This window comes from Myxocyprinus asiaticus, chromosome 40 (assembly GCF_019703515.2).
Source record: "Myxocyprinus asiaticus isolate MX2 ecotype Aquarium Trade chromosome 40, UBuf_Myxa_2, whole genome shotgun sequence".
In the NCBI taxonomy this organism is placed as follows: Eukaryota; Metazoa; Chordata; class Actinopteri; order Cypriniformes; family Catostomidae; genus Myxocyprinus; species Myxocyprinus asiaticus.
The window spans coordinates 32,913,893-33,035,788 of record NC_059383.1 but is presented as its reverse complement, the minus strand read 5'-3'; the positions used below and the strand labels follow the sequence as shown (position 1 = coordinate 33,035,788).

The 121,896-nt window shown below is 37.8% G+C and overlaps 7 protein-coding genes and 1 pseudogene across 14 annotated transcripts in view; 5 read left to right on the top strand and 3 right to left on the bottom strand.

Moving 5' to 3' along the window:
• Positions 1 to 4,250: 4,250 nt before the first annotated feature.
• On the top strand, positions 4,251 to 26,023 carry LOC127430557 (RNA polymerase II elongation factor ELL2-like). 3 transcript variants are annotated; one of them, XM_051680386.1, is made up of 12 exons: positions 4,251 to 4,432; positions 9,375 to 9,422; positions 10,080 to 10,201; positions 10,290 to 10,444; positions 14,352 to 14,602; positions 17,397 to 17,521; positions 17,644 to 17,710; positions 20,938 to 21,601; positions 22,113 to 22,176; positions 22,486 to 22,657; positions 23,317 to 23,361; positions 23,484 to 26,023. In XM_051680386.1, the coding sequence occupies exons 1-12, from the start codon at positions 4,301 to 4,303 to the stop codon at positions 23,598 to 23,600; spliced, it is 1,962 nt and encodes a 653-aa protein (XP_051536346.1). In that variant the 5' UTR covers positions 4,251 to 4,300; the 3' UTR covers positions 23,601 to 26,023. The 3 variants fall into 3 exon arrangements, with proteins under 3 accessions (XP_051536346.1, XP_051536345.1, XP_051536347.1); XM_051680385.1 differs by having other exon boundaries at positions 20,929 to 21,601; XM_051680387.1 differs by having other exon boundaries at positions 4,285 to 4,427; positions 20,929 to 21,601.
• A 1,479-nt stretch (positions 26,024 to 27,502) lies between these two features.
• On the top strand, positions 27,503 to 38,557 carry LOC127430560 (glutaredoxin-1-like). Of its 5 annotated transcripts, none has more exons than XM_051680392.1 (3): positions 27,503 to 28,171; positions 28,541 to 28,633; positions 38,166 to 38,294. In XM_051680392.1, the coding sequence occupies exons 1-3, from the start codon at positions 27,965 to 27,967 to the stop codon at positions 38,196 to 38,198; spliced, it is 333 nt and encodes a 110-aa protein (XP_051536352.1). In that variant the 5' UTR covers positions 27,503 to 27,964; the 3' UTR covers positions 38,199 to 38,294. The 5 variants fall into 5 exon arrangements, with proteins under 5 accessions (XP_051536352.1, XP_051536355.1, XP_051536356.1 ...); XM_051680395.1 differs by having other exon boundaries at positions 27,508 to 28,171; positions 28,541 to 28,656; positions 38,166 to 38,557; XM_051680396.1 differs by lacking the exon at positions 38,166 to 38,294 and adding an exon at positions 29,759 to 29,843 and having other exon boundaries at positions 27,508 to 28,171; positions 28,541 to 28,656.
• Positions 30,481 to 60,894, bottom strand: LOC127430558 (rho-related BTB domain-containing protein 3-like). The gene is made up of 12 exons (XM_051680388.1): positions 60,491 to 60,894; positions 59,399 to 59,639; positions 57,998 to 58,190; positions 54,727 to 54,884; positions 49,916 to 50,024; positions 46,861 to 47,247; positions 43,039 to 43,148; positions 40,884 to 40,990; positions 40,496 to 40,665; positions 38,151 to 38,317; positions 32,367 to 32,463; positions 30,481 to 30,616 (listed from the first exon to the last, which is right to left on the bottom strand). Coding segments are annotated over exons 1-12 (1,860 nt in total). The 5' UTR covers positions 60,493 to 60,894; the 3' UTR covers positions 30,481 to 30,497.
• A 6,930-nt stretch (positions 60,895 to 67,824) lies between these two features.
• LOC127430561 (Rieske domain-containing protein-like) lies at positions 67,825 to 68,510 on the bottom strand (annotated as a pseudogene).
• Positions 68,511 to 70,076: 1,566 nt separating this feature from the next.
• nudt2 (nudix (nucleoside diphosphate linked moiety X)-type motif 2) lies at positions 70,077 to 75,741 on the top strand. The gene is made up of 3 exons (XM_051681069.1): positions 70,077 to 70,085; positions 75,023 to 75,125; positions 75,422 to 75,741. The coding sequence occupies exons 1-3, from the start codon at positions 70,077 to 70,079 to the stop codon at positions 75,739 to 75,741; spliced, it is 432 nt and encodes a 143-aa protein (XP_051537029.1).
• Positions 75,742 to 80,542: 4,801 nt separating this feature from the next.
• ube2r2 (ubiquitin-conjugating enzyme E2R 2) lies at positions 80,543 to 92,072 on the bottom strand. 2 transcript variants are annotated; one of them, XM_051680390.1, is made up of 6 exons: positions 91,223 to 92,072; positions 88,969 to 89,169; positions 83,916 to 84,002; positions 83,418 to 83,515; positions 83,203 to 83,337; positions 80,543 to 81,827 (listed from the first exon to the last, which is right to left on the bottom strand). In XM_051680390.1, the coding sequence occupies exons 2-6, from the start codon at positions 89,143 to 89,145 to the stop codon at positions 81,572 to 81,574; spliced, it is 753 nt and encodes a 250-aa protein (XP_051536350.1). In that variant the 5' UTR covers positions 89,146 to 89,169; positions 91,223 to 92,072; the 3' UTR covers positions 80,543 to 81,571. The 2 variants fall into 2 exon arrangements, with proteins under 2 accessions (XP_051536350.1, XP_051536349.1); XM_051680389.1 differs by having other exon boundaries at positions 91,213 to 92,009.
• Positions 92,073 to 95,875: 3,803 nt separating this feature from the next.
• ubap1 (ubiquitin associated protein 1) lies at positions 95,876 to 111,653 on the top strand. Its single transcript, XM_051681169.1, has 7 exons — positions 95,876 to 96,061; positions 97,121 to 97,169; positions 97,290 to 97,414; positions 102,427 to 103,230; positions 104,693 to 104,863; positions 104,980 to 105,081; positions 107,865 to 111,653. The coding sequence occupies exons 2-7, from the start codon at positions 97,130 to 97,132 to the stop codon at positions 108,003 to 108,005; spliced, it is 1,383 nt and encodes a 460-aa protein (XP_051537129.1). The 5' UTR covers positions 95,876 to 96,061; positions 97,121 to 97,129; the 3' UTR covers positions 108,006 to 111,653.
• Positions 111,654 to 121,092: 9,439 nt separating this feature from the next.
• dcaf12 (DDB1 and CUL4 associated factor 12) overlaps positions 121,093 to 121,896 on the top strand; it is a 27,240-nt gene continuing 26,436 nt past the window's right edge. Inside the window, exon 1 of the mRNA XM_051680300.1 lies at positions 121,093 to 121,538. Coding sequence (XP_051536260.1) covers positions 121,482 to 121,538 — 57 coding nt within the window. The 5' untranslated portion in view covers positions 121,093 to 121,481. The remainder of the gene's footprint in view (positions 121,539 to 121,896) is intronic.

Here is a 121,896-nt window from a genome sequence, read left to right as displayed (position 1 = left end):
CTGTGTGTCCTCATGCGGCACTTGGTGTGCATTGTGCATGCTTGCAAACGGCACCGTGAGTGTGTTGACAGAACACTGTATTAACTTAAACATGCTGTTGATTACCGTAGGGAAAAAAAAATTCAACTTAAAAATAATAATATATATATATATATATATATATATATATATATATATATATATATATATATATATATATATATATATATATATATAAATAAAACTTTTACAGTAATGCACTTACTGTGGAAGCTAGTGGGACAAGTGCATTGATTATTCAGTAAACATGTTTATTATTTCATAATTTTCATAATGAAGTTTTCTGAAAAGTCCTTTTGAGATGGGACTACTTTTCCAGGTGGATGAAATTCTGGTTATGTTTTGCCTATGGGGCAATTGCACTGGATGGTTGAAAAGCCTACATTTAAGCTTGTATTTTTGCTAGAGCACTTACATTGATTATTCAGTAAAAAAAAATTATGATTTCATCTGTAAAGTTGTCTAAATCATCCTTTTGATGTGAGACTACTTTTCCAAGTGGATGAAATTCTGGTTATGCATTGCCTATGGGGCAAGTGTACTAGTTGGATGAAAAGCCTAAACTTTAAGCTTGTATTTTTGCTAAAGCAATTACATTGATTATTCTGTAAAAATGTTTATGAATTGATGAATTCAACTGTAAAGTTGCACTTACCTTTCCTTTTGATGTTGGATTACTTTTCCAGCTGGAAGAAATTCTGGTAATGCGTTGCCTATGGGACACGTGTACTGGATGGTTGAAAAGCCTAAAGCCCAAAGTATCCTTCGGTCAGACGCTGAACATTCACGTTGAGGACGCTTGACTTAAATATCATCATCAGAATTACTTGCATGAATTAGTGTGTCCACAAGATAGCAACACTCACATTTAAGCCACTGCTGTCACAAAGAAACGTTAGATGAAGATGTAATCGCTGGTAAATAACAGGAGACAAAGGTAAAAACAACAATAGTCGTAGTGCACATGCGCCAACTGCCTGTGTATGCGCGCACCATCAAATGGAGTATATTTTCACAGGCTCGCGTTCAGCTGTACACAGACACTGAGTGTTCGCATCAAAATCGAAGTATACTTTGAGCTTAAATGTGAAGCTTATACTTTTGCTAAAGCACTTACGTTGATTTTTTGGTAAAAATGTTTATGATTTCATCTGTAAAGTTGTCTAAATCGTCCTTTTGATGTGGGATTATTTTTCCAGGTGGATGAAATTCTGGTTATGCGTTGCCTAAGTAATTCCTGGGGGAGGAGTTTGTACTATGTAAGCAGTGTTTTATAGATAGTTACGTCACATCCCTTTCTGATATCCTGATATTTGATTAAACTTATAATGTTAAGGTTATACTTTGTTAACCTTTATATATATGGTTATCGACAGCATGCCACATTTGCTATCAATAGAGCTCACACTGTAACACTGATGTTGTTTGTTTCTTCTTTCAATTTACCATGTCATTGGCATTATCTTGTGCTATATTTATCCATGTTTCCTACACTTTCCAGAAGTTCTACAATCACTTTTTCGAATGCTCAGCCAGGTGGGTCTCTCTCACTTCTTTTTGTTTTCTACTTGTGGATACAAACATGTGTTTAGGTCCAACATGGAGAACTAAGGTCAGAAGAACCACAGTCTAGTAATCTAACACCAGCCAGCTAAAGTAAGCAGAACAAGTTTGGGTGACAAATACAACCAAATTTAAGAGTGAGACTTCCCGAAGCAAAATAGTTTTCTAACTCTTAAAGGTAACTATTTCATTATTTATGAGATTTTAAGTGAACCTAAAATGGGATATTCAATGAGAAGAAATGTTGAATGGGACTTTTATTTTTTTTATCAGTAATTGATTGGATTGTGAAAGGTGGGCGTTTTATATATCAGAATGAAGCCAAGTGGTTGGAGGGGATGGACTGAAAAATAAAAGGGATTGGTGATGTCAGCTAATAACATGCCCTGATGAATCATGCACAATAAGACCAGGAATGTGTATGAGAAGTAAATATAGAATCAATTTTGATTTCATTTAGACTGTAATGTAGTTCTCACTTATGTTTAATTCATATGTTTAATGTTTAAGATATCTCTTTATAAGTTTCTCCTTATAGTTTGTGTCATCTTGGAAACAGTACATTTCGAGCGAGGATTTGAGAGATGTTTACAAAGCTCGTTGCTCTAATAAATCAGTGGTAAACCACGTTAATTGCTACAATTCTGTCTGTTCTTTACTGTGTCCCAGACAGCTATGGCTTTATGATAAATATGCCCAGTTATGCAGGATTTAGTCATGCCAACACCTTGAACTGAGTGTGCCATCTGTGCAATGGAAATCAGAGAAAATGCAATCAGAAGCAATTACTTTAACCTGCCTGAATGTTTCCACTTCTAAGCCATTGTGACACGTGCAGATGCGTCAGCATTACAAGAAACTAATTAACACCCACTTAATTAATATTCATCCTGTTCCACAAAAAAATCACTGTAAGGGTCTTCCTTCACCACACATTTCATGCAGACACATCTTATAATCCCATTACTCAGTCTCTGTTGCACTCTCAACCAACATGCATTGTAGGACTGACACATAAATCACTAAATCAACTACATAATGTTTTCAGCAATGGGTGTGGTAGGCTTTTGCAGGCCTAATCTCAAGGATTCAAGTGGCTTCCCTACACCCAGCCTAAAACTACAGCACCACGCCAAGACTTTCTGTATAATCACACTGCCCCAGAGGCTTACTCTGTATGACACCACAGGTGTGCATGCTGGTGTAAAATAGTCAGGTGCTGTCAAACTAGTTTTACAATGGGAGAGGCTTGCAGACAAACAGACAAACTTAGCTTGACACTGTAGTTGGGTCACGGGACAAATTCTGATCTAAGTGAGCCTACTTTTCAATTGGTTTCACACACACACACACACACACACCACACACACACACACACACACACGGCTTAATTTAGATAAGGGTTTGTTTGTTTGCTGTATTACATAATAAGAATTATGCAACAGTTCACATCTACCTGTGAAAAAATGGTCTATTAAACACTTTTGAAACTATTGTTCACAATTCAACTTGTTCCTGAAAATTATCATAATATAAAGCTTTGTGGTCACCATTATATAAAAAATTAAACATTCTAGCAATCACACTGTATGCATTACTGTATACATCCTGAAGCACAGTTGTTTATTATCTATTAATCATAAATATTATTTATCATTACACAATTAAAGATTCGTCTTTTTTATAAGCAGCCAAAAATTCGAAATCATGCACTTTCCTGTGATATTTCTAACTGGTACGTGACCATGACTCATGATGACCCTGATGCAATCGGCCAATTACTGCAATCCGTCACTACTTACTAACACAGGCATGTGCAGTAAAACACCTCAACAGGCCAAATAGGTATTAGACACATATTACAGTGTTTCCAGGAATACCATGGTGGTTGGTATGACAGCAGGCCAACCAAATTAGACTCCAATTTTAGGGACTGTGGAGAAACGAGAAAAAAAAAAAGAAGAAAAACACCTGAACAAAGCAACTATCTTTGTTTTTTTAACAAATCTAACCAGCCTATTAACATTAAATGAAATATATATATATATATATATATATATATATATATATATATATATATATATATATATAAAATATATATTTATATTGTAATAAATATATACAAATTGTATTTTATATTACATAACTTATATAAATAATAAATTTACTATATATATATATATATATATATATATATATATATATATATATATATATATATATATATATACACTGTAAATGTATTATTTATATCAGTTAAGTTATGTAATATAACATAGTATAAATATTACTTATATATATTTATTACAATATAAATATATATAATATTATATATATTTATATTGTATATATATATATATATATAGTAAATGTATTATTTATATCAGTTATGTAATATAACATAATATAAATATAATTTATATATATTTATTACAATATAGATAGATAGATAGATAGATAGATAGATAGATAGATTGTGCTTTGCCCCAAATGTAGAAATATAATAACAAGGAAAGTCTCCTGACTTCATAACACTATTACATGAAACATGCCAATTCAGTCTCCAAACTTTATATCAGTATAAATTAGACTAGAGAGACTGGAAAAAACAGGACTTTTGATAAGGTCCCTCCCTCCAGCGCATTAGAGTGAGAGTATTCACGTATGTCAGAGGGACTATGGTGGAGGGCTGGTGAAGATGATGGCAGCTCTCTGCGAGGATGGCACATATGGACTCAACTGTGGCCGCAGGAGCGAGAAATTCTCCGTTTTGCATGTCAAACTGACAGAATCAGCTTTTAAAGCGCTAGAAAACTACCAAAACTGTAAGGTGGGTGGGTGTTGAAAATCTTACATTTTTATAAAGAGAGACTAAGAGACAGAGATAGATAGAGCTCGATGGCCCTGAAAGGCAAGGGAGATGTCAAATTATGATGTTTTATTCCTTCTCAAAGCAATGCAACATATATTTAAAGTTGATAGATGTATTCTCTTTGTTGATGTCCTTGCAATCCAAGCAGAACTGGTTGTAGAATAGTTTATTAAAAAGGGACAAAACACTCTTGTGGCTGAACATCATGCCAACACACCATTAAAAGTGCTATAAACTCTCTGCATATTATTTCCTCTATAAAAGCTCATTTATCATATTTTAAGGTGTTTCTAAGATCTAAGTGAATCAAAAGGCGCGTATTAACAGAATAAAAGCGGAATTGTTGCTTTCTTATATTTAATTGTGTTTTATCTTCGAAAGATTAGCTCAAATGCTAACGCTCAGGGAAAACTTTCTTTACAAATGAATAATATCTATTCTGTTGTCTGTCATCTTGACTTTTTGGTCATTTTTGATAGGTTTTTGTTATAGTCGTTTTTGATTAATTTATTTGTGTAAAGCATTAAAAAGACATGGACACCGAAGAAAATTCAAGTTTGGTGAGATGGCTAATGAATTAGCATGGCTAATGTTACTACCTGGCAAGTATCCAAGAATGGTTTAGTTCATGAATGTGATCTTATTCGGCGTGTATTTATATTTTAGTTACACATTCATGATGGTAGGTCAAATAAACAATGTTTAGATTTACAATAAGACCAAATGGCATCTACATTTCTATGAATAACATCTACATTTGCCTGCTGACTTGGCTAGTTAGCTTCAACCCCCCACATACCTGAAGAGTTTAATGTGATGTATTAAGAGAAATGATGTTACTTTAAACCACAATCATCGTTTTTCATGTACCAACCATATATATTTCACCTAAAAGTCCTGGCAAGTGAATTTAGCTTGGTTCAGAAATGAGTATTTCTCCTTTTGCTGTGTAAATGGGAAGCCCATAAGTTTTCTTATGAAGTGTAATTTGGACAAACTTTAAGATGCAGTCAACTTGTCCTGACGAAAAGTGGTGTCTACAATTATTTCCATTTGGGCCATTCAAGTGGGTAGTGTAGTGTGTGGGCTAGTGGTGCAAAAGTGTCAGAAATTCATATATCACCAAGATTTAAAATATATATATATATATATAACAAATTGGACCCAGTCCTTCTGGTCATTTCTGTCAGTATAATAGGCAGAACATAAAAGAGTTTCTATTGGCTTACTAGGAGAAATCAGGCAGTTTCAATGAAGAGCTGCATTGTCTGGATTTTTTTTAAAGCTCTATGCTGCTAAAAGTGCTTACGAGGCAGTGTTTGACTTAAAGCTACAGCTGGCCTGTTGAAAAACCATGCAATGGGTTCATAGGTAGCGATGGTTCATTTGATCCTAAAAATCCTGATAGACAGTTAGGCCTCAGATTTGATTTGGGGTTTGGGTGATTGGCCATTCACCTCACAAATTGAATCCGGGTCACCATCAACAAACAGTTTTAAGTAAACCCATTTTGTATCTAATTTACTCTCAAAAGACTTAAGTTGGACCTTAAAGCCTGTTTGAAACTAAATTTAGCTGGGTAATCCATCAGGTCCCTGATTGTGTTTCTTTGTGTGTTGTACATTAAGTATAGAGTGATCATATCCTGGAGGGTATGCCCCCCACCCTTATATTAATCAGATAGTAGCGAGGGATTACTTTATCCATTGAGATTTTATACCTTTATCTGCTTTAGTAAAGTATTGCAAAATGAACAGAATTCTTACTGTTGTTGGCCTATCATCTTTTTTTGGGTAGTTGACGTGAAATTCTTTAGCGAAGGTGGCATTTCCCGCAATGTGACATGATACACTCCCGCTTAAACTATTGTAAATAGCAATTTGCTATGTTTTAATTCTGTTATGCATGCAGTTTTATGTTAATAAAGAGACTATGTGAAATATTTGAGGCTTTGTGTAATATTGTATGACTAAAATTGGTTTGTCACACCAAGAGGCCATTTAAAATGAACTAATGCAGGCAAACAATTCACAGTACTTAAAAAATAAAAATAAAAAAAAACACCATATACATAAACATTTTAATCTAAAATCTTAATGTTGATTTTAAAAAATAGTTCAAGGATGAGTTAAGGCTTGCGTATACTTTGCGGAAATCACACTGTAACCTCTCGCGCTCGGTTGAGCGCTTTAGCCTTCCAAGTAGGGATGGGATCTCACAATTCATTTCAATATACGATATGAGGTTCCGATTCGATATTATCTCAATTTGATATAAATCCTAAATGACAACGTATGGCCAAAAATAAAATGATTTATTTTTTGAAAAATGTTTGTGCAAAATGCACATTGTAATTTCTTGTCAAAATAAAGTTCTTTAATACACAGTGCAAATATTCAAAGTTTAAATAATCAGAGTTTCTCATATACCTTTCACTATAAGAGATCACAAACAAATGAGCCTTCAAAAATAGAGGGCTATATTCAGGCTGATCGGGTGCAGAACAAGTAATAGAATGGTGTATATTTAATTTGTTTAATAATTTGTTTGTCTTGATTATAATAATCACATTTTAACGTTTTAAAAATATTAAAATTCTACTTTTTATCAATTAATATTATTTCTTGAAATTGTGTATATATAATAATGATATGAACTGTCAATGTTTGAAATGATGTGTACAATTTACAAGAAATAGCATTAAGTTGACATTCATTTGTATAACAAGCGCGTAGTGGTACTGTCACTTTAAGATTCGCATCTCACAGACTCGCACAGCTGTTGCGGTTAATTTTTTAACTAGAGAGAAGTCTCGTTTTTTAGCGCATCCGTGCTATTTGTGTTTAAAATTTATATTTCTTTTTACTTTTTTAACTGACTGCAAAGAACAGAAAGGATGTTAAAAGACACATTATTCAATGAAAGTGGAGTGTAGAATATCATCTTTGGACACATATTACACGAAAGAAATGGTCCATTTTTAATCTCAAGCATTTTTTAAAAAACAAGGTGATTTTTCAGGTATTCCAGTACTTAAATTTCTAAGAGTGTAGGTAGTGTAGTAGGGGTAAAATCAAGCGATAAAGAGATTGATGTTTGACGGGTAATTTCATTTATGATCACATGGACAGAAAACAGTGTTTCAAATTTCAAAACATCGAGTTTTGCCTATGTGGTTCATAATTTTTTTTTTTTTTTGGTTTGCGATATATCAAAATTCGATATATCATCCCATCCCTACTTCCAAGTATACCTTTTTGACCATAAGCACGTACGGATGCGGTCAACTCATGCGCACAAGCTTCGTGTACAGTCAACTTCAGGTGCATGTGCAGACGATGGACAGTCGGTGGCTGAGTTTGGAATTGCATACTACAATAAATACTACTACTATTTCTGCCATGGACACTTATGGCAAAAGTAGTAAGAGTAGTATGGGTAGTATGCCATATCGAACTCAGCTAGGCTGCATGCATACTGTGCTGATGACAGAATTTGCATCATGCACTGTGCAGAAAACCCAGAGGTGCCCAAACTCTTTCCTATGAAGGGCCAAAAAATCAAACTTGATTGAGTGCCATGGGACAAAAGTAAACTGCATTATATCAAACTGTATTATATTAAAATATAAAAGTTGCCCTTGTTCCCCTCCTTTATGATTTCGTGATATATATTTCACTATTACTAATGCAATGAAGAGCTGCATCAATGGCATATTTTTTCAATTGTTGGCCAACATTGGCCTGCAGGCCCTGGTTTGGGTATCTCTGCTTTAGCCTTTGTTTCTCGCACTGAGCGTGTGACGCAAATTTTGTCATTGGCACAGTACGCACCGTGTGCATTCCAGTTTTTCTAGACACGCGGACAGTCCGCATCTTTGTATGTCGTTGACGCATGTGCCTGCCGTTGACCGTGCTAAAAGAATATCACAATGCAATTGTAGTAAGCATGCGTTGAACACATACGTATGGGCTACCAGTCAGAGAGTATACTTTGAAAGGCTAGAGCGCTCGACCATGCGTGAGACGTACCGGCAGGCGGAAAAACAAGGTATACCCTAGACTTTGTGTTAAATAATTTTTGACTACTCTTAAATTAGCAACAGGAAGCTAGTTAGCAAGCTTTATTCTCTCAGTAACCAGTATTTAACCTAGTATTGACAGTCTCAGTTCATGTTGTCCTGGTCTAGACCTGTACTGTCCTGCAGCTACAGTCCCAGCTGAGCATGTGGTTAATGATTATTCATCTGTTGGCAATGGGACAAGACAGCCAGAGTTTGAGGGGCGAAGACAGGGAATCTATGAACCTCAATAGATCATTACGGAATTCAGGCTCTCAAGGTTGATAATAGATCTTTTAATTGCAATAACAGATCTGTGGATTAGAGTTTGTTTTTAATGTTTGCTTGCTTGGTTCACCAAGGAAACGGCTTATCTAAATTGTCTGGACTGTGTTGTTCTGTCTCTGCCCCAGAGGTCTGTTTCTATCTCTTGTACCGGTAATTATTGGTGGGTTTGGCTTGACGATCAGAGAGCTAGATCCTTCATGCTTCTGTAATGTGATCTTGTCTGTGTGTAAGAGTTTTTGGGGGTGGGGGTGCTTGTGAAACTTATCTGGTTAAACAAGCCTTTGCAGATGGAAAAGGCTTTTGGCAGTATTTGAATATAACTGAAGGTATATGGTTGCAGGGAAGTGAAGGGTTTCGTGTGTACATTCATCTGTTATGTTCAAATTCTTTAGAAATGGACATGGATTAGTAATCAAAGTAAATGCTCAAAGATGCTCTTAAATGGCTCAGATTACATGTTGTGGAGTTTTATAGTTGCAATAATAGGCTCAGATGTTTGTTTTTGTAACTGTGTATTTGTTCATATTTTAATATTATGTTTTTCTTTTTCAGAATGCACCGTCCTCACAGGCTTCAATACATTTCCAAGGTCTTCAAGGGGTAAGTTGCCTTCAGACTGACTGTAATATGGACCTGTTGTTAAGATTTAGCACATGAGCTTGTTTTTAGCTTCACCTCAGTCTGTGTCATGTGGCATTAACTCATCAAGTACACTGTAATGGCGAACCTGTTGTCATAATGGAGAACCCTCAGCCCTCTCTGGTTTTATGGGGCAGCTTCTTGACAGGTCTCACTTTTCCTATGTGGAAGCGCATGGTTAACCTCTGACCCTGCGCACTGTGCCGTACTTTACTTCAGACACTGTATGACTATTAATACTGGGCCGGCGGTTAAAGTTCCGGCTCAGTCTGTTTTACACTCATGAATTCACTCTTAATTCACAAAGACAGGCTTAAATGTTTAAAAAAAAGGTCTAACTGACACAATACATAGAGAGCTGCCTTGCTATCTATTCAGCATCCTAACCATGATGGAACCTCATTAATGACTGATTTAAAAAGTTCTACATTGGCAGCAGCCTTCATTTAGCAAGCATGCATATGATGCATTAAAATGCATACTAGTTAGGCAGCGCTCTATGGTTTGGAACAGAGCTAATCTAAGTAAATTATTAAAGATTATCACTACTTGCACTTCTAAATCAAATAATCAGATTTTTTTTATAATTAAGCTAATTTATTTTGTCTGCTTTTTCAGCGCATTAAAATCCCTAAAACAGATGCTTCTGATGGGTCTCATAACTTCGACTTTTATCTGTCCAACTTTGGCAAAGACAATCCTCAAGGGAGCTTTGAGTGTATCCACCAATACACATCTAGGTAAGGGTTGGGCCAGCTTCATGAAGTGTGAAAAACTATGGCTAATTTTGCCGTTGTCCCTTTTCTTATACTACTCTTTGTCCGTTAGCTCTGGGGTCCCCAACTTGTCTTCCCTGGGAACAATTCAGGACAAACTCACAGTATGTGCCACTAACGATTCCTACCAGATGACCAAAGAGCGGATGACCCAGGCAGAAGAGGATACACGCAAGAACAGCACCAAATTCCTCAAACCAATCAGAGGTAGGTGGATGTTTTAGATACAGTTGATAAAATAACTTGCAATATGTAACAAACACACACATACTGGTCATTAATGCTAGGAAAGTACCCTAAAGCAGTGGTTCTCTACTTGTTATGCTTCTGGAACCAGATTTTACATTGGATATCAAGTGGCTCCCCAATACAGTATCAAAATTATTCTTGCCCTACCTGAACAGACCTGCAATCCACTTTTGGGTCGTGACCCATTCTGTTTACATCCAGTACCCCAAGGGATTGTTAGAGAGTTTTAAGGCCTCTGCCCAGTCTCTATTGCCTCTTAGCACTTCAATTGAAACATTTCTTGTTTGAATAATCTGCATACTGCACCCGTCTGTATTGGGGTTTTGTTTTCAGTTTCTATTTTCATTTGCATTTCAGATTTTTATATAGAAAAATGGTATACAAGCATATCCGTATACAAGAGGTTTTCAGATTACTATAGATTAATAAGTGATGTCGCTTTTGTCCATTTTAGACAGCCTTACCTGTAAAACTTGGCAACTTCAGACATCCCTGCACATATAACCATGCACCGTTAAACCAATTGAAAGCTTTACAGGGAGTGATGTATGGATTAGGGTTAGGAGAAAAAGTAAAAGTTCATCCTATTTATGACATGGCTTAGATGTGTCTCAAAGATTAGAGAAGTCCATTACTGACATGTCCCACATGGAGTTTTTCTGTAAAATGCCAAGCGGAAAAAGTGACTAGATTTCAGATCCTATAGGATGATTGTCCCCTGAAAAAAACCTGCTCAGGTTATTAAAAGAAAGCAGCAATAGTGCCTTTTAAATACTTCATTATATTTCCCTCCCGCAAGACAAAACCTGTCTCTTGGCACCTGTTCAGTTGTCACTCCCTTTTGGGAGTCCCTGTTCTCCTGACCACGGCTGGCTTCCACCGCCAAACTGGAAAAGTCAGTTTCGCCCCCTCCCTTGCTGCTAAACCACAGGGGGCATTTGCATTTTGCACAACCAAAGGAAAAGGACGCTAAATAGTTTAATGTAAGGCTTTACAGAAGCAGCTGGCAATCAGGAAGCCAAGTTTCATTCTTGTGTGTGGAAGTGTATAGAACCTGAGAGATGCAATAAGGAATATGTCTACAGTTCTGAAATAATTGAAGTTATGCTATATTATCCAGACTGGTCGGAATTATCACTGTTCTAAAACCTGCAACCTGAGCTGCATACAGAAACAACGTTTTTAGGCATCATAGGCGTGCTCTCAGTTTGAATGATGTTTAAGGCTGAACATAATTATGCTGCATCCTAAAGGCCAAAGTATACTTTGGTTTTCCATGTGCTGGTTCTGTGCGTGTGATGCAAATTTTGTCATTAGCACAGTACGTGCGACATTGCGCAAAGCCGAGACTTATAACGTGAGCTGTAATGGCATGCAAAAAAAGTATACCTTATCCTTTAGGCAACACCAAATGTTTCACTCAATACTGAAAAATATATTTGTGTGTGCTTTGTCACACCATTAGCTAAGCAACATGCTAATGGCAAAATCCATGAATGAATTGCATGTCGAGTCTTTTGTGTGCTTCGCGTGAGGCACGCTATTTGTGTGCCGCGCAGAGTTGCTACCTATGTACAGTTGTGCTCAAAAGTTTGCATTCCCTTGAAGAATTGCTATCATAGTAATATATGTACCATTTTTAAAGAAAACATGAGTGAGCAGGCAAAACACATTTCTTTTATTTCTCATGGGATTCATATTCAACTGTAGGTTATAACAAAATGGCACAATCATAAAACAAAACATGGCAACAAAGAAAAAAATGAAATGACCCCTGTTCAAAAGTCTGCATACCCTTTGTTCTTAATACTGTGTATTGCCCCCTTTAGCATCAATGACAGCATGCAGTCTTTTGTAATAGTTGTCTATGAGGCCCCAAATTCTTTGGTCATGCAAAGTCTTTGGTCGTCTTGCGTGAACCGTACGTTTGAGATCTCCCCAGAGTGGCTCAAAGATATTAAGGTCAGGAGACTGTGATGGCCACTCCAGAGCCTTCAACTTTTTCTGCTGTAACCACTGGAGGGTCAACTTGGCCTTGTGCTTAGGGTCATTGTTGTGCTGGAAAGTCCAAGAGCGTCCCATGCGCAGCTTTTGTGCAGAAGAATGCAAATTGTCTGCCAGTATTTTTCTGCCAGTTTTGGTCTCGTCACTCCAAATTACAGTGTGCCAGAAGCTGTGAGGCGTGTCAAGGTGTTGTCGGGCATATTGTAATCGGGCTTTTTTGTGGCACTGGCACAGTAAAGGCTTCTTTCTGGCAACTCGACCATGCAGCTCATTTTTGTTCAAGTATTGTCGTATTGTGCTCCTTGAAACAACCACACCATCTTTTTCCAGAGCAGCCTTTATTTCTCGAGGTTACCTGTGGGTTTTTCTTTGTATCCCGAACAATTCTTCTGGCAGTTGTGGCTGAAATCTTTCTTGGTCTACCTGACCTTGGCTTGATATCAAGAGATCCCTGAATTTTCCATTTCTTAATAAGTGATTGAACAGTACTGACTGGCATTTTCAAGGCTTTGGATATCTTTTTATATCATTTTCCATCATTATAAGTTCCATTACCTTGTTACGCAGGTCTTTTGTCAGTTCTTTTCTGCTCCCCATGGCTCAGTATCTAGCCTGCTCAGTGCATCCACATGAGGGTTAACAAACTCATTGACTATTTATACACAGACACTAATTGCAATTTAAAAAGCCACAGGTGTGGGAAATGAACCTTTAATTGCCATTTAAACCTGTGTGTGTCACCTTGTGTGTCTGTAACAAGGCCAAACATTCAAGGGTATGTAAACTTTTCATCAGGGCCATTTGGGTGATTTCTGTTATTATGATTTAAAAAAAGAGCCAAACAACTATGTGATAATAAATGGCTTCATATGATCACTATCCTCAAATAAAAGCCTTTTTTTGCATGATCAGTCATATTTTCAAAATGTAACAATTTCTGCCTGGGTATGCAAACTTTTGAGCGCAACTGTAGAAATCAGTCAATTTTGTGGTTTCATTATGGTTAGGATGCTGTTTTAGAAGGTAGTCTCCTATTTAGTCAGTAGATGGTGAGGCAGCACACTAGGTTTTAGAACAGTTTTATGATATTCCCTTCCTTAAATTCTGCTGGTCTGCCTTAAGTGGTTAACGGCCGAGTTATATGTGTGATGGCCAAAGCTTATCCACTGACGCAAGAGTTTCACTCAACTGGCAGGAGGTGTGATGGCAAAAGTTTGAGCCTGGATCATGTCCAGTCATCAGCACATGTTCAAGCAAAGAAAGGCAGAGTCAGTGAGAGTAAACAAGTTACCATCCTTGAACTTTTAAATAGCTTCTGAGAGTTTCATAACAGCTGAGGAAAGGTATGAGAAACCATCAAGGCTACTTAGAGCTTCTGTAGGCAGATGGAGCTTTCTTATCTGGGTCTCCTACATAACTGGTTGCATTCCAATTTGCATATTTCTACTATGCACTTCAAATGTGTACTTAACTAGTGATGGAAGTGTATGTTTTTTTATCAGCTGATATTGGCTTTTCAGTGGCAACATGATACGTAGAGAGCAGGGTGGCTGATGGCTGATATTATGCAGAAATACAAGTAATAACAGCAAGTAGGATGTACACTTTCAGGAAGTACCATCTGGGCACCTTGGGATACTGTTCTTAATATACTATGATTTGGGACACCAATCAGAATCTTGCATACTATTAAGTACAGTTGGTATGCAAATTGGGATGCAGCCACTTTAGCTTTGTTCACGTCAAAATAAAGTTCTTGGAGACTTGCCTGGACGTCCTTATCATAATATTTAAGTTGTTTCACTGTTGTTGCTGCTCCTCTGTTTGACTGTCTTTCTGTGAATGTTGTTTGCATACACAGTCCAGGGTCGCAAGCCGGCCCCCTCAGCCCCTGACCCGGTTCCCGAGAGGAAGCAGACCACCCCTATCAACCCAGCCAATACGATCCGCAAGTGCCTTACCAACAACCCCGTGTCCCAGCGGCCGTACAGAGACCGCTTGATTCACCTCCTGGCACTGCGCTCCTATAAGAAACTGGAGGTGCTGGCCAGACTGCAACGAGATGGCATTAGCCAGAAAGACCGCAACTCTCTGGGCTCTACACTACATCAGGTAAGAGTGAGACTGCATATGAACCAATGGGAATTGTGAAAGAGGAACTCTGAGAAAAAAGTGACAACTGATAAATAACATCTCTTCTATGTTAGTCTTTTATCCTAATTTATCCTAAAGATATTTTGGTCACTTTGCTTCTATTTTGATTGTGTTGTGCTGGGTAGCTCCGGCAATAGTGAAACCTGTTTAGTCCAAATCTGCAGATTTTTTTAAAAATGTTTTCAGAAAATATTTGACGAGAAGCTTACCACCAATATGTAGAACTTTTTGAACAATGGACTTTCAAATTCTGTAGAAGTCTGCAGAGCTTGCATGGGCCTACACATTTTCTGATTGCCTGACTTTGTAACTTTGCACTATTTTTAGTGAAGACGGAAGAATTGACAACAGATGTCCTTTCCATTCTGCCATTCTCTTCATGGCAGTTCCTTTAATAATTTCAATGCTGCAAAGATTGTTAATATAGGTTAAAAGTGCAAGATGAGAGACTTGTAAAGGCATTACAGAATCCAGAGCAAATAAGAACATAGCTTGCTTTGCAAATTCTCTGAATGCAACTTCAGGACTGTCATATTTGTTCAGAACAGTTCACAGAGACTTAAAGCATAGATAAGATCAAAGCATGACTGAAATGTACCCACAGGACGTAGACTTGTGGCACTTTTGCAGAAGCACAGTGTCATGTAATGCAAGTCACCTTTTAACTGCCTCAACACAAAGACCTGCATTCACCTCAGCTGAATGTAAAGCACGAGTCAAATTATGCAGCCATACATTAAACCTATTAGAGCAATTACGCACACGCACGCTTGCTTAAATAATTCGCATGCTGAAGAGACCTGTTTACTTAATTTCATGGGGTTGAACTAAGGTAACGCTGCAGTATGTGGAGTAGAAGTAACAATTTCAGTTCTCCCCACTAGTTTCAAAGGAGAAATGTTGTGATTCTCCTTTTAAAGAGTTTCTATGGTGTCTAGAAGGAATTAATTGGAGCTTCATAAAGGGAAGTGTGAATCAAGTCTCTGTCCTTCTTTGGAAATGCAGGAAGGACTGAGAATCTGAAACTGTCCTCTTGCTGGGTTGTAACTAAAGAAGCAACTCTATATCCCTTTACCTAACTGTCCATATGCAATACTATTTATAGTGCGTGTGTGTCTGCCTGTCTTAAATATACCTACTTAATACTAGTTTACAAAACGGCATACACTATCCCTTCCTTCAAATGTGTAATGGTAATAAGTTTAGTTAAGTAGTTATGTTTGCTATTAAGTGTCATTGTCACAAGGCCAATTGCTTGTACGTAGATTTAACCCTAATCTTCTGTTGGGGTCTTTTTGACCACTTTTTAACTTCTTTTAAAAAAAACATGGTTCCATTCATCTCAGTGGGATAAGGTTTGGTGACTTTTCCTACATTTACTATCTATACACATAATAAAACTGGGCTGGATTCTGTTGTAGTGGTATGAAAAAAAAAAAGTAACACTAACGGTGTTCGGGGTCAAATTTGACCCCCTATTGGAAATGAATGGGTGAGATGATAAAACTGACCTTTTTGTTTTTTATTTGTCAAATAAAATCAATAAATCAGCCACAATGCAGCATACACACAAAAATGAAGGGGTACTACTATAACACATCCACAATGCGGAACTCGCATGCTCACACGCGTGCGCACCGAAATGAAAGTATGAGACCAATACACATTCACAATGAAGAACACACTCACAGAAATTAAAGAGTGTGACATATCACACCCACAATGAAGAACACATGCACAAACACACACAAGTTTATTGCTGTTGAATTTATTGACATCTTTTATTTATTTCTTCTGAGTTATTGAATTGGGATGTTTGAAATAAATAATGGGTAAAATCTAATGTGGCAAAACACCTCAAACAAAAAAGAAAATGCTAAACTTTGACAAAAATAATGATTTAGATAAACCTAGCTAAATGTATTACTAGTTAAAAATATCTGAAAACAAAAATCAGTTTGCTACAATTTGCTACAGGCATATGAGTTGACCTCTGCTGGTTATGTTGTAATTTCATGTCTAAATTTTTTTTCTCTGTCTCCAACAGATGGCAGTAATCTGCCCCATTGCATGACAATATGTCCCTGAATAAAATTGTGACGTGTAGTTGAAGTGTAAAAGTGAATTTAACAAAATGGTCTTATTTTATATAAAAAATTAATGGTGTTGATTAGTAATTTAGATGTATATACCATTGAAGTTAGTGATATAACATTTGTTTAAAAAAAAGAAATCATGATTTTGGTACAAATTACACTTGGCATGTAAACCTTTAACGAGCAGAATACAAGGGTTTAAATCCTAAGCATTAAACTACAGCATGTAAAGGTTTGTGCAACGGACATGAGTGATTCTTCATATTTCACAGTTTGTTGCAGTGAGGTGTTATTACTTTTTCAAGCAATTAGACGTATGGCTTTTGCCTGGCAAATATTCAAATGGGCACAACTGCTAAGCAACTGCATAGCAACACTCTGACAACCACCCATAACACCTTAGCATCCTGGTGCCAAGTTTTGCACAGCCAAGCACCACTAACATTTTCTTCAGAAACCAAAGGTATGCTGCATTTAGGCTGAATTTGTCATTTGTATTTTATATAGTAAATATATATATATTTGGAACTCTTTTTTTTTTAAATTATTTTTATTATTATTATTAAAAGAGGTTGTTTTAAATGAAATAGCCCATGCTCAGGGTTTTAATGAGAGAAGGAAGTGTGATGAATGCAAAGTATTTTTCATTCCAATAGGTGGCCAATCTGAATCCTAAGGATAACTCGTATTCACTGAAGGACTTTATCTTCCGTGAGGTCCAGAGGGACTGGCCGGGCTACACGGAGGATGAACGCATTCAGGTTGACAGGATTCTGGCACGGTAAAACTCACCGGTCACATACAGTTGAATGAAGAATGACTCCTTTAATTTAACATTAATCATTTTTGAGAGCTCTGGAGTCTTTGGCAAAGATTTAAATATTTCGTTATTTCCTCTTACAGTAAATTGGGCTTGAACTCAGAGTCTGTCTCATCCAGCAGTCCAACCAAAGAGCCTACATCCCCACTGGTAAGATACACAGACACATTTTGTGTGTACATGTATATTAGGGCTGTTGATTTAACACATTAAATCAAAGCAATTAATTAATCATGTCCCCGGACTATAATAAGGAATACCACCTGTTTTCAGCAGCGGGCAGTAAGTGAAACTCCATCTGTATAGGCAACGTGCAGCTGTACAGAAAACAAACCAAACTCAGTTTAGGACACGTTCTTGCATTCAAACACAGCTGGACTGTGTGCAATTCCAAATGCAGGGAGAAGTGTTTTTCTTAGTTTTAAACTGTTTAACTTGACACAGCAACATACGCTGAGTATAGTCGCATTGCAGTTGAAATGAGATGGTCCAAAATCATCTGTCTAACGCATGTGTACATTAACACATCCTTAGACAATCCCTTTTAATAAGTCTGTCTGGGACAAATTGACAAATTCAATTGTAAAATGGATTGCTATGGACTGTAGGCCATTTATAAGCAATAATCAATATATTTCCTTCTAAAGCCACTTTTGTACTGTCTTATCAATGCTTAACTCATCTACCACAATGTAGTACATTTTAATTATCTTTATTATTTGTAAAATATATATTATTTACAATTAAAATAAAAGAACTATTTATAATTATTTAATCATTACATATTGAATGATTAAAATTAGAGGGCCTTTATCAGCAAATATTTATATATGTGATTAATTAGATTTATTGGCAGATAATGTAATTAATTAGATCAATTTTTAATCAATTGACAGTCCTAATATTTACACAGTTGAAGTCAGAAGTTTACATACACATAGGTTGAAGTCATTAAAACTAATTTTTTAACCACTCCACAGTCATATTAGCAAACTATAGTTTTGGCAAGTCGTTTAGGACATCTACTTTGTGCATGACATGAGTAATATTTCCAACAATCGTTTACAGACAGATTGTTTCACTTTTAATTGACTAAACAATTCCAGTGGGTCAGAAATTTACATACACTAAATTAACTGTGCCTTTAAGCAACTTGGAAAATTCTAGAAAATGATGTCAAGCTTTAGGCAATTAGCCAATTAGCTTCTGACAGGCTAATTGGAGTTGTACCTGTGGATGTATTTTAAGGCCTACCTTCAAACTCTGTGCCTCATTGCTTGACATCATGGGAAAATCAAAATAAATCAGCCAAGACCTCAGAAAAAAAATTGTGGACCTCCACAAGTCTGGTTCATCCTTGGGAGCAATTTCCAAATGCCTGAAGGTACCACATTCATCTGTAAAAACATTAATATGCAAGTATAAACACCATGGGACCATGCAGCCATAATACCACTCAGGAAGGAGACAAATCAATCCCAGAACAACAGCAAAGGACCTTGTGAAAATGCTGGAGGAAACAGTTAGACAAGTATCTATATCCACAGTAAAACAAGTCCTATATCAACATAACCTGAAAGGCTGCTCAGCAAGGAAGAAGCCAATGCTCCAGAACTGCCATAAAGCCAGACTACAGTTTGTAAGTGCACATGAGGACAAAGATCTTACTTTTTGGAGAAATGTCCTCTGGTCTGATGAAACAAAAATTGAACTTTTTGGCCATAATAACCTTCGATATGTTTGGAGGAAAAAAGGTGAGGCTTGCAAGCCGAAGAACACCATCCCAACTGTGAAGCATGGGGGTGGCAGCATCATGTTGTGGGGATGTTTTGCTGCAGGAGGGACTGGTGCAATTCACAAAATAGATGGCATCATGAGGAAGGAAAATGATGTGGATATATTGAAACAACATCAAGACATCAACCATGAAGCTAAAGCTCAGTTGCAAATGGATCTTCCAAATGGACATTGACCCCAAGCATACCCCCAAAGTTGTGGCAAAATGGCTTAAGGACAACAAAGTCAAGGTATTGGTGTGGCCATCACAAAGCCCTGACCTCAATCTGATAGAAAATGTGTGGGCAGAACTGAAAAGGTGTGTTAGCAAGGAGGCCTACAAACCTGACACAGTTACACCAGTTCTGTCTGGAGGAATGGGCCAGAATTCCAGCAACTTATTGTGAGAAGCTTGTGGAAGGCTACCCAAAACATTTGACCCAAGTTAAACAATTTAAAGGTAATGCTACCAAATACTAACAAAGTGTATGTAAACTTCTGACCCACTGAGAATATGATGAAAGAAATAAAAGCTGAAATACATAATTCTCTCTACTATTATTGTGACATTTCACATTGTTCAAATAAATTAACTGACCTAAGACAGGGAATGATGTCAGGAATTGTGAAAAACTGAGTTTAATTGTATTTGGCTAAGGTGTATGTAAACTTCTGACAACTGTATACATTTCAGTTCAAACTGATTTTTTACAACGCCCAGGAGTAAAAGTTGTATGACCAAAGTCACAGTTTATTACAATTATTTTTGCTGGAACATTTACACGTGGTTAAATAATGTGTTAAATAACCACGTGTAAATGCGTATAATTTTTATAATTTTTTCTTCCTCTCCTTTTTCTCCCAATTTGGAATGCCCAATTCCCAATGTGCTCTAAGTCCTCGTGGTGGCATCTCAATCTGGGTGGCGGAGGACGAATCTCAGTTGCCTCCGCATCTGAGACGTCAATCAACGCATCTTATCACGTGGCTCGTTGGGCACGTTACCACGGAGATATGGCCGTGTGGGTGGATGGTGTGGGCCTCCACATGCGCCATATCTCCGTGGTAACGTGCTCAACAAGCCACGTGATAAGATGTGTGGATTGACGGTAAAGTAACACGGTCAGAAGTGCATCAACGCACAACTCACCATGCACCCCACCGAGAGCGAACCACATTATAACGATCACGAGGAGGTTACCCCATGTGACTCTACCCTCCCTAGCAACCGGGCCAATTTGGTCACTCAGCATGCCCTGGGATTTGAACTCACGAACTCCAGGGGTGGTAGCCAGCGTCTTTACCACTGAGCTACCCAGGCCCCCCGTAAAAGCCTATTTTTTTATAATTCAGTTATATATATATATATATGGGACCAAGACCAAAAGATAAAATTATTCAGATCAAATGAATAGTACTCTGGCATCAGTGCTTAAAAAAAAAAAAAACATAATGCTTGATTTTAAAACAAAAGCTCAAAACAGTCAAACTAATATTATAAAATGCATAGTTCGGACTCTGCATTTAACTAAAGCAATCAGGAATCATGTCGTGTGTTTTTTTTTAATTTTTTTTTATACATTGCTTTTCAGAAGGTTCAGAAGGTTCAAGAACCCGAGACTGACTTCATCGATCCTCTGATGTCTAAGAAGCCACGAATCTCTCACCTCAGCAATCGAGGACCGCCTGCCTCATCAGGCCGACATCCTTCGGAGACCGAGGATAAAAAACCCACACCCCCGGTCATGGCTGCCTGCCCGGGCCCCTCTTTCCATCCACCCCCTGCCTCAGGCTCCAGCTCAAACTCCCCGAGCACACCAGAGGGCAGGGGCTCTCAGAATCTGCCCCTGGACCAGAGCTCTATATGTGGGACCTCCTCTGAGAACTATGCCCCCTGCAACCACACACCCAGCCCGCCCAGTCAGCCTGTTCCCACAACTTCCCCCTCATCCTTCTCTACCTGTACCGTCTCGACAACCACCATCACCTCCACCACTACCACCAGCAGTGGTCTCCACATTTCCTCTGCCACATCTCCTACGGCCAGCCGCGATGGCAGCAAAAAGCCCAAGAAGTCGAAGAAGCACAAAGATAAAGAGAGGAACAGAGAAGGTGAGCGAGAGAGGGAAAAGGAACGGAAGAGGGAAAGAGAGCCCCGCAAGGAGGATCACAGTGATAAGGAAGTGCAGCCCAGGAAGAAACACCGCAATCAGGCAGAACATAGACACATTCCTTCCAAGATCAGCTACGAATCGGACGGAGAAGGTTTGTTTTGCCACCAATTTTCTGTTTTTAGACATGCCTGATTTGGGATCATTCCTCTTGTTTTAATTGCAATTACTATGCACTATGTTTGGAAAAACCCCTAAACCTTAGTTTTAAACTTTGATGCATAACACTTCATGAACCATTTGTGCTACGGACATTGAAATTGTGTGATTTGTTGAGTTGAATCAAACATTGTCATGTTTATTCTTGTTTAACTGGAAATTGACAGCCTGTAATTTAGCTGATCACAGGAACACTAAAAGTTACTTTTAATAATGGGATAGTAGCAGCCAAAGATTTTCTACAAAAGATACTATAATTATTACCTGGATGTCAACAATAATTAATAAGAAATTTATCAAGCTAACAGTTATGCCTATTTTTAGGTCAAATCACTTTGTCACATTTAGGTTAATCATTTCTGGAAAGACGCAAAAATCAAGCATTGCGTGTGTTTGTAACAGGGCACACTTCCATGTTTCTACATATCTTGTGTATCTCTTTACAGCTGGCAAAGAGAAGCCTGTCCATACCACTGAACTTCCTGTCCCAGCAAAGTCTGATTACATAGTGTATGTGAACTTTGACTTCTTATTGATGACAGTTTATAGTACATGTTTCTGCATAAACTCACTGCTTGTAGATTAAATGGGCTGTAGATTGCACTGGTATATTTTTCTGTATTTACTGTATTTACCCACTTCTGTTCACACAGAGCACTAATGCTTGCTCTTTAGCACATGGTCTTATGGGTATTTGTTTTTATTGACCAAAAACGCACAAGCTAATTGACAATAAATTACAAAGTTAGAAGAAAAAAAAAACATAAATTCTAGCTGTAGCATCATTGGCTCTTTTGATGTTTTTGTGTTTTATTGCAGTAAGTACACTGCAGTGATATCTATGGATCAGAGGCAGCGCTATAAGGATGACTTCAATGCAGAGTATGATGAGTATCGTAGCCTTCATGCTCGTGTTGAGAGTGTTACACGCCGCTTTACGCAACTGGATGCCCAGTGTAGACGGCTAGCACCAGGAACCAAGGAATACCAAGTAAGAGAACAAAGAACAAAAATTGTTAACTAAAACTTTGCCATTCAGTGTATTCCCTGAATAATATGACCGTGAGTTTGATCACATGCACAACAATACACTGATAACCCTTGAAGGGATAGATCAAACAAAAAGGAAAATTCTCTCACCATTTACTAACCCTCATGTCATACACATCTGGGATGGCTTGCTTTCTTCTGCAGAACACAAATGAAGATTTTTAGAGGAATATCTCAGCTCTGTAGGTCCATACCCTAATCCATAGCATAAAAGTAATCCATAAGTCTCCAGTGATTTAATCCACATCTTCTGAAGAGATATAATAGTTGTGGGTGAGAAACGGATCAATATTTAGGTCCTTTTTTACTATAAATCTCCACTTTCACATTCTTATGTTTTTTTGTGATTCACATTCTTGGTTCTTTGTTCAGATTTCCTTAAAACGTTTTTGAGCTTTACCCAATAAAACAAGATTATTGAAGGCATTTAAATGATTTTACACATTGTCCATTTATTTATTAAGCATAATTAGGGTTAGATTGTGCATGTGTACACATGTGTTCACAATGGATACTGCTCTCTCAAACGGTATCTGCTTTTAGAATTGCTCTGTATAAATATATCAGACATAAAAAATGTCTCTTTGTCTTGTCTAACAGGAGGTACATGAACAGGTGCTGCAAGAATACAAGAAAATTAAACAAGTAAGTGTAAATGAATATGATTAACCCAATCTTTCGTTTCCTTAAGACTCCTGCCCTTACTGTCATAGTGATATTTATTATAGAGTTTGTGTTTTAATATACAGTTAATGTTTGTCTTCCAGCACAGCCCGAACTACTATGAAGAAAAGCAACGCTGTGAGTACCTGCACAACAAACTGGCCCACATCAAACGGCTCATTGCCGACTTCGACCAGCGGAGGGCGCAGTCCTGGTTGTAGGACGTGGTACCAAGCAACCCCCTCAGCCAATCAGAGCGCTCCTTAGCCAGAGGACCATCTTTAGGGGAGTTGGGGATCAAACAGCTCCTTATTTATTCTTATTATAGATTCCTTGCTCCCCTTTTCCAATACCTTCTTTATCTGTCTATTTCTTCCTTTCCTCCTTCCTTTTCCATCCCTTCATTCCAAGCGCCATTTCTCCTGAACACCACCACTTTTTTTTTTTTTTTTTTTTTTTTTCGCAGAGAAGAGGAAATCACTCTTCTGTCTAGTGATGTCACGTGTTCAGGGGTGTAGCGCTCGTCTCTTTATTTTTGAAGGACTTGGAGGAAAAGAAAATTAAACATTTTTGAAAGCAAAAAGAAAACGCATCTATAGTTATGCAATGCAAAACCATGGGCCTTACAGCGCATTTTTCTTGAAGCCTTTTGCACAGGGGTGATTGAGCCAGTATATGTGAAAATGTGGCCATAAAAAGGGTGTATCTAAAAGTCTTGAGACTTCCTTTTCTCCCGCGGCCCTGATTTTGAACAGCTTCAGTATTCACACCCACAGTGCAAATGATGCCTTAAGGTATTAATACAGACATATCGATGTGGAGTCAGTGAGACTTTCAAGCACCCAGGCCAATGGAGAGAAATTATGACCTGATCGCAGGTCCAGCGCACATTCATGGAAGGTGTAAGTGATATTTGTGTGTGTGAGTGTGTTGAATGAAAGTATCAAGAAAGCGATGAGTGAAAATTGTCAGTGTTTTTTGTTAATTTTTGGGAAGGATTGGGTCAGAAAGGACTAAAAGAGCAACATTTGGGGAAGAGGGTTGGATATAGATGTCTATAAAAGAGGAAAAAAAAAGCAGAAAATGAAAATCCCTAAAAAAAATAGCTGCTATATATTCTTTCTTTGAACAGCCAGAGCCTTTGGGATCAGCCTGGCTTGTGTTACATGTTATTAATTGGGCCTGCTCTGTGACAATGATCGAACCATCGAAGAAAAAGGTGCTACTGATTAATAAGGAAATGCATCAAGCAGAGACAGGCCTGTATATTCATTTCAGATGTATTCATTAATTATTACGAGTCTCGGAGCAGAGTTATTTATGAAATATGAATAGCAATATATATATATTATTTTTTGTTTTTTGGTTCTGAATTAAAAGGAATTGCTGGAATTTTCTTTAAAATGAGAGTATTGAAGATGAAACTGATATACAAATATATGTAAAAGTTTAAGTCTTTATTTCACGTTATCATTAGTGAAGAGCTACTTAATGATTAAGGGAAACGTTGTGTTTACAAAACCTGTGTGGTAGGACATTTTGCCAAAAAGAGAAAAAACTAAACAAATGCTTTCAATCTTATGTTGATGGTATGGAATAAAACACGTTTCTCTGAGCGCAATAATGACACCCTGGTATCTATAAAGAACTACTTTTGGAGTGTGGTTGAACACTTACAGTGTCCTCATTTGTTATTTAAATCTTATAATAATGAAAAGATCCCTATAAATATGTAAATTCTCCTTAGCGGATTCTGATTGGCTAGTTATTTCTTGAGGCTTGCTACAATATAAAGATGTCGTTTTGACAGCATCTAAAATAAAATAGCTCTAAAATTAACTTGCATCTATTCATTTATGGATCCCGATTATTCCATTAGCTAAAAGCTGTGAGGTGTTCTCTTTGTTGTTTTTTTAGTGTTGTAAATTCAACATAAACCTAAGTGAGCCATTCTCAAAATAACCAATGACAAATGTTCATTTTCTGTATTTGGGTCAGCAGATGGGATCTTATCTGCTTTCTTTAAGGGCTTACATGTCATCAAACTTGCCAAGATGTTCTGTTGAGTGAGAGCTTTAGGAGTGTTCAGTTTAGTCCCCATTATGGATTGATCACCAATAATGGATGACAACCAAATACATGTCATGGTTCTTTAACAGAGAAATTTAGCAGCACTTTACTTGCAGACACTTTTCCCAGCATCTCTCAGTCTCTGTGCTGTTCGTCCGGAGATCATTTGATTGGAAGCTCTGGGATCAAATTGCCTCCATTGTGATCCCTAAAGATTTGGGATGACACTGTATGTGTTGCTTGGAAGGGAGAATGTGTATATACGCATACAAAACCCAGCTTCATTTTAATGTGGGTTGGGTGGGGAAGTAACGTTTTGACATTTGTTGATGTGTGACCAACATCCAACCGCCGCCCTCCCCATTTGTTTTTTGATGATACTATTTATGCCTCATACACCACTAAAGAGAGAGGCTAATGTTGATAATAAGCCAAGAATCACAACACTGTCATCTCATGTTTTAAAGGTGGGATTGGGGTTGTTTCAGACTGTAAAATAATTCCTGACCTGTCCAACTGAAAATGTATTAAATCAGTTCAATAAAATGTGAACTTGAACATTAATCCCTCTGCCTACTTGACTTTTCATTTCTAATGAACTGTTATTTCCATCTGTTCTCGATACTTGCTGTGTACAGTACTGTGCAAAACTTTTAGGCAACTTTCAAAGTGAAGATTTCTTTAAAAAAATAATGACATAAATGGTTTTCATTAATCAGTAAATATCATACAAAGTCCAGTAAACAACTAAATTAAAATTTGGTGTGAACACTTATGCCTTCAAAACAGCACCAATTCTCCTATTTACACCTGGACACAGTTTTTCTTGGCTGTTGGCAGATAGGATGTTCCAAGCTTCTTGGAGAATTCGCCACAGTTCTTTTATTTATTTAGGCTGTCTCAATTCTGTTTTTTCATGTAATCCCAGACTGACCCGATGTTCAGTGGGGGGCTCTGTGAAGGCCATGCCATCTGTTGCAGGGCTACCTGTTCTTCTATTTGCAAAAGTAATGTTTGGGAGTATAAAATTTATATTTCCTATTGGCACACTAAAGCTGAAGATATAAATAACCATCTTAAGACCAATGTTTTTGTGAAACATCTTACTGTGCAAAAGACTTTTGCACAGTACTCTATATCCATAACTGCCATTTTTCAATCCAATATTAAATGAATCATGGCTGACTGTGAATATTGAATTTCTACAATGGCATTGGGAGCTGAAAACTGGTGTGTTTGAATGATGCTGTATTCCTAGGTGTCAGTGTAAGTCCAAGAACAACAAAATTATTGAGTGCACCTTTAAAGTGTGGATCTTTACAAAGCTTTGAAGCTTTCAGATTTAACTTTTTAAATGTTTGCCCCTGTTGTCTAGGTTTATATGCTTCGGTTTATACGTCGCATTCGGTTACCAGCCATGGGAAAACCAATGACGTCAAACCTGCTTGCGCATCGTGTTTTCGCGCAAAATTTCGACATCACGACTTGAGCGTGCTTCACCAGAGAGGGAATATTTTCAGTGAATAATGACTTAAATTTCAGTCAGTTCCTCGAACCAAACCTATCATTTACCTTCAGAAGACTTAAATTTATAATTGGAACATATATTTACTATAAATCTCCACTTTCACCTTTTACATTCTTCTTTTGTTTTTGGCGACTTGCATTCTTCGTGCATATCGCCACCTACTGGGCAGGGAGGTGAATTTATAGTAAAAGGGACTACTGTATTGGTCTGTTTCTCACCCACACCTATTATATAGCTTCTGCAGACATGGATTTAAACACTGGAGTCATATGGATTACTTTTATGCTGCCTTTATCTGCTATTTGGAGCTTCAAATTTCTGTTCACCATTCACTTACATTGTGAGGACCTACAGAGCTGAGATATTCTTCTAAAAATCTTCATTTGTGTTCTGTAGAAGGAAGAACGTCATATACAGCTGGGATGGTCTGAGGGTGAGTAAATGACGAGAGCATTTTCATTTTTGGGTGAACTATCCCTTTAAATATGTCCATGTGCATGCTGTTGCCTAATGGAGTAAAATATGAAAAAGTGACTTAGATATACTGATATATTAGAGTTGACTATTATATTATAATAGATATAATAATTTATTTAAAAAGAGCTTTTATTTACAGCAGCATGACTTTGGTATAAAATCTTGCTATTGCATGAACAGATCAATATTTAATAAATAAAGGAGCAGTCATAATTGAAGTCAGTGATCTGAAGTTCGGTCCTTTCTAAAAGGTTATCTTGTGGTTTTTAACTGTCATCTGACTCCAAGGGAACTTTTGACCCAATAATGTACAATTAAGACTATCATGTGCGAGTTTGTGTGTATTTCCCAAGGTAGGGAGCGGTTATATGTTAATTCCGCCTTTCTTTTAAAGGGAGTGTTTACCGAATGGAAGTGTGTAAACAGAGTTTCATTTTGACTGTATTAACTTAAAGTGTAACAGCTTTGCTAGTTCATGTGGCGGTCGGATAAATAAGACTATAAAGAACAATGGCAGAACAATTCGTGAAAGCGCAAATTAAGGGCGACAAAGTAGTTGTGTTTCTCAAACCAACGTGCTCGTACTGCGTACTCGCCAAAGATGTTTTATCAAAGTATAAATTCAAAGGCGGACGCTTGGACTTCATCGACATCAGTGGACGAAGCGACATGGGCAGTATCCAAGATTATCTGCTACAGATCACAGGCGCCCGAACTGTGAGTATTCTGTTACACTGTTGCTACATTATAGTATTTACGTCTCAATGTACAGTAGATCGGTAGTCCTGAACTTCAGATTCTAATGTGCAACTCTACCATCCCCCCCACCCCACCCCATGTAATTTTTCTGTTCGTAGTTTATTTGCAGTACCTTAGAATCCATATTTGCCATACATTAAGTACCAGGGTGGCCAATATGGTGAGACTGGTTTTGCTGAGTCACTAGTTGACCATCAATTTTGGCCCTGTCCATTGCAAATATATATTCGAGATCTATACGAATCTGTTATCCATATGTTAATTAATCTTGCATTCTAAATAATATGTTTATTTACACCCAGGCTTGTTTTCTTGTGTTCTTGGTAGGTTCCTAGAGTCTTCATAGGTGAGCAGTGTATCGGAGGAGGAAGTGATGTCCAGAATCTTGACAGCTCTGGAAAACTGGAAGGAATGTTGCAGGTAATCGGAGTGTTGCAATGAAGGTATAATGTACTTCTCACGCCTTAATCTAATACTGAAACAACATGTGACCTGCTGCAATATTCTAAGTCAATTTGACCCAGAAACACATTTTGAGTACTATGCAATAAAGTGTAAAGGAAAGTCCGAGCTTTCTAAAGATATAATCATTATGTTTCTACTTAAATCCATTGTTGAGATTTAATAATTAAAAGGGATAGTTCACCCATTTATTCAACCTCATGCCATCCCAGATGTGTATGATTTTCTTCTGCAGAACTCAAACGAAGATTTTTAGAGGAATATCTCAGCTCTGTAGGGCCATACAGTGAAAGTGAATGGTGACCAGAACTCAGATGGTCCAAAAAGGACATAAATACATCGGAAAAGTAATCCATATGACTCCAGTGGTGAAATCCATGTTTTTAGAAGAAATATGATAGGTGTGAGTGAGAAACAGATTAATATTTAAGTCCTTTTTTACTATAAATCTCCACCTTTGACCTGTCCCAACCAGTAGGTGGCTTAATGTGAAAGTGAAAGCTACTTCCACACCAGAATGTGGAAGTGAAAGTGTACATTTTCAGTAAAAAAAAAAAAAAAGACTTAACTATTGATCTGTTTCTCATCCATACCTATCATATAGCTTCTAAAGACATGGATTAAACCACTGGAGTCGTATGGATTACTTTTATGCTGCCTTTTTCGATCTTCTAAGTTCTGGTCACCGTTCATTTGCATTGTGAGGACCAACAGAGCTGAAATATTCATCAAAAAATCTTCGTTTGTGTTCTGCAGAAGAAAGTAAGTCATACACATTTGGGATGGCATGAGGGTGAGTAAATGATTAGATCCTTTTTATTTTTGGGCAAACTATTCCTTTTAAATTCTGTAATTGTCTGTTGTTTTTCAAGTTTTTGTTTTTTATTATTTGCTATATATATATTTGTATTATTTTCATTTTGCATTGTTTTTCCCTGCTGTTCACAAACCGATCAGGACCGTCATGTGACCCATTTTTGGGTCGCGACCCACCAGTTGAAAACCACTGCTTTACACTTACATATCTAGACTTGAATATTCTCAGAACAAACACATATATCCTTCTAAAATGTATTTATTCAGCATGAGATGAGGGTCAAAAAACTGGATTAGACTGAAGACTGGACCAGAATAGGATTTACGTCGACCACACCAACTGCACTATGAGGTAGCCCACATGCTGGATGACATACTTCATATATATTTCTTGAAAAAAAAAATCTCAGATGTACATGTTACAAAAATAGTTGCCAAAAAATTCAAATAATAATCTTATGGAGAAAAAAATAAACATTTGAAGTGTTCATTTGAAGATTCAAGTAATATTGCAAAAGGAACCACAGATCAGAAAGAAAGACATTATCTCACCTTGAAATACCATGGTTAACCATGAGAGTATGATGTCAAACTCTGCGGAGTATATGGTTGACCCTACCCTGTTTAACACTTTGGGGTTTAATCCGTCATAGAGGAAGTTTATTGCACCAATCAGGCATCATCGTTTGGCCACAGTCATACAGATAATATAGTTACAGTATTATACACAGAGTGACAGTCTTTGCCAGAGCTGTGCTATTAGGCTCTGTATGACATCACCACATTCCCAGGCATTGGATCCATCCAAGTCCACTGAGAATTCCCGGCTGTCTGCTTTTATGTCACAGGGTCAGAGGTCAAAGTTCATTTAAATACAGTACATCACAATCCACCCTCGACCCAGAGGTTAAACGCTGGTCTCTTGCATCCTGAATGTACTTGTGACTTTAATTTGCGTCCTTTCTGTTTCACCCCTCTTTTCGGTCAACAGGGCGTCAAGAAAGGGTCACATGATGCTGCAGCGAGACTTGCGGACCTGCCATTTGCGTTGCTGGTACTCGCTGAGCTCCTGTAGATAACCTCTGGAGGGCCAGCGCAGTCGCTCCACCTGCTCACGCTCCTCGTCTGTCAAACATCGTGCATTATAATGACAACGCAGAATGTATGGCAAAAACATTTCCTCCTGCAAAATACCAGCCACCCCTTCAATACCACCATGGCACCTCGTTAACCTTTGGATTATCTCCGTCCACCAGATTTCTTTATTATATCTCTCTATAATGTGTTTCAACTGCAGTATAGGCTTAAAGGAATAGTTCAACCAGAAATGAAAATTCTCATTTACTCACCATCATACCATCCCAGATGTGTATGACTGACTTTCTTCTGCTGAACACAAATGAAGCTTTTTAGAAGGATATCTCAGCTCTGTAGGTCCATTCAATGCAAGTGAATGGTGACCAGTACTTTGAAGCTGTATAAAGGACATAAAGGCAGCATAAAATAATCCATAAGACTCCAGTGGTTAAATCCATGTCTTCTGAAGATATACGATAGGTGTGGGTGAGAAACAATCCATATTTAAGTCCTTTTTTACTATAAATTCTTCTCTCTACCCAGTAGGTGGCGATATGCATGAAGAATGCAAATCACCAAAAACAAAGAAGGTGAAAATGAAAGTAAAGTTGGAGATTTAGAGTAAAAAAAAGGACTTTAATATGGATCTGTTTCTCACCCACACTTGTATTGCTTTTAAAGATGGGAATTTAACCACTGGAGTCTTATGGTTTACTTTTATGCTGCCTTTATGTGCTTTTTGGAGCTTCAAAGTTCTGGTCACAATTCACTTGCATTGTGAGGACCAACAGACCTGAGATATTCATCTAAAAATCCTCCTTTGTGTTCTGCAGAAGAAAGAAAGTCATACACATTTGGCATGGCATGGGGGTGAGTAAATGATGGGAATTTTTATTTTTAGATTAACTATTCGTTTAAAATAATGTAATTGCCTGTTGTATTTCAAGTTTTTGTCTGTATACACTTATTCGTGTTTCCCAATAAATGTAAGCAATTGTATGTTTGCGTTCAGATTTTAAAGGGCGCTTGATGCAAAATAAAATGATTCCAGTCACAGTTTGCTTGTTGTATTTATTGGCACATAAATTAATTGCTGTCTTAAAGGGATAGTTCACCCAAAAAGGAAAATTCTAATATTTTTCTGGTTGAATACAAAAGGAGATTTTAGGCAGAATGTTAGCTGCCTCAGTCACCAGTCACTCAATAAAAATATGCAATGAAAGTTAATGGTGTCACTGAGGCTGTCACTCTGCGTTTGTCATAGGTGCTTGGAACAACCCACGGCGAATTTTCATTTTTGGGTTAATCATCCGACAATATTGGCTGAAGATACTGTAATTTTTGTCTGTATACCAAGAGAACATAAGGTGCTGCATGACACTATATGAGAAGCAATTAGAGTAAAAAATACTTTTTTCAAAACCTGTCAATCATAATCAAGAAAGCTTGATAAAAAATGTATTATTCCAGTCATAGTTTACTTGTTTTTTTGTTGACACACAAATCTATTGCAGTCTCATATACTATTCATGAGTAGCGATACTTTTTTTTATTTCTTTGCTAAATGTGTGTGGAAGGGCAGGATGTACTAATTAGGTGTTGAAGTTATGCAATAATTTCAAAACTGACCTTACATTTGCACTCTGTGTTTGCATCGATGAAACCCTGTGGTGATTTGCATGGGCTTGTCTACAGCACCAGCTGGTAACAGGCTTTTGTAAGTGTCAAAGATAAATGTGTGTGTATGCAAACTAATGCTCTTGAACATCCTTCCCAGATGGTCAACAAGACGTCTCACCTGATAGCTCCTGGAAGTCAGGCTTGTGGCTGAAGATCAAGTAGTTATTGGCAATGAAATGAAGGAGCCAAACATAAAGCTGATCAGCATTGTGACACTGTGATAAAAGAGTGAACAAGGGATGAGACAGAACATGAAAGAATTTTGTCAGATAAAGTATCACACTTAGTATGTTTGGAATGACAAGCTGCTGTACTACATACATACTAATCTTTATTGTGTACAATATGCACATTTTGTACATGCATGGAATACTCGCATGACTACATTTGGTAAGTGGGATACTGTATCCCTTGAAAGGAAATGTTCACCCCAAAATGAAAATTCTGTCAACATTTTCCCACCTAATGTTGTCCCATGTTCCATTCACTTTCAATGCATGGAAAAAAAATAAATAAATAAAAAAAGATGAACAATGAAAGTGAATGGTGACAGAATAACATCCTGCTTTTGTGTTTCACTGAAGATAGAAACATGGGACAACATGAGGTGGGAAAATGATGACAGAATTTTCCCTTTGGGTGAACAATCCCTTTAACACAATCTTCTCGACTTGAATGATTTGAATGTGAATATTGAATCATGAGTGATATGGATCGTGATTTTCTCATTATTTGACCGGACTGCCAAAGTTAAAGGCACACACAGTAATTTTTTCCTCATTAAAAAAGTTTCACTTCTAAAGACATGAATTATAATTTTGTAATATTTGTAGGAAATCATGACCACTCACATTAAAATGAAGACCAGTCATATCGGTGAAACATGTTTTTACATCAATGAAAGTTGGTGTACAGATGTAACAGTGTTGAAGAAGATGTGCTGTCCTAATTTAGAAGCACTCTTCATCAACTGTTAGCCTTTCCACTCGACGTAGGAATTTTCCTCATTCATTCTGGTGTGTTTATATCCCCCAACAAGCGTGCGTGAACGCAGCGTTGCAACAGCTGGCTAATCACATCACAGACAGGAGCAACAACACCTAGACTCACTCATTATTATTCTGGGAGATTTTAATAAAGCTAACCTCACCCGTGAACTGCCAAAATACAAACAACACATCACATGCCCTACTAGAGACAGAAATATACTGGACCAATGCTAAACCACTGTAAAGGATGTATATTGCTCTGTCCCGCCTGCAGCTTTAGGAATCTCTGATCACTGTCTGGTTCATATTCTCCCGACCTACAAGCAGAAACTAAAATCAGCTAAGCCTGTAGTAACAGGGTTCGTACAAGGTGCTTGAAGTACTTGAATTTGGCTTTTTCAAATTTAAGTCCTGGAAAACCATCTGGGTCAATATCAAAATATTTGGACAAACATGTCCCTTGACTTTTTTAGTCATGAAAAAGCTTTCAAATAGCGGGGAAAAAAATGTGTGTATATATATATATATATATATATATTTATTTATTTATGTTTTTTTTTTTTTTTTTATAATTTTATAACCTAACCTTTAATGATATGAAATGGCTTGACTCTGTTTTACAAATGTAAAAAAATATATATATTTGAAATTGTCAATTGCCTGAAAAAATCCTTGTCCCCTTCATCAGGTACACCACTTCTATGACATGTAAAGTTATTTATGCATTTATTTTGTACTTATTTTTAATAAAAGTATTAGTGCAAGGCTGAACAAGTGTGCAAAACAGCAAAACAAAATTATTATTAATAATTTAAATAATTTAAAAAGAGTTTTTGTCCCTTGATTTCAGGTTATTGGTGTTATCAATGTTAAAACCTTTTTTTTTATTTTTTATGTTTAAAATTTTTTTTTAAATACAAAAGTTGTGGAAAATAATTTTTAGGTCAAAGTTTGGAGGCTGCTTAAATATGCATATAGTGATTTTTCCCATGTTAAAAAGTTATTAATTCACATTTTAACTAATATTTTCACACAAAAATATTTGGTGTTGTACCCCGTTTAACCCTGAAAATGTGGTGTTGTAGCCCATTCAACCCTCATTAGTGTTAACTTAGTGTTAACTTGCTTCGTTCGTGAAACAAATTTAAATAATAAAAGAAAGAACAACAGCCAAGTTGTCCTTTATGAATAAAAATTATGTCAACATGTTATAAAATGTTTACCACCAGCGTTTAGGGGCAAAAACTGAACTGAACATTTCTATATTTTGTAAGTTGGAAAGTCAGCATTGTTTGAGAATGACCCATTTGCAATTTGGGTCAGTTCCTCACATAAATCTGTTGTGTGACTTTAGAAAACATGAAACACAGCATGAGTCATATGGACTACTGTTTATGGATCCAGTTATTAACTTTTGTTGGAAAGCGATGTGCATTTTAAGGGAGAACACTACAACTGCACATCAATTTCGTCATGAATGATCCAAGAATTGTTACTGTAATATGTAGTTAAAGATGCTCATTGTTGTACTTGTAATAGGTGGTGTTTTATAAAAATAAATTAACTGAATGAATAAAATATTTTTATTTAAAATGAACAAATAAAGAATTTGTTTTAATGACATCTCAAGCATAGTCCTTGAAAACAAATTAAAATGTGCTTGAAAAGTCATTGAAGCATCTGTACGAACCCTGTAGTAAGGACTGTAAAGAGATGGACCAATGAAGCAGAGCTGGAACTACAAACCTGCTTTGACTGCAATGATTCGAGCGTTTTCGAGGCTGCAGCCACAGACCTGAACAAGCTCACAGATACTGTGACATCATATATCAGTTTCTGTGAGGACAAGTGCATCCCTACTAGGAAATTTTTATCATTCAATAATGATAAACCATGGTTTACAGGAAAACTCAGACAGCTTCATCATGCCAGAGAGGATGCTTACAGAAGTGGGGATAAAATATTGTACAACCAGGCCAGGAACACACTTACTAAGGAAATCAAAGTGGCTAAAAGAAGAAAAAAGTTTTCAGTCAACGATCCTGCATCTGTGTGGAAAGGCCTGAAAAGCATCACCAAGTACAAGACACTTCCCCTTTGCTTTGCAGAGAGTCAACTAATGGCTGATAAACTTAATGTGTTTTACTGCAGGTTTGAAAAGCCCAGTCTCACACCCCTCCCCCGCTCTGATCTTCACTTCACACACACACCAACAGCTCCTGGAACCCCCCTCCTGCTACTCAATCTGCACTTATTATCTGTGAGGAGGATGTGTGCCGGATCTTTCGGAAACAAAAGACTAGGAAAGATTCAGGCCCAGACGGTGTTTCACCTGCCTGAAAGTCTGGACTGACCAACTGGCCCCCATCTTCAGACAGATCTTCAATATATCACTAGAGCAGTGTGAAGTTCCCTGCTGCTTCAAACGCTCCACCATAATTCTGGTCCCCAAAAAAACCCAAATCACAGGACTTAATGACTACAGACCTGTCGCTCTCACGTCTGTGGTCATGAAGTCATTTGAGAGACTGATTTTGGCCTACTTGAAGGACATCACTGGACCCCTGCTGGACCCCCTTCAGTTTGCTAACCGAGCAAACAGGTCTGTGGATGATGCTGTCAATATGGGACTGCATTATATCCTGCAGCACCTCGACAGACCTGGGACTTATGCAAAGATCCTGTTTGTGGACTTAAATTTTGCCTTCAATACCATCATGCCTGATCTTCTCTCAACCAAATTGACCCAGCTCTCCGTGCCCACCCCAATCTGTCGATTTATCACCAGCTTTCTGACAGATTGGCAGCAGCTAGTGAGACTGGGGAAACTCACATCCGGTACCCTCACTATTAGCACTAGTGCTCCTCAGGGATGCATTCTCTCTCCACTGCTCTTCTCCCTGTACAAGAATGACTGCACTGCAATAGTTTGCAGACGACACCACGGTGCATCGGCCTCATCCGCGACGGTAACGAGTCTGCATACAGACAGGAGGTTGATCAGCTGGCTGTCTAGTGCGGTCACAACAACCTTGAGTTGAACACGCTCAAAACAGTGGAGATGATACTGGACTTCAGGAGAAATCCCCCCGCACTCCTCCCCCTCACCATCCTGAACAGCACTGTGGCAGCAGTGGAGTCATTCAGGTTCCTGGGCTCTACCATCTCTCAGGACCTGAAGTGGGACACTCACATAGACTCCGTTGTGAAGAAGGCTCAGCAGAGGTTGTACTTCCTTCACCAGCTGAGGAAATTCAACCTGCCACAGGAGCTGCTGACACAGTTCTACTCGGCCATCATTGAGTCTGTCCTGTGTACATCTATAACTGTGTGGTTTGGTTCAGCTACCAAATCAGACAGAAGGAAACTACAATGGACAGTCAGGAATGCTGAGAGGATTATTGGTGCTCCCTGCCCACCCTCCAAGACCTGTACATCTCCAGAGTGAGGAAATGTGCAGGTAGAATCACTCTGGACCCCACACACCCTGCCCACTCCCTCTTTGAACTGTTGCCCTCTGGCCGGTGCTACAGAGCAATGAGTGTCAGGACATCCAGGCACAAGAACAGTTTTTACCCTAAGGCCATTTTCCTCATGAACAATTAAACTGCCTCAGGACTCCCCCATAGTGCAATAATGTAAATACATATCTCATGTACACATGTAAATACACATATTTAATTCAATAACTATACATACCCCTACCTTGCACATACATTACCACTTGCACATGTACATACATGTACATGTAACATTCTGTTATATGTCCTATTATTTGTGTCTATTTATTCTCTTACCTTGTTTTATATTCTGTGTCTCACTGTAATGTTGTGTGTGCACTTGTTTCTCCTATCACCAAAAAAAATTCCTTGTGTACGTGAGAACACTTGACAATAAAGCTCATTCTGATTGTAATTCTGAAAACTACTGATTTTGAATGATGTTGCATCCACACCACTAGGTGTCACTGTAAGTCCAAGATGACATGGACAAAAAGTTACTGAGTGCACTTTTAAAAACAAAAGAATTCATTAAGAGGGCATTTCTTTTTTGCCCCCAGGGCCATTTTTGGTGGCTTTTTTTTTTGCCCCAATACCCACTTCATTTCTAACCCTGATTTACACTAAAAAATGGCATAAAAATAAATTATTTTGTTATTATACACTGATTTTTTTCTGCCATATATCAGTATTGGCTGTGTAAAATTGAAAGGAATACTAGTGTACTGCTTATTGTACTGTATATACTGTATACTGCCTACTATTTTTTTTAAAACACTATTTAAAACAGAATGCACTGGGCAACAATAAACTTTTTAAAAAGTACAGATGTGTGCTACATTGTCACCACATGACCTCATTATGCCTACGTTTAATTCAGCGAGTGGCATCTAGTTATCATCCCACCAATAAAACAGTTATTCTACAATATTAATCCAGTTATGTGTAAAAATGTCTTGCAGTCTGAGAAAATGAGTCAAGAAGGAAATGTTAAACATTATGGCTGACATTACTTCCGATTCATTCGTCACACTGGAAATGGAAGGTCAAGTGGAGTGTGAGTGGAATCCAGTGTTCTTTGTTTGTGTTATAGCTACTAAATTTTTTGACAAATGTAGTACGTCATCTGGGTATTCCATGCATACAGACAATTCACTACTGTGCACAATATACCATACATATTGCAGAAGTCATATGAGTATAACGGTAGTATGCTATTCCGAACATAGCCATTGTGTTTTGCCAATAAATAGTGCTTTATGAATGTTGTATTGTTATTGCATTAACTCCCTCAAGTTGTTTAATCCCATGTATTATGTTTTTTAAAAGCCAAAAAATATATTATATGTCCAAGGTATTTAAAGCAAAATCAGATTGGTGATAGCTACAATGACATATGTGATTCACTCTCACCTTTGCTCTTTTCAGCAAGCGAATCACGCTGATGCCCGTGGACGCTAGCTCTCGACTGGGCATACTCTGAAGGTATGCACAGATGCACACCTCACACAGGTGCTGCAGCCGTTTCACCTGGTACATCTCTGCGCAGACGAGCACAGCCATGGCCTGCATCACACTGGCTAAGCACACAAACGCACACCAGTGTCAATCATCTCCTCTTTTCTCTGCCCACTCATCCATCAACCGAAGCTCATATTCACACTGTCAATCAAACTCAGCCTTTGTCTGCCTCTTATTTCTAAAAAATGTTGTTGGATGTTCTCAATATGCATAACAGAGCGTCCATTAAATTGATTGACAGAATGAGTGGAGCGATCTGACTCACTAAACATTCCCTGTTTAATAATAAATACGACCTGAACCCCTACTTGTCATTGTCATTTAAACATTGGAAATGTGTCTTTCTACAAAGCTGGTTGCTTCTTGTTGGTATTTGATGTAAAATTGTTGTTAAATCTGTTGAAGGGATAGTTTACCCAAAATTGAAAATTCTGTCATCATTTACTGAATGACTTCCATTCATCCACAGAACACAGGAGAAATAAAAAAAATTTAAAAAAATTGTTGACACTGCTTTTTTTTTTTTTCATACGATGAAAATAAATGGTGACTGCGTATAACATTCAGCTGGACATCTCCTTTTGTGTTTCACGGAAGAAAGTCGTACAGGTTTGGAGCAACATAAGGGTGAGCGAATGATGACAGAATTTTCATTTTAGGGTGAACTATCCCTTAAATATCTCAAAGAAAGAATTTTGGTGATTTATTTAAGCAGTAACACTGCAAAATAATAATAATTTTCATACAGAGTATTTTTGTCTTGTTTTCCAGTAAAAGCATCTAAACGTTCTTAAAACAAGATAAATTTACTTGAGAAGCAAAATGACAAAATATTTTGTCTTGTTTTCAGGGAAATCGAACAAATTTTAGTATTGTTTCTGCCTATGCATTTTCATTTTGTCTTGTTTTCCAGTAAAAATATCTAAACATTCTTAAAACAAGATAGATTAACTTCAGATGCAAAAATACATACAATATTTTGTCTTATTTTCAGAGAAATCTAACAATATATAGTAATAATTATGCTTATTTTTGTCTTGTTTTCTAGTAAAAATATCTTTACATTCTTAAAACAAGATACATTTACTGGATGAGCAATATAACAAGATATTTTGTCTTGTTTTCAGAGAAATCTAACAAATTTTAATAACGCTTATGCATACACAATTTTCTTTTTAGGGTTAATTATCCCTTAAACGTCTCAAACAATGAATTTTGGTGTTTTACTTGAGCAGTAAAGTATTTTTATACTGAGTATTTTTGTCTTCTTTTTTAGTAAAAATATCTAAACATTCTTAGAAGCAAAATGACAATGTTTTCAGAGAAATCTAGCAAATTATAGTGACGTTTATGCTTATTTTTGTTTTAGTTTACAGTAAAAAAAATATCGTAACATTCTTAAAACAAGAAAAACTTACTTGAGCAAGTTTTCAGAGAAATCTAACAAAATTTAGTAGGGTTAATGCATAAAAAATTATTTGCCAATGGGGTAAAAACAAATTATGTTAAAATAATGTTTTTATTTGTTTATTTATTTATTATTATTACCCCATTGGCAAATAGTTTTTCCTTTTTATAAGCATAAACATGACTACATTTTGTTAGATTTCTCTGAAAACAAAATATTGTATGGAATTTTGCTTCTCAAGTAAATGTATCTTGTTTTAAGACTGTTAAGATATTTTTAATGGTAAACAAGACAAATAGAAAATGTATAAGCATAAACGTTACTAAATTTTATTAGATTTCTCTGAAAACAAGACTGTCATTATTCTCAAGTAATGTTTCTTTTTTATGGCAGTTAGATATTTTTACTGCAATATCAGACAAAAATACTTTTTTCCTGTGAAGGTATGAGAGGCTGTGCTATTTTGTGGAAATAGTCATGGCTAAAGGTCATTGTTAGGTACAATAAGCAGCAGAAGCCCTTCATTCGTAGCATAATATTTAGCTACAATTGTTTTATTGCTTTTTAAAATTTTAAGGACACAATTTTTGTTTAAACAATATAAGGCAAATTCAATAAGTGCTATTCTTCCACTACAATATATAGTCCCTGGCTGTCATGGTAAAAAGTTAACATCTATGAGTGCTGCAGAGTGATACACAGTAGTTAGATGATCGGGTGTTTAACCTCTTACCACCACTGTTACTATATCATGTATTTTAGCATAGCAGGAACGCTCTATTTACCAAATCAGCATCCAGGACCAGAACTTTTAAAAACACATCCTCACCTGGACAGCAGGTGTCAGTGTAGAGGTACTCTAGGAAAGCTATGAAGGTGTCTGACGAGACTCCATGGATTGGCACCACACGACTTCGTGCCTCTGCGTACTTCCCACTAAACATGGCAGCCATAACATCACACCGAGCTACAAGCACAGCTCTGTGTGCTGGCAACACGCTTCCTGAAACCAGACCCACAGCAGACCTCTTAAACAAAAACACACTTACACACACATTCACACACAGGGTCAAGCATTACAGAGGGGCTTTGATGAAGAGACCAGCCTTTGCCTTGCAGTTAACACTTTTACACTCTATGAATCAATGTATGTTATTGTGTGAGCATGTCTGGGTGTTTTTACAGTATTCGAGCACATGCAGGGTTAAAATTAAAACTTGCCTTGCACCATGAAGATCACATCAGAGTATAGAGGAGAATTAAAGAGGCTGCCCAGTGTCAGAGGACCTTGTTGAGAGCGGGATGTGGGAGTGTCCCTGGGGGCCTGCACACAGAGCGAGTCAACACTGCAGTGTACAGACTTATGAGATCTGATTAGTACTGTGAGTACCGTGAACCTTTTCAATTAAGAAATCAGGTCATTCATGCAAATCTCCTTTGGCAACCCTTTGAAAAAATGTACCATGGTTGTACTATAGTAACACTAACTGTAGTAACTAAGGGTAGAAATGGTGAAAATGTTAGGGGAGTGTCATTTTATTTAAACTATAATAGTTTTAGTGATAGTTTACAAATGTTTATGCTACTATTTTAATAGCAAATGCCATAGTTTGTTTTATAGAAACTATCGTTACACTAAGCCAACAATAGTAATGAGGCATTATCCATTGTATTACATGGCATTCACACTGACAGTGATTTGCATCAACAAAACGACCAGAAGACATTCATTTTTAAAGAGAGTTGAGGATTTAAGGCGACGTGAGAGTCAGACTATCGAACGCAGCAGTGCCTACTTTTTCAGCCATCCTGGTTCCTGAAGTTTTTTTCCATATTGCTTTGAAAAAATCCTTCAACAAAGAGAACTAAACCAACCAGCTCCGAGGTGAATGACAACATTACAACGTTAATTTGATCTGAAGCAAAAAAAGTGTTTGAAAATTGGACAAAAAGACGAAGGTTCAAGACCTGTGTACTTAAAAGGATAGTTCACCCAAAAATTAAAATCCTCTCATCATTTACTCACCCTCATTCCATCCCAGATGTCTATGACTTTCTTTCTTTAGCAGAACACATTTGAAGAAAAATAGAAAAATATCTCATCTCAGCAGGTCCTTAAAATGCAAGTTGATGGTGATCAGACCTTTGATCATCTGTATTTGTATCTGTTTGTTTTTCACAATGCTGCATTTGTGTGCTTCTCCTTGATGTCTCAACCGAGAGAAAAGCGTAAGATTACGTCTGTAACATGGCAATGTGTATACGTCATACGAGAGACAGCATGAACTCAGCCCTCTTGTGACCTGAACACGCATACTGCTGTTGAACGGAAGCGATGATTTATAGTTAAAAAGTAGTTCAATATTGATCTTTTTTGCACCAAAAGTGATCGTGTCGGTTTAGAAGACATTAATTTAGCCACTGGAGTCATATGGATGACGTGTATGCTGACTGTCTGTTCTTTTTGGAGCTTCAAAGGTCACCATCCACTTGCATTTTAAGGATCTATTGATCTGAGATATTTTTCTCTTTTTCTTCAAATGTGTTCTGCTGAAGAAAGAAAGTCATACAAACTTAGAATGGCATGAGGGTGAGTAAATTATAAGAGAATTTTAATTTTTTGCATGAACTAACCCTTTAACGTCTTTCATGAGAGAATGAACTACAGTCCCAAGTACGGAATCAAATTTCAAATGATGGAGAAAATATACAACTACTGATTTGAAGTTGTTGATTATGAGTATAACATATGCAAACACATAAGCAGTTTGAGAGTATAAGGAGACCAACTTGATTGCATCATTCACAGTGTGTCATAGGAGTGGGCGGTTGCTGCAGAGCTTGTTTGGGGCACTTTGTTCGCCACAATTCTCTGAATGGTAGATTGTTCCCTTCAGGATTCATTGGTAGTATAGTTATTCACCAGAAATTCCACTATAATTTAATTTTTTTTAAATGACAAGAAAATTACGTGTCTTCAACAAAAGCATATACAATTGGTTAACAACCTCAAAGCTCACGGAAGGTCTGTATTTATACAGCATCGATAAAAATCTATTCTCCTATGGAGAACATTAATGGGATTTTTACTCTCAGAACCACACTACTGTTGCGCTCTATAGGATGGCCCCCCTCTTTCGTTTTAGTTGCCCCTTTCCATCTCGAAAGCCCTGATCTTACTACAAATACCACAGTAAAACTATGTTATGTTACTATGCAAAAATTCTATCATGGAAACTATTGGTGTGTACATCCATTAATGTGCCTTCTCCTATTCAGTGCAGTTCAATCAAGTCTCCATTAAACCTCAAAGCTCTGCCCAGAACTCACAGTTTAGTCCTAAGTAAAGCACACCTTGCTTGAGGTAGATACCTTTTCTCTACCGACGAATGAGCGAATTCTGTCCATCAGCTGGGCTACAGCCAAAGGGTTCTTCAGTTTTTCAGCGATGGCTTCCTCCAGGTATTCCCATTCCCAGGCCCCTGTAAAGAATACACATCACCAACACTGCACTGACCCGTAAACACATCGTGCTTGCTCATGCATTACCTGGCTGTCCAGCTGACCGCAGCGTACATCTCGACCTTTTACACTGGCTGCTCAGATTTGCTGCTGTTTAACCAACAATTCAACCTCTAAAAAGTGGTACAGCGCTAGTAGATTCTGTTACAGCTTTAAAAACAAGGTTATTGGAGCTATGGTTTAGCGTTTAACATCATGGTGCTTAAGCAAGAGACATAGGTTCGAAACGAAGTTTTATACTGAAGTGGTTATATAAAACCATGGCCTGAAATAAATTTTAAGACCCCTGATCTATATTCTATGATACAATTGGCCAAAAGTAAGGTGGTGGTAAAGGCAGACTGACAAGTTCCCCTTCATAAAAATCAAATTGTGAAAAGTGATGTGCTATTATTGAGCTATTTGAGTCATACCATTTATCTTTTGACAGCTAACACAAGAAAATTAACATTTATACATATTTTATGTCATAGTGAGGACATAGTTTTCATGGCTTTGTCATTTGTCACATAAAAAACGCTCATCAGTCACAGTTCTGCTGAAATAATATTAACTCAGCCTCATTTGTAAATCTGTCTAGACAGATTTCTGTGCATCATTTCCGTAAATTTAACGACTGGCCTTGGAAACAGCCCCTGCAAAATCATACCATATATCAACACAGGGATGAGATGATCTCATCAGTATGGGCCTCACCTTCAGAGCTTGACCTTACTCTGATAAATGACTCAATAATATCCATTCCATTTTCCCGGAATGATAAAACCTCCTATGTGAACACCTGATTGAGATGCACGTCCATCTTCTTGTACATTGGAGGTCCCAAAGAACATGGAATGGGATGTAATATTCCCAGCGTAGGATGAATGCATGTTGTGCCGGGCCGGATATCAGCACAGAATCACAATTGTGCATTCAAGTGTATTTCACAAAAAAAACATGTCCAGGTCACATTTCACCCCAAAAATAAAAAAATAAAAAAATAATAAGAAACTAGGGTGGCATGGTTATGGCAAAAAAATAAATAAATTGTTGATTATTTCCCTTGATATATTAAAATACTTATTTTATTCAGGACAAATGCATGAAATATTTTACATGTAGGCTGCACATCCAAAACAAGCTGAGAACTGGGATTTACTTTATTCCTATTTAGGGGGACTCAAGAGTTCATAAATTCTAGTTACTCATTCTGACCATTTATGTGAATAAATTAGTGTATTTCACCATAAATATTTGACATAGAAGGTTGTCACCTTATATTCTTTTATTTGGTTAAAAAAATGCCCTATAAAATGTAAAAAAATCCCCTTGAAAATCAAATCCAGGGGGGAAACAGTGCTCCTTGGGAGCAACCCCACTGACCCTGGTAACATTGCTCAAATTCTTCACAAAAAAACAAACATGCAAACAAAAAACAAAAAAACATGTTTTTTATATATAAACAGTGATGTGAAAAAATAATTGCCCCCTTCCTAATTTCTTCTATTTTTCATACTAAATTGTAGTCCAGCTGAACCCCATTATGAATGCAGTTTCATAGATTTGCGGATTTAGTAACTAAGGGGCAAATACATTTTTCACACAGGCCCAGTTGGTATTGGATAACTTTTTTGCTTCAATAAATAACATTATCATTTAAAAACTGTATTTTGTGTTTACTCAGACTGCCTTTGTTTTATGCTAGATTTTGTTAGAATTTCTGAAACAATGTAGTGTGAGATATACACAGAAGAAATCAGGATGGGGGCAAATACTTTTCCACAGCACTGTATATATAAAAAAAAGCTGCAACAGGAATGCTGTAATTGACACTTTTCACAATTAGTTAATTGTGGCAGCTGTAATTGTAACCTTGGTTGTTTATTCAATTAATTGAGCAGTCCTATAAGTAACTATACAGTATATTGCTTGAAAAATGAAGACTTTTAAGACCATTAAGAGTTTTTGCATTGTGACACCATTTTCATTACAATTAAGCATATATTACCCTCTAATTATCATTAATGTAATGTGTGCGGAAGTTTTACTTCTGATGTTTATTTGTAATTCCATTATTCTCAGATGTGATTCTCATTACTGGAATACAATTTTATAGTAAAGTCATAGTATTTCATAATTTAATTCATAGTTAATTTAGTTCAGTTAATTTGTAATGAACAATTTATGATATGATTAATACAGTAAATCAGTATTTATAGAAAAATATGTTATATGTATCATGCTTTTCATTTAAATTAGCATAAGTAAAGGCAGTACAAGAATTACTTGCATGATGTTTGCCTGAAACACTTTACGGTAATGAGAATGGGGGATGTGGATTTGCTTAATTATCATGAAAATAAGGTCACAATGCCAAAAATCTTAATAGGCTTCCTTTTATTTAAACAAAAAATATTATATAAATTATACAAAAAAATATATTTTCTTTTTTCTTTCTATTGATTTTAGGGTGAAATATGACCTGGACATGTTCTTGACAGGTTTCGTGAGATTCACCCATTCAGCACCAAATGGCCCCAAACACTCTTATAAAGCAAAATGACATATTGAGGCATATATATTTCATATCTACAGGTTTCTCCCTGTCTTTCACTTTATATGCATATACAGTCACACACATTTTAGCATACAAACAAGCACACACATACAGATCTCAACGTTCTCCCAACCGTAGTAATCAGCCCCACAGCTCCAGGGTTTCTTACTGGCACGTGCAGATAACCGTAAATCAGGCCGGCCTCACACAGCCTCCAGACTAACCCCTTTTAATTCTGAAACAGTCCTATAAAAACCCCTCTATTCAAACACAAAAGAAAACACAATTGCGAAGCTTAGAAGATAAACTAAGATAAACCTAGAAGCATAAACTAGTAGAACAGGACACATTTTAAGCTGTTTCCTTCAATAACGCTAATCTCGTTTCATATTTATGGTTTTGACAGGATTCTACATGAAACAACAAACACCACTGGCACAGCAACAAAGAAAGCAGCCCTAACCAGAGAAAATCTTACTAAGAGGTTGCTTTTTCATACCTCAGGAGACTTAACTGAGTTCTTAGTTACTTTTTGTCTCTGACAATATATAACATAACATACATAGAGCTATACAATGTAGATAACATAGCCCAAATAATTTGGTCTTGAGAGAATTTGATGAGCAATGTTTGAGTTTATAATTCAAACTTTGGGGTTTGATGGCAGATGTTGGTATCTTGGCAAATCTGAGTAAAGCATGGATGCACCATCATTCAAAAGCAATAGTTGTTTGTTACCGATGCCATTGAGGAAATGCGCTATTAACAGTTTACCATGATTCATTAATTCAGTGAGTGAAAATTAAGCAAATAGTAATCTGCTGGTCATGTGATCTCAATATGTCGTCCCCCATGAGGTGACCCGCTCCATGTGAAATGAATCAGATTTTATTAGGCTGGATTCTTCATCTCATTTGACTGTACATGATTTCAAACAAATTTTTCAAAACTACTATTCATTTCTTTGGAAGTAAAATGAGGAACAAATTACTGAGTGTACATTTAAAGAGATCTCATTTGTGATTTCTCTTTCCTATGGCTAATCTCACTTTTAATTTCTAGATTGCAGTTTTTCTGCCAGAGATTGCCTTAAACAACATCAGCTTTAATATTGCAAAGTGTAACTGTCTCACCTCTGTAAAGAAACATTAAGGTCTCCCACAGGCATAAAGACAGCAGCGTGTCCTTCACAACCAGCCGGGATAGGTGTCCAGGAGGGTGCCCATCCGCTCTGGGCAGATCATCCACACCTCCATCCCAGGTGGACAAAAGAGAGTGCGGGCCATCTCTGTCCCTGCAGGTGCAACGCGAGAGAGGTCTTTCCCAGGCTTGCCGTCCCACCAGCAGCTGTCTGAAATAGGGGCTGACGGCACACAGCACGGATGCATGCGCCCAACCCAGCTCCTTCCCAGATTCGGCCGCGTAGAATGCCACATCGGCAAACTGAACGCCACGTTCGAGCAACCACTGCAGGTCTTGAGAGAAGCTGGATTCCTCTACTCTCACTGCAGGAAGACGTGCTGGAAGACATGTAGGTGGGGGGGAATGAGTTATGTTTCATTCAAGTACCAATTTGTCACTGATGTCCATTTTTTTAAGACACTTTTTGGTCCTTTTTAAGCTTTAAAGTGAGTCACTATCAACTGTCATTGCATTGACACATTGACTGAAATATTTATTACATTTTCTCCTTTTGTGTTCCATATAAGTCATAAGAAAGATATAAGATATAAAAGATATAAGAAAGTCATGCTGGTTTTGAACAATATGAGGGTGAGTAAATTATGACAGAATTTTCATTTTAGGTGAACTATTCCTTTAAGCATCTTTCCTATGAGGAATGTTAAAGAATTTGTGGAAATACAAAAGGAACAGTAAAAGATTTGAGAAAGTGGAAAATAAAGGGAATGGGTGAGACAGAAGGAGAATCAAGGTGAGCTACACAGAGGAGGACGATGGGTAAGTAATTTGTTAGTGTGAAGGAAACAAGACTGAAAGCAAATGATGAGGCCAGCAAAGAAGAGAGGACTGGATGAGTAAGGGATACAGTAATAAGATGGGAATGACAAAGAATAAGAAAACAACAGTGGGCAGAGAAAATAAGACTACTCTGCTGAGAAAAAAAAAAATCTTAAGCCAGCTTAAGATGGTTTGCTGGTCTTAGCAGGTTTTAGCTAGTCTACCAGGCTGGTCTAGCTGGTCTCACAGCCTGATTAACTGACAAGTGCCCAAAACCACCCTAAAACCAGGCGAGACCAGCTAAGACCAGCCAACTAGCTTTAGCTGTTGTTTCAACACTGAAGTAAACACTGAAAATGAGCAAATAAGACTACCCTGCTGGAAAAAAAACAAAAAACATCTTAAAGCAGCAGATGGCTTGCAGGTCCGAGATGGTTTAACCTGGTTTAAGCTGGTCTCCCAGCCTGACCAGCTGACAAGTGCTTAAAACCACGAAAATCAGGCAAGAGAGCAGCCTGGGAGACCAGCTAAAACCAGCCAACTATCTTTAACTGTTATTTTTTTCAACAAGGTAAGCACTAAAAAGCGAATACAAATAAGACCACCCTGCTGTAAAAAAAAAAAAAAAAAAAAAAAAAACATCTTAATCTGTCTTACAAGAATGTTCCGGGTTCAATACAAGTTAAGCTCAATCGACAGCATTTGTGGCATAATGTTGATAACCACAAAAATTAAGTTAAACCCGTCCCTCCTTTTCTTTAAAAAAAGCAAAAATCAAGGTTACAGTGAGGCACTTACAATGGAAGTGAATGGGGCCAATGTTTGGAGGGTTTAAAGCCAGAAATGTTTTAACGTTTTAGCATGTTTGAAATGTAAAGTTGTTTAAATAGTCATTTTTACAGTTGTTTTAGGATCTTAGGTTTTGTTGACATTACATCGTCATGGTAAGGAAGTTGTAAAATTGGCTACAACTTTACAATGAAAAGGTTAGTAAGTGATTTTATCACACTTAAATCATGTTTACATGCATATTGTTTATGTCTTGTGGATACAATTTTGAAACAGTGAGTATTTTAACATAAAAAAATTAAAAAAAATAATTGGCCCCCATTCACTTCCATTGTAAGCGCCATCACTGTAACCCAGAGTTGTTCTTTTTTTTTTTCAAGAAAAGGAGGGACGAGTCGAAATACATTTTTGTGGTAATCATGCTACAAATTGCTGTCGACTAAGCTTAACTTGTATTGAACCCAGAATATTCCTTTAAGATGGTTTGCTGGACTTCCAGGCTGGCCAAGCTTATCTCCTAGCCTGATCAGTTGAATGTGTCCAATACCACTCTAAAACCAGGCAAGAGACCAGCTTAACCAGGCTGGAAGACCAGCAAAGACCAGCCAGCTAGCTTTGGCTGTTTTTTTTTTTTTTTTTCCAACAGGGCAAGCATCAGAAACAAGCAAACAAGACTCTCCTGCTAAAAAAAGAAAAAAAAATCTTAAACCATCTTAGGCTGGTTTGCTGGTCTTAGCTGGTTTAAGATGGTCTTAGCTGGTTTAAGCTGGTCTCCCAGACCGACAAGCTGAAAAGTATCCAAAACCACTCAAAAAACAGCCAACTAGCTGCAGCATCGTGAAAGTGAAGTGAAAGCAAACACCAAATAAGGGGTATTATGGGAAGGGAACATTAACTCCAGGTGTTAAAAAGCAATAAAACGTGTACAACAAACAGACATTGTTTATCCATCATGTCTGCATTAAAGGCATATTTGCAATATATTACTGATGTACTTTCGTACACCTATAACCATTCATTTGTGACTACGCCAACAGCTTCCCAGGATTCAATTTCCTTCATATTTTATGGGCTGTGCTCTATAAAAAGAGTCCGAGTGGTGCTGGAGCCACACCAACAAACTACAGAAAGCTTTTGGCTTCTCTCTCTCAGTGTCAGTGTTCATAGCACTGTGTTTATCCTGTGTAGAATGCTCCTAACATTTTCTTTTTTACAAAATCCTGTTATCTAAATGACTCGGTTACTGATGAACAATGTCATTCTGTGCACACTGTGCAGCCCAAGACCTTTGTAGACATTAAGATAACGTGTCCGGCAAATTACAAATAGGAAGATAGTCTTAATTAGACAGGTTTGAAGGGAAACTTAGAGTTGAAATCATCAGCTTTAATGTGCATAATAAATAGAAATCATATTTGAAAAATCTCATCAGCCACTAACCTGGCTGGTCCAGATGAGGGGGGTGTGGCTCGTTAAACCTCTGTCCTCGTCGCTTGTCCGGACGCTCTTTAGCTTTCTGCTTCAGACACTGAATCATGAAGTATTCCAGCTATTTGAAGATTAAAAATATAAGCATGAAAATAACATCTACTATAAATATACCACACTAACACCCAAACCAAATATGGTAGAAGAAAGATTTAAACTAACATCCTTAAAGGAATATTCCAGGTCCGATACAAGTTATTTTCTATCCACAGCATGCTGCCTATTACCACAGAAAATAATTTCAATTTGTCACTATATCTGCATTTTGCATGCAAAATTATTTTTACGTGGCTCGTTGTATGTATCGCAGCAGTTTCCTGGTGAAATGAACACTAGAGATGTCACAGTCTGTCTCCCTCATTTTCTTTAAGGACTCTTATTTTGAAGTTTTCCACTGGACTGCATTTCCCATAGTTCACTGCCCTAATCATTTCCATCTGTTCCTTATTACCCTCACCTGTATTCCATTCCCTCATTTAGTTCTGTGTATAAATACCCTCTAGTTTTCTTCATCATTTGTCAGTTCTTGAAGTGTTATGTCGTGCTAAGTTTTGATGATTAGATTTATAGTTTGTTGCATTCCAGCATTTCTTACACTCCAGAGATTACTACTGTTTAGCCTTTTGTTTGTTCCACTCCAGCGTTTATTACACTCCTATGATTATAATTAAAGGATTTAAAGATTCCACTCCTGTGTCTCCTCTCTTCCTCTTCCACTCCTAGACACCCAACATTACAGAATGACTGACCAACAAAGAAATACGGATTTATTTACCTGCTCCTCCAAACATCTTCCTCTGTTCCAGCAATTCCCTCTAATCCTTCTCTTCCACTCATCCTGACCCACATGATCATGGAGCCAACAGGATTATTCATGGAGCTTTTCAGGCAGGATCTTCCCCTCTTGGAATATTCTACAAAGTTCCTTCACCTCGCTGCTTCCACATCAATACCGGACATTTACCTCAAGCCTATTTATGGAATGGGATTGAACTACCACAGACCCACAGCACTTCCAGAGGCAGAAAACCTTTCTTTGGCAAATTACATTCTAGCCACCTTGAATATCCATTACCCTTCACTTTCATCACGATTGTTAGAGTTGTTGACTTCCCCCTCTGCGCCTTCCACGGCCCGTCTCCGTACCGTCCACACTCCCTATCTCCAAGGTAACTCCTCTCCATTCTATTCCCCTAAATTGTTTGGCGGGGGCTCATCCTCTCCAAGCTCTGGTGCTTGATTCCCTGCCGCAGTCAGTGGTAGCGACCACGGAGGATGCATTTCCCCCGTATTCGGTGAATTATGGCGGTAACCCTGGGCCACAACCTGTGCCCAAGCCTGCCACGGTTAATGAGCCAGTGTCCAAGCCTGCCACGGTTACCGAGCCAGTGCCTGTAGCCTCGACCGTCCCCGTATCTATGCTCACTGCTGGCCGGAAGAGAAGGAAAGAACTCCTCCCCAGTCTCTGCCCATGCTCACGACCACGGAGGTCATTCCCCAGTCTCCACCCGAGCTCTCGACCACGGCGGTCGATCCCCAGTCTCAGCCTGTACTCTCTTCCATGGCTCTCAGCCCCGAGCCTTCCACGGCTCCACCTCCCTCAGCTCCACCCGCTTCCCCAGAGTCTCTTTCTCCCAGCGGTTCCGCCTCCAGACCCAGTCCCTGCCCTGTGGCCGCCTCCCAGGCCTCCAGACCCAGTTCCTGCCCTGTGGTTGCCTCCCAGGCCTCCTGATCCATTCTCAGCCCTGAAGCCACCCCCCAGACCCCCTGATCCATTCCTGGTGCTGAAGCCGACCCCCAGGCCCCCGGATCCTTTCCCAGCCCTGAAGCGACCCTAGGCCTCCTGTTCATCCTCTAATCCTTCATCTTCTGAGTCATCTTACCCTCCTCATCTGTCATTGGGCACCTGGAGTTGCCCTTTAAGGGGGGGGGGGGTTGTAATGTCACAGTCTGTCTCCCTCATTTTCTTCAAGGACTCTTATTCTGAAGTTTTCCACTGGACCGCATTTCCCATAGTTCACTGCCCTAACCACTTCCATCTGTTCCTTATTACCCTCCCCTATATTCCATTCCCTTATTTAGTTCTGTGTATAAATACCCTCTAGTTTTCTTCATTTGTCAGTCCTTGAAGTGTTACGTTGTGCTAAGTTTAGATTTAGTTTGTTCCATTCCAGCATTTGTTCAACTCCTACCATTGTAATTAAAGGATTTAAAGATTCCACTCCTGCGTTTCTCCTCTTCGACTCCTAGACACCCAACGTTACAAGAGGTGCTAAAACAACAATGACTTTTATTCCCTTTCACAAAAATCCAGAGTAAAAGGGCAGATTATTAGTTCATAAACACTTTTACTATCTTATGACATCTGAACACTTACTATAGCCAGGGATGGGCAGTATTTCAGATACATGTATTTGAAATACAAAATACTATTTTGTACTTTGTATTTTAAAGTCTATTAAAAAAAAATTCAATGTAATTTTAAATTATTATATTTTTTTTTGGAATGCCCAAGTGTCATAGTGACTCGCCTCAATCTGGGTGGTGGAGGACGAATCTCAGTTGCCTCCGCATCTGAGACCGTCAATCCACGCATCTTATCACGTGGCTTGTTGAGCGCATTACTGCGGAGGACCACGCTATTCTCTGCGGCATCCATGCACAACTCACCACATGTCCCACCGAGAGCGAGAACCACAAAGAATAGCGACCACAAGGAGGTTACCCATGTGACTCTACTCTCCCTAGCAACCAGGCCAATTTGGTTGCTTAGGAGACCTGGCTGGAGTCACTCAGCACTTCCTGGATTCAAACTCACGACTCCAGGGGTGGTAGTCAGCGTCAATACTCACTGAGCTACCCAGGCCCCTTCTAAATTCATTTTTTGGTAGTTACCACAAGTTTGGTATTTGTGTGTTTTCAAAATACATTAAATGCTTTTTGCCAGTCAACTTCTTTATTAGGCTGCTAATTTCCTGTATCAACTAGTTCAGGCATGCCCCCAACCCCAACTTTCATGCAAGCGAGCTGAAGATGTCAAAGAGAACGGCTCCATCTAGCATTGGTTGAGTGAATTTTCTGCATTCCTGCAAGGAAATATGGAGTAAGATAAGGTGAGGATGTGAAGGTCAATTCTACTTGTTGCAAAAAACATAATTGCTGGCAACTGTTATTGAATTTCCATTCAAATTGTAAGGTAGCTATGATACTTCTCGCCAGCCAATGCAATGCGTGACAACAGTGAGGATATCAAAACAAGTCAGCAGCCATTTTGTGAGCTAGTCTAACTATCGTTAGCGAGTTCACATGCTATCATTAGCTAGATTGCTATCTAGCAAGCTAACATGGAACATCATTCAGATTTGCCTTCAGTTAACTTGAAGGAATAAGAGTGCCCTGGCAAAGGGAAAATAGCGTTAGCATTGGACATTAGCGCTAGCTAGTCAGTCTTGCTAGCTAATCTGTTGTTGGTGTTAAGGCTGCGGCTCAGCTGATTTTTCCAATGATTTTCAGGTGTTAGCTTCATTAACATGATCACTGGTCAGGCAGAGGGAGACAGAGCGCACGTGTCAAGTGTTAATCACTTGACTGTCGGGACTCCCTGCTGAGTCAATGGCTTCAAAGACTGAAAAAAACACATCAGTTTTGTTTGAAAAAATAATTAGGTCACTGAGGCGGGGTCTTGTGTTCTCATCAAGTGACCAATGAGCATCTTCTTTTACTGAAGAAAGGATGTCAAGCTGATGTGAATGTTTTCATCGCACTCAGATTCTGTCACCAAGCTTTTATCTTGCACTAAAATGAGCCACAAATGTCTGTTTTTATTGGATGCATTTCTTTACTCACTGAAAGCTGCATGTTGACGTGTTCTATGACAAGCCTCGATTGGATGAATAAACAATCATGCACTTTCACAAGGAAAAGTTACTCCATCTTCACGATCACTTCTTTCTTTTTTAATGCAGCAGAAAAGACACAGGAAGAGAGAGAGTGAGCTCGGTGACTGAGAACAAGTAATTTTCAATGCAGAAATAATGCAAAAGCAACTAATGATGGATAAAAATAACCACAATGTAAATTTTCCAGTTTTAGTCCATTTTAAAATATAACCTTGTGAAAGCCAACTGAACCTGCATTTGGATGAGAAGCTTCTTGCTTGTTGGAGTCAACATGTATGTTTGCATGACATATCTAATGTCATATCATGACAGACTATTAAATTAAAAAATTTCTGCTGCCCAGATCTTTGCACAACATGACTATAAATGTGTAAAAACTTTGACATTTAATACATGGGTCTTATATTATTTTATATAACGTAAACATAAGCTTATATAATACCTAATAGTGATACTTCATTGAATGGACAATGTTATATGTATTTTGTGTTGTATTTTGGGTTTTGTTGATTTACAACTTGATAGCATATTAACCTGCTTTTCATCTCACATTAGCTTTTTTGACACGATCGTTGGTTTTCTGCAATACATGTAAGGAACCACATAATATTATTTAGCAAAAATGTCACCACAGTCATAATTTGCATGAGATCAGGCTCTTAGTATTAGGAATACTAATGAGAATTTTTTACAAGAAATATTCCTTTTCTTCATTGTCACTTATGCATTTTATTATTTGTTCAAGACTCTTTGACAACATTGTCCCTTTTGTCATGCCAAGAAACCACATTTGAATTGAATTCAAATTGAGAGAGGAAGAGAGAGAGAGAATTATGGCTTTTGGTGAGTAATGCAGCTACTCACCACACTTCCAAAGTAACGACCCACAAAAAAGTTGTTTAGAGAGGGCAGTTCCAGGTAAGTGGCCCCCAGATCCCTGGACAGCTGCAGCCCCTCACTATGCGGCACACAGCTGCTCCAGTCTGACGCGCACAGAGGGCATGTGCATGGTGGCCCTTCATCTGCGGAGGATGACAATGAGAAATGCAATACAAACGTGACAAATGCATATGCACATACAGTATATTGCTTCTTTTATGATATGCAGCACAACTAACATATATTGGGCAAGTGGCCAAATAAAGCAAAGCACACACACATCTTGACTAGTGACAGAGGGCACATAACATTCTGAGCCATGTCGACAGGCACACATATGGAGCAATGGAATTCGAGTGGTTATTACGTAACAATACACACCAGCTCAAGTTTATACTTGAAAATTAAACACTGGCATGTGTGTGTGCGGATGGGTCAAGAGAAAGACAGAAATTCTCTATTTGCTCTCCATTCAAAGTGATTTGCTGTCTAGAAGAAACAATTGAGATATTAAATAAATCTCAATTGTGATTTTACTTCCCTACAGGGTGGCATTCACTGAAAAAGCAAGGATAGCTGGCTAAAACAATGTGTGTTTGTGTGTGTTGTGGCGACTGATTGCCCTGGGGAACAAAAGAGCAAGGAAAGAGATAGCAGGAAGAGACAGCTAAATGGATAGAGAGATAGATGGCGTGAAAATGGAAGAAAAGAGAGGTAGAAGGCATGGTCAGCTCACTGGCAGAGAGAGGTATGAATCACTGCAGCCAATAAAGGCACAAGCCTGGAGAAATATAAAGAGACGTATCGTGTGCGTATGTTTTGTCTGTCTGCACTCTCAGTCTGCCTTGGGTCCTTATATGGCCAAGCAACAAGAAATACAGCACAAATCTCATGCCAAGATTTCATTAGAGGTGTTTACTAATGCAAACATGACTATTACTATTGCTCATACTTAGGGGTAAATCCCTAACCCTAACCCCAAGTGTTACAATTTGGCATATAACTGACCCAGCACTATAGGTAAATTTGTGTGGCTTGTTTGGAAAGTAATCTGTTTTAAATTTTTTGCCCAGAGGACAATGAAATGCAGCCTGATCTCATGAAATTATGTCACGATGTTGACATTTTTTGCAAAATTAAATTGCATGGTTTCTTTCACAGATCAAGATCAAGTACAGATCAAGTACGTATAGCTGCAGGCCGGAGACCTCCAAATGGGGGCGGAATCTCCAAAAGAGGGCGGGGTAACACCACAAGGGGCGGGGTTACTCCAAAAGGGGGTTGCACCAACTCCACTCACGGTTAGGGTAAGGATAAGGGTTAGGTTAGGGGCTCCCAATATCTTTGCTGGTGGTTAAGAGCTCCTGCCCCTTTTTGGAGCAATGCCTGCAGCTATATCCTTCTCAAACAGATGAGGTTTTTAGGGTTAATGTTCTATCGAGTTTAAATGAACAAAACCTACCACCCTATCCTTAACCTAAACCTAACCAATAGTGTCATAAAAGCAAGGTGTGACATGACAAATGCAATTGCTGAAGCAACCACATAATTTTGTGGTTCATCTATGACACTTTCGGCTCATGTGTAGGTTTTTGTTGCTCCTCAGGACTCATACCCTGGTTCTTTGCATCGCAAGTGCGCCACTTTATCAGTTGAGCTACCGCACAATCTGATTGTGTTTGAATAAACTTGTAAATGTAGGATGGTTATGTAATGCAAATGTATAAATGTATCACCTTAGTAAAGTGTTTTGATGTCATAGGATAGCATTGTGTAAGGAACAGGGTGAAAAATGAGTGTTTATGAACTGATAATCTGCAGTTTTAATCATAATTTGTGTGATAGTAAAAAAATAAAATAAAAAAAAAAAGCAAGAAAACTGCGTTTATTCTTAAGCCGTTTATGACCTTACACCAATAAAGGAAAGCTGCTTCATGCATTTACATGACCACACATGTTGTCATCTTATGAAAGAACATGCATGTAAACGCGCTTACTCCTGTTGTACCGCCTCTAGTGTTCATTTGATCAGGAAAGTGCAGCGAAGTACAATGAGCCACGTAAAAATCATTTTGCAAAAATGTAGGTATAATAACATGTTTCCATGAGACCAGGTTCATAAAATGAAAAATAAATAAATAAATAAAATCCTTTCATTGATGGAGGGTCTTGAGGCATATCTACAGAATGGAATATCATAGAGACTTGGGGGTGGGCTCTTTTGACATACCAATGCCCTGGCAACCACCCAACCTAGTATCATGGTGGTGAGTTTTGTAGAGGCAAGCACCACTTACGTTTTCAGAAAATTAAAAAATATTGCTTCAAAATAACATTTTCAGAAGCAAACGTAACAGAAGTCTTCCACCCTTGTAACCACCCACAACACCCTTGCATTGCAGTGGTGAATTTTGCCAGGCAAGCACCAATCTTGTTTTCTTAAGAAAATGTAAAAATCTAGTTTCAAATCTAGTTTTAGAAGCAGAACTCTAGTGAAACCTCAGGTATAATGCAAATCCATCAGTTTGCTACTTTCCACAATTATCCTTCAAGGATAAACGATGTAGCTGGATGGAATCACATCTTGATACATTATACATCTCAAAGGTCAGTGTGAGCAAAGTGCGGCTGCTTTTACAGCGAATGGAGTCGAATCCGTGGTCTAAGTGCTTTGAGTCTATAAATGTTTACCTATGAGCATATTCAACAAACGCTCACGGCACTACTGTGCAGAACATCAAAAGAGCACAAAATCACTTTTTTTTTTCTAGCTCTTTTAAGTCGGAAGCTCCTCAGGTGTTGTGTTGCTTTTTGAAGATCAGTAATGGTTAACCAGTATAATACCATATAACCATTTAACAGCTACGAGACGAGGTGTTCCAAGTTTTATCTATTTAAAATCTTTGGGTGAATCTTCCACTCTAAGCCGCTTTTGTGTGTGTGTGTGTGTGTGTGTGTGTGTGTGTGTGTGTATTGTAATGGTCATTAAATGGCATAATCCATTTAATCTTTAATACTTGATGGATTTCCATTTGTTTTGCTTTCAGTACTTATGCTGACATTCCATTCGCAAAACGATCAGCCAAATGTTTTACTTGTTTGGTTAAATTGTTTCCACTATGTCCATTATCTCTACTCTGCAAAAAGCAGTAGATGGCTATCATTTATTTTGCTTTAAAACTTTCTTAAACTTTCTTTAAACTAATACAGAAAACTAGCACAAATAAATACAAAATAAATCCGCAATGTATCTCACCATTTAGCCTTGCCCCCATGGCAACCAGAATCACAGGCAAGCCCCAGTGTCGAAGAAGAGGGCGAAGTCTAGGGGCATAACCATTTCGGACCTGCTGAAAGGCCAGTTTGTCGTTCACAGAGTACTTAATGACCACGATGTCGGCCTGCTCCAGAATGCTTCGCACACTCGCCCAGTCACTATCCAAAAGGTCCTGAGGGAGAAGAGAATATTAATAAAAACAAGACATGGGCAAAATAATGCAGAATGTTTAAGAGGTACAGTCGTGTCCACTAGTGAAAATGCTTCTTTTTTGCATTCTTTTCTAATTTGATCCTACAATTTTCACTACAAATGACCTTTTGTGCAATGGAGTTTACACGGTCAATGTCACAGATTTGCTTACAATTGATTAGTGACCTAAAAATCATAAAGAATTTAAAATATACATTTTTCATTTTATATCATAACTTTTCTTTGTTTTACATGTTTCAACATCCTTATACTTTTATTATTTCCAGGTTTAAATGTATAAATAAATAAAATTTCCCAGATTGTCAAAGTGGACTTTTCAGCTCCATTGTATCTTTGTAGCCCAGCATCTCTTCCACCAATCAGCTTATGGGTATCACTGCTTTAGCTAGCTAAATACCTCATGGTCTTCCAATCAGGCGGCAACAACTCACTTCCCAAAGCCTTCGGAAACCCATAACTCCTTTAAAGGGATAGTTCACCCAAAAATGAAAATTCTCTCATCATTTACTCACACTTATGCCATCCCAGATGTGTATGACTTTCTTTCATCTGCTGAGCACAAATGAAGATTTTTAGAAGAATTTCTCAGCTCTTTTGGTCCAAACAATGCAAGTGAATGGGTGCCAAAATTTTGAAGCTCCAAAAATCACATAAGTCAGCATAAATGTAAACCATACGACTCCAGTGGTTAAATCCATATCTTCAGAAGCGATATGGGTGTGGGTGAGAAAACGATCACTTTCACATTCTTCATCCTGTGTTTTTAGTGATTCACATTCTTGATGCATATCGCCCCCTACTGGGCAAGGAGAAGAATTTCAAGCAAAAAAGTACTAAAATATTGATCTGTTTCTCACCCACACTTATCATATCACTTCTTAAAATATGGATTAGAACACTGTAGTTGTATGGATTACTTTTATGATGCCTTTATGTGCTTTTTAGAGTGTCAGAATTTTGTCACCCATTCACTTGCATTGTATGGACCTACAGAGCTAAATTATTCTAAAAATCATAATTTGTGTTCTACAGTCGTACATATCTGTTATGGCATGAGGGTGAGTAAATGATGAGTGAATTTTCATTTTTGGGTGAACTAACCCTATATTCCTGCTTTTGTATCCCATTATCCCTCTCTCACACTCACTCATTCACTGCTATACTCACCCAACTAGGGCAATCTCGCACCATCACTCTAACATCCCCAAACACTCTTGACTGGTACTCCATAAAAGCAGGGTTCAGGGGATGCCTTGATGGTGTCACAGAGTTTGGGTCCAGTTCTCGAGCTCCATGGCCCAGGTAACTCCACAGCAAGCCACCTTGGATCTGCCCCGGGCTGGCTGTCTCCTCCCCAGGCCCTGCACCCCCCGGACATTCACTACCCAGGGCCACTATGTGGACAGACCTGCAAGACATTTATATAGATAAATTGTAGGCCCTTAAGGCACAAAGAGCAACTGTTTGTCTTTATATAATCTGTCACCCCCACAGAGTCATTCACTCTATCATTGTTAACTGTGTTTATCACAAAATAATTGCATCATGTTGTGTCATTTATGGCATGACAGAGGCAAAGCTGAATTTGACATTACAAAAATTATTATTATGTGCATTATACAGCATAATTAAATATGATCAAATATTATAATTAAATATAAAGTATATATACAAAATTATATTACATTTAATATAATTAATATATTTGCATACAATGCATATATATATATATATATATATATGTGTGTGTGTGTGTGTGTGTGTGTGTGTGTGTGTTCATGCAAAAGCCAATGCACTATGATAATTATAGTGCACATTTGTCATTTTCTGTCTATATATATTTGATACATCAAATAATTGATTTAGCCTATAAATATATTATTATTATTATATGTATGCATGCAAATGTATGCATTATGACAATATATAAATTATTATATAAATAATTTATATATATATATATATATATATATATATATATATATATATATATATATATATATACACACTGTATATATGTGTGTGTGTGTGTGTATAATAGATTATTTATAAATATATATATACAATAAAATATAGAACAAATTTGTATTATTATTATTTCATATGCAGGCTATTTATGCATGCAAATATAAATGCACAAGAAAAGCTATAGTGCATTGACATTTTCATCACTGTACTGTAGCATAACTGTCAGTTTTGCGCCATAGGGGCTTCAGTCAACGTCTGTCCTGGCAAAGCAAAAATCATATGCACACTTACATGATGACAACAGCCAACCACTGGATCAAGGCTCGGGGAGCACGTACTTCAGCGGCCGGCTTTCACATCAGTCTCCGACTGTGTTTTCCGCAATGAAGGTCGGGCACGGTATAATCCTTCAGCAGAATGAAAAAGCGAGTTTCGCCCTCTCGGGTACCCCGCTCATTCATTAAACAATCGCTTTAGTGAGCGCGTCAGGTGCGCAATGATCCGCTGGGTAGCGCGACTGTAAACACAGAGATCACGCCAGAAAAATCAAGAGGATCGACACTGCGCTACAGACGAAACAAGTTCACTCCACTAAAAAAACAGGCATCCGGCGCTTCCCGGGACGCATGGCACAATCCGAGCCCTGAAAGCAGACGTCACTTGAGCATGCCGTCAAATCTCATGGGTCAAAGAGATAAGAATTTAGAGGAAAGTGCAGAGATTGTGGAGAAAAACAAAAAAGGCGAGCCTGAGTTGGTGTCTCCTGACACAGCGCAAGGATGACTGGTTCCTTGTCTGCATAAACCAATGGCACTTTCAGTCATTAATCCGTGATATAAGCAAGGCTTTGGTTGTTATTCCACTGGCATAAAATGTAGTCACATTGCGAGCTATAGTCAGGCGCAATAGCAGCAAAACCAATTAGACACTGCATCTTAAGGCAAGATCCTATATGGACACTACTGCATGACGCGAATGGGAAGTGTGTGCAGACCCACACAACTGTATGATGTGCTTTCGAGGCACTTATCCCCTAATAAAAGCTTGCAATAGTAACTAAAGGCATTTATTTCCAAATATCCCCTAATAAACATGAATAAGACTCCCTGTGCAGCGTATTTGTCTGGCATGCTAATATGCGTATGTTTATGAGGACAAAATAGGGGTGAAATGCATATATGCAGTACAAAGGTGTATTTGAAACTGAGTCAAATGGTGTGGTCAGCTTTCTGTAATGGGCTTTTGAGGGATTTATCCCCTAATAAAACCTTGCAAATGCATTTATATCCTATTATTGCCTAATAAACAATTGTGTGTATTTATGCTTTGCCTTAATAATGAGATATCCTTTCAGAGTGCCATTGCAAGCTAAAATGCATACGCTTATGAGAAAAAATTGGGTGAAATGCAAATGCGTACAGTGTACCAAGGTGTATGATTTAGAATCTTAGAGACTAAGGCAATGTGGTTTTGGTGAAAATTATTGTTTGAAAACAGAATATGACCCTTTAACCTAATCTGTAAAGAATAAAATCTGTTTTTGTTGTTGTTTTTCCTCTCAGTTCCCCCCTCAGAGGATTTAATATTATTTTTTGGCTCAGCATGCCACTCATAAACCTTTCCAAGCTATATTGCTTCACCAAAACATGTCGTTTCTATTTTTAGGGAAGCGTAGAGTTTTAATTTGCCTTGTTGGCCACAACATGACATCACACAATCTCAGCACCCTTCAGATCACCCCTTGAGATCACCAAAATAGCATCATCTCTCCTGAGCTGCAGTGAATCAGAGATTCCGTCCTGCCATATATCTGTCAGTCATGCCGTCCTGATTTCCTGAACGGATTATTTTAATTCTTCCATAACAAGCTTTTTATCCAAACAGGTCTAATATAATCCTACATCCATCTGATCAACATCTGATGCAAGAAGGAGCTTTGAATCATCATACCTTATGCAGAAAGATTACAGAATACTGGGATATGGGTATCCTTTGTGTAATATAGAGGTGCTGTTATGTCATATTATTGATCCAGTGGTATTAACTTTAAAACTCCAGGATTGGTAACTTCATTATTTGATGACATCAAGCTTAGTCCTTTCCATTCAGCTAAAAAGGAAACAATTTAAGAGTTAAAAGACTTCACCCCCAAAAATGAGTATGTCATTATCTACTCCATCTATCTACCCTTTTGTCATTCCAAACCTGTGTGCTGTTATTTGTTCTATTGAACACAAAGGAGTCTCTTTTCCATTCAATGACAGTTAATAGTGACCATGTCTGTCAAGTTCCAAAAAGGGCAAAAAGGCACTATTAAAGTATCATAAAAGTGGTTCATTGAACTTGAGCACCATATTCCAAGTCTACTGACGCCATACAGTAGCTATAAATCAGGAACAGACCGAAATTTCGGTTGTTTTTCACAGAAAAACTTCCAGTCCGCTGCAGCTCTCAGATCTCATTCTCCATTCCGCATATTTGAACTGGCATCACATTTACTTAAAACACGCATGTGAACCTAGGGCAGTTTGCCGACTATGATGTCAAACCTGGCACTTTGAGGTGGCATTTTTTTAATCTAAACACAGGCACCTTCGGGGAAAGTGAAGATTTTCAGTGAATAACCATTTTAATTTCTGTTCAATTTGAATTTAAAACAATTTAAATGTCTGTTCCTCACACAAAGCTATCATATTAATTCTGAAGACTTGGATTACACTGCTTTTATGTTGTTTTATGGTGTTTTTTGTTCTTTTTGGAGCTTGACAGTCAGTAGCGGTTCTAGCTTGTATGGCGCCCTGGGCAAAACCCGCTTCAACACGCCCCCAAAGTTGTTAACCGGGGTGGGGGGGGGGGTCTGTGTGGGTGCCACGCACCCCCCCAAGATGCCCATGTTGCCCATGCCTAAATCTGCCACTGTTGACAGTTGTGGTCACTATGAGCTGCATAAACATTCTTAAAAACCTCTCCTTTTGTGTTCCACAGAAAAAATAACCGCATATTTTTTATATTATCATTAGTCAATATGCACAAGCTCTAAAATGAATAATATTACATGCATTTTTTTACATGCATGAGCTAAGCATTGCTGAGAGGTGGATGTGCTATTTTAAGGCTGGTGTTGGTTGGCGTACCATTAAGAACAGTTGTTCCAGAAGGGCAGGGTTAGGTTACTCTGGGTCATCTGCGATGCAAAGTCTTATTTCTTCTCGAGCTCTCAATCATGTGCCCCTCGTGTACATTCTTGGCCCAGAGATCACAACCACTCTACAGGGAAGTGTCTTCATATCATACTCAAAGTACACACATTATTCATCATTGCTAAAGAGAATAACAGTACGTGCAAAGCTAAGGAAGACATTACATTACGGTAACTGTACTGTAGAGCTTTGGGACATTGTGCTTGTCTCTATAGCTGTAGTAATGAAGAGAAGGCATGAATGAACTGCTTTCTAGTTTTCTCACTCAGTCTACATGCTACACCTTTTCCTTTCTCTTTTTCCTAGTGTAAGAGGTAACCATGCTGAGTTAAGTTAAACTTAACCCATTTTAGTCTATTAGAAATTCTTCACTCTTTTAAACAAATTCGTAATCAGTGATTCCAGATCATTTGTACGTTTTACTAAGTCAGCACAGTGCAGCATGAGCAAACTGAACAAACTGGTGAATGCTATGGCATCATCATCCATAATGAATCCTGCAGAGTTAAACATTTCACAATATTACTTCATATTCACAAAACTTTTTAAAAATATACAGTGCAACACAAGCACACAACAGCACAACAACTATATAACAACTATGAATAATTTTTTACATTTAAGAAGAAAATGTGAGTGGTGCTTGCCTAAACAAAAGTTGTTACCACGTTGCTAGCAAGGGGTATTGTGGGTGATACGGTTCCTTCTTTCAGTGAAATGCATGTTACATGCACAGCAATATGCTGTTAAAGTTACTAAAAATCATCTTATTGTAAAAATCTGACAATGCACATGTAACTGGTCTTGCTTGACTCGCTCAGAGTGGAATCTGAACTGGCATCAGCCGGCATGGGAGGTGGGTGCGCTAACGAATAGGCTAAAGGATACAGCCTCTAGCGTCAGTCGTTAGTGCGCCTCTTGATGCCAGGGGAGTGAGGTTTACACATACCACACAGCTATTACATACCAGCTGGCTCCCGTTACACTCACTCCTCTAAACCTCACTCCCATCTGGGTCACGGCACCACTGTAACCAGTCCTGCCCAACCTGCTTCGAGCGGGATTCGAACCGGTGTCAACTGGCATGGGAGGCGAGCACGCTAATGAGAAGGCTAAAGGCTACAGCCTCTAGCGTAAGTCGCTAGTGCACCTCTTGAGGCCAGGGGTGTGAGGTTTACACATACCGCACAGCTATCGCATACCAGCTGGCTCCCATTACACACGCAAGCCTTGTTTACATGAGATTTGAAATCATCTGATTATTCTCTGTTTTGACGTCAAAAAGTAAACAGGCATGCACACACTTTTTGGATCTTTGTATAAGTCAGTAAAAATGAAGGAAAAGGCTTGGACTACGGGGGGCACTATATCGCAGAAAAACAATATGCTTAAAATGTCCCCTTGTACATAAGTCAGGTATATGAGGTATCATTTGAAAGCTTAGAATCTGAACTTTTCAGAGAATACAATCACTTTTGCATTTATGTTACACAAAATAACAAAATAAGGCCTAAAAAAAAAAAAATAAATAAATAAAATAAACATTCATATCGCAAATTAGCGCCCCACTAGAGGTAGGAATATATAAAAGCCTTTCACCTAGCACTTAAATAGACAAGTCATATATCAAATGAAAGCTCTCATTCTCAGGAATGTGACTGCACAGTTTATTTCTTGCCATAATATGACAGTTCGAAAGATTTTCAAAAGAATCACAAAATGAAATATGATTTCTGTAAGACATCAAATGCAAACGTTTCTTTATGTCCCGATCATTGCTGCTGTAAGCTCCAATTAGCCAAAAACTTTATATCTGCTCTTACCTTAGGCAGTTTTCTAAAAAATTTGTTATTTTTACTTATCTGTGAGCTTGCTTGGCTGAATAATCCAATGTAATATCTTAGATGTCCAGAACAAAATATGCAATCCTGATGACAAATCATCAGAAAAATATATTTTCGACCTCTGATGGTAAAATATATGAGTTTCATAACAAAGTTTGGGAGGAGTATGTTCATTTAATCCGACCAATCACATTGCTAGAGTAAGCGTATATAAACAGCTGCTTACATCCATGCTGCGATGATTCCTCCAGCATCCCTCCATCACCCCAACTCCTCCCATCTATTCATAAATAACTCAACAAGTCTGGTGGGGGTTGGGTATTTGAGCTCAGGTCAAGTCTAGAGCTCTCCTCCAGCCACAGCGAGCCAAAAACTTTTACACCATCCTCATGGTAGGATTACATTAACTTGCGAACTACTGAATATATATTATCACAATGAGGAGGATGTCAGCTTTCTAATGACACCTAGATTGAGCTTCTTGTCAATCAGAGGCTAAGAAATTCAATGAAACAATGAGGGTGGTACATGAACTGAAAATTAGACTGAATGTCTATGGACAAGCGCATCTGTGAGGGCCAAAATGCCTTAGAGCTCCATCTACATTTCAGTCTACAGTATAAATTTTAATGGAATGTGATAAAGAGAAGAAAAAAAATCTAGTGCTTGCTGCCATCTAGTGGAATTAAATAAGACTTTTCGAAGTGAGATAGAGCGAACAGAACTAGACTTACATGCTTACAAATATATATATATATATATATATATATATATTTTTTTTTTTTTATTTTTTTTTTTTTACTTTTTGCTCATCATAAGAATGTAAACATATAATATAATTTATGAATCATTGGAGTCTTTTTTATTATTTGGGGGGTTTTCTGAAAATTTTTCATTTTCATTTCATGTCATTTTTTTTGCAGTTAGTTCACAGTATGTGTGAATGTTGAGCTTTTAAATTTAAGTGCGAAAAATTGCAGGCGGCAATCCAAAAATGCGGCAGAGTTTAAGGTATAAACAGTTTTCCTTTTTCTGGGTAATGTTATTAATGCCGTAGAAAAAAATCGATCGACACACTGAGATTTTTGCCAGCTAGCCCAATTTCACATTGCATGTTAAGGTGTTTACATGACCACAAACGTTGTCAACTCCTTAAGCATAATCGGTGTAAGATTGTACAACACACTCAATGTAAGTCTATGGGTTTTTTGGGGGGGGGGGGGGTTTGGCACAATTGTTTTCATTCACCAGGTGAATATCTAAGGTCGGATTGCTTAGAAAAGTAATATCACACCTCTCCTTATAGCTGCATGAATTGAGGCAGCCTATTCATTTATGTCCATTGTAAAAATGTTGCGGGACAAAGCTAGTAATATTAATTGCCACTAATCAAGCACCACTAATAATGAGTAGAAAGAAGTAAACATATTTCTACAGCCATAGTGCATGCAAAGTACTGTAAATGCTGCATACTGACCTCACTCCAGGGGTCAGTTGTTGTCAGCGGCGACTCAGTACAACTTTTTCCAAAAGGCAAGGAGGTCTGTTGGTGGTGTTCTGAAGAGCAAGGGGTCAATACGGTGCGATTCAATTTCTGTATGAAAGTGTGGAAATGTTTGAAATGCTTCACAAATCCATTGCCCTGAGGGTGTATTTTCTTGAATCACAGGGTTAGGATTGCCAGGCTGCTAGCTAGGGCCTTACTGAACACTTCAAAGGGCTAACTATGTAACTAAGGAACACAGTACCGTCAGAGCATGCTTTAAAATGCATAATTTCACCAGTCTTTAAAAAGTGATCCTAAGGGATTTTTAGCTGACGTGGGCAGAATGACTTCGTTCATTGTCTGGAGTAGTTCTCCACTGAGGTTGGTGTCAGAATGCCAGCTATGAGACAAATAGACAACATATACAGTATACTAACTGTGCTGTCTTTTATAATCATGCCAGCAATGGCCTTCATATAATTATGCGGCTATAAGGGATATCTTAGCATGCGGGAGCCAAACATGTGGAATTTACGATCAGAGCATTTAAGATGATGTATGTCAAGACGTATGTTCTGGCGTTTTGCCACTCACTTCTTTTTTATGCATCTCAGACCCTGTGTTGGAGTTGATGGCCTTTGTCTTTTATCATCTGGTGTATCATTGGTACACGTTAACATGAAATAATGATTAAATGTCAAGTTAATTATTTATTATAGTGCAAGAACCAAATTGGTGATTAATTAAAATGTATGGCAAACTATGTAAACATGTTTTTGGGGAAGTGATCGTGTTGGGTCTAATCCGGTTAAAAAGTAATCTAATTACTTTTAAAGTAAAAAAAAGTAGTGTTAAAAAGAATTATGAATTATAATCATATGTACGTCTGTTTGTGATTCTGTAACAGATGACAGGCATGTATAGACATAATATACAGTAGACATTATTTTGAATTCATTGTACAGAAAAACAAACTTTTCTATGAAATGTAATTCAGAAAGTAACTCAAAAGTAAAGTAATTTTAATGTGATTACTTTTCCTATGAACTAATCAGAAAAGTAACCTGATTATAATTTTAGAGACGTATTTATTAATCACACAAAAACATCTTCATCCACCTCTGTCACTTTGTGCACTCGCTGCTTTATGCCTTTGGAATACCACCGTGGGGTGGGGACTTTTTCTGCAGGGTTTTTGGCCCTGTATAACCCCTCACCTTCTGCCGGAGTGATCTTGTACTTGTGCTTTGGACATATAATGCAGAGCTTGTTGCTGATTTCCTGTGCATGAAAGAAACTTTAAACAGTGTCAGAGGTAACAGTGCATGTCAAGTGCTGTTATGGATCACTTAATGAGTCAGATGTGTAGCTTGAAAAACCTTTACCTCAATATCTCTATTCAACAAGGTACTACCAGCATCTTTTATTAAGTTTGTACATCTGTATTTGTTATTTATTTATGTTTTTCCTTGGCAATAAAAAAAATAAATAATAATAATTATAGCAGCACAAAACATTAGTGATTAATGTGCTACTTTGTTTCCCTCTAGTGGTTGAATTGATTCACTATGCAGAAATTTAGGGGACAGATGGAAAAACGATATGAATAAGCACAGATGTTTTTATGCTACTCACGGTAACATTGCAGGTTCATTACATAGAAAGTTATTTGATGATATATAATAAGTACGTCTCTTCCACCCAGTCACACTTGTTCTCTTGGCCTGAATGAGGTCCTGTTTCTTGCCAATATAATACATGTAGGACTTCTTTTCAGCCATAGATGTAATGGTTTTAACTGCCTTTTCTATGTAAACACAGAGTTTTAGGGACATTACTGTTTGTTTGAAAGCCAACCATATGTTGCTACACATATGTGTTTTCTCAGGCACTTATTGAGTCTTAATAGATGCACAACTTACATAATTTCAGTAGTACAGTACAGTGTCAGTGTGACAATAGCCATTGCATACTGTTCATGTATTGCACTTGCTATAGTTTACTCCACATTGTTTCTTCACCAAATAGCAATGTCAAATGTAAATAAAGTCAATCAATGAAACAACAGTGCAAACTTGAGTAATAAATAGCATGCAAATGTGTACATGCACTTGGGATACTGTAAATTCACCATTGTTGCACATAAAATCAACGTGATACAGTAGTGTAAAGATTGTATGTGTTTTTGTTCATGTCTTTTACTTTAAATTAGTTCCATGCCATGTTTGTTCCTGTTTCCTTGTCATGTGATCTTGTCATGTGTTTCCCATGTTCTCGTATCTTGTCCCCATTGGTTCATTGTTTCATTGGGTTGTTAGCAGTCTCGTTATTTTGTTTAGAGTCCTAAGTGTTCATTGGTTTTCATTGTCATGTGTTCTCCCTAGTCCAAATATTTAAACCTCATATTTGCCATTGTCCATTGCTGAGTATTGTTTGTGTAATGTTGGTTCAAATCAAATCAAAATCAAATCAAATCACTTTATTGTCACACAGCCATATACACAAGTGCAATGGTGTGTGAAATTCTTGGGTGCAGTTCCGATCAACATAGCAGTCGTGACAGTGATGAGACATGTACCAATTTACAATAACATCAAATTAACACAGCACAATTTAAACATCTGATATACACATAATTACACACAACAATATACAAATAATAACATACACTGTACAGTATACAATACGCACTATATAGATACACATTATTCAATAAAAATAAAAAATAAAAATATATAAAAAAGTATATATAGTAGTATATATAGAATGTACAGTATTGTACTGTATTGACATTCAGGCTGCCGGTTGATAGTCAGTTGTTAGGAGAGAATATAATATAATAATAATATAATTTATGACAGTCCGGTGTGAGATACAAGAGTAAGGGTAATAAAGTGCAATGCTGATGTATTTGATCGTGGGAGATCAAGAGTTCAAAAGTCCGATTGCTTGGGGGAAGAAGCTGTCATGGAGACGGCTGGTGCGGGTCCTGATGCTGCGATACCGCCTGCCTGATGGTAGCAGTGAGAACAGCCCATGGCTCGAGTGGCTGGAGTCTCCGAAGCTTGATCCTCCGAGCTTTTTTCACACACCGCCTTGTATATATTTCCTGGAGGGAGGGAAGCTCACCTCCAATGATGTGTCTGGCAGTTCGCACCACCCTTTGCAGGGCTTTGCGGTTGTGGGCAGTGCTGTTGCCGTACCAGGCAGTGATGCAGCCAGTCAGGATGCTCTCTACAGTGCAGGTGTAGAACCATGTGAGGATGTGGTGGTTCATTCCAAACTTCCTCAGCCGTCTCAGGAAGAAGAGGCGCTGATGAGCCTTCTTCACAACGACTTCAGTGTGGATGGACCATGTGAGTTCCTCAGTGGTGTGAACACCCAAGAACTTGAAGCTGCTGACTCTCTCCACTGGTGCTCCATTGATGGTGATGGGACTGTGTTCTCTGTCCTTTCTTCTTAAGTCCACCACAAGCTCCTTTGTCTTACTGACGTTGAGGGAGAGGTTGTGCTCCTGACACCAGTGTGTCAGAGTGTGCACGTCCTCTCTGTTGGCTGTTTCATCATTGTCAGTGATCAGACCTACCACCGTCGTGTCATCAGCAAACTTAATTATGGCATTGGAGCTATGTGTTGCCACACAGTCATGTGTGTACAGGGAATACAGTAGTGGGCTGAGAACACAGCCCTGTGGGGCTCCAGTGTTAAGGGTTAGTGATGAGGAGATGTTGCTGCCTATTCTAACCACCTGGCATCTGCTTGACTGGAAGTCCAGGATCCAGCTGCACAGCGAGCTGTTTAAGCCCAGAGCCCGGAGTTTCTCATCTAGCTTGGAGGGCACTATGGTGTTGAATGCTGAGCTGTAGTCTACAAACAGCATTCTCACATAAGTGTTCCTTTTTTCCAGGTGGGAGAGAGCAGTGTGTATTGTAGATGCAATGGCATCATCAGTGGAGTGGTTGTTGCGGTAAGCAAACTGCAGTGGGTCCAGTGAGGTAGGCAGCACAGAGCAGATGTAATCTCTGATTAGTCTCTCAAAGCATTTGCTGATGATAGGGGTCAGAGCAACAGGAAGCCAGTCATTTAAGCAAGTGATATTGGATTGCTTTGGTACAGGCACAATGGTGGACATTTTAAAGCATGTGGGGACTACAGACAAAGAGAGGGAAAGGTTGAAAATGTCCGTAAAAACACCAGCCAGTTGGTTCACGCATGCAGATGACGTGGCCCAGAATGCTGTCTGGACCCGTGGCTTTACGGATATTCACCAGTTGGAAGGATCGGGTTACATCCGCTACAGAGACGGAGAGTGAACTAACCTCTGTAGCTTCTGCCACTAGAGCTCTCTCCGCGAGGGCGGTGTTATTTTCCTCGAAACGAGCATAAAAAGTATTTAGCTCATCCGGGAGAGAGGCAGCGGTGTTCACGGCGGAGTTTTTATTCCCTTTGAAGTCTGTGATGATATTCATTCCCTGCCACATGCTTCTAGAGTCGGTGGTGTTGAACTGTCCTTCAATCTTGTCCCTGTACTGGTGTTTGGCTGCTCTGATGGTTTTGCGGAGGGCATAACTTGCTTGTTTATGCTCCTCCATGTTCCTAGAATTAAAAGTGGAGGTCCGTGCATTAAGTGTCGCATGAACATCTCTATTAATCCATGGTTTCTGGTTGGGGTAGATCTGTATTGTTTTGGTCGGTAAAACATCCTCTATGCACTTCCTGATGAAACACGTTACGCTATCAGCGTAGAGCTCGATGTCGTCATCGGAGGTGGACCGGAACATCTCCCAGTCTGCGTGATCAAAACAGTCTTGTAGCATAGAATCTGATTGGTCCGACCAGCACTGGATCTTTCTGAGGGCAGTTGCTTACGGTTTCACTTTCTGCCTGTAAGCGGGTAGAAGGAGAATGGAAGAGTGGTCTGATAGCCAAATGGTGGGTGGGGGTGGGATTTGTTGCCATCCCGGAAGGGAGAGTAGCAATTGTCCAAAACCCAGTCCCCTCGTGTGTTGAGACTGATGTGTTGGTAGTATTTCTGTGCTACTGACTTGAGGTTGGCTTTGTTGAAGTCCCCGGTCACAATGAATGCAGCCTCAGGGTGCGCGGTTTCCTGCTTGCTTATACTCCCATACAGTTCCTTGAGTGCCCGGTCTGTGTCGGCTTGTGGGGGGATGTACACATCTGTGATAATGACCGCTGTGAATTCCCTCGGTAACCAGAATGGTCAACACAGAAGCACGAGAAATTCCAGATCAGGAGAGCAGAAAGACTTGATAGAATGTACGTTCCTCTGATCACACCAGGATTTGCTGATCATAAAACATACACCACCATCTCTGCTTTTACCTGAGAGGTCTTTCACTCTACCCCGCTCGGTGCGTGGAGAACCCCGCGGGTTCTATGGCTGAGTCTGGAATCTCTGCAGACATCCAAGTTTCTGTAAGGCAGATAATGCAGCAGTCCCTCATCTCTACTTGGAAAGAGATCCACGTTCTCAGCTCGCAAAGCTTGTTGTCCAGAGACTGAACAGTTGCCAGTAGAATACTGGGTAGAGGGGGTCGATTTGCGCGATGTCTTAGTCTGATGAAAACGCCAGCTCTCCTTCCCCTTTTCCGGCTGCGTTTCCGCGGCCAGGCTGCCCAGACAAAGGGCTCCTCTGTCCTGTTTGTAAATAGCGGGTCAGCACTGAGATATTTAAAGTACGGTTTTTGTTGTGGCTGATCTGTGTATACTGTATATAGACATTTCTGAACAAATCATTTAAACAGTTTTATCTTTGAATGGCTTGTCCGCACTCCGGCAATTAATGTGAATGAACGTATCGTCTCGTTATTTCAGGCCCACCGGGTGGGTCATTTAGCCCTATCAGCCATGCAGATCTGCTACGCTTCCTCTCACAGTATCTCTGTTTAATACACAGAAACTAATGACACTACATTAACTGATAGAGTAATATATTGACATTTTTGAGATATATATAATATATATTATAATTATAAATTATAATTTCCCCTCTTGCATACATATTTCAATTATTTTTGCCCGTTATCTCTATAATAAAATATATTAATTTGTTTCTATTTTTTTATAAATTATATAACATCTAATATATAATTTTTTTTAATTTAAATAATAAGCATCAAGATCTTTTATTGAAATTGACATCGGGCGAGCCAATCAGACAGCGACTCACACTCTACGTACTGCTGAACATCATAGTTGCGCAACAGTTACACAGCCACACCATTAAAATAGAGGCTGTGTCTTGTTTGGAAGGCTGCGTCCACCGGAGGTCGCATTTGTTAGGCCGCATACGTCATCGAGGCTGTCTCGTTTCAGAAAAGCGAGTAGGACACTTCGAATGCAGCCTTCTTTCACGGGAATTCGGAGGATGCATGAGGTGTATCCTTCGTGGGCACTCACGACCCACTATTCTTTGCTTCAACAGAAATGTCTAAAAAAAAAATGACGCCAATTTGCCCGTAAATACGATGTTCAAACGCAAGGAATGTTAATTCCCAAGTTGAAGTACCTCAGTAGATGGGTGCAGAGTATATAATATGTATAATTATATTAATATATGAATTAAAATTAAGTATTAGACTAAAATTACACCTGTAAAATCTATTTTCTTTTCTCTCTAAATCATTATAACTCTCCTAAAATTTACCTCATACATTCTCTTCTAAAGGGACTTTGTTCCCTTCTCACTCAAAGCTCTTGTGCTTGTTAAAGAGTGGCGTGCTGTCATAGCAACCATGTTAGTTCTGTTTCTGTTTGTTCTACGAAGGCCGTCTCGTTAAAACGAGGCTTGTTTAAGGGGGTCATGAACTGTCTTTTTTTTTTTTTTTTTTTTTTTTACTGTTCTCTGAGGTCCACTTATAATGTTATCAAGATTTTTACATCAAAAAACATCATAATTTAGAATAGGCTATTTTCTGTCCTATTTTGACCCCCCTCATCGTAACACACCGTTTGAATAGGCGTGGCGGATTGTAGACTCGGAAGTAAACGCCCACTGGTATGATTGGCTGACAGTTTTGCATATTTAAAAATCCTACATCCTTCATAGATGGACGCTGCTGTGATTTAGGTTAAAAATGCATAAATACTCAGTACATATCAAACGATCTGTTGTAACAGACAAAGAAATAGTGACCACGTAATAAAAACTGTTACTCACACTTGTGTGGTGCGACATTACTGTCGGATCCAATATAGTCGACACAGCATCGTCTTTTAGTTTCAATCTTTCTGAAAATCCTGCGTCGAATTGTGCCTTGTTTGTAAACGAATCCGCGGTAAAATGAAGTGAACAAAGGACCAAGTTCTTACTGTCTGGAACTTCATTAAAAATAAAGTTCATCCACTCTTTCCTAGTGTTGGGATCAGAAGGAAGGCAATGCAAAGACTGTGTTTTTCCACAACTTGGCAATTCACACCGTCTTGTTGTTTTCGGAGACATCTTTATCGTTTGGTTTCTGCGCAGACCTGCGTTTGCCTCTCTCGTTATTTACCTATTACATGCGTGAATCGGTGGGCGGGGCTAAACAGGCAGTGATGTAGAAGCAGGAGTTGATCTTCTTCTGCGGAGGCGGTGTTTAGCCACACTATTACGTAATAAAGTGGCACATTCCACATCCTGTCGTTTTGGCAGATTGGCTTCAATATAAGCTGTTTTTAGACTAAAGAGAAAGTTTTGAGTTCTGAAACTTACAGGATGTTTTTATAGTACAATGACCTCTTATATGTCAAAAGATCAAGGGAATTTTGATATCTCAGTTCATGACCCCTTTAAAGGAGGATGCTCGGTATACTGCAGCCTTCAAAGGATGCGTGCAATCTAGCATGCAGCCTTCCAAACCAGACACAGCCAGAAAGTAAATAGCATATTACAGGCTCCTTTCAATGTGTAATGTTTTATAAGCAAGGTTATATTCCATCTGTTCTAAACAACAATGATCATTCTGTCCGCAACAGCTAGACCTAAATCTAATTTCGCTGGTAAATACAAGCCAAATCTCTCAATAAAAACAGACTTTGAATGGTATGTTAGCGTCCTGGCTATGCCAACTTAAGCATTTACTATAAGCATAAGCAAACCTTTCATTTGTAATTTCCTAAAACATTTCCAAGCCACAATTTGATTTTCAAAACATTTTATACAACATGTATAAATCAAGGGGTTTCCCAACAACAGGCTAAGTATCTACTAGATACCTGAGTGCTTATTGAAAAAAAATGTAAAACTGTAATAGACAATTTGCATGTTCTTTACTCGACTGTGTATTTCCAGGTGATAGCATTGCGGGCGTGTGGATTTCAACCTCCCCCAGATAATATAGAGATCCTACTGCTACAAACATCCTATGGGGAACACCACTGGACACCACCCAGAGGTGCACCTCACAACCTCACTATAACCTCCCATTGACAGTCTTCTCTCTGTGTTAGATTATTCTGAATCACAAGCTCTACCATCATTAGCTATAAGACCAGCAAATTCCATATGACCATCTGCAAATTCTTAGTAGGATTCAGGGGTGTTGGTCTCATTTTAACTAGGTGGGGACGACATCTATTGTAATATTGACTCATCGATTTATAGTTTTCCCAAAGTTAGGGGACGTGTCCCCCCGGGTCTATGCCTCTGGTATGGTTGTCTAATAACAGACCTCTCTTCCCTACTTGTTAGGTCATGTTGACCCTGGAGAGGATGACTTGACCACTGCTTTGAGAGAGACTCATGAGGAAGCAGGTTTGGGTAAAGATCACCTGCGCATGGTAGATGGCTTCCTGCAGAGGTTGCACTATCCGGTGAGGGGAAAGGACAAAGAGGTTCTCTACATGGTGGCTGAACTCTGTGACCTGAACACAAGGGTCATCCTCTCCGAAGAACACCAGGATTATCGCTGGGCCAAACTAAAGGAAGCCTGTGAACTGGCAAAATACCAGGATTTACAGGACACACTTACAGCAGCGCAGCGGTATATAGAGACAGACGGCAAACAGTAACATTTAGACAATTTCGGAACTGAATACTTGCATTCATCTTTATAAAATGGTTTAGGATACTGGATTTAAACTCCCCTCGTTTACTAAAGTAATCTCTGAGAATGGTTTAAAGGAATGTTCCGGGTCAAATGCTAGCTCAATCGACAGCGTTTGTGGTATAATGTTGATTAATACTTTATTTTCGACTCATCCCCCATTTATTAAAGAAAAAGAAAAGCTAACATTGCAGTTACAGTATGGTAGTTACAATGGAAGTGAATAGGGTCAGTTCATAAAAGTTAAAATACACACAATTTCTAAAGTATAGCCACAAGACATCAACATTATTTGTGTTAACATTAAATTAATTATATAAACGCTTACTAAGCTTTTTTGCTAAAAGTTACAGTATATCCAATATTACAAATTTGTTGTCATAATGATGTAATGCCTTTAAACCCTGTAATCTGGTAAATGCCGAAACAGCAGTAAATCCCAAATTTTTTCATGCTGAAATCATGTTAAAACTTATAATGCTTTCGTCTTGTGACAACAGTTTTGAAAAAGTATTTTAACATTTATAGAATGGCCCCCATTCACTTCCATTGTAAGTGCCTTACTGCAACTGTGATATATATATATATATATATATATATATACACACACACACACACACACACACACACACACATACAGTACTGTGCAAAAGTTTTAGGCACTTGTGAAAAATGTCTTCAAAAATAATGACATAAATAGTTTTCATTTATCAATTAACGTCATACAAAGTCCAGTAAATATAAAAAACGTGTGACCACCTTTGCCTTTAAAATGGCCCCAATTCTCCTAGGTACACTTGGACACAGTTTTTCTTGGTTGTTGGCAGATAGGAACCTCTTGGAGAATTCACCACAGTTCTTCTATATATTTAGTCTCAGTTGCTTCTGTCTCTTTATGTAATCTCAGATTGACATGATGTTCAGTTGGGGGCTTTGTGGGGGCCATGAAATCTGTTGGAGGGCTCCCTGTTCTTCTATTCTAATCTTTTCTATTTGCAAAAGTAATGTTTGGGAGTCTAACATTTATATTTCCTATTGACACACTAAAGCTTAAGATATAAATAACAATCTTAAGACAAATGCTTTTGTGAAACACCTTATGTGCCTAACACCTTTGCACAGTACTGTATATATACAGGTGCATCTCAATAAATTAGAATGTCGTGGAAAAGTTCATTTATTTCAGTAATTCAACTCAAATTGTGAAACTCGTGTATTAAATAAATTCAATACTCACAGACTGAAGTAGTTTAAGTCTTTGGTTCTTTTAATTGTGATGATTTTGGCTCACATTTAACAAAAACCCACCAATTCACTATCTCAAAAAATTAGAATATGGTGACATGCCAATCAGCTAATCAACTCAAAACACCTGCAAAGGTTTCCTGAGCCTTCAAAATGGTCTCTCAGTTTGGTTCACTAGGCTACACAATCATGGGGAAGACTGCTGATCTGACAGTTGTCCAGAAGACAATCATTGACACACTTCACAAGGAGGGTAAGCCACAAACATTCATTGCCAAAGAAGCTGGCTGTTCACAGAGTGCTATATCCAAGCATGTTAACAGAAAGTTGAGTGGAAGGAAAAAGTGTGGAAGAAAAAGATGCACAACCAACCGAGAGAACCGCAGCCTTATGATTGTCAAGCAAAATCGATTCAAGAATTTGGGTGAACTTCACAAGGAATGGACTGAGGCTGGGGTCAAGGCATCAAGAGCCACCACACACAGACATGTCAAGGGATTTGGCTACAGTTGTTGTATTCCTCTTGTTAAGCCACTCCTGAACCACAGACAACGTCAGAGGAGTCTTACCTGGGCTAAGGAGAAGAAGAACTGGACTGTTGCCCAGTGGTCCAAAGTCCTCTTTTCAGATGAGAGCAAGTTTTGTATTTCATTTGGAAACCAAGATCCTAGAGTCTGGAGGAAGGGTGGAGAAGCTCATAGCCCAAGTTGCTTGAAGTCCAGTGTTAAGTTTCCACAGTCTGTGATGATTTGGGGTGCAATGTCATCTGCTGGTGTTGGTCCATTGTGTTTTTTGAAAACCAGAGTCACTGCACCCGTTTACCAAGAAATTTTGGAGCACTTCATGCTTCCTTCTGCTGACCAGCTTTTTAAAGATGCTGATTTCATTTTCCAGCAGGATTTGGCACCTGCCCACACTGCCAAAAGCACCAAAAGTTGGTTAAATGACCATGGTGTTGGTGTGCTTGACTGGCCAGCAAACTCACCAGACCTGAACCCCATAGAGAATATATGAGGTATTGTCAAGAGGAAAATGAGAAACAAGAGACCAAAAAATGCAGATGAGCTGAAGGCCACTGTCAAAGAAACCTGGGCTTCCATACCACCTCGGCAGTGCCACAAACTGATCACCTCCATGCCACGCCAAATTGAGGCAGTAATTAAAGCAAAAGGAGCCTCTACCAAGTATTGAGTACATATACAGTAAATGAACATACTTTCCAGAAGGCCAACAATTCACTAAAAATGTTTTTTTTTATTGGTCTTATGATGTATTCTAATTTTTTGAGATAGTGAATTGGTGGGTTTTTGTTAAATGTGAGCCAAAATCATCACAATTAAAAGAACCAAAGACTTAAACTACTTCAGTCTGTGTGCACTGAATTTATTTAATACACGAGTTTCACAATTTGAGCTGAATTACTGAAATAAATGAACTTTTCCACGACATTCTAATTTATTGAGATGCACCTGTGTGTATATATATATTAGGGACAAATCTAAATTATTTATTTTGTTGTAATCAAAATTGTGCAGCAAATGCTGTCAATGGAACTTAACTCGTATTGAACCCAGAACATTAAGCAAGTAGGAATTAATATGTTGTGTGAAATTTTACAGAGGTAATAAAGTTTAAAATGTGGCCATTTTGTAAAGAGAGATCTGACATTTGTCATTTTTATCTCACTTGCCTTGTCCTTATAGCTCCCAGGCCTTTAGTAGATTTAAGTGTCAAAATAGCTTGTGAAGGGGAGTTGAACTCATTATCTAATGTAACTGCTGCTTTTGTTTTAACATTGTAATCCACAATGGTTTCTCCACAAAATGTGCAGTTTTTCAATACTGTAATTTCATAGACTAGAAATTAAGAGGGTGTATTTGGAAAGATCTAAACTCCAAACTCAAATATAAAATCATTGAATGTCCATGGTCTTTTGTCTATGTCAATTATTTTGTTACCAATCCTGCATGATGGCAAATAAATTACAATGTGCTCATTAACTGAAAGGACTTCTACATACAGTATGTAGTCTAATGGTTTAATTGCTAAGGCGCATTTAACTCCTGTACATACACACAAACAAAAATGAATTGTATTGTGACTACACAAACACTTCTTAAATTGATCATATTGGACATTTTCTCCCCCAAAATCAAATACTTACGTTTAGGATAGAAATAGGTACACATCAGATTAATTCTTACTGATTTAACTTTCTTAAGCAAATTTTCATAATGATATACCCTTTTATCAAAATTAAGAGAAAAGAAATGCATTGAACTTAAGAGCAAATAATGAGTCAATTTGTTTTAGACCAGGACCACAAATCCTGGCAAAGAATAGCAATTGTTTCCATGTGAAAACTAAATAGACGAAACATTAAAAACACACTCATGACACACAAAAGGTAAAATCCTTCAAGACCAATCCACTGTCGAAAACGTCACGACACTTTTTGCAGGGGTGTTTGAAATGAACTTGGTTGTTTTGCTGTGCACAGGGGTGTAATACACCAAAAGTCTCATGCTGAATGTGAAATCCAGTCTGTTTAAACTTATTGACAACCCCATTTGAACACGTTAGCCCTTTTGGCCCACAGTCCTGGGATTCAAGGGAACAACTGAGTTGGGAACAAGTGTTCTAGATAGTTTATGAGTTCCTGATGCTCGACAGAAAAGCACAGTTCCCTCAAGATCCTTAGATCCATTAACTCTTCCGGAAGGGTTTCGTAGGACCAGGATCAGTATCCTTGTGTGTCCTTGGCTGGTTTGCAGGAATAAAGGTGTACCTGAGACCCCATGTGCATAAACATCTATACTTCCACCCCATTAATGAGACCTTAAGGAGTTGCGTGCCTCATTGGATGATTGACACATCATATAAAACACATTAAAACACACAAGCATGCTCTTGAAAGCTACGGCCGTGCTGTTTAGCCGTGACCAAAGCAAAAATGCATACAACGGGATAAGAGGGCTCACTGGTGAGCGAAATCTCCTCAGAAGTCACTGATCTCAAACCCCAAGCTTTATTAACTCCTGCAACAAAGTCAAGATCCATGTAAAACCGATGAAGGGAGAAATGGTAATGTTTGGTTCAGCTGCTCAGACACACAAGACTCTCATCCATTATCACTTAACGTGAGAACGTGTACATTAAAAGAATAACGAAGTATGAACCTTCAGCCAAAATCAGTGAATCAAATATGGGGGGCCAATTGTGGGACATCATTTTAATGACTTGAAACAGTCTCATCGTAGTTTCTTGACCATTAAGATACAACAGCTAAATCAAGGTGTGCTGGAAGTAATTTTTTTATGCTAGTGTCTATTATGCTGCTAAGTACTTGAAAGCACCTTGGTGTGCCATATACTTTGACACTGCAATTTAATGGTTCAAAAAGCTCAATCACAGAAGTGATTTGTCGGTACGAGCTGCATATAAGTGAACGCATTTACCTTAGTGAAGGTGAACTGCCGATGTTGATGGCTGGTCAAAATGATGACATTCAAATTTTATGAAAAAAAAAATAAGTTATTCATTTTCTATTCATCCTCTCTTTAATACTTACCTGTTTTTCTGAAAAATGCTCAACATGAAATAGGAAATTAGGTAAGATAGAGAGTGGCATTAGTGAAGCCCTATACTGTGAAGGCCATTCCAGACAGTTGAAAATCTGGGCAATGAACAAAACATTCATTTGTTGGCGATGAAAGTGTCACCAGGTACAGATTAATGGCTGGTAATGGGTGGCAAGCCTGTCATCTTTGACTCACCCTCATGTCTCATTGAAATCCATCTGACTTTCTTTTTTCTGTTGAACACATAAGACAAATTAAACTGCCGCATTGTGTTTGGTTTCAAGACAAGAGAGAACCAATGGCTTCTAGTATCTTTAACGACTTAAATTTCGGTCTGATCCTCACAGAAAACTATCACATGGCTTTAAAAGACTTAGAATATAGCATATGGACTTCATTTATGAGGCTTTTATGGTGCTTTTTATTCTTTTTGGAGCTTAAAAGCCTCTGGTCACTGTGCTTTTGTTGTATGAAAAACAGCGGCTCGGACATTCTATAAAATTTCTCCTTTTATATTCCACAACAGGGAGAAAGTCATACGGGTGTAGAACAACATGAGGGTGAGTAAATGATTACAGAATTTTCATTTTTGGTAAACTAACCCTTAAAAATAACTGGAAAAAACATTGAAATGTTTGTAAGGTGGTCTGACAAGCTCTGAATATCCAAAAGCCCTGAGGTTAAGAGGCAGGAGAATTTGGGGTGTGAAATGTGACTAGAATGACTTTGTGTTTTATGAGCCCAGAAAGATGTCAGGGATCATACAGTGTACTTTACTGAGGAACTGTGAGGTGTGGTAAGGACAAAGATCTGAAGTTCTTATGTTTTCAAAACCGAAAAAGTGAAAAACACACTCCTTGTGCTAAAACCTTAGCACAGGGAGAAGAGATAATCTGAAACATGAGGCTCTTAGGGTTAAGAATAGTGAGAGGGTGAAGGTCAGAGTGTCATGTAAACAGTGGAAGGAGGTCAAGACTCCTCGTTGCCAGAGTCATCTTCATCGCCAAAACAGTCCCCGGCCATTTCTCCACCTATCCCGCCAGCCTCTGCCTCATCATCGTCATCGTCCTCTTCCTCGATGTCATCGTCATACAGATCGTCGTAGAGCAGGTCGGAGCTACTGTCGTGAGAAGGCACTTTGGTCTGGATGCAGTATTCAGCAAGCGTTGTTGGTACTTTCACTCCATCTCGCTCTGCATCGACCTTGGTGGACATCACCTGCTTCCTGTATATGGTACAAAGACAGATTCAGAAAGGTACAATTTCAACAATCAACAAATAAACCAAGGCTTTGCAGCATATAACAGCTGCATGCATTAATATATAGTGTGGTCCGTTATTTTTTCAATCGAACTTTTTACTTATAATCTTTTGCTGACAATACAATCTGTAATGAAAACTTCTGTATTAATAAAAGCATTTTTACTAATGGTTTTAAATTTAGGATCTCACTGCATTTCCTTTTTTATAGCAGCAAAGAAGCAAATTATGCAGTTTTCTGCTAAAGATCTGTTTAGAAGTATTGCCAATAAGAGAAAAGGTCATGATATTGTTCACTAGCATTTGCTTGCCCAAAGGAATTAAAGAGCAGTGTATCCTGAACTGCAATAGGATGGTGCAATGGAAATGTGCTGGGCCAAAATTCAGCCTCAGTGAATGTTTAATCTAAATCACAGCCAAGTTGAATTGTACAACTACATTTTCTGAAGAAAATTTGAGAGGTGTTTGATGGTGTAAAACCTGCTGCTGCGATGTTTTGGTGTTCTGGATGGTTGCCAGTTACAGTATTTGCTATGTGTTAGCTAGGGTGTACTAATAGAACAGTCAGAAATTAAGTGGGGATGGGGGCAAAAATGCCACCAAAAATGTCCTTGAAATTCAAAACATAAGGACAAAAAAAATGCCTTCTGAAAAGAATTCTGCTGGTTTTAGTTCTTAATATTCTATTATAATCCTATCATACATATTATGGGATAATATATGAGTTAATAAATTGAGTAAAGAAATTAGCAATCTTGAGAATTTGTTACAGCAGTTGTTACATTTTTTATTTCACTTAAATGGAAGAGGCACAGTTTAAAGGAATGTTCTAGGTTCAATACAAGTTAAGCTCAATCGACAGCATTTGTTGGTTACCACAAAAATGTATATCGATTTCGTCCCTCCTTTTCTTTTATAAAAAAATAAATAAATAAATCTAGGTTACAGTGAGGCATTTACAATGGAAGTGAATAGGGGCCAATTTTTTTAAATATTAAAATACTCACTGTTTCAAAAGTATAGTGACAAGACATAAACAATATGCGTGTAAACATGATTTTAGTGTGACAATATCACTTACTAACCTTTTTTGTGTAAAGTTATAGCCAATTTTACAACTTAGTTACCATGATGATATAATGTCAACAAACCCTAAAACGACTGTAAAAATTACAATTTAAACAACTTTGCAGCTCAAATAATACACAAGACATCTAGGTTGTATTAAAGTCACTGCGGTGACATCAGACTAACCTTTTAACTTTAACATGTAGTGAACGGAAGAGTATTAAAATGCCTTTTTTGTATAGATTTTCATTTCAATGACCAAGTTATGGTACCTTATAATCTCTGCATATTCTTTATCCTTGCCTTTGCTGTCCCTCCACTTACGAAACATGACTGAGGCATCCACATTTGCAGGAGAAAAGGTGTTGGGTTCGTTCAGCAGTGAGATCACGCTCAACAAGATTGTTCTATGCACAAAACACACACATATAGTCATTTTGGAAGTTTTGAGATTGGACTGTAATTGTGCCTATTTTGCCTGTACTACCTGACATTCTGTGTGGGGTTCCATCGTTCTGAGGGGAGCTCTCCACTCTGGGGGTCATCCACAGGAGGGTGGAGGATTGAAATACATACATCGCCATTCTGAGGTTGAGAGGCATTGAACAGTTCAACAATAACAGCATACTTCCTATAAGGTTACTAACATAAGTTTCAAGCCAACATGAGTAAAACAGGTTATTCAATGAGACAGAAAATGTAGGGTCAGGTCTTGATTTTTTCCATCAGAAACTGATTGGATTCTGAAAAGTGTGGAGGGGAGGAGTTGAAAAATAAGAGGGCGGGGTGATGCCATTTAAGAGGCAGAACAAGTTGTTACATTTTAATGAAAGTTTATGAATACAAAAATAACATTTAAAAATTATTATCTTTCTAATAATTGAGCACATTAGGACAAGGACAGTATAAAGTAAATAGGGTCAATTTTGATTTGATGTTGAATGGTGTTGATGTTGCTTTAAGTAAATAAAAAAGACATTTTCACCTCGTAGATATTTGGATGCCACATCTTGGTGAGGAATCGGAAGGTCGGGGGAGAATATGGGTAGTCAATAGGAAATTTTATATGGGCCTGGGGAAAGAGATGAGAGAGACAAAATAAGAGACATGGAGCATTATTAGCTAGTATGTGGGCCACATGAAAGCTAGCAAATGAGCCGTTATAAATCAGCTACAAATCTGGAAAGACACATTAGGCTAAAAGGGTTCGTATACACACAATCCTCATGAAGCTAAACATCATGTACTCTTCATCAGGTTTCCGATGTGGTGCCAAAAAATGTGCTTGAGAAGTCAGTGCCTGTTTAATGCACTACTAAATGCTGTTGTTTTCAACGCAGTCCTGTACTGAATGCAGTGTTGTTTTGCTTTATACTTTTTTTACATTTATACATTTAGCAGTGTATTTAAGGTATTCTTTTGATCAGTTTGTGTGTTGTCATGCTCTATCAGTTGACAGAATCAGCTACAGGCACAGTAGAGATTATGATTGTGATTCCATTGGTAATTAGTTTAGTTATTTTGATATTTGTGGTTATGACTGAGTACTGACTAGTGCATTTGACTGCAATGTTAACTGTGAGAGTGATGTTGGTGTACTAATGGGCGTCTCTTCTCTGCATGGTACCTCCTACCACTCTCCAGTGCTGTTGACCGCTGATTATGTGACAGACTATATGAACTGGCTTGTGATCAAGTCTACACTGCAGCATGAGAGTGACTGAGTGAATGCAGACCTACAACTGATCTAACTACTCTGGCAGTAATCATTAGAGATTAATGGCAATAAACCAGATAGCTCTTTGTTGCTTGAAAGAAATGAGGAAATTGTATGTACATTTTTTTTTTTTTTTTTTTTAAATGGAAGAAAAAAATTCCATAAAACATTTAATATAGCCATAATTATATTCAATTCACTAGAGAGACACATCCTGATAAAACCCAAAAGTTTGATTTCATTTTTTCACTGCCTCTGCACAGATACCATTATCTTCTTCAAATCATCTGGATCAGCTGGATCACCCTGTCCTTGCTTTGGTCAACCTTTCACCCACTTGGGGAGTTAGTGTTAGGTCACACATCCCACTACAGAATCCCTTGCTGCTCAGTTACATATGGAAGAGAAAATGAAATAGTGACAGACCAATATATTAGCCAGGCTGATAAATCGCCCAATATTTGGCCATATTGAGATAAAAAAAAAATTAAAAAAATCAGCATTATTCACTAACTATGTCCACTTGGCTGGTTAGCATTTTTGCCAGTTCCAAAATCTACCAACCACCATTTTAGGAGATAACAAACAATATCTGTTTTTAACTTTTTGAGAATTCGTTGTTGTGTGAAATAATTGATATAAAATAAGTGCAATTTAGTGTATGTGTAAAATATTTGAAGGGTGTAGGAATGCTAAATCGTAGGGGGACTAACCCAATGGTGTGTCAGTCAAAACACCATCAGGGATGGATTCTGGTCCTGCAAGGGCCCGGGGCACCAGCTTCCTGGAGTCTTATGGATTACTTTAATGCTGTCTTTAAGTGATTTTTAAAGATTCTAAGTTCTGGCCACCATTCACTTGCATTGTATCACTTGCAACTGAGATGTTCTTCTAAAAATCTTTGTTTATGTTCTGCAGAAGAAAGAAAATCATACACATCTTGGATGACATGAGGGTGAGTAAATGATAAGAGAATTTTCATTTTTGGGTGAACTTTCCCTTTAAAGGAAATCATGTATACCTATTTTATTACGATTTCAATTTAAATATGAATAAATTACAATTAATAAATATTAAGCACACATTTGACAATAATAATCATAATTGTGACAAGCCCAAATACAGACAACTAAATAATCACAATTAGCTGATAACTAACAAATGGCACTTAAACTTTAGCAAATGGCCAGTACTCTTTTTTTATTATTATTTATTTTTTAATGCAGAACATTTAAGGGGGGCTTTTCAGGCAGGGGACCTTTATTTAAAATAATAAAAAAATAAAAATAAAATCACAAAACAGTATCATCATACAACATCAAAACACACAGACACACATGCACACACTCATGCATATAAGGAAGCCAAGTACAAATATGCCCAGATAGCAGATGTGCATCTCTGAGATATCTGTTATAGATATTTCATCTGGAAAGCATCACAATCTAATTAACATCTGCTAAACATCCTAAAAAGATCAGATTTACAAACATTCTAAATCATAAACATCTCAAAGACATCTGCTGGCATCCGAGACATACTTGGGCATGTAACAATACACAAATACGATACGATACAAGCACCCACAAATGTTTCTCTCAAACTTATTCAAGGAGTCGACATAAATGTCTTCTAAATCATAAATGCCACAAAAGTGTCCGACACTGGCAACAAAAAAAACAGAACAGAGAAAAACTCATATGAACTCACAATTTTCATGCTTTTCTTAAGAACAAAAAATTGTCTACACTCTAGTCATATATTTGTATAGCACTTTTCACAATACACAGTTTCAAAGCAGCTTTATAGAAAACCATGCCTTGTTGTCTGAAAGCCCCCTGTGAACAAGCTGAAGTGACTGAAGCAAGGAAAAAACTCCTTTCAATGTCATTTAGTGGTGAAAAAAAACCTGACCTCTGGATTTACGATATATGTACATAATCCAAAATCATTTAGTGGCTTGAGCAAAAACCGATTGGCACACAAATTTTGTTGCCCTCTTCCCCATTTCACTTTGCATGTAAACTTTACTGCCATTATTACAGGTTTATAACATGAACATAAGTGTTGTTCTCAAAGCGGTTTACAATTTGAAGTTAAAACAGATAATTATAAGTCTCATGTAATCGCAGGTTTCTTACGTTGTCGTTTTTTTGAATAAGCTGTTTTTTGATATGACTCATAATTTACGAGCATCATGTCACTCTCAGTGTCAGCTGGGAGAGGTGGCTGTTAAACTTACTGCTGCTGGTGAAGTACCAGGACATGACACCGTTGTATGGCAAATTCGACAAGTTGTACCGCTACAGTACAATCTACTTGCCGTTTCCCAACGATCTTCTCACCTACGTACTGAAAGCGTGTTGCTCTGTTTTCCTGTGAGCACTAAGCGCTGCCTCTCATGGGAGGAGACTGTTCCACAGCTCTCAATATTGCGCTGCTTGGTTTTAATTACACTATAAAGTGTTTGTTTATGTATCGTACAATACATATGTTATTTTACAGTTAGCGTCCTATCGTATGATACAATACTATATTTTTTACACCCCTAATTGACATGTGTCTTAAAGACATATTGCAGATAAGTAAACATTATAAAAAAAATATGTTCAGATGTAGACAAACACATCAAATAGATGTTCGAGTGATGTACATGTGCTATCGGGGAGTATTATATAATAATAAAAAAAGAATTTATTAGGGCCTCATATTAGCGGCCCAGGAACAGATAACATGGCTGGCACACATTCAAGCACTGTTTGTCTATTTATATTTAGTGTTTCTAGAGTATATTTTGCATTTGCAGTGCCTTGTTTCTGAATGTCATGCCACCACAGGCCTCTCAGCCTGAGGCCCCCCGAGGCCCCAGGTAATCAGAGGCCCCGGGGCACTGGCCCCATTGGGCTGGTTCATAATCCATCCTTGAGACACGTCCATATGCATCATTTATTTAAATGACCAATTGCCTTTCAGCTCCACACAGTTAGAACCAGCATATCACCAACTTGTTAGATCCATTAACATCTGTAGTGATTGTCATTAAATTGTATTATGTACAGTACATGTCAGAATTAAATCGGCACCACACTAGACGATTTTTCCAGTGATTTTCAAGTGTGAGCTTGATTTACATAATCGCTGGCCAATGTGCTTCTTCTTTAACTGAAGAACTGACAAGACGTCAAGCTGATCTGAACGTTTTCATCGCACTCAGCTGCATATCATTACAAATGCTGATTGTAATCCAAAGTGATTCTGTCACCAAGTGTTTTTCTCCTACACTATAAAACGACTAATGAAGTCAGAAGGCGGAGACACAACAGTCTGTTTTTATGGAACAATTATTTTACTCACTGAAAGCTGCATTTGGACATACGCATTGCTTTCTACGGCCTTGAGGGGATAAATTCACAAAGTTACTCCATTAATCACCCATTTACAATTGCTTATGCTCACGCATTACTCCTGTTGATATATCAGCCAGCTCCACGTGACATGGAATCAGAGAGAAAGAGTTGCGGTGAGTTGGTATGTTTGTCAAACCTCCACCATTCTTAATCGGCAAGTATGTCATACCTCCAACTCAAGAGAGCGAGATCTCAGTAAAACTGTCAGCAAGTGTGACACCCTCGGCCAAAATCGAGTTGTTTTGAGTCTAGTAGTGTGACGCCGACTTAACTAGATATCAGCATCTCCCACTGGAAAACTCCTGTTGGTCGACCCCAGAATGAAACTGATGCACTTGTCAGGGTGAGGCTATGCTTTATGGTGTACTATGGTACTTGACATTAATTATATGGAGCAACAAAATTTAAAATTAAAACAACATGCATCTTCTAATCAGTATGATTTGCTAGTATAAACTCCCAACACAAAAACATCCCCAAAGACTGTAACATCATCCTCATTCAATCATGCAATGACATGATTCGGAGAGGAGGCTGTTATATTGAAGTACTGACAATTATCGTTAACAATAAACTGCTAAGAATAAGCAACTAAAAGGGAATATAGTTGAAACTCACTGTCCTTCGTTTTTTAGTGCTTACACTGAGATGTCATTAATATCTGTGCTAAAAATAGGGGTCTAGAGTATAAGGAACACACACCACTAGGGAAAGAAGAACCAGAGAGAACGAGACATGAGTGAATGAAGTGGTGAGATATATTCGAATATTAAATAGAATTTGAAGACAGGATCTGATTGCTTGATCTTCTTCACACATCCTGGTAAAATGATAAGCATTTGAGAACATTTGATGTCCCATTAATCTGGCACTCAAAACACCATGCCATACAGTGTCATTCCCTAAAGACTTACCTTGAAGTAGCCACCTTCGTAGAGCGTGTTTGGGGGCCCAAAGATCGCCACCTCCCAGTTGTAGAGGTCCGACTCCTCCACCAGAGTGATGCGGAAACCCTCCACTGGCTCCTCCTGCAGAGATTTCAACTCCAGCATCAGTGCTTTCTGGGAGCTCGGCATCTGCTGGTGTGCCATGACAGTCCCAATCCGTCAGAGGTACTATGGATTATAAAGATAAAGGGTTTAAGTTTTTTCACAGCATAATGCATAATGTTATTTTTAATCATGATGACAACAATGATTCCTTAACTTTTTATCTAAACATCTTGCTGCTAATAATTACTGGCATTAGTGGTTATGGCATTTATATACAAGGTGGATATTTCGATGAAGTTGAGGATTAAGGTAAATAACCCCAAACTTCAGAGTGCAAGACAAAATAATATCTACAATTATGCTATCTGAGAATCAACATACACTAAATAGTGAAATACTTGTTTTGTGTGTACATAAATGAAAACAATACTCTTGTTCAAATAATTCTGGCCCCTAGAGCAGATTTGATTTTGGTAGCACTTTACAATAAGTGACTACTTGTTATCATCATTAACTGCAATATGTATCATGAACTAACATTGAACTATATTTTTTAACATTTATTAATCTTGGTTAATGTTAATTTATAAAAAATAAATAAGTCTTTTTTATTTGTATAGCGCTTTTCTGTAATGTCTTAGTGTGTGTGTATACATATATATACACACACACACACACACACACACACACACACACACTGGTGGCCAAAAGTTTGGAATAATGTACAGATTTTGCTCTTATGGAAAGAAATTGGTACTTTTATTCACCAAAGTGGCATTCAACTGATCACAATGAATAGTCAGGATTTTAATAACGTGAAAAATTACTATTAAGTAATTAAATTACTTAAACTACTTCAAAAAGTTCTCAGCAAAAAATCCTCCACATGCAGCAATGACAGCTTTGCAGAATCTTGGCATTCTAGCTGTCAGTTTGTCCAGATACTCAGGTGACATTTCACCCCACACTTCCTGTAGCACTTGCCATTGATGTGGCTGTCTTGTCTGGCACTTCTCACGCACCTTACAGTCTAGCTGATCCCACAAAAGCTCAATGGGGTTAAGATCTATAACACTCTTTTCCAATTATCTGTTGTCCAATGTCTGCGTTTCTTTGCCCACTCTAACCTTTTCTTTCTGTTTTTCTGTTTTAAAAGTGGCTTTTTCTTTGCAATTCTTCCCATAAGGCCCGCACCCCTGAGTCTTCTCTTTACTGTTGTACATGAAACTGGTGTTGAGCGGGTAGAATTCAATGAAGCTGTCAGCTGAGGACATGTGGGGTGTCTATTTCTCAAACTAGAGACTCTGATGTACTTATCCTCTTGTTTAGTTGTACATCTGGCCTTCCACATCTCTTTCTGTCCTTGTTAGAGTTGTTACAGTTATCCTTTATCTTTGAAGACTGTAGTGTACACCTTTGTATGAAATCTCCAGTTATTTGGTAATTTCATGCATTGTATAGCCTTCATTCCTCAAAACAATGATTGACTGATGAGTTTCTAGAGAAAGCTGTTTCTTTTTTGCTATTTTGGACCTAATATTGACCTTAAGACATGCCAGTCTATTGCATACTGTGGCAACTCCAAAACAAACACAAAGACAATGGTAAGCTTCATTTAACGATCCAGATAGCTTTCAGCAGTGTTTGATATAATGGCAAGTTATTTTCTTATAATGGCAAATTAGCAATTTAGCATGATTACTCAAGGATAATGTGTTGGAGTGATGGCTGTTGGAAATGGGGCTGTCTAGATTTGATCAAAAATGATGCCAGTATATATATATATATATATATATATATATATATATATATATATATATATATATACATATACATACTGTATATGAAGGCTTTAATTAGTATATTATATTTGTATTAGTATGTGTTGAAATTAACACTTACAAAGATTTATAATTGCTGTCAAAATATTGCTCAACGGTAGATCATTTTAACTATTGCAGTTAACTAATATTAATGAATAAAACCTTATCGTAAAGTGTTACCTTGATTTCAATATGCATTTGAAAAATAAATATATTGCCAGTACATACTGAGACATCCATAAACGGATGCATGTATAATAATTACGTACTAAAAAGGAAACAACAGTTTGATAAATAGCTTGGTAAAAAAGGAAAAAATGTTTGTTTGTCCACTGTTTATTACCTTTTATTACCTGCGGTGTTCCCCAGGAAATGTGATGCTTGGGTGCCTCAAACTTCCAGCTTCATGTAAATATTAATACGTGGCTGATATTTGTTCATACCTTGGGGCCCAGAAGGGACCGTTAACCCTATTTCTCGTCTTGTTATTTCTCAAATATTGTTGCTTTTTCCGTTAGACGTGAAGATAGCCAGTCCTCAATGAAAGATAAAGATACATAAGTCTATTTATCACCCTCTAGACGCAGTGGGAAAAAACGAGTGTTATTTTTTCTTTTTCGATATCTGTTGCTGCCCGCAATGGAGGAGAAGGCGAGAGTTGGGAGGTGTCTTCGTCTACTGACCTAACGTTTAAAAAAAAACTCTACAGCATGCAAAAAACAAACAAACACTAATTTCGCTTTAAATGCTGCAGAATATGTTTGTCAAACCCTGTGGCTCGCTGTCATCACGCCGTTCCGTCGCGTGTCTTCGGCCGCACAGCTGATCTGTTACTTGTTTACATTTGTTCTACCGCGAGGCTTCAACGCACCTTTAAAAAGCCTGTTTGCGCACTGAATTTCACAGCCAACTCTGCTTTTCCGTACGAACCAACTCGACAGAGAATTAAAGAAAGAGCATAAGTGTTATGGAACTGGGATATGGCGATTAATGGGTGTGCAAGAGAGATATATGAACGCAATCGACAGGTGATGAATTCTCTCGCTGTTTTTCAATCGCTTCTACTGATGCTTCCGGTTATCACAGTGCGTGCGTGCGTGCGTGCCTGTACACGTCTGTGCGCGTGTGCGTCATGACGCACTCAACTGTAAACTATAGACTTGTTATTATTTGATTAGATTCAAAGAGGTTCACTTTAAAATGTTGCACAGAATTTACCCTTGTAATACACTACTTTCTAAGTGTTGTGATGTGAATAATATATGCGCCTTTTATGAAGACAAGAGTGAAAGTCTTCTGTTTTCTGGTGCAAAATGAGACATCATTGTTTCACCAATTTAAAGTTAAATTATAATTTTAGTATTAAAGACATTATTTGCTATTATGAAGCAATAAATAAATAAATAACTGAAAGTCACTGTGATTTTTTTCATCCTTGCAACAAAATTTCATATTCACAAGCAGAAATTCCTCAAAAAAGATGCCTAGATTTGCTGTCGACTATTTAATTAATGCTCTGAGAGTAATTGATAACATTGTGTAACAAATTTTTCTGGGTAGTAAGTGTTATTTCCTAATTGCTTATGCCTCAAAAGTATAGAAAATGGATATTATTCCCCACAAACTTTGCTTTTGTGACCAGGACAGTGATATTTTGAAATGTTCCTATTTCCAATGAGAAAACGGGCGAATTTGTGTCTTTTTGTTCACATAAAGTCAGAAAAAAACAACAAATGAATCCAAATGAACATGTATTTATACTAAAGTAATATTCAAAGCCGTGCTGGTCCATAATGGTAACAAGTACCCGTCTCTTCCCCTGGCTCACTCGGTGCACCTCAAAGAGGATTACAACAGCATCAAGACCTTGCTGGACGCTGATACTGGAGGTCATAGGAGACTTAAAAATGGTGGCATTCCTGATGGGTCTCCAAGGCGGTTTTACCAAGTTTCCCTGCTATCTTTGCCATTGGGACAGCAGGGACACCAAGACGCACTACCACAGGCGGGACTGGCCACAGCAGACCGAGTTCTCTGTGGGGAGGAACAATGTCAAGTGGGAGCCACTGGTGGACCTCCGGAAGGTGCTTATGCCACCACTGCACATCAAATTGGGCCTTATAAAACAATTTAAAACAATCTAGATAAGGAGTTGGCAGCCTTCAAGTACCTTAAAGACTTCTTCCCTAAGCTGTCTGAGGCAAAGATCAAAGCCGGTGTCTTTGTCGGACCACAGATAAAGAAGGATTTTGGATTCATATGTTGTTTTTTTCTGACTTTATGTGAACGAATTCGCCCGTTTTCTCATTGGAAATAGGTCAATTTCAAACTATCACTGTCCTGGTCACAAAAGCAAAGTTTGTGGGGAATAATAGCCATTTTCTGTACTTTTGAGGCATAAGCAATTAGGAAATAACACTTACTACCCAGGAACAGAAATTGTGTTACATAGTGTAATCAAATATGTATGTCCTTTCTTATGTTATAATAAGATCTTTCCTGTGCCATGACTTATAAATGTATGCTCTTTTTTCATTTATTTATTTATTTTTATTACTATTTCTTTTTTACTTGTTATATTTAATTAATTTCTTCTTCTTTTGTTGATTCTTTGCCTTTGAGAGTGAATGTGCCTTTGCATTGTTCAATTTGTATGCTATTAAGTGGTTTATTGAACAAATACATTTTGTACTGTTTTACATTTGTCAATAAAAAAACACAAATATTATTTTATGAGTACATATTGAACACTGCCATAGTTAGTTATCTATTACATATTTCTGATATTTAAGGCATTATTTCTGATGTGATTTGCCAAATACTGAGATGACATAAGAAATAGCACAAAAGAAACTGAGAATCTTCCTCAAAGGCACTTTGAATAATAATCTAAATTTAGCTTTGCTTTCTTTCTTTCTTTTTCTTTTTTCTTCTATCCACTGTTAGGTAAATTAATTGTGCTGAGTTCAGGGGGTCATCCATGCCTGGCATCAAATGTGCAGCCCTTGTGTTGCCAAAAAGAAAGCCCTCAAGGATTAGCTTACCAAAAATGAAAATTATGTCATCGTTTACTCACCTTCATGTCGTTCAAAACCTGTATGACTTTCTATCTTCCATGGAACACAAGAGGAAGAATTTGGAAGAATGTTGACGCTGCTCTTGAGGAAAAATTAGGCTTTCAGTCAATAAAATTCTGCCCAAAATAACATCTCTTTTTGTGTTATATGTAAAAAAATAAAGCCATATGGGACTGGTACAACAAGAGGGTGAGTAAATTATCTTTAGCTGAACTATCCCTTTAACTATTTATCAAGCAACTAAATATTATGGCTTTAGCATGGGCCTGGAGCAGCACCCTTTTAGCTTTAAAGGTGCAATCAGTAATTGTTAATGTATGTCGTATTGGACTTAAACTAACATCTAGGGGCATGGATGCAGCATCATTCAAGCACCTTTTCAGTTACTGATGTCATTGTTAAAATTCACTGTTCACTGTCAGCCATGATTAATTTAAAGGTGCACTCAGTAATTATTTTTTCATATAAAAAGTTTTACTTCTAAAGAAATTTTGAAACATATGTGTAAAATCATGACCACTTATGTTAGATGAAAAAATTACTGAGTGCACCCAAAGTCTTTCTAGCTAGTCAGTCCACTGGCGGCCATCTTTGCAGTGCTCCTGGGAGACCATTTCCAGTCATGCCAGTGCAGCTCCTATTTACTTGAATGGGGGAACACAGAAATCTCAAAAACAGTTGGTCAAGATTACGATCAAAGAACATATTTCAAATCAGCAATAAAATCTGACAACGCTGGTATTATAAACTGTGCTTCTTTACCTCAGATTACGCTAAAAAAACAAATGTTTCCGGATTGTACAGCTAATGTGCATGAGCATTCTCGAGATAATTGACAGGTGATTTCTGTATCTAAAAGGTGATTGGCTCTTTTACATGTAAGGCAGGGCTTCCTTTGTACATCCATTGACCGCTGGGCGCTAGAGCCTCTTAGTTGGGCGTTCCAATTTCTCCCATTCGTTTCAATAGAAGTGGCCCGTCTCTGCTAAATAAATAGTCTCTGGTGCACCTTTAATCCATGGCTGAGTTCGGAACTGCATACTACACATACAGTATATGGCAGTAGTATGGGTAGTATGCCATTCCGAACTTAGCCTATGACTGAAAATGTCAAATAACTGAACGATTACTGAGATTAGCAAGTAATATTCAGCTAGTCATGTGATTCTAACATGGCAGCCCCCTTGTGGAGACCCTCTCCATGTAGAATATAAGATTACTGATCCGACTGAAGTCTTCATCTCATGTGAGTGGCTATGATTATACATACTGTATGTTTCAAACGTATTATTGATTTCTTTAGTGCAACTTTACTGATGTGATTCAAATCAGCTACTTTGTATAATATGTTTGCAATGCATTATGTTTGTATCCAGTTTTCCACATATTTTAGATGCAGTCTTTTTCACGTGGTTCTCAGAATTTCTTCAGACCTTTGATCTCCTTAAATTCTTTAACGAGCTCAATAGTTCTGATAAAGTGAGTGTACAGTCCATGTGACAAATGTGCATCACGTGCACAAATAAACAAAACAGATCTATGACATATTAATAAACAATGCTTTTCAGTTATAGCGAGATGGGGGCAGTATATGCAACTTTTGACAAGAATTTAAAAAATGATTAACAAGATTTATAATGCTTTGGTGTTATGATTATTACCATTTTTATTAGATATGGTACCAAATAGCCTACCATCATTTTTGGTAATGTGGTATATTTGATACTATCACTGTGCCATTTGGTACCACAACAGCTTCTCTATTTTATCTCTCTATCAATTCATGATCATAACAATTTCCTACCGTACAATATCCATTAAACTAAAATAGGTTGATGAACTCAAACCCATGCTGGACCAATGTGCAAAGGCCGACAGATGACAGCGCGAATCCACAGCTCGTCGCTGATTGGTCGAAGCTGTCGTCATTCAGCGAAACTCCTGTCGTCACACAGGAACCGAAGGAGGAGGTCGAACCAATATGGCGTTCCGCGATGAAGCAGGAAACACGCTCGGATTTCAGTGAATTTCCTCATCTGAGAGTGTCGATTGGAGCTTTTATGTCCGAGGACAAGTGAGAGACCTTTTCGGAGATTGAAGACAGAGCAGATACTGGTAAGGACACCGATGGGACACGCAGGGACAGTTTGAGGGGCGGTGGCAGAGGAAGTCGGGCCCTGTTAAGTCGCTTGACTAACCAGAACTGAAACAAAACTGAGCTGCTTCTTTTTTTTTTTTTTTTTTTTTTGTCTACGTCTGCCTCTATATTTGTATTCATCCAGTCTCAGTAAAAACAAAATAGTCTCATCAATGTATTTAAATATGTGTTATTAAAATTAACCGTTGTTGGGGTTATCTACCTTGCTGTCTGTATGAATTTGTCGATTAAAGCTACGTATGACAATCATTGCTTTATTACGCAATAAATGTGGCTGTGTGTTGTTAAGAAGCTAGGTTGTCTTTCTGGTCTGCTGGTGTACTTAAAAAAAAAAAAAAAAAGAAAGAAAGAAGAAAAAAGAAAACTTTTGTTTTGTTTTTGTTTTTTCAAAAAATAAATGGGTGGTCAGTTTGCGTTGTAGCATGTGATTTAGTCTTGTGCTAGTCTCTTGTTTATCATGTTGCAGATTAGCAGTTGTTTTTTTTTATTTGTTTCTTGATATGAACCTTTTTGAGGTCATGTGAAATAAATGGTAACGCTCATTTGTTTATATTTTCAGTTTAAAATAAATCCAAGCTGTGCTTCTAACTTTATGCAGCTTAACCAAGCTGTGTTTTCATTGGTGATTACAGTTTCGATTTTGATTTGTGTGATTATTTAAATTTGTATTTAAAATCACCAGGCTAATTAGATTTATGCATATGAAAATGCTTATTAACTGTCAACATTCTTTAATTATCTGTTGATGTAATGATGTTGACAGTTAATAAACAAACTGAGAACAGTTTGGCTGTTATCGCAAAGAAAATACAGAGTTTTGCTCACTTGTCTTTTTCAAAAATACCAACTAAACAGATTTTGATTTCAGATATTAGTTTTGTGTGTGTGTGTGTGTGTGTGTGTGTGTGTTCGGGGACAGAATGGTAACTTCCAAAGAGAAAAGGGAAGTGTCTGGGAGAGTAAATAGGTCACTTGCTCCAATATGTTTCAATTTTGCTGTTTTAATATTCCCTTAGTTACTCTAAATGGATGCGAGGAAGTTTGGATCAGATATCCACAACAATGGTGAGTCAGACAGTCATCTGGCCTGATTTTATTTATTTTTAATAATCTGCATTATTCAAAAATTGTTGATTTGTTGAATCAATTTCTCTGCTCTCTTGTCACTATACTTCATGTTTCAAGGACCCGTCAGCTACCTCGATGATGTTCCTTTCAAACTCAATGAGAAATTCCGCTGTCCCTCGAAAGTGGGTCTTCCTATTGGCTTTTGCATGCCCGACTGCAATTCCATGCTCTCTGAACTTCAAGTAAGTATGATTTTCCTCAAAAGCTGCAAACATGTAGGGCTGGGCAATATGCAAGAAATATATATATATATATATACACACACACTGGTGGCCAAAAGTTTGAATAATGTACAGATTTTGCTATTTTGGAAGGAAATTGGTACTTTAATTCACCAAAGTGGCATTCAGCTGATCACAAAGTATAGTCAGGACATTACTGATATTAAAAACGGCACCATCACTATTTGAAAAAAGTCATTTTTGATCAAATCTAGACAGGCCCCATTTCCAGCAGCCATCACTCCAACACCTTATCCTTGAGTAATCATGCTAAATTGCAAATTTGGTACTAGAAAATCACTTGCCATTATATCAAACACTGCTGAAAGCTATTTGGTTCTTTAAATGAAGCTTAACATTGTCTTTGTGTTTGTTTTTGAGTTGCCACAGTATGCAATAGACTGGCATGTCTTAAGGTCAATATTAGGTCAAAAATGGCAAAAAAGAAACAGCTTTCTCTAGAAACTCATCAGTCAATTATTGTTTTGAGGAATGAAGGCTATACAATGCTTGAAACTGCCAAAATACTGAAGATTTCATACAAAGGTGTACACTACAGTCTTCAAAGACAAAGGACAACTGTAACAACTCTAACAAGGACAGAAAGAGATGTGGAAGGCCAGATGTACAACTAAACAAAAGGATAAGTACATCAGAGTCTCTAGTTTGAGAAATAGATGCCTCACATGTCCTCAGCTGACAGCTTCATTGAATTCTACCCGCTCAACACCAGTTTCATGTACAACAGTAAAGAGAAGACTCAGGGGTGCAGGCCTTATGGGAAGAATTGCAAAGAAAAAGCCACTTTTGAAACAAAAACAAAAAGAAAAGGATAGAGTGGGCAAAGAAACACAGACATTGGACAACAGATAATTGGAAAAGAGTGTTATAGATCTTAACCCCATTGAGTTTTTGTGAGATCAGCTGGACTGTAAGGTGCGTGAGAAGTGCCCGACAAGACTTCCACATCTTTGGCAAGTGCTACAGGAAGCGTGGGGTGAAATGTCACCTGAGTATCTGGACAAACTGACAGCTAGAATGCCAAGGATCGGCAAAGCTGTCATTGCTGCACGTGGAGGATTTTTTGATGAGAACTCTTTGAAGTATTTTAAGAAGTTCTGAAAAAAATGTTTTTATAATTGTAATAGTAATTTTTCACATTATTAATGTCCTGACTATACATTGTGATCAGTTGAATGCCACTTTGGTGAAAAAAAGTACCATTTTCTTTCCATAAGAGCAAAATCTGTACATTATTCCAAACTTTTGGCCACCAGTGTATATAGATACGATTATATTGTCAACACCACTGCAGAGGGATTGATAATTATTTTTGCTTTATTGATTTTGCTTAAACTCAATTAATTTATTGAAACACGAAAAACTTAAACTAAAGATATTACTAAATTCAAATTGCACTTCAAACAAAGCAAAAAAGCAATTAAAATAATAAAGTGGTCAAAAAAATTTTTTTTTTAACCACCGGCACCTCCCCAAATGCAAAGATTTACTATCTCCAACTTCCTCCACCGATCCAATTTCTATCATGCCAGTATATGTCTATGACAACAGGTGGAAAATTACCAATACAAATTAAGATCTAAAGACAATTATAAATGCAAACATAATAATAATAATAAATAATAATACAAATTGAAATATAAATAATTCATTATCTCTAGAAACTTCAACAAAACCCACATCATTTCTACTTTCATAAAACGGCTACAACAGTTTGTTTATTTAGTCTGTGCTTAAACTAATAGAAAACACCTGTTTTCCTGTTAGGTGTAAGCCTAATAAATTCCCTTGTGTTTCCCAATTAATGCTTTATAAAATTTCCACTGTTTCTTATCAAATTTGTGTTTGTATTGTTTCATTAATGCTACGTAAAGAAAATGAAATGGAGCTAAATTTTAGGTTCAAGTTTAACGTGTTTTTGTATTATTTTATGATTTACTTTTATCTTTGTTTCTTAAATGCGCTTTCCCTAAGCAAATCGCAAGGTTGTTTAATGGGGCTTACGCATGCCGTAATTTCATATATTTTTTTTTAATTCCAAGGCTAGAAAATTTAAAAATGTAAAAGAATCTTCACGGAGCGGATGATGAATAAAAGTTGTTGTCACAAATCAGTGAGTTTTGAATGATTTTTAAATAAAAGTTTTTCATAAAGACCAAAAAATATTTGTTAGTTTCATAATAATGTTTTTTTCCCGACAGCTGTATTTCCTTAATAATGAAATTTCCAATTTATGTGATGTTTTTATCTCATTGATAAGCCATAGCGTATTTGTTACAAGCCATGTTTGAGACTAGAGAGTGGGTTATACTGGGAAAATGTTTCATGCTATTCAGAGAACATGTTGGCAGAGAAAATTAACATAACCGGCCTCTTTTATCTGTAAAGTTTTTGTATGATTTAATATTTTTAATATTTTAGTATCTATAAATGTATGTGCATGATAACTATTGGGCTACTATTTAATATAATTGGCGACTTCCCAGCTTCATAGTTTTGTCATTTTCAGATATTGTCAATCATCGCCTGTCAATGACTGTCGCAATTGGCATTGGGATATTTGTCAGATATTGTCGATATTAGAGCCCGACCGATACCGATTTTAGAGAGGGACAACTCACCGATTACCGATATGGTGACCGATATAGCTAATTTTTGAGCTGGCATGAAAACAGACCTTTTCTATGTGGATTTTTCACCGATTTTGGACCGATATGACTATGCAAAGGTACTCAGAAGGCTGATTTCTTAAATATTTTTTATCAAAGAACATTTGACATTATTATTATAATACATTGTCAACAAATTCTAGAAATGAACACTGAGAAAATAAAGAATAAATAAAAATACAATAAATAGCTTAAAAAACATCAGGACTGTTAGTATAAGTCAATTGCTGACCATTCAAATAAAGAATAAATAAATAAAATAAAAATCAGTACTGTATGTTTAGTATCAGTCAAATGCTGACCATTAAAATAAAGAATAAATAAAAATAAAATAAATAGCTTAATTAACATAAGTACTGTTTAGTATCAGTCAGTGGCTGACCATTAAAATAAAGAATAAATACAAATAAAATAAATAGCTAAATAAACATCAGTACTGTTTAGTATCAGTCAATTGCTGACCATTTAAATAAAGAATAAATTAAAATAAAATAAATAGCTAAATAAACATCAGTACTTTTTAGTATCAGTCAGTTGCTGACCATTTAAATAAAGAATAAATTAAAATAAAGTAAATAGCTAAATAAACATCAGGGGCCGGTTGCACCAGCTATACGTTCATTACAGCTTAGCCTAGTTGTGGCGTAAATGGGCACTAAGTCACAATTTACGCTCTACTAAATATTTGAGCGTTGCACCAGTGTGATGGCGTGGTGGGCTAAAGCACATAACTGGTAATCAATTGCTGGTTTGATCCCCACAGCCACCACCATTGTGTCCTTGAGCAAGGCACTTAACTCCAGGTTGCTCCAGGGGAATTGTCCCTGTAATAAGTGCACTGTAAGTCGCTTTGGATAAAAGTGTCTGCCAAATGCGTAAATGTAAATGCACCATTACATTTATGTAGGACGTAACCCTACGTATAAACTAAATATATACAGAAGCCTCCGACCAGGAGTAACTGATGGAATAAAAAAGCAGACTCATTTAATGACATCAATGAGCTCATGTTTTGCATGACAAGCTTCAATCCTTTCGACATATATGATGGTGTTGGCATTTACGAGAGTGAAAAAAGGTACTTTTAAGCGGCTCTTCAGCATGAAACCATTCTAACGGTCCCTTTTTTAGGGTGCGTCGCCCGCTGTCAAGTTTCAACACATTCAAAATATATATATATATATATATATATATATATATATATATAAGGATATTAAAATGAATAAATGTTTAGTTTTCCAGCCTGTTGTATTAGTATTTCTCACCCCTCATTTATTTTAGATACAGTTCCTATATATTATTATTTATACAGGGCAAATATACTATTTATTAAATCTACTTTTATTATTTATCCAATTTTAATGTCTAGAAAACCAGACTTTTAAATATTACATTTTATAAATGCAACGACTGGAATTGTTCGGTTGAAGGGGGTACCAAACTGTGAATCCTGAAAAAAACATTTTGGTGAATACATGTTTACACATTAGGTTCCACTCAGCTGACAACAATGAAAGTAGCTACGTGATTAGCTAGTTAGCTATAAGCTCGTCATCATGGAGAGTAAAAGATGGACTTTATTTACTTTCCAGCATTGTGTCTCACCAACTAGGCAACAGCGAAGCGTGAAATCAACACTCACCACACACAATCCACCACCGCACTGTTGTCTGCTGAGCTGCAAAAAGATGCTGTGATGTTTACCTTTCAATCTGCTACATTACTGACTGCACTGACAAACTATAGCTGGCTAACAGCAAACAGATGTGAGTGACATGGTTGTCAGGGACAGGGTTAACGTTATATTAGTTATATAAAATGATGGGGTAATTTTTTTTATTAACTTTCCAGTATGTATTTCACAAACTAGTTAGCAATTTAAGGAGAAGAGTTCACTCAAATCCACACCGTTTAACTCCGCCCTGTCTGCAGAACCACTAGTTTAGAGTCAGCTCTGTAAACAATGGATTCAGAGCACGCTCTGCTGGACAAACTACGCTATGACACCAATTCTAAAGTATTGTTTTCTGCATAATATGTTCCGAAAAAAAGTTTTCATATTGGTAAAATATACGCCGATACTGATATATCGGTGAAAGGCTAATATCGGTCGGGCACTAGTCGATATACGATTACACTCGTTATACGATCGCCCAGCCCTACAAAAATGTTAATCGTGTGATGTTAATGTTTCATTTTTGGGTGAATTCCTTTACAGTAAGTTCAATTAAGTGTTGAAAGTTATTAAGGATTTACTTTAATCTACTTTCTTGTACACTTTAGTATGACTTCAGTCTAGAAAGGCGGAGCGTGCAGTGGGGGGAGGAGCTTGCCAAGGCACGAGCTGCTGAGGCTCGAGCAGCGGAGGCGGCAAGGACAGAGTCTGAAAACGAGAGGCATGCTGCTGCGCACGATGCAGATGTCGGATTGGTTGGAGGAAAGAAAGCACGCCCCTCTGATGAACAGGAACTTGTCCCTACAGCATTGAACCCAGTTTTGGCTGGCTTATGGCACAGTGCGATCCTTACGCCACTCCCAGCACCTTCTTTTGGACCAACGCAACCAGCACCTAGTATCCCGGCACCTCAGAGTTTAAACTTAGCCGACTTTGAGCGAGAGGAGGATCCCTTTGACAAACTTGAGCTTAAAACACTGGACGACAAAGAGGAGTTGCGGAATATCCTTCAGAGCCAACCACAGTTGTCTGTTTCACCTTCTCAACTTCCTCAAATGGAACCTCACCCCCCCTCTCCAAGTAGTACGTCTCCCATCCAGGCCAAAGCCGGAATATTCCTTAAACCTAATGGACTGGTTGGACTCCTGGACTTAGACCGGGGTGTGGTTGTGGGGACCACCAGGGGACAGATCGATGCAGATCGCCCATGTAACATTCGCTCACTGACTTTCCCCAAGCTATCAGACCCTGGGGACTCACCCTCAGGAGCACCTCTCGGGACTTACCAAGCAAACCCACCATGGAGCATGTCTAATGGCACACCACCATCCTTGCAGAGAACAGCACCACATGCAAACACAACACTCCCCCAAGACCAACCTGCTTATGCTCAAAATGGGACACTGAAACAGGTATTGTAACATGGACAGTAATGTCAGTCATTACTAACTGTTTGCACTTAAAGTGATTAGACCTTATTTATGAAATGCAAGCAGAATGAATATTAAAGGAATATTCCAGGTTAAATACAAGTTAAGCTCAGTTAACAGCATTTGTGGCATAATGTTGATTTCCACAAAAAATACATTTGAATCGTTTCTCCTTTATTCTTAAAAAAAGCAAAAATCGAGGTTACAGTGAGGCACTTACAATGGAAGTAAATGGGCCAGACCATCAACATTAAAATACACACCATCTCAAAAATGTAGTCACAAGATGCAACATGTTATATTACATAACATCTATAATGTTTAAGTTAAAATTTAAAACAAAATATATTTTGGTGTTAATGGACTGGCCTCATTCACTTTTATTGTAAGTGCCTCACTGTAAACACTTTTTTTTTAATAAACTGGGGGCGAGTCGAAATCATTTTTTGTGGTAATCAATATTATGTCACAAATGATGTTGATTGAGCTGAATTTGTATTGAACATGGAAGATTTCATTATTCCATTAAAGAGATTTACAAAGCAATCTTCCCCCTAGACCTGGCAATGACAAGGCCCATTCTTAAAGGGATAGTTCACCCAAAAAATAAATTCTTTAATCATTTACTCACCCTCATACAATCCCAGATGTGTATGACTTTCTGTCTTCTGCTGAACGTAAATGAAGATTTTTAGAAGAATATTTCAGCTCTGTAGGTCCATACAATGTAAGTGAATGGTGGCCAGAACTCTGAAGGTCCAAATATCACACAAAGGCAGCATAAAATTAATCCATAAGACTCCAGTAATTTAATCAATGTCTTCTGAAGCGATCCAATCGGTTTTGGGTGAAAACCAAAATGAAATTCCTTTTTCACTATAAATCATGACAGCATTCTTCTTGGCGATCGTGATTTCAAGCTCGATTACTCTTCCTCTAGCGCTCTGCGCATGCGACAAGCTCTAGGAAGTGTAATCGAGCTTGAAATCACGATCGTGCCTAGAGACTGCAGTGGCAAAATGTACAGTGAAAAAGGAGTTATATTTTGGTCTGTTCTCACCCAAAACCGATTGGATCGTTTCAGAAGACTGATTAAATTACTGGAGTCGTATAGATTACCTTTATGATGCCTTTATGTGATATTTGGACCTTCTCAGTTCTGGCCACCATTCACTTGCAATGTGAGGTAGAGATGTTATTCTAAAAATCTTAATTTGTGTCCTGCAGAAGAAAAAAAAGTCATACATATCTGGGATGGCATGAGGGTGAGCTAATGATCATAGAATTTTTATTTTTGGGTGAACCATCCCTTTTAGTAATCGTCATATTAAATTCAGTGCGACATTTTACAATTTAATGGTTTTATGGATGATTAACAAATTCAGTCTGCTCATGTTTAATAAATTACGCCCATTATGTGATTTTCTCTTTAACGCCTTTGCAGTTAAACTCTGTCACTGCACCCAACCGTCCGCCGTCAACTACACCTTCTACCGCGATACTTCTCGGCCTCTCTGCTGGTGAACGACAGTGTGTGGAGACCATTGTGGGCATGGGCTATTCTTATGAGGGTGTTCTCAAAGCCATGCAAAGACGAGGACAGAATGTGGAACAGGTCCTTTTGTAGTCTTTTAAATCCTTCTGGTAGTGTGCATCAGGTTATGATACTGTTATTCATCTTAGCAACTCTTAAACTCTTTAATTACTCAGTTATTGTGCTGTTTTTCGTAGGTGCTGGAATACCTGTTTACCCACAGTCGACTGTGTGATCGAGGCTTTGATGCCACAGCTGTGGAAGAGTGTCTGGAGATGTACCAGGGCTCAGAGGAAAAGGTTGGCAAATACTTACCACCACAAATATGCACAAAGACTGAGTTACATGGAAAATGTCTCAAAATATCTAGTTTGAATACCACATTTGCATAAAGTTTTCATGTATTTGTAAATAATCTTTTACGATAGGGTTGACATGACCCTAATATTCTTTGTGAGAACACAGAATTGTTTTGTTTTTTTCAAGAGACTGTTAGGCAAATAAAATTTCTGCAAAGCTTATTTTTGTTCGAAAATAGTCCTTTTTCACAGACTGTGATGACATGTTTCCTCCTTATTTAGTAGCGTAAATTTTAAATGTTTCCCCTTTTTTATATGATAATTTTTTTTAAATATTGAGGTTTTGATTACAGCTGCTGAGAAATTTGGCATCTTCTCCCATCTGACTGTTCTAATCCACCGCTCTCTATTTTTTTTTACTTCTGGAAAGTCATTCAAACATAATAATTTTTTCTTTTGCTCTTGGAGCAAATGGGTACGTGAAAATAACATTTGCTGTGGTCTCCCATTCACCGCTGTCGAAGTTTACCCTGCAATCATTTACTTCTGCGTTTCAAAACCCGAAGTGTGAAAAAGGTCTATTGAAAGTGTTTGTGTTAACAGATAGTTGACCATATTTAACAGAGCTAAACATGACAGACACAAAGGTGCTATTTACTTTTAACATAGTGTCTCGTAAAAGGCCAAATTTGAATTCAATACCAGTTACTGTAAGCTCAATCAACAGCTTTTTTGGCATAATGTTGATTAACAAAAAATTCATTTCGACTCGTCTATGTTTTTCATTAAAAAAAAAAGGCAAAAATCTACAGTGAATGGGGGCCAATACGTGAACGTTAAAATACTCACTGTTTCAAAAGCATAGCCACAAGATGTAAACAGTTTGCATGTTAACACAATTTTAGTGTGATTAAATTACTTACTAACCTTTTTTATGTAAAGTTACAGTATATCTAATTTAAAGGGTTAGTTCATCCAAAAATGAAAATTCTCTCATGATTTACTCGCCCTCATGCAGGTGTGTATGACTTTCTTCTGCTGAACACAATCGAAGATTTTTAGAAGAATTTCTCAACTCTTTAGGTCCGTACATTGTAAGTGAATGGGTGCCAAAATTCTGAAGCTCTAAAATCCACATAAGGGCAAAATAAAAGTACTCCAGGCGACTCTGGTGGTTAAATCCATATATTCTGAAGCGATATGATAGGTGTGGGTGAGAAACAGATCAATATTTAAGTCCTGTTTTACTATAAATTCTCCTCCCTGTTCAGTCAATCAGAATTTCTTGTTTTTGGTGAGTCACATCCTTTTTGCATATTGCCCCCTAATGGGTAAGGAGGAGAATTGATGACAAAAAATGACTTGAATATTGATCTGTTTCTCACCCACACCTATCATATCATGTCTGAGCACATGGATTTAACCACTGGAGTCGTATGAATTACTTTTATGCTCCCTTTATGTGGATTTTGGAGTTTCAAAATGTTTGCACCCCTTCACTTGCATTGTGAGGACCTACAGAGCTGAAATATTCTTCTAAATATCTTAATTTGTGTTCTGCAGAAGAAAGAAGTCATACACATCTGGGATATCATGAGGGTGAGAAAATCATGAGAGAATATTCATTTTTGGGTGAACTGTCCCTTTGACAACTTCGTTACCATGACGACATAACGCCATAAACCTCAAAACGACAGTAAAAGCGACAATTTAAATAACTTTATAGCTCAAATAAAACACAAGTTTTAGCAGAAGAATTAATTTGTGCTTTTATGAAAATATAAGCTTCACATTTCTGCCTTTTAAACCCTCCAAAAATTGGTACCTTTCACTTCCATTGTAAATCCCTTACAGTAATATAGATTTTTTTCTATGGGACTGTTAGAAATTATTTTTTGTGGTAATCAACATTATGCCATAAATGCTGTCGATTGAGCTTAACTTAAATTCAACCTGGAATATTCCTTTCATGATAAAAATGCACATTCGAGGGGGCCTGGGTAGCTCAGTGGTAAAATACGCTGGCTAGAACCCCTGGAGTTCGCTAGTTCGAATCCCAGGGCATGCTGAGTGACTCAAGCCAGGTCTCCTAAGCAACCAAATTGGCCCGGTTGCTAGGGAGGATAGAGTCACATGGGGTAACCTCCTCATGGTCGCTATAATGTGGTTCATTCTCGGTGGGGCGCATGGTGCCTCCACAAGCGCTATGTCTCCGTGGCAACACGCTCAACAAGCCACGTGATAAGATGCGGGGGTTGACGGTCTCAGACGCGGAGGCAACTGGGATTCGTCTTCCGCCACCCAAACTGAGGTGAATCACTACGTGACACGAGGACTTAAAAAAAAAAAAAAAAAAAGCGCATTGGGAATTCCAAAATTGGGAGATAAAAGAAAAAAAAATGCACATTTGAATGTAAAAACTGCTTTTGAAATTTAGATAAGCACAGACAACGTCTTGGTCACTTGGTTTCTATTTCTATGCTGTTGTGTTGGGTAGCCCCGACCACAGTAAAATCTTGTTTATTTTTTTATTATACTTCTCACTCATATTGTTATGCTGATTGTAAATAAAAACTTAAAATTAAATAAGTACATTTTTAAGTCTTTCAAGAATACAAAATAGAATACAAAACATTCTTGCAATACAAAATATCTAACTTTTTTCTTAAACTAGTAAATAAGAAAAATAATTTTAATCAATAATAGTGTTTTACTAATTTGTTTTATATGTCTAGTTAAGAAACTGTTTTAATAAAATTTAATTAGACTTTCTCTCCCCTTAGGCTCTAGAGTTTCTACAGTTGATGTCCCGGTTTGGGGAAATGGGTTTTGAAAGAGACACTATTAAAGAGGTACTGTTGGTCCACAATAATGACCAGGATAAAGCGCTGGAGGACCTGATGGCCCGAGCGACTGCGAGCTGAGCCTGAAGAGTGTCCCCTCCTAGAGCCACCCCTCCCCTGTCCCTCGGAGAGTGAGAGGTGATAAGAAAATAGCGAGAGGGAGGGCGTGATTTTCTTATCTCTGAGACAGGACAACCGATTATGTACCCTAATAAAGATATACCTCTTGGGGTAGGGATTGACTGCACCACTCAATGGTGAGTTGATCCCTCCTCTGCTGTATGTCTGTTAAGTGATCTTAGAATGGTGGTCAGTGGGAGGAGCCTGAACACTCCTCTGAGAATCAGGATTGCATTGGTGACAGGCTGGACTGGGTGAGCCCCTTGGAAACCCAGTTTAGCACAAAATGGACTTGGAGTGACACTCAAAGCTATTGCGCTGCCATCTCCTGCTGTTGGACCCAGGCTTTCTAAACTGAAACCTGCACACGTACTCACAAACAACCCATGGTGGAACAGAGAACCCACAAAAGTGCCCACTCTCTTTTTTTGTCTATGCTCTTTGTTCATTCATATGTTGTTTATATGTTTGGCAGGCAGAAACATCTTATCTTACTTTATTTTGTCCTTTTAGAGATTGTGTTTCTTTGCCCTATGATTGGGAACTACATTAACTGAACTAATAACCATTATTTAAGTAAAAAATAAAACAACAAAAAAAAGAATGATTGCTGTAAACTTTTGCCTAGTTGGCTTTTGCACTGGAATGAAGAATTGGCAAGAAGAATTGGAAAGATTGACTGGAAATGCAATATTTAAAGGGATAGTCATCATTTACTCACCCTCATGTCATCCCAGATCTGTATAACTTTCTTTGTTCTGCAGAACACAAATTAAGATTTTTAGAAGACTATTTCAGCTTTGTAGGTCCATACAATGCAAGTGAATGATGACCAGAACTTTGAATCCTCAGTAATCACAAAGGCAGCATAAAAGTAATCCATAAGACTCCAGTGGTTTAATCCATGTCATCAGAAGTGATATGATAGGTTTGGGTGAGAAACAGACCAATATTTAAGTCCTTTTTTGCTCTAAATCTCCACATTCACTTTCACATTTTTCCTCTTTTGTTTTTGGCTATTGAATTCTTCGTGCATATCACCACCTACTGGTCGGGCTGGTCAAAGGGGGAATTTCTAGACAAAAAGGACTTAAATATTGATCTGTTTCTCACCAACACCTGTCATATCACTTCAGAAGATATGTTTAACCTCTCGAGTGTATGAATTACTTATATGCTGCCTTTATATGAATTTTTGAGATTCAGAGTTCTGGCCAACATTCACTTGCATTGTGTGGACCAACAGAGCTGAGATGATGTTCTCAAAATTTTCATTTGTGTTCTGTAGAAGAAAGTAAGTCAAGCACATCTGGGATGGCATGTGGGTGAGTAAATGATGAGAGAATGTTCATGTTTGGGTGAACTATCCGTTTAAACAATGCCACCATATTTTCAAACAATTGACATGCAAATACTACACAGACACACTGAAGAACAGATGTTAATATAAACATATTTAAAGATCTGTGAAGATGCTGTTGGTGTCCAGCTGTAATAAAAAATGAGAAAAGAAACAGACATTAATGTGATTAACACTGATATGAGACTTTCACTGCAGTTCTTTAAAAAGCACTAGAAAACTGCATATATAGATGGAGGTACCAGAAAGTTTTGCAACAGATCGAATCTGAAGGCAAGATTGTGAATGCTGGTTTTAGAGCCTTGATCACCACAGGAAACTTGTGTGTCTTTTCAAATATCTCCATATTACCTCACATGGAATTGGCCAATTTACTTAATTTCCTCATTAGACATAGGAAGATGGGCAGATCTGTGCAATCTGGGAATTTTTCTGACAAATAGAATTAATTTAATCAACCATATCTGACTCCAATAGAACTTTTTAGCTGTTTCAAATATAGGTCCTGTTTCTAACCCCATGCTTTTATGATACTGACTTGTGTCTTCTTGAAATCAAAGGGTGAACCTCATGAAGAAATTGCTAGGTCATATTTCACTTCAAAATCAACAGAAAAAAATATTTTGCCAAGATAATTAATAAAGCCTGTTTTAAGACCATTAAGATATTTTGCATTGTGACATCATAGTCATGACAACCAAGCAATTTCCCCCTCCTAAATCCATAGTCGTCAACTTCTTTCGGCTGCTTCCTTTAGGGATGTGATCCGCATATTTGACTTGTCTCAGGTTTTACGCCGATACATTCTCTTTACTGTAATACAATATTGAAAATCATCCTGTTTAGACACATACTGCTTTTTAATTAAAAATCAAATAAATATGGTACAACAAATAATACCATGATGTATATATAATATATCATTATTTTTTCTTATTGCAGTAAGGAGTAATAACCATTCATTTCGTGTTTGGTGTGAAAGGGCTTTAACTGTCATGGAAATAATGCAAAAAAGAATTGTATTGTACTATCGTACTGTTTGGTCCTAAAAATAGCCTTCAATTTATTTTCTTTTGATTTTGAAGTGAAATGTGAATGAAGTTTGTCAAAGTTTTGTGAGATTCACTCCAAAAATGATGGGGATGTTTCATAGTCCAGATTTGACCTGTCTTTTAAGCCAGAAAACTGACAACCGGTCTAAATATAAATCTTTCTACTCTGTCTTTATGCGTGAGATGCTCTTACCTGGTATAGGATGGCATTTATGGCTTGCTCAAGACAGTCCTGAGAAATGTGGGTGGGTTACTGTTGGTAGAGTTAAACCTGTATTAAGCACTTTTCTCTGAGAATGCGGTAAATTCTGAAAAGAACCACATATGAACCAGATGTGTTTCAATAAATGTGCTATCCGTGGGGTCCGATCTATATTGGATAGCCCGTCTGGCCCTTCATGAATAAATGTGCTGCGTTCTTAAGCAGTCAAATGTGCATTCTTTTTTTGTTGTTTGTCATTTTCACCATTGTAGGTACACAATCAGCTTCTTTAAGCTCGCTTTTCATGTGCAATTTATTTTTTATCATTGTTGCTTCAAAGTAATCTCTTGTTTTAAATTGTAATGTGTGGATACTTGTTGATCCATCTGAATCACACAAAGAAATGTTTGATTCACCCTAAAATCAAAAGAAAAATATAATAAATTATATTTTGCATAAAGAAAATTAAGCATATTTTAGAACTTTTACAATGTTGGTATAACCAATATAAAGGCCTGTAATTGATATAAAGTGAATAAAAATTTTAATGGCACTATAAATAGACTTTTTTATAAGTAGATTTTCTTTATGCAACACACACATATATTTCTTTTGATTTTGAAGTGAAATGTGACCCGGACATGTTCTTAACAGGTTTCATTAGATGTTAACATGGTGTACAGGGTGCGTCCTCATCTACTTTTTTGTATCAGTATCCCTTAGTCAAAGCTGGTGAACATACTGAGGTCAAAAAGGCAGAGAAGAATACAGCATGCATAATGCTGGTTGTATCACAAAAAGAATTCTGGCCTTCCACGAGCAGTGAGTCAGCACTCAAATACAGATCTATTGTTATTATTGTAACTGGGGAAATATCCTGATGTACAGCTAAAGAACCTGATTGACAGGTAAAGAAGATTGGAGATCTGTTGCTCCTAAAATGTGATTTAAAATGTTCAGTCTCCTTCAGTATGATTAAAATTACTCTTCAATAAGTGTCGCTGGTATTTGTAATGATGGAGTAGGCAGCTTCATATAAATAATAATAATTGGCGCTATAATTGGTGAGAAAAACACTTAGAGTACAAATATTGTCCAGGTTTACATAAAGGGCATGTTACATCAGCACTAAAAAAAACTGAACTGTAGTTGAACTATTTGCTGACTGCCAGTGAAACAGAAAGTGAACAGAACACAGGTTAAATGTAATTCACACCCCAGTTGTTGAATGCAATCGTTTAAACAGCCTATTGTGTGCCAAATTATTTATTTGTGTATCAGAACACGTGCATTGTTAAGATTGACATTTTCATCATCACATACTGAACTTTAAATCTTTCACATGCCAATATTCTTGATAGAGTCAAAATTTAGAGAAGGAAAAAATCAATTCAAGAAACATCTCATTCAGCAATCATTAAAAAGTAGGGTACAACAGGGCTAAAGGCTCCGTGGGGTAAAAGGCTCCATTGATTTGATTTTCTCCCAAAATACTAAATAACAACAAAAACTACCACAGCACTTTCCTAAACATCTGTTTGTTACTGTGCACTGCAAAATGTTCCTGTTCCATGAGATCATTGCGTGTAATGTCTAAAGGTTGATTTTAAGGCAATTTGATCTCATTTTTATATTTTTTAAATTATTGTAAATGTACACTGTAAACAAAATCCTGTTAAATTTACGGTAAGAAAATGGCAGCTGTGGTTGCCAGAAATTCACCGTAAAAAATACGGTAACCACGTTTCAGGCTTTACGGGATGTAATTTTGATGCCTGTATATTTTACGGTGCATTACCGTCGTTTATATTATTAAATAATAAACATGATATATTAACCTTCAGAAACTGTAAAAATCTGCTTTTCACTTTATAATGTATTGTTAATCACCGTTGTAATTACAGAAGGGCATGATGACATGAAGTTCATCAATAGTGGCTCGTCCTGGAGCAATGACCAATAAACATGTAGAGACAGTGCTCAGTGTCACTCACACAAACACTAAACACCATCAGGATGATACATGTGAAATTAAAATAATGTAATAAACATTAACTAAACTACATCAAATATAACACAGAACACCCCAATGTACATAACTGATATTAAAAATAAGAGGAAACATAACTATTCCCATATAATATAATGAAATGAACTGGGTCACGCAGGGAATTCTGGGAACCCCCGTGTAACAGTATAAGGATGGGCAAGGAGGAGGCAGGAACCGGCTGAACAGTAAATATAAAGTTTAATAAGAAACTCAAAATAAAACAAACATAAACACAGACACACAGGCAACACGGCCGCATGCGTCTCTCTCTCGAACTGGCGCCTCCGGCTCCCCTTTATCTCGCTCTCCCACTGATCCTCGTCACAGCCTGATTATTGTTTTTTACCTTAATTTTAACAATGATTTACCGTAAAAAGTACATGTACTCTCTTGTTAAACATAATATACATTTTTACTGTTAATTATACAGAAAATCATACTTTTAACATTAATATATATATATATATATATATATATATATATATATATATATATATATATATATATATATAAATAACATTTACTGTAAAACTACATGTATTGTCTTTTTAAATATATGTAAAAATTTTATGGTATATTTTAAGGTAACTACCAATTAACCAATTAAAGTTTTTTTACTGTAGAATTTTTACAGTCTTTTACCGTAAAAATTACGAAAAAAAATGTACAGTGTATGTAGCTAATGAAAATCCCTGAAATTAACATATTTCTTTTGTGACCAAATTCTAATTTATCATTTTAGTTTTGATTAAGGTCATTAAATCAAACATTTTTCAAAAACTGTCCCATAGGGGGTTTAAAGTGATATCGTGTAGATACCGGTGAAATAGTTACAGGGCACAATTTGTCAACTAATGCAAATAAGTTTGAGACAGCAAGATGCTTTTCTGAGTAGCAAATTAAGATGCTGCTTACTCAAAATAACTACCTCGGAAAAAAGTCAACCATTTACTGTTCATTTCAAACACATTTGACATTTTATTACATCAAGTATCCTATAAACAAACTAATCTCTTATGATTGGATGAGTCAATGTGAGCCCACTTTGAACATTTTTCAGAACAAATCTATTCCCCCCACATAAGAAAAACAACGTATTTAATAGGGGCCTTTAACCCCTGCAACAGAGGTCTTTTTACCCAAAATACTATCACTTAGGGGCCTTTTACCCCAAGTGTGAGGTAAAAGGCTTCCTCACCACCTTAATTTAAAAAACTGGTATAACCTTCAATTATTATTTCTTTTCACACAAATTATGTTGCTCCATCAATATTCAATAAAAATAATGTTTTTTTTTTTTTTTTTTACCTTGATACATTTCGTGACCATGAAAAAAGCGAAATTTCCTTAAGGGGTGCCTTTAGCCCTGTTTTTCCCTATACAAGTAAAAAATGTACAATACCAGACAAAGGTTTTGATACAATTGTCTGAAATTATGCTTCTCATGATCTTGAAGTTGCACTCAGTAATTTTTGCCTCGTTAAAATGTTTTACTCCTAAAGACAGCAATAGTACTTATGAAACATATGTATAAAACAATGCACACTCACATGAGATGAACACTCCAGTCATATCAGTGAACTTATAAAAGCTGTTTTATTCAATATGGAGAGGGTCCCCTTATAGACATTATTCACGCTAGCGCCATCTTTGAGTTTTAATGGGAATGACAATGAGGCTGTGAGGTATAGACTTACAGTCTCTTCAGTGGCACAAATGGTATAAAGCTGTATAAAACTCCTAGATCACATCTGATTTTCACAACTCATGTTCTTTGTATACTGAATGCTCTTGGACAGATATTTTATCGCAGAATGATCCAAAAACACTAAACTGCAGTACAGCCCATGGAAGAGACTGTAAGTCTATCCCTCACAGCCTCGTTGTCAATCAAATTGAAAATCAAAGATGGCGAAAGCGTGAATTAGCATCCAGTGGCGGCCGTGCATTTACAGTCTAGGCCTTCAGTGTGATTCATGCCATTAAGAAAACACAGTTTCACAATGAATAAGACACCCTATGCCTTTGGGCATCATACATTATGTCGCAGCTAACTAGTAATAACAATTGACATTTTAAAAACACGTCCACGCACGAAAGCCAGAACTTGAAACGACACTTAATGCTCAAGCAAGCCTAATTTTAACTGCAGCATGACTGTTTGTGAAATTAACGTCTCCCGAACAGACATTCAAAATCATAATTTTTCATCTGAATCTACCAAGGAGATCTATAATACCTGGAGAAAATCTATCTAATTATATTTGCGATTTAAATGTTGCTTGCAATAAATTTCATTTTGTCAGGGTGCACGGTTATGCTGCGTTCAATTCAAGTTGCATGTGGGATATTCCTACTTGATATCTCCGACCATAAATGCATTCCATTCCCTGATATTCGGAACTGCAATGCTCCCGTTAGCTTAGCAGGGGTTTGACTCTCATTAGAGATGTCTCCTAGGAACCCAACTGATAAACAATGCTGCAGCGCTAGCATTTGTGCTACAGGTGTACGATTATCAAAAGAGATTATAATTTACCATGTTTTATACACCTGTTTCTGCAGGCGTTTGTTAAACAAGCTTTAATATCATGTAATGTGGAAACGAACTCATTTATCGATATTACTTAATAAAGTGAATGTTTATCACTTAGTATATCTCCCTGAGTGTCGCATCTTGGCGAAATCAGAGTTGAGAATTTCTGCACGAGTCTACAAGTTGTAATTCTGACTTCAAGATGCATTCCTTTGCACTTTTCCTATTAGGAAGTTGTAAAATCCGACTTTCCGAATTGAATGGAACGCAGCACTACTTTTCAAAACTTGATCCGACACTGAATGCTCAAGCAGCCTAATTTACACTTAGAAAACTCCTGATGTTGCTATAACAATGCAAAAGGCACTTACCAATTTACTTGAAGTGAAAATCAGTCCTCCTTTCCTGTTTAATAAATTAAGCAATCACACGGTCATGCAGAACATCTCATGTTTGTAAATCCATAAGGATCTCTTTCTCAACGGCGATACCATCAGTGATGACAGCCGACTCGTCAGCAAGATCTTGAATTACATACATCACTTAAAGCGTGATTGCGTCACTCAAGGCCAGCTAGAAGGCCTCGACTGGGACATGTCCTAAAGATCACACCCACCAGGAACAAATAAATCAATCTGATTGGCTGATGAATCTGACAATCTAACATTAGTTGCTCATTCATTTATACTGTTGAGGGATTCTGTGGAAATTCTGAAGGCCTGACGGGGTGGAGCTCAAACTCACGCGCTGCTTTGTGCATGCGATTTGTGAAACAGTTGTCACACTTTGCTTGTAAGCATCAAGGAATAAATTCTGACTGGATAAACTTTTTGTTTTTCTCTGTTTGTTTGTAGATTAATTAAGAGTGGAAAGCAATTAAAAATACATAGGCAAAAAGGTGATTGAGAATGAAAGGATGAAAAATATTTATTTATTTGGCATTTTAGGCCAGCATTGAAGACTTTGCTGGCCCTGAGAAATCGCCACTGTTAGGATCACATGACCAGCCAAATACTACTCAGTTAATCTCACTGTTTGTTTGTTTTTTGGGACTTTTTCACTCATGGATTAAAATAATTATGGATGACTGTCTGAACATTGCACTGTGTCAATGGCATCGGTAACTGAAAACTATTGCGTTTGAATGATGCTGCATACATCAGATCAAATCACTTTATTGTCACTCAACCATATACACAAGTGCAACAGTGGGTGAAAGTCTTGGGTGCAGTTCCAAGCAACATAGCAGTCATGACAGTAATGAGACATATACCAGTTTACAATAAACATCAGATTTACACAACACAATTTACATATCTAATATACAAATAATTACACACAACACAATAAACAAAAATAATATACAGTGTACAGTATACAATACACACAATATAGAATACACATACACACAATATAGAATACCCAGTATACAATAAAAATAGTATATGTAAAATATACAGTAGGTTGTATTGTGCTGTATTGACATTCAGGCTGTCGGTTGATAGTCAGTTGCCAGTGTGTTGTTAAGAGAGTATATCATTTATGACAGTCCAGTTTAAGATTAGTAAAGTGCAGTGCTGATGTATATTGATCGTGAGAGATCAAGAGTTCAAAAGTCTGATTGCTTGGGGGAAGAAGCTGTCATGAAGTCAGCTGGTGCGGGTCCTGATGCTGCGATACCGCCTGCCTGATGGTAGCAGTGAGAGCAGCCCATGTCTCCTCCAAGCTTTTTTCACATACCGCCTGGTATATATGTCCTGGAGGGAAGGAAGCTCACCTCCGATGGTGTGTCTGGCAGTTCGCACCACCCTTTGCAGGGCTTTGCGGTTGAGGGCGGTGCTGTTGCCGTACCAGGCAGTGATGCAGCCAGTCAGGATGCTCTCTACAGTGCTGGTGTAGAACCATGTGAGGATGTTGTGGTTCATTCCAAACGTCCTCAGCCGTCTCTGGAAGAAGAGGCGCTGATGAGCCTTCTTCACAATGGCCTCAGTGTGGACGGACCATGTGAGTTCCTCTGTGATGTGGACACAGAAGAACTTGAAGCTGCTGACTCTCTCCACCGGTGCTCCATTTATGGTGATGGGGCTGAGTTCTCTGTCTTTTCTCCTGAAATCCACCACAAGCTCCTTGGTCTTGCTGATGTTGAGGGAGAGGTTGTGCTCCTGACACCAGCGTGTCAGAGTGTGCACCTCCTCTCTGTAGGCTGTTTCATCATTGTCAGTGATCAGACCTACCACTGTTGTATCATCAGCGAACTTAATGATGGCATTGGAGCTATGTGTTGCCACACAGTCATGTGTGTACAGGGAATACAGGAGTGGGCTGAGAACACTGTCCTGTGGGGCTCCAGTGTTGAGGGTCAGTGATGAGATGTTTCTGCCCATTCTAACACCTGGCGTCTGCTTGACAGGAAGTCCAGGATCCAGCTGCACAGCGAGCTGTTTAAGCCCAGAGCCCGGAGTTTCACATCAAGCTTGGAGGGCACTATGGTGTTGAATGCTGAGCTGTAGTCTACAAACAGCATTCTCACATATGTGTTCCTTTTTTCCAGGTGGGAGAGAGCAGCGTGTAGTGTAGATGCAATGGCATCATCAGTGGAGCGGTTGTTGCGGTAAGCAAACTGCAGTGAGTCCAGTGAGGCAGGCAGCACAGAGCAGATGTAATCTCTGATTAGTCTCTCAAAGCATTTGCTGATGATGGGGGTCAGAGCAACAGAACGCCAGTCATTTAAGCAGGTGATTTTGGATTGCTTTGGTACAGGCACAATGGTGGACGTTTTAAAGCATGTGGGGACTACAGACAAGGAGAGGGAGAGGTTGAAAATGTCCATAAAAACACTAGCCAGTTGGTTCGCGCACGCTCTGACAACATGGCCCGGAATGCCGTCTGGAACCGTCTGGACATGCCACTAGTTGTCAGTGTAAGTACGAAATTACTGAGTGCACCTTTAAAAAACATTTGAATCCAAGGACTTATGCTTCAATGTTGAAATTATTTTTATATACAAATAGGCCCTATACATTGTGTCTGTTTATGAATGTATTTGCAAAACTAACATTTTATTTAATAAAAGTATGAGTTTAAAAAAGATTAAGGGGCCGTTTACACGACGACGTTTTCAACTAAAAACTGAAAACTTTTTATTGTGTTTTGGCTGTTCGTTTAGACGACAACGCCGTTTTGGGGCCTGAAAACGCACATTTTTGAAAACAGGTTTCAAAGTGCAAGTTTTTGAAAACGATGCCGTCATCGTCTCCGTGTAAACATACAAAAACGCGAATTTGTGAAAACGATGACATCATGCGCACGCGTATTACATGTTCAGTCTATAGGCATGCCCGCGAGTACTTCAGAACAATGCGCGAGACATTCAAAACTACAATGGCGGATTACAGGACTGTGTTTGTGCTGCTCAAGATTTTGAGTTTACTGATGCTTCTCCAGCAAATTAATTGTAGTAATAAAGCAACCTCATCATCCGTCCAGACAAAATTGCTCGATGCTTTCTTCATTGTTTGTATTTACCACTCTGTGGAAGAATGCTTATGTGCGCAAGCGCGTAGTGTTTCTTTACAAAGTGACATTGCCAACTACTGGCCTGGCATGCATAATACAGCGTTTTTAGTCGTTTTCACAGATCCGTGTGAACGGGGATCGTTTTGACAACGTTGTCGTCTGTACGCGAAACTTTTCAAAAACGCAATGGAAAAATGTAAACGTAACTTAAATGTCTGTGACATGAATAGCAGTAGAACATCGGTCGCCCTGGAGTCAAGTATTCCTCGCTGCAGACTGTAGCGCGATGACGTAGTGGATCTAATCACATGCGTATTGGATTTTAGTGACGTAGTGGATGTTTTAATGTGCATGTGTATTCACATTTTAATGTATTGTTTTATTACAGTAGCGTACTTAACGGTCATTAATACAGTATATATTCATATAACACACACACACACACACACACACACACACAGATTTATATATTAGGGCTGCACAATTTAAAATCATGGTATGACATTGTGCGACTGTTTAACTGTAAAGGGCAATGACGATTTTATTAAATTAATAGATAAGTCAAGCTGTTTGCTTCAAAGTCTATGCACGCTGCTCTGTCCTGTCTGTATTGTGTATAAGCATTATTACAGTGTATTCAGAGCGGTTCTGTGCTCCACAACTCCATCTCGTGCTCAGAATAACATATGTGCTCCATTCGGTTCCGTGTGCTGAGCGCATCATTTCTAAAGCACTCCAGATTCACTTTAATTTAACTTTTGCATACTTCCAAGTAAGCACTACATGTTAATATACAAATACAAATAATTCACCCCATGGCATTTATGTACAGCAGAGGAGATGTTAAAATGAGGAGCACATTATAGTGAGCGGGGTTGGGAGGGTTACTTTTTAATTGTATTCCACTACAGATTACAGAATACATGCTGTAAAATGTAATTTGTAACATATTCCGTTAGATTACTCAAGGTCAGTAACGTATTCTAATGTGAATTTTCTTGATAAATAATATGATTGTACCTTGTAACATGTGCATGTAAAATGGCTAGAAATAGCATTTTAGTTTAGCGTAAAGCTGACAATTTACACAAGGTTTATTTCTATTTCTTCTGCTCCAAACTTCAAACGTACTTCTCTGTCTGCTCATATGAATGTAACACGCCATATCCATCTGCAGCTCAAGACTGGTTGCCCTCTGAAGTTAAGCAGGGTTGAGCCTAGCCAATACCTGGATGGGAGATCTCCTGGGGAAAACTAAGGTTGCTGCTGGAAGAGGTATTAGGGAGGCCAGTAGGGGGTGCTCACCCTGTGGTCTGTGTAGGTTCTAATTCCCCACTATACTGTAAAAAGGCACCATCTTTTGGATGAGATGTTAAACTGAGGTCCTGACTGTCTGTGGTCATTAAAAATCCCAGGACATCTCATAAAGAGTAGGGGTGTAAGCCTGGTGTCTTGGCCAAATTTCCCCCATAGGCCCTTCTCAATCATGGTCTCCTAATAATCCCCATCCATTAATTGGCTGTATCACTCTACTCTCTCCTCTCCACCAATAGCTTGTGTGTGGTGAGCGTACTGGTGCACTATGGCTGCCATTGCATCATCCAGGTGGATGCTGCACACAGGTGGTGGTTGAGGAGAGTCCCCCTATACCATGTAAAGTGCTTTGAGTGCCTAGAAAAGCGCTATATAAATGTAAGGAATTATTCATATTATTTTTAAGAAAGTGTCTCACCGCTGTTCAAATGCACTTTGGATCGCATCATTTATATGTATAAATGTTTTCCATCTGAAAGGACTAAATATTAAATGAAACAAATGACAATAAAATGCAAAGTAATCTCTTCAATAATCAAAATACTTTTTGAATGTAACTGTATTCTAAATACAAATGATTTAAACTGTAACTGTAGTGGAATACAGTTACTTATATTTTATATTTTAAATGCGTAATCCCGTTACATGTATCCCGTTACTCCCCAACACTGATAGTGAGGACTATATTGTTAAAACATTATTCTGGGAAATTCTCGCAAATTATAAAACAAGGAAAAGTAATTTATTAAATCCATGGTAAAGCTAAGCTATATGAAACAAATGTCTCAGTGTAATACTTTTAACTATAAAGTAATAATGTACTCAGTGTAACGCATAAAAACCAAAACATCCACTATGTCATCAAAATCCAGCACGCAGATTAGATCCACAACCTCATGTCGCTACAGACTGCAGCGAGGACCCTCTCGTTCGAGTGCGCGCACGCAGCCGACGCGCACGCGTACGCTTACGCTTGACCTTGTTTTTGTTGATATTTGACTTGAGTGCGACTGCGCGCGGCGCTGTACGTTGTCAGATGACGCGTTTTGTCAAAAGAACGACGGACGGATAGAGAGGCTGAAAGATTGGTGAAAAGTGAGATCGGTGCAGGGGAGGGGCAGGAGTACCCTTGTAGCTCCTCCACACAGACGAAAAGCAAACACACCTGATCTAAAAACGACCTAAATCCAAAAAAAAAAAAAAAAAAAATCGCGACCGCACCGATATCGAATCGGGGGATTATTCGATTCCGGTTGATCCGACTCTACTCGGGTGGATTCGATTCGGTTAGTCGCGCCGCGTCGCCAGCGCAGAGGCCGTCAAAACAACCAAATCGCCATTATATGACCCACTTCCCGGCATCGCTGCTGCCCTCCATGTGGGTGAGGGACCTGTGCGTGTCGGGCTATGGCGAGAAAAACAGTTAGCAGGAAAAGAAAAGCAGGGGAGCCCAAGGAACAACAGGTAAAAACAAGCCCTCTATCTTATCCAACAACAACACCATACAGCCATATGCGAACCTCTGATCTTATTTAAAAATATCTATATATAATAACAAAATAGAGGAAAGATAGCTTGAAATGTCACTTTTCAGAAACAGGAAAGAGACGAGTATAATGTTAGCAAACACAAACATTCTCCAATATGTTGGCTAAAGGCTAATAGTGGGTTTCTTAACTTAGCTGTTGACATTGATCTGCTATGGGTGAATTTGTTTAGTGATAAATCAACATGTATCACTTGTCTTGGACATTGGGAATACGTGTTATGTCTGAGGAGGTTTTATAATCCTGGACTAGATTAAAGGATAATGTTACTCCAG

What these genes read in the sequence shown, in the direction of transcription:
- LOC127430558 (XM_051680388.1), bottom strand. An exon ending in ATCTTCATGGTGCAAGGCAA is followed by an intron (nt 40,666 to 40,883) that starts GTTTTAATTTTA and finishes GGTTTCAGGAAG; the next exon opens with CGTGTTGCCAGCACACAGAG. An exon ending in TGACTTCCAGGAGCTATCAG is followed by an intron (nt 30,617 to 32,366) that starts GTGAGACGTCTT and finishes GATGTTTGACAG; the next exon opens with ACGAGGAGCGTGAGCAGGTG.
- LOC127430560 (XM_051680392.1), top strand. Translation starts at nt 27,965, where the DNA reads ATGGCAGAACAATTCGTGAAAGCGCAAATTAAGGGCGACAAAGTAGTT. An exon ending in AGATCACAGGCGCCCGAACT is followed by an intron (nt 28,172 to 28,540) that starts GTGAGTATTCTG and finishes TGTTCTTGGTAG; the next exon opens with GTTCCTAGAGTCTTCATAGG. An exon ending in AACTGGAAGGAATGTTGCAG is followed by an intron (nt 28,634 to 38,165) that starts GTAATCGGAGTG and finishes TGCTCTTTTCAG; the next exon opens with CAAGCGAATCACGCTGATGC.
- LOC127430557 (XM_051680385.1), top strand. Translation starts at nt 4,301, where the DNA reads ATGATGGCAGCTCTCTGCGAGGATGGCACATATGGACTCAACTGTGGC. An exon ending in ATTTCCAAGGTCTTCAAGGG is followed by an intron (nt 9,423 to 10,079) that starts GTAAGTTGCCTT and finishes CTGCTTTTTCAG; the next exon opens with CGCATTAAAATCCCTAAAAC. An exon ending in CAGGAACCAAGGAATACCAA is followed by an intron (nt 22,658 to 23,316) that starts GTAAGAGAACAA and finishes CTTGTCTAACAG; the next exon opens with GAGGTACATGAACAGGTGCT.
- ube2r2 (XM_051680390.1), bottom strand. Translation starts at nt 89,145, where the DNA reads ATGGCACACCAGCAGATGCCGAGCTCCCAGAAAGCACTGATGCTGGAG. An exon ending in GGCATCCAAATATCTACGAG is followed by an intron (nt 83,516 to 83,915) that starts GTGAAAATGTCT and finishes TCTCAACCTCAG; the next exon opens with AATGGCGATGTATGTATTTC. An exon ending in AACCCCACACAGAATGTCAG is followed by an intron (nt 83,338 to 83,417) that starts GTAGTACAGGCA and finishes TTTTGTGCATAG; the next exon opens with AACAATCTTGTTGAGCGTGA.
- ubap1 (XM_051681169.1), top strand. Translation starts at nt 97,130, where the DNA reads ATGGATGCGAGGAAGTTTGGATCAGATATCCACAACAATG. An exon ending in ATCAGATATCCACAACAATG is followed by an intron (nt 97,170 to 97,289) that starts GTGAGTCAGACA and finishes TCATGTTTCAAG; the next exon opens with GACCCGTCAGCTACCTCGAT. An exon ending in ACCAGGGCTCAGAGGAAAAG is followed by an intron (nt 105,082 to 107,864) that starts GTTGGCAAATAC and finishes CTCTCCCCTTAG; the next exon opens with GCTCTAGAGTTTCTACAGTT.
- nudt2 (XM_051681069.1), top strand. An exon ending in CCACTGGACACCACCCAGAG is followed by an intron (nt 75,126 to 75,421) that starts GTGCACCTCACA and finishes CCTACTTGTTAG; the next exon opens with GTCATGTTGACCCTGGAGAG.